Raw genomic sequence first — 144,179 nt, forward strand, 5'->3', positions numbered from 1 at the left:
ACAATGTATAGTTACAATAGGATGCAATGGGGAAACATAGGGATAGGGGCAACACAAACCATATACTCCAGAAGTGGAATGCGAACCACGAATGGACCCCAACCCTATGTGACCTTGTAGAGGGTCGCTGGGACTATTAGAAAATAGTGAGAGTTAGAAAAATAACCCTCCCCAAGACCCTGAAAAGTGAGTGCAAAGTGCACTAAAGTTCCCCTAAGGACAAAATAGTCGTGTTAGAGGGAGAATGCAAGGAAAACACAAATCAGCAATGCAACAACGATGGATTCCTGTCTGAAGGTACCTGTGGAACAAGGGGACCAAGTCCAAAAGTCACAAGCAGCTCGGAGATGGGCAGATGCCCAAGAAATGCCAGCGGTTGGTGCAAAGAAGCTCTTACTAGGCTGAAGAACTGTGAATACTGCAGGAACGACAAGGGCTAGAGACTTCCCCTTTGGAGGATGGATCCACCACGCCTTGGAGAGTCGTGCAGAAGTGTTTTCCCGCCGGATGGACGCCAACAAGCCTTGCTACACGCAAATCGTGCGTTTGGCGTTTTTGGACGCTGCTGGGGCCCAGGAGGGACCAGGAGGTCGCAAATTGGACCTGCAGAGAGAGGGGACGTCGAGCAAGACAAAGAGCCCTCACTAAAGCAGGTAGCACCCGGAGAAGTGCCAGAAACAGGCACTACGAGGATGCGTGAAACGGTGCTCGCCGAAGTTGCACAAAGGAGTCCCACGTCGCCGGAGACCAACTTAGAAAGTCGTGCAATGCAGGTTAGAGTGCCGTGGACCCAGGCTTGGCTGTGCACAGAGGATTTCCGCCGGAAGTGCACAGGGGCCGGAGAAGCTTGCAAAGTCGCGGTTCCCAACAATGCAGCCCAGCGAGGTGAGGCAAGGACTTACCTCCACCAAACTTGGGCTGAAGAGTCACTGGACTGTGGGGGTCACTTGGACGGTGTCGCTGGATTCGAGGGACCTCGCTCGTCGTGCTGAGAGGAGACCCAAGGGACCGGAGATGCAGCTTTTTGGTGCCTGCGGTTGCAGGGGGAAGATTCCGTCGACCCACGGGAGATTTCTTCGGAGCTTCTGGTGCAGAGAGGAGGCAGGCTACCCCCACAGCATGCACAAGCAGGAAAACAGTCGAGAAGGCGGCAGGATCAGCGTTACAGAGTTGCAGTAGTCGTCTTTGCTACTATGTTGCAGGTTTGCAGGCTTCCAGCGCGGTCAGCGGTCGATTCCTTATCAGAAGGTGAAGAGGGAGATGCAGAGGAACTCGGCTGAGCTCATGCATTCATTATCTAAAGTTTCCCCAGAGACAGAGACCCTAAATAGCCAGAAAAGAGGGTTTGGCTACCTAGGAGAGAGGAAAGGCTACTAACACCTGAAGGAGCCTATCAGCAGGAGTCTCTGACGTCACCTGGTGGCACTGGCCACTCAGAGCAGTCCAGTGTGCCAGCAGCACCTCTGTTTCCAAGATGGCAGAGGTCTGGAGCACACTGGAGGAGCTCTGGACACCTCCCAGGGGAGGTGCAGGTCAGGGGAGTGGTCACTCCCCTTTCCTTTGTCCAGTTTCGCGCCAGAGCAGGGGCTAAGGGGTCCCTGAACCGGTGTAGACTGGCTTATGCAGAATTGGGCACCTCTGTGCCCAACAAAGCATTTCCAGAGGCTGGGGGAGGCTACTCCTCCCCTGCCTTCACACCATTTTCCAAAGGGAGAGGGTGTCACACCCTCTCTCAGAGGAAGTTCTTTGTTCTGCCATCCTGGGCCAGGCCTGGCTGGACCCCAGGAGGGCAGATGCCTGTCTGAGGGGTTGGCAGCAGCAGCAGCTGCAGTGAAACCCCAGGAAGGGCAGTTTGGCAGTACCAGGGTCTGTGCTACAGACCACTGGGATCATGGAATTGTACCAACAATGCCAGGATGGCATAGAGGGGGCAATTCCATGATCATAGACATGTTACATGGCCATATTCGGAGTTACCATGGTGAAGCTACATATAGGTAGTGACCTATATGTAGTGCACGCGTGTAATGGTGTCCCCGCACTCACAAAGTTCAGGGAATTGGCTCTGAACAATGTGGGGGCACCTTGGCTAGTGCCAGGGTGCCCTCACACTAAGTAACTTTGCACCTAACCTTTACCAGGTAAAGGTTAGACATATAGGTGACTTATAAGTTACTTAAGTGCAGTGTAAAATGGCTGTGAAATAACGTGGACGTTATTTCACTCAGGCTGCAGTGGCAGGCCTGTGTAAGAATTGTCAGAGCTCCCTATGGGTGGCAAAAGAAATGCTGCAGCCCATAGGGATCTCCTGGAACCCCAATACCCTGGGTACCTCAGTACCATATACTAGGGAATTATAAGGGTGTTCCAGTAAGCCAATGTAAATTGGTAAAAAATGGTCACTAGCCTGTTAGTGACAATTTGAAAGTAATGAGAGAGCATAACCACTGAGGTTCTGGTTAGCAGAGCCTCAGTGAGACAGTTAGGCACCACACAGGGAACATATACATGCACACCTATGAGCACTGGGGCCCTGTGTGACAGGGTCCCAGTGACACATACATATAGGCCACAAACCTATGAGCACTGGGGTCCTGACTAGCAGGATCCCAGTGACACATAACAACCATACTGAAAACATGGTGTTTTCACTATGAGCACTGAGGCCTGGCTATCAGGATCCCAGTGAGACAGTGAAAACAGTGACAAACACCCTGACATACACTCACAAACAGGCCAAAAGTGGGGGTAACAAGGCTAGAAAGAGGCTACCTTCTCACAGGTAGGTAAGGCTTTTCCCCGAGTTTTCACTTCTGTTTTTACTGTTTAATAAATATGTAGGTAACCCTTTATAGTAAGTGTCACATGCTTGTAGATCAGGGCCTTGGCATGGGTCAACAGTATCTCTTTTGTATTACATTTTGTGTCCTATGCTGCAAACAAATCCAAACTGAGCTGTAACGTTGGCCGCTACCCAAAAGCTACTTAGCTAAGATTCGGCCATTGATTGCAACCACCAATCACAGTTACTATGGATCCCAAAGTGTTTTTTTTTCGTGATGTATGTTTTCATTGTCACATACTGTGCTTCCAGATTTAGTATTGGGGACACTGTGTTATGTCTGACTGCAGTCTCATGTCCAAGGAAACCCTTATAAGGTGAGTGGTAGTATGCTCTCTTGTAGCATAACTCACACATAGATCATTTGTTACACTGTTCAGCATGATTACTTATTTGTATGTAACTCATACACCTCCATTCATGCAGTTTGGTGTGTGTTAGCTTGTATTTGTGGGCAATGTTACATACGTTAGTTTTGCATTGAAGAAGCATTTTGAAGGCACTAATTTCTGGTTTTGACATCCCTTGAGGAAGCTTTAATCTGTCCAACACAGCATTATGGTGTACAGTTTCTCTTTTCCTCAGAAATTACCCTCAGGAAGGGCAGAGTATGGTAGAATCCAGGCCACTGTGCATAGTTATCAGGCCACATTATTTCAGGACAGTTGTATTGGCAATCTATGATAATTGACAGAAGGCAAAATTCACTGATCTACTGCACGGTTGATGTGTCACATTACAGAGACAAAGTGGTTGTGTAAGTGCTATTTATTAAAAAGTGCTGTAGTGCTATATGTACATTGTCCATGATTGTGAGTCCATTATAGTGACATCTTCCATTGTGATCCTACACAAGTGAAAAAAGACATGTCATTGGACATGCTGGGGTGAAGTGTCAGACAGTGCAGAGGGACAGGACTTGCCAATGAGTTAGTGAGAGACAATCACTGGGCAGGTTGACAAGATAAACAGTGGTTTGCAGAACAGTGCTTGAGTACAGTTGTTGCAAGACTGGCATGTTACAAAGCGCAGGACCTTGGTAATAGGTGGCCACGTAGCAGGGACTACTGCTTTGGGTACTTTTACGTGTGAAGGTGATCTGTTCCTGGTCTTCATCTTCTGATGTATGTGTTGCCTCCTCTGCCCTTGTTGGTGGTGGTTGTGAAGGGGCAACACACACCTCAGTGTGTGTAGACGTGGAGTCAGACATCCCGGTAGTTGCTACCTGTGGGGGTCTTAAGGGCAGTACTACTGAAAGGAGGATCTGCTGGTTCTTCAGAATAGCAGCCACATCACAATGGTAGGCAGCCAGGTCGGCCCTGAGGGGTTCAATGCTGCATTCGTGCACGCGTTGACAGGATTGCTGTTGTAGGTGTTGGGTCAACTGTATTACAGCTATGCTAATTTCCTTCAGCCTTTTTTCTACTTCCTGCAAGATAGTTGTTCGCCCTTGCATAGCTGCTGCCTGTTCTTCAGTTGACATCATGCACAAACGCACCCCCTCTAGGCTGGCTGCCATATTTTGCATCCTCACCCGCACCTCCTTGGCCAGCTCCCACTGTACTCCGACTACAGTTCTCTCAAAGCTGGTGCCAGTGTCGTCAGAGTCCTCACCAGTATTGGAGCTGGCAGGTCGTACAATTGGGGTGGTGGGTGGATCCTCTGCGATGGCTGCTGTATCTGTGCTCCTCCTTATTAATGAAGGTGGGGTCTGGAGGGTTCCAAGGACCTCTTGGAGGGTCTGGTGGCTGATGTTTGTCAGCACGTCATCCATGTCATCAGGGTAGTCCTGGACAGGCATATCCGCACGAGATACATCGTCCTCTGCAAAGAAATACGGTACAATTAGTGTGTCTGTGTTGTGGCATTTGTGATGTGACATGCTTGCCTTGTGACGATTTTCACATTGTGATCTTGTTTCCTGTTCATTGCTCCAGTCTTTCAGATGAGCATTCTCCCAGGCCTAAGCCCCACCTGCATGTCACATGTATTGTGGTCAGTTTGAGGACTTGTCAGCATCATCTCCTCTAGTTGTTGGTTCTGGCCAAATAGTAAATTGCCACCTTCGTGTACTAATCAACCCTCCCCCTACTTCCATTCTCAAGGTGAGGCCTTTCACTGGTTGTGGGTGCTCTGATGGCACTAGCAGCACACTTAACAATCTGGACCTGCCCCAGTCTCTGATCTTTCACATCCACTTATATGTAGTTGAAATGTAGCGTATACTATGTATAGCATTGTTATGGCACAATATGGATGTCAGCATTGGTAATGTGTACTGCTGATGTTGGGGAATGTGTGGTACATTGGATTGCCCTGAAGTCATAGCAGTGTCCTATTTCCTCCTCCGACTGTGCAGGTGTATTTCAGTGAGCAGTTACATGTGTCCTCCCCCTCAATGCTGTTGTCTGAGCAGTATGACATTTGGGATGTTGCCTTGTGACCCAGGCACAGGATGGACCCTGACAAATTCAGCATGGGTGTGACATTACTGCTATGTACCTCCTAATGTGGATGACATTAGCTGATGTTTGTGGCAACTATGGACATTCACATTTGACAGGACTGGAACTTTTGTCTTGATTTCAGGGGATTGTTAACGTTGTCATCCTAAACCCTCTAATTTGGGTGTGTATGATCCATGGGACGTTACTGCCATTGGCTACTTGACCAGCACACACAGCAGAGGTGGTAGTGGCAACTGTTGTCAATGTTACATTCCAGTTGTCGGCATGGCTAGAAGTTGTTAATTGGGTCCTAGTTAATGTAGGGAGTATAGTGGCTGACGTGTGACGGGATGTCAGTTTGACGTTGTGCCCTTCCCTCCTGGCGTGGCTTTACCTTTGCAACATCGTTGGCATGGCAGCATACCCCCATGGAAAGGTTGTTGGTGTTGTGTAGTGGTGTGCCCCAGGTTTCCTCTGAACAGGGCATGCCCCCCTGCTGTGCCCTTTTACCCATGCCTCTCCATGCATATGATGACTTACATTCATTGTGTAGTAGGTATTCCCCCCGCTGGCAGTTAACATTAGTGCATTTTAATTTCCCATGCAACTTACCCTGCATGTGCTTTGTCTCCTGGTAGTCTGCGATGTCCTGTCCTTGGATCCCTGTGACGATCTCCTCAGGGATGACGGCTGCGACCATCTCCTCCCTGTGGTCCAGGGCCTCCTGCTGTGCTGGACTCCCACCTCCAGTCTGCAGTGCTGCCTGTTCCTGGCCATCTTTTCCTTGGTCCTGCGCTTGCAGTCATGCCAGCGTTTCTTGCACTCGATGACTGTTCTGCGTACTTCTGCCACACTGTTAATCTTCTCTACAATTTGTTGCCATATTGCCTCTCTATAGGAGGCTGGCCTGGTTTGTAGTGAGTACCAAGGGGTACTTGCACTCTGCACCAGGTCCAGGTATCCCTTATTAGTGTAGAAGAGGTATCTAGCAGCTTAGGCAGATAGAAAAGGTAGCTTAGCAGAGCAGCTTAGGCTGAACTAGGAGACATGCAAAGCTCCCACTATACCACTGGTGTCATATGCACAATATCGTAAGAAAACACAATACACAGATATACTAAAAATAAAGGTACTTTATTTTTATGACAATATGCCAAAAGTATCTCAGTGAGTACCCTCAGTATGAGGATAGCAAATATACACAAGAAATATGTACAGAATACCAAAAATATGCCGTAATAGCAATAGAAAGCAATGCAAGCAATGTACAGTCACAATAGATTGCAATGAGAGCACATAGGTATAGGGGCAACACAAACCATATACTCCAAAAGTGGAATGCGAACCACGAATGGATCCCAAACCTATGTGAGCCTGTAGAGGGTCGCTGGGACTGTAAGAAAACAGTGAGGGTTAGAAAAATAGCCCACCCCAGACCCTGAAAAGTAGGTGTAAAGTGCACCTAAGTTCCCCAAAGAGCACAGAAGTCGTGATAGGGGAATTCTGCAAGGAAGACCAACACCAGCAATGCAACAACGATGGATTTCCAGACGAGAGTACCTGTGGAACAAGGGGACCAAGTTCAAGAGTCACACTCAAGTCGTGAGTGGGCAGATGCCCAGGAAATGCCAGCTGAGGGTGCAAAGAAGCTGCCACCGGATGGTAGAAGCTGTGGATTCTGCAAGAACGAAGAGGACTAGGAACTTCCCCTTTGGAGGATGGATGTCCCACGTTGTGAAAAAGCTTGCAGAGGTGTTTCCACGCAGAAAGACCGAAAACAAGCCTTGCTAGCTGCAAGGGTCGCGATTAGGGTTTTTGGTTGCTGCTGTGGCCCCGGAGGGACCAGGATGTCGCCAATTGCGTGAGGAGACAGAGGGGGCGCCCAGCAAGACAGGGAGCCCTCACAGGAGCAGGCAGCACCCGCAGAAGTGCCGGAACAGGCACTACAAAGAAGAGTGAACCGGAGCTCACCCGAAGTCACAAAAGAAGGTCCCACAACGCCAGAGGACAACTCAGGAGGTCGAGCACTTCAGGTTAGAGTGTCGGGGACGCAGGCTTGGCTGTGCACAAAGGAAATCCTGGAAGAGTGCACAGGAGCTGGAGCAGCTGCAAATCACGCGGTACCCAGCAATGCAGTCTAGCGTGGTGAGGCAAGGACTTACCTCCACCAAACTTGGACTGAAGAGTCACTGGACTGTGGGAGTCACTTGGACAGAGTTGCTGAGTTCCAGGGACCATGCTCGTCGGAGCTTCTAGTGCAGAGAGGAGGCAGACTACCCCAACAGCATGCACCACCAGGAAAGCAGTCAAGAAGGCGGCTGGATCAGCGTTACAAGGTTGCAGTAGTCGTCTTTGCTACTTTGTTGCGGTTTTGCAGGTGTCCAGAGCAGTCAGCGGTCGATTCCTTGGCAGAAGGTGAACAGAGAGATGCAGAGGAACTCTGATGAGCTCTTGCATTCGTTATCTAAAGAATTCCCCAAAGCAGAGACCCTAAATAGCCAGAAAAGGAGGTTTGGCTACTTAGGAAGGAGGATAGGCTAGCAACACAGGTAAGAGCCTATCAGAAGGAGTCTCTGACGTCACCTGCTGGCACTGGCCACTCAGAGCAGTCCAGTGTGCCAGCAGCACCTCTGTTTCCAAGGATGGCAGAGGTCTGGAGCACACTGGAGGAGCTCTGGGCACCTCCCAGGGGAGGTGCAGGTCAGGGGAGTGGTCACTCCCCTTTCCTTTGTCCAGTTTCATGCCAGAGCAGGGCTGCGGGATCCCTGAACCGGTGTAGACTGGCTTATGCAGAGATGGGCACCATCTGTGCCCATCAAAGCATTTCCAGAGGCTGGGGGAGGCTACTCCTCCCCAGCCCTGACACCTTTTTCCAAAGGGAGAGGGTGTAACACCCTCTCTCTGAGGAAGTCCTTTGTTCTGCCTTCCTGGGCCAAGCCTGGCTGGACCCCAGGAGGGCATAAACCTGTCTGAGGGGTTGGCAGCAGCAGCAGCTGCAGTGAAACCCCAGGAAAGGTAGTTTGGCAGTACCCGGGTCTGTGCTAGAGACTCGGAGGATCATGGAATTGTCTCCCCAATGCCAGAATGGCATTGGGGTGACAATTCCATGATCTTAGACATGTTACATGGCCATGTTCGGAGTTACCATTGTGCACGCATGTAATGGTGTCCCCGCACTCACAAAGTCCGGGGAATTTGCCCTGAACAATGTGGGGGCACCTTGGCTAGTGCCAGGGTGCCCACACACTAAGTAACTTAGCACCCAACCTTTATCAGGTAAAGGTTAGACATATAGGTGACTTATAAGTTACTTAAGTGCAGTGGTAAATGACTGTGAAATAACGTGGATGTTATTTCACTCAGGCTGCAGTGGCAGGCCTGTGTAAGAATTGTCAGAGCTCCCTATGGGTGGCAAAAGAAATGCTGCAGCCCATAGGGATCTCCTGGAACCCCAATACCCTGGGTACCTCAGTACCATATACTAGGGAATTATAAGGGTGTTCCAGTATGCCAATGTGAATTGGTGAAATTGGTTACTAGCCTGTTAGTGACAATTTGGAAAGTAAAGAGAGAGCATAACCACTGAGGTCTGGTTAGCAGAGCCTCAGTGAGACAGTTAGTCATCACACAGGGAACACATACAGGGCACACTTATGAGCACTGGGGCCCTGGCTGGCAGGGTCCCAGTGACACATACAACTAAAACAACATATATACAGTGAAATATGGGGGTAAAATGCCAGGCAAGATGGTACTTTCCTACACTTTCTCCTACTGATTGGCAACTTTGAGGAGATAAATAGTTGGTGCTGGTGTTCCGTCACCTCTTTAACCAGAATTAACTGCTCCTCTGCACTGAAGCGAGACTTTCTTTTCTTCTTCTCCCTGTCCTGGGTCTTGTGTGGGTCCTCCTGGCTGGTTCCTGGTCTGTTGTCATCTTCCTGGGGTCTGTACAGGCATCCGGGATCTATTTTGGCTCTCCTCTGCACAAATGGCTGTGTTTGCGGCGAGTTTTGACGCTATTGCGTGAAGAAACGCTGCATATCCGGTTTGCGGTGTCGTAAATCGGCTCACAGTCATTTCCGCCGCGTTAACGTCGTTTTCCTTTACGACTTGACGCTGTGGTGTGCATCAAAGAAAATTACTCACACCTGTGGTTTGCGCCGCTGTGCGTCAAAGTATAAATTTGACGCCTGCACGGCGCACAGAAATGGCGTTAACCGCCGGTAATATTTTTGACGCAAAACTGCGTTGACGCAGTTTTGCGTCAAAAAGTATAAATATGGGCCTGACTATTCTCCTGCACACCACACTCAGTCGAGAATTGATTATTTTTTTATCTCACACTCTTTAACCAAAATTTACACTCTGCAGACATAGGGTCTATTCTAATTTCTCATCATGCTCTGTTTCTGCTTATTTAGCTATCTTACCTAACACTGTTAAGCCTAATGATGCAGATTCAATCATGCACTACTTCTAGACACATCCTTCACTTCTGATTTTTCCTCTTTCTCTCATGAGTTCTTTAACCACACAGACATACTTGATTTTCATTCTATATGGGATACTTTCAAAGCATCAGCCCATGATTTTATTATCAGATTTGTCTTCAGAAAGAAAAAAATATTTCTTAGTAAACTAATTACATCTTTACAAATAGCAAACAATTGGAATAGTCATATTATACATCCAAATCAAAAGCTTGCTTACAAGAACTCATCAATGCTAAATTTCAGTTTAATGAATTTTCCACTGACATTAAATCTTCTTTTCTTTTCGCCGGGGGCGAAAATAAATCAGACAAGCTACCAACAAATTATCTTAAAATGAAACAAATAGGAAAACACTTGACTCTATCATGGATAACAACTTGAATTTATTGCATAAAGATGGCAAATTTGTACAATTTTATAAACAAATATATACTCCTGAGCACATGCCCAATGACTCTGACATTATTAACTATCTTTCAACGCTCAAATATCTTATGATAATCAACTAGATCTTCCAGCTCTGGAAAAGGATATTACTTTGTGAGAACTTTGGACTGCTTTATCTTATCTTAAATCTGACAAAGCTCCAGGTCCTGATGGTTTCACTGCTGAATTTCTCACACATTTCTCAAAATTGCTATTTAGGGTTATGGCTCTCCCATTCACTTAAAACATATATTTCATTAATCCAAGAGGATTGCAGATGTTGCTACCCATTGTTTTATATACTATTTCTACCATTCTTCTTTCTATTCCTCTAAATGTTTTTAAACAAATCAATTCCATACTCTCCTCTTTTCTGTGAAATGGGAAAAGGCCTTTAATATCGCTGTTAAAATTAAAACATTCCACATCAGAGGGCTGTGTTAATTTCCCTGACTTCCACAAATAGCACTCAGCCTTTATTTCAAAGTATTTCATTCACTGGATTTTAGAATCCTCTAAAAAATCTCCTCTCTGGGTAGAGTTGGGAAGATCTTTTTTCTATCCTTTCTCTTTTTGTGAATATTTTTCAGTCTCCAGAAAACCTCAAGATCTATCATCACCTATTTGTAAACATCTTTTCACAATATTAAAATCGTTGCTGTCTTTTGATTCTGTTGACACTAACTCTTTCCTTAACTCTACTGTTTGGCATAATACTTAATTATTAGAGAAATGTAAACCATTTTATTGGGAAGTCTGGAGAAAATCCAGTTTAATTTGGGTTAATCAACTTTTTATTAATGATTCTTTTCTGACATTCTCTCAGGCTCACTTCTGTTTTAATCTTCCATCTTCTTTTCTAACTAAATTTCAAGTATTTTAATCCATTATAACAGCTGCTCTTAATAATTTGTAATCTTGAATGTTACAACCTTCTACACCCACTTCTACTTTAAGAACCCTCCTACATACAAATTCGAAAGCTCCTGCTATTTATTATCTTTTACAACAATCTTCCATTAATAGAATTAAGACTGATATTGAACTGGCCCGGAAGAATGGTCTAGTAATAACTTGGCCTGTCCTCACTTGGATAGGAATTTGGCCTATATTATGAAAAATCTTTTGTGCCACTAATACCACCCAAACTTTGTTTTATATCTATAATACACTTCTCTTTTCTCCTGTTGCTCTTAATCACATATACCCAGATCTTCCTGAAAGTTGGCCATGTTATTCAGAACAGGTAGATATAGAGCAAATGCTCTTCACTTGTCCCCTAATACATCCTTCCTGGACGCAATTCTAGAATCAAATCAATTATTTTTTTAATACCTCAATACCCTTCTCCATTATTAACATTTTCTTAGGCAGTCTCTCTAATGATTGGAAAGATGTCTCAACAAACACAAAAATTATAGACTTACTTTTGGCAGTCGCATTCCAATAAATAACAAAGAAAAATAGAAAGACTTCTCACAGTTATTTCAAGCCTGTTGGTATGTGGTTTGTTACAATCACAGGCTTGGCACAGCTCACATGCACCCTATTTCACTTGTTATTAAGCATTCTATTATATGGTCTCCTATCACAAAATTTATAGAAGACTGTGGTAAACTCTCTTTTCAATATCACTACATCATAGATTAAGGCCTACATTAAGACATTGGTGGTATAAACTGCCTACCGCCACGGTGACGGGCGCCAAAAGACCGCCACCGCAGCTACCATCCGTTCGCCAGATTATGACCACAACCGGACTTCAGCCACAAGAAGGGGGGACATCCGTCCGTGGCCATACTGACAGATGGTGGTAGGGTGGCGCTGCTACCACCAGAACCACCACACCAGTAGACTGCCGCCAGCTGTATCATGATACATGATACGGGCTGACGGTGTTCTGCTTGCCGGCGCAGCTGGCGGTATCAGCGCCCTGTCCCGTTCCCTGATGGAAGACCACCCGGATGCAGGTAAGTTGGGCTTTCAACAAGGGAGATGGGTGTTGTGAGTGGGGTTGTGTGCATGAATGTGTGAGTGTGTGCGTGAATTCGTCTGTGTGTGTAGCGTTGTTTGCGTGGGTGTATGCATGTGCAAGAATGAGTGTAAGAATGAAAATTTGAATGCGTGTCTGCATGTCAGTGTGAATGTTTGTATGGATGTGTGTGAGCATGACCGGATGTATGCGTGTATGAATGTGTGTATGCCAGTGTGAGTGAGTGGGTGTATGCGTGGTGCGTGTCTGCGAGTGTGTGCGTCTATGGGAGGTGGGGGATCAGAACGGGGAGAGCGTGGATGAGGGGGTGGGGGTGACTGGGGAGTGTTTGGGGGTTGGGTGAGCCTTACCAGTGACAGGGAAGGAAATCCCTGTCACTGGTAGGGCCTACCGCCATGGTTTTCATGGCGATGCTAACGCCACAAAAACCATAGCGGTAGGCTGGCTGAAAATGCCACCGGAGGTACAATAGTGGCTTCCGGGCTGGAGGTTGTTATCGCTTGCCCCGCAGCTGCTACTGCCATGGTGGTAGGTATAGTAATGTCATAATATGGCGGTACGTACCACCAGCCTGTTGGCGGTACTACCACCACATTACCACCTACCGTAGGGGTCATAATGACCCCCAAGTTTCTAAACCTTGTTGATGTTCATTTTTCTAACATATCTGATGTATTTATATTCATGGTCTTACATTGATTATATTTTTTAATAATATGGACCTGATTACGTGTTCAGCAGATGGGCTGAACCTCTGACGGCAAGGCTGCCGCCTTACTGGCTACCTCCCCATCGCACCCATTACAACTTTCCAATTGGGCTGACAGGCAGAAACGAAGGTTTCCGCACATCAGCCCAGTGAGAAAGTAACAGCAGCATTGTCACTGGCTCGTAATTGAGCTGGGGGCAATGCTGCCGCGCCCACGGTGCACCAGCACTCTCCCAATGCTCACTATTTACACAGCAGACAGTGAATATTGCGAGAGTGTTGGGAAGGGGGACCCCTGCACTGCTCATGCCAAGTGCTTGGGCAGAGCAGGGGCCCCCCATGGCTCCCTGTACCTGCGCTCTGCCAGCCTTTTCATGGTGGTGAAGCTGCCATGAAAAGGCTGGCAAAAAACCAGGATGTAATCAGCAGGATATCGCCCTGGATAATTCCAACTTCCATCACAGTCAACCCCTCGGGATCAAAGATCCCGGCAGAGACAGCAGTAGGTTGACAGGGCTGCCCACCAATCTCATAATTTGGCGGTCGGACGGCCACAACCGCAGCGGTATTACAGCCACCATGAGTGTGGCGGTCCGAGGACGGCCACACTCATAATCAGACCTTGCTTATTTTCATAACTAAATTGCTAATTTCTCCTGTTTCTCCCCTTATCCCCTGCTTGTCTGTAACTCCTATGATAATTTCAATGCACTACCATGTTTGTATCGTGTTTAATTCTAATACATTTCTGTTGAGCTATAAAACATAAATTTAAGCATGTTCTCCTTGAGGTTTCCATTAGTAGTGTTATACTTCTAGATGAATAGTTTCAATATTTTTCAGGGCGCTCCTATGTAATTAATGAAGCAATAATGGCACTTATCATATGGAATATTAGTCTTTTAATGGGACAGTACTGGCATTTACCATGTGGAATACTAGTCTTTTCATTGGACTGTACTGGGGTTTCTAAGCAGGGGTGCTGCAGTATAGTATTATTCTCAATATAACTTGTAAATACTGCTTTTATCTGAAAATCAGGATGATGATTATAAAAATGATTTGTTAGAAAAGATTTTCAATTTCAATTCCTAAGTATTTCCCAATTAAAGCAATATTAATACAGCTCATCTATGTTTCAACGCTTTTACTAAATACAAAAATGGTAAAAGGGTAGATTTTTGCAGTTTTTTCTTTACATTGACGTTTTCAAATGAGAGACCTACCTTGTATCTTCTGTTTTGTCTCTTTCCATCTAGTCATTCCTGGCCATGTCACTTCATTCATGGGTCAGCAAATGGGTACACACTTTTTTGTGAATCTGTCGATCTGCACAACTCTGTTCACATTACTATTTTGGCTGCATTTTTCTGTGGCTCTCAGAAGTCACATCACATCTCAACTCTGCTTTCAGATATCTGAAATGTCCTGGCTACTCTTTTGTAGCTTGCCCATCCATGCACCTATAGTCTTACCTAATGGATGGAGAAGCAGAAAGACGACAGTGCTGTTACCTGTCGCTCATCTACACTTGGCTTCACAGTTTAGTAGGTGGTTGCCGCTTTTCATCTTCTTAATTTGCTGCACCTCTGTTCTACCATTTGGGTCTGATGACAAGAGTACTGTACTTTTAATTGGCACCACTACAGCAGACACAGAGACTGTGTGAAAAACATTGCTTTAATCAGACATGTCCACAGTGAGCAACACACCATGACAAACACCTAACAGCCTAATATCATCACCTTGACTAATGCACTAACATACTTAATGAGTGGAGTCTGTTCACAAGAAACAAGGGAATTCCTTTATGCCATAACAATCCATTAAATTCTATTCATATTGGCCCCGATCCTCTCAAACCCCTCAATTGCATTTATATCTCACCTTCTGCCATGCCTTATCTTTTTTTTAAAAAAATTCAGCGTTTTGGTAGACAAAATAGAATATGACACACATTTCAGCAGGATCATAAATATCGAAGGAGACAAGAAGACGAGAGGATTTATCCTACACCACCTCTCAAGTTTACACATATTAGGAGGACAGGAGAAGTCCAACAATGCACCTGTATATTCAGCTGACCCATCCCACCCACCCACTCATTAAAAAAAAGAATTCTGCAGTAGTCATTCACATTAATAAAAAACATTCCCTAAAAAAGTAGGGTTAAACCTCATGAAGCATTGGCCTGTGAGGCGGATAGGTCAGGGCGGGTCATTCTGTGAGCCTGAGGAGGAGAAGACCCATAAGTCAGAAGTTTCAGCATTTTGGACATGGTCAGATGTATTCCCCCTGTTCTGTTTTGTTGTTGAATGTGCGTTATGAAGGGACGCCATTTTGCCTTGAATTTAGCCACCCTGTCCCTTAGAATAGCTGTAAGCTGTTCCATTGCACATAGATTCCACAGCTTTCCCCACCTTAGGTTTAATGTGGGCAATTGAGGTTCTTTCCACATTTGCGCTATGAATAATCTTGCTGCTAATAGTAAATAGGAAAGGAATTGACCCGTAGAGTCAACAAGGGAAGAGTTTTTTTCTGCACCAGGGTCACCCAGGAGGATCAGCAATGAATCACAGGGCAGTGTGACGTTGGTAATGCAGCGTTTTGTGAGGAGGACCTTGTCCCACAATGCTTGCACTCTCTGGCGTGTACTCCTTGTATATAGAAATGTTCCCTGTTCCCAACAGGAGTCTGAACTCCCAAACATTTTATGTAGCTGTACTGTTGTCAAATACCAATGCATAAGGAGTTCATAGAAGCTTTCTTTATAGCAGAGGTTGATAGAAAACTTGGAAGACCTTTGCCAAATTGCTCCCCATGTGTCCTTGGTGGTGTCTAGCTCCAATTCCCTTTCCCACTGTTTTATGCATGTGTGTTTCCTTTGTTAGCGCATCAAACCTTAATAAGTAAACTTACAAGGGGACGCAAATAGGTCGATGAACCTTTTGACTCACATTTAATATGTTCCCACCATATCTGCAGTACATGTATCTCAATAATCAATAAATAATCAATAACAATAATAACCAATGATAATCAATAGCACTAGTAATCAATTGGAGTCAGAAATTGTCAAACACCATTACTTTTCAGTCATCTATAATCACACCTTTTATTAAAAGTTAGAATATTTATTTCCCTATAATAACAATGCTAATCTCATGAAGATAATCTCAAATCAAATAATGCACATACAGAAACACCACTGGCTGTCCAAAGCGGCGAAAGAAGCATAATCCAATCAAAGCTTGAACCACTATACATTCTAAAGTTATAGTGCTAATTAAGAACAAGAACAATTGCACAAACGATATTACATACATTTAGATTCAGCAAAGAAAAGACATTGACTAATACTCCATATAGCAGACATTCATTAGTGAGGATCCTTATCTAACACCAGATTAGCATCAGCATGTTGGGCTTCATGCAAAACATTTTAGTCAACACAACTTTAGAAAACATCTAACTATGGCTCTATCAAAATTGTGTGGTTGGTACATAGAAAGAAAAAGCAAATAGTCCTAAGAAACAGTCAAGCGCAAGAGGTGGAGAATGCCAACAGGTACTCACACATCAACAACAAGTATATCAGCTATAAGATCAGAAAGTAGTCATTTGAGTGAACAATATAGTAGTGGGTGCCAGGCTAGCCAAAAACACCTGCCACCACAGGTGTTGGAGGGCCACACACTGGAAGGAAGCTGACAAAGGGGGAAACATTGTTATCATGAACAGATCAGATTACATCAAGGAAATTGACCGGCAATTAAATGATGCTGCTGCATACTCTGCCCTGTCATTCAACCCATTGGCCAAAGCGAATGAACACATATTGCATACATTATCAATGTGGAAAGACAAGTGTCTCCTCACTGATCTGGAATTTAAATACATGTACAATCCTACCCCCACCTCCCCATGCATCTACATTTTACCCAAAATACACAAACCAGGTCCCTTTCCGCCAGTGAGACCCATTATTTCAGGAATTGGCTCACCGACAGAAAGAATTTCCGAATACATTGACCTTTTCTTACAACCCTTGGTCGGCAACCTTCCTTCCTTCATCAGAGACACGAAGGATTTGCTCAGCAGACTTAGCGACTTTGATTGGACAGTTGGACATATCCTAGCGACTTTAGACGTAACTTCACTTTACACTTACATACCAAGAAACAAGGGCCTTCTTGCTGTTCAGCACTTTTTAGATACACGTGAAGCATCATTCCTAGAACACTCCAACATGCTTCTAGATTTGATAGAACTGGTTTTGGATAATAGTTTTTTTGTCCATGAAGGCACATGGTTTAAACAGATCCAAGGTGTAGCAATGGGGACAAAATTTTCCCCCTCTTTTGCAAATTTGTATATGGGCTTCTTTAAATGGCTACATATATGGAGAGACTGTCCACCTGACTTGACTCAACACATACTGTACTGGGGCAAGTACATTGATGACGTCCTCCTTTTTTGGTCAGGGAGCTGTGATACATTTGACCTTTTTTTACAACATCTCAACACCAACTCCTATAACATCACCTTCACTGGGGAACTCAGCACGTCACATGTCAATTTTCTGGACCTGACACTTTACATCAAAGGCGACAAAATCTGCTCTAAACTATACAGAAAACCCACAGCGTGTAATGCCATCCTACATGCTAGTAGCTCACACCCGGCCTCTCAAATCAAGGCTATACCATATGGAGAGCTCACCAGGATCAGGAGAAACTGCAGTGAAGATTCAGTCTTTCATGATAAATCTAAAGTAATGAACACACGATTCTTACGGAGGGGCTACTCACCTGACACATTATCACGAGCCAACAATAGAATACACCATGTTAAAAGATCAGATCTGTTGGTTGCATCCACCAAAAAGAGTGACTTATCTAGACCTCCATCCTTCATTACTCCCTGCAATGCACTGAGTTCGAACATATATAAGATTCTTCATAAACATTGGCTATTCCTCTTAGCGGATGAATTTCTCAAAACGAGCCTCCCTCCCAAACCAAACATTACTTACAGCAGGGGACCTGACCTTCGAAATCACTTGTGTCACAGTTTTCTTCCACCTGAGCGAATAGAGACTTGGTTACCAACAGCTCCACAGGGATCCTACAAATGTGGACATTGTAATATGTGCTGCTTCATCAAAGATAAGCTTACCAAGTTTCAATACAACTCGCCAGTGACTTACAAGATTAATAAGTTCATCAACTGTAACACCAAATTTGTGGTTTACTGCATAGTCTGCACTTGTAGTCTCATCTACGTGGGTAGCACCATCCGACCACTTAAGGAGAGACTACAAGAACACATCAGGGCCATCCGCAATAATAATGTCAACTATCCCTTTGCGGTACACTACAATGCCAAGCATGGGCAGCAAGAGATTCTGGACATTAGTATACATGGTATTGATACAGTGAACTCACTACCCAGAGGGGGCAATAAAACGCTACGGCTTAGACAACTAGAAAGCAGTTGGATTATTAGACTTAGAGCTGTGGAGGAGGGCATTATTATCGACAAAGATCTATACACCTTTCTTTGACACCATGCTTAACACAATACTCACTACCATATACTATATACACCAGGGTATATGTTCATATGTGTTATTGGCCTGCAATTACTGTTTTAGTCCACTGCAAGAAAGTTATTTGACTTACAAGATGAGTTTGTTACCCTACTCATCTCTGCCTTGATCATGTTCCTTGCTTTACATGTGTATACAATTTGTTTGCAGTTATTTCCACTGCCATTGTTGCATTGTTTTTAAACATTTCTATTGTTGTATTGCTTACAGAATACATTTGATCCTTTGTACTCATTGGCACTACTTTCACATCTGACCTCTACACCTCTTTTGGTTTCGCATTTTCTGCTCATAGCATCAATCTACATGATGATTCACTCCGTCTTAAAATGGCCCCCACCTTGGGCCCTTTAGCTCCTCTCCGTCTACTTTCAGTCCTTTCTTTATTTTCACTTTGCTCTACCCAACCGGTCTCAGCCTTTATAAGTGCCAATATGCACGTTTTCATAACACACTGTTGATTCCCGATGCGACCGGCACGGGTAGTGTTTACCCGAACTCCGAGGTAAGACACTGCCAGCGTTGCTATTCTGCTTCACAACCTGCTCCCCCTTACAGTAACCAGCGCAGGTCACCATTTTTTATACTGGTTGCTTAATGCTACAGAACGGCGCGTTATATACGCCGCTGCTTCTTTGCTTCACTACCCGATCCCCCGTACGGGGTTCTGCCGTGGGTTTACCCGGGTAGAACCCTCGTTTTCTGCACAGACTCCATATTACATACCGGTTTCTTACTTTACAGAGCACCGCATTTTACATGCCGTCTTCCACCGCCCACGTTATTTATTTTCTTTACGTTCCGCTTCTTGGAAGGTTTTAAATTACAGAATCGATTTATACCAGCACTTTTACCTTTCCGGTCGCTACTTTTTATGTACAGCTCCTTTGAAGCAGGCTCCGGCTTATTTACACCACTTGCCGAGTTTTTGAGCTACAGTGATGTACTTTGCAATATCCAACAACCTTTACTTGTACCTCATATCTGGGCATTTACTTAACTCTCCCTGAATGCCCACTTTTAGGGGGACACCACTACTTTAGCTAATCGTTTATATGCTTGCGCATTACTTACTAGGCACTAATTGATGCCATTGCTCTTTATACCCTAGGCTTCTCAGGGCCAATATTTATCTCTCCAGCACCATTTGACTTCTCCTAAAAGATTTATGACCACCAGCAGTACGTTGTATGGTTCAACCATATCTTTATATATGTTCTACACTTCGAAGGTATTTTACCTTTATATTTTTTATGCACATTTCTTATGAACGCTTACCCACATTTTAAGCACTCCTTGTTGTTCACTATTGGAATTACTTTTTCTATAGTATAATGCACGTGCACTTTGTCCCACTTTTGAGTCACATCCATGATAATATTACCTCACATGTTTGCCTAGTTAGCCTACTCTAGGTTAACTTGGTCGTCCTCCTTTGTAAAACTTGATTTGACCAGTTGCTTATGAGACCCTCTTGGTACTCTTTTGTTCTTTCTTTCTTTCTTTACACCTACTTTAAGCACCCCCACGTATTATTCATGCTATGGAGCCAAACACTATTGCACATATTTTTTGGTTCCCTTTGGCCACCTCTTTCACAAAGGATTTAGATGTCTGATTACGCCTTGTACAATTCTACCTGATCGACCTGTATGTACTGTTCATCTATGTTTTCACAGCCTTGACAAAGTCTTGAAGACAAAACACGTGTTGGCTGTTTTTCTCTATGGACTTATTGTTACATGTGATCGGCTGTTTTGCTATATGGCCTTCTTGTTACATGTGATCTTCCTATTGTATCTCTGACCATCTATTACCATCTGGCTTTCTGGATACATGGACATTTTGTACAACGCAATCCTTGTGATTGGGATTTGAACTACCTACTTGCATCTACAATAAATTCCTATACATCATCTTCCCAGACCGGACATCTACTTAATTCCTGAACATTATCTGGATCTACAATACGGGTCTGCCCTGGCCATTCTTCTTTAGTCCTAAGAAACACATCAGTAATAATATACCTCTCCTCAAATGGATCGGAAAGCTAAGACAGTCTTTGTCATCAGGACATTAATTTTATCAGCAAAGCATCAGGATTCAGCATCAAAGTTCAGAAAACACAAAGCCTTCAAGCAATTTGAAAGAATAGAGGTAAACCCTCAAGAAGAATGGGGAGAATGACACATCTTTTTCTGGTGTAGTAAACATTAAATCTATACTTTCTACTAGTACTCGGTTCTAATGTTGCTGATTGGCTCCTCTTGTAATGTCCTTAACATCCGGCTCGTTAGGTGACAATATTGTTGCAGCTTGTACTACAGTCAGTGTCTCCATTGTTCTTCTCCTGAGAAAGTCAGTCTTACACACATTACATTCATATTGTTACATTTAGCAAGAGCAGCATCTTCTAGCAATCGGTTCTCATGAAAAAGACTTTTAGCTACAAGCACATTTGGTCAGCACAGTGGAAAACTAGAATTTAATTCTCTAAGCAAACATTTTATTAATTGGTTTAGAATCACAGCTTGACATAAGGCCATGCAACTAGGCCTAAACCGCCGCTAAGTTAAGGCCTACAATTAATAAAGCTAAATACATAATGTATAACCCTTAATATGATGTTCTACTATATTAATCAAACATAAGCTCCATATTTCATATCAATAAGCCATTAATAAGTATACTTCATGAACTTTGACGGCCACTCACATGGTCACAATTTCAAATGAATGCATTATTGTTCTCTGTATTAATACTTTTTCTACGCAAATTCATTACTCAGAATACATGAAAACTCATGAATATTTTTATTAAAGCCACCTGCTTTAGCAATCCCTCCTCTGATGACTAAATGTGTCATCACACTAAACTATCACCCACAAATGTTTGCATCAGCTAAAATTCTGTCATTTAAATCCCATCAATCTTTTGTTCCCTTTTTGAATTTTCCCTAAACAATTTTTCCCTTTTCTTTTCTTCCCTCCGTGATTATTCTTAGTCTTTTTCAATAGTATTCTTTTACACAATTTACATATTCCCTATAGTCCACCTAGGCAAACCACGATAATGAATATCCCCTGTATAATTTTCAATAAGATTATTTTCCCAATGTTGCTGAGCCAATTTCCCACTGAAGCAAAACCTTTACCAACTTTCTCCCAAATATCTTGTTCTTTCAATTCTTTCAAATCAGCACTTTTATTAGTCAGATTAGTAAGTAAGCTTCTAATCTCTTTTCTATTATTAGGAATGAACGAACAACAATGCCTAGTATTAAGCATCCTACAAACTCTGCCATCCTTCGCTAAAAGAATGTCTAATGCAAGGCGGTTCTGAAGAGTCATAGCTCTTTCAGCAGCTAATTCAGTATCCATCAGGAGTATGGCTCCTGATAAATTAGTCAGCATGTTATCCACAATAGTAGACAACTTTTGAATCTTTATCGAATTCAGAACAACTCCCACTGAAGGAATTATTGCTCCAAATTTATCTCCCACTGTACCAGAAGGAGACACTCTCCTCTGTCTCATATGATGTAATTCAGTCACTTTTGAAAACTTATTCAAGTCATCCATTTGAAAAATCTTTAGGAAAACTATTCCCAAATAACATGCCCCATACCATCCTTTTGGAAGATGAGAATAGGCATTAGGACCACAGATGTAATACATCCCAGAAATCGCTGGATCCTATCCATTCAACATAAATGTCCATTTAATCTGAAACAATAACACATGTCTACATTCACTTGTTCCCACAAATAAAGTGTCAGTGCGAGATTTAGGCCTATATATACAAAGTTTCCCCATGTGTTGCACGTCTAGAGCTAATTTCCCCTGTATTTTAGTTGTACTATAAGAATGATCATCCTTGTAAGTCCTCTTCTCTAAATGGTTTTCTACCTTCTCTTTCGATGCCTTTCTCCTGTGATCTGTGTGATGTAAGAAGCTCTACTCTGAAGGTGTAACCAAGCATGTTAGATTGTTCCTGTGAGCATAAGCTGTACCAAAGGTTAATGTAGGTTCAAAGAAACCTCTAACTAATATTATGTCATAATCCTTACCCACTCTACTCAAATACCTAATTATAGGGACAAATAAAAACCCAGCGTCATAGTTGGAGAAGAAATACTGGATGTACTCTTGATTATAGAATCTTGTTAGAAACAGACTACAACTTATCCCATATGTTAGTGGCAAACTATGATAGGTAACTCCTTCTTCGACTGATAAAGGAATCGGCGTACACACATAACAATTCCTCGCATCCATCGTCTCAACATATTCACTCAGCAAGCAATAGAAGAAATTAGAAGAAAGTCCTCCTTGTGCATTAGTACCCTCATGCAAATACTTCTCATCTAACCTAAACTCTCTTGAGAAAGGCTCTCTGTCACCCTCCTGGAGGTCTTCTCCTTTGTCTCTCACAGGAGTAACTGAACCACCCTCGACAGGCTCAGATCCGGTCTCAGTTCCCCTTTGTTCTTCTTCCGGCCCTGAGACTTGTTTTGCTGTTGTTGGTACTTTCAACAACTCAGCTTCCTCATCAGTCAGGCATATCACTTTCCTTGTGTGACTGGCATGGATCCAGTTTGGAACTCCAGCCTCACTTTACAGCTGTGGTAGTTGTCAGAGCTACCTGGAAAGGACCCTTCCAACGAGGCTCCAGTTTTCCTCACGTGTTTCCAGAACACAACCCAGTCACTGGCCCTCAGATTGTGCCCTGTATCATGGATTGGGCGACAAAAGCAAAAAGAACAAGTGATGGATGGAATGCTGAACAATGTCAAACATTCACCCCCAGTACAGAGATCTGGGCCTAAATCCATCATTTTTTTGCTGCCCATGCCATTCCAGTTTGGACCCAGCCATATGCAAATCAGTCTTGACCCTGTTCCCAAAGGGAACAGTCCAGCCCAAACTGCCAGGCCAGGTCTTCCCTGGACTGGAAACAAGCATCCTGGGACCAGTTTAGGGTTTCACCCCTCATCAGCCAGGCTAGCTTGAATCCAGTGGCATAGGAAGCAAGGGACCCACATCTGGGCATACCCTTCTCACTGAGGGCGACAAAAGCAAAAAGAACAAGTGATGGACGGAATGCTGAACAATGTCAAACATTCACCACCAGTACAGAGATCTGGGCCTAAATCCATAGTTTTTTTGCTGCCCATGCCATTCCAGTTTTGACCCAGCCATATGCAAATCAGTCTGGACCCTGTTCCGAAAAGGAACAGTCCAGCCCGAACTGCCAGGCCAGGTTTTCCCTGGACTGGAAACAAGCATCCTGGGACCGGTTTTGGGGTTTCACCCCTCATCAGCCAGGCTAGCTTGAACCCAGTGGCATGGGAAGCACGGGACCCACATCTGGGCATACCCTTCCCACTTAAGGCGACAAAAGCAAAAAGAACAAGTGATGGACGGAATGCTGAACGATGTCAAACATTCACCCCCAGTACAGAGATCTGGGGCTAAATCCATAGTTTTTTTGCTGCCCATGCCATTCCAGTTTGGACCCAGCCATATGCAAATCAGTCTTGACCCTATTCCCAAAGGGAACAGTCCAGCCCAAACTGCCAGGCCAGGTGATCCCTGGACTGGAAACAAGCATCCTGGGACCGGTTTCGGGGTTTCAACCCTCATTAGCCAGGCTAGCTTGAATCCAGTGGCATGGGAAGCACGTGACCCACGTCTGATGAAGGGTGATACCCTGAAACCGGTCCTAGGATGCTTGTTTCCCGTCCAGGGAGGACCTGACTTGGCAGTTCGGGCTGGACTGTTCCCATGAGGAACAGGGTCAAGGCTGATTTGCATATGGCTGGGTCCAACCTGGGGTGGCGTGGTGAGCAAAAAAACGATGGATTAAACCCAGATCTTTGTGACTGGGGGTGAATGTTTGATTTGCTCTGCATTCCGTTCATCATCTGTTCATTTGCATTTGTTGCCCCAAGTGGGAAGGGTATGCCCAGACGTGGGTCCCGTGCTCACTGCGCCACTGGAATCAAGCTAGCCAAGCTGATACCGGGTGATACCCTGAAATCGGTCCTAAGATGCTTGTTTCCAGTCCAGGAAGGACCTGGCTTGACAGTTCGGGCTGGACTGTTCCCATGAGGCACAGGGTCAAGACTGATTTGCATATGGCTGGGTCCAACCTGGGGTGGCGTGGTGAGCAAAAAAAATTATAGATTAAACCCAGATCTTTGTGACTGGGGGTGAATGTTTGATTTGCTCTGCATAACGTCCATCATCTGTTCTTTTTGAATTTGTTGCCCCAAATGGGAAGGGTATGTCCAGACGTGGGTCCCGTGCTCACTGCGCCACTGGATTCAAGCTAGCCTAGCTAATGAAGGGTGATACCCTGAAACCGGTCCTAGGATGCTTGTTTCCGGCCAGGGACGACCTGGCTTGGCAGTTCGGGCTGGACTATTCCCATGTGAAACAGGGTCAAGACTGATTTGCATATGGCTGGGTCCAACCTGGGGTGGCATGGTGAACAAAAAAACAATGGATTAAACCCAGATCTTTGTGACTGGGAGTGAATGTTTGATTTGCTCTGCATTCCGTCCATCATCTGTTCTTTTTGCATTTGTTGCCCCAAGTGGGAAGGGTATGCCCAGACGTGGGTCCCGTGCTCACTGCGCCACAGGATTCAAACTAGACTAGCTGATGAAGGGTGATACCCTGAAACCGGTCCTAGGATGCTTGTTTCCGGTCCAGGGAGGACCTGGCTTGGCAGTTGGGGCTGGACTGTTCCCATGAGGAACAGGGCCAAGCTGATTTGCATATGGCTGGGTCCAACCTAGGGTGGCGTGGTGAGCAAAGAAACAATGGATTAAACCCAGATCTTTGTGACTGGGGGTGAATTTTTTATTTGCTCTGCATTCCGTTCATCATCTGTTCTTTTTGCATTTGTTGCCCCAAGTGGGAAGTGTATGCCCAGACGTGGGTCCCGTGTTCACTGCGCCACTGGATTCAAGCTAGGGTGATACCCTGAAACCGGTCCTAGGATGCTTGTTTCCGGTCCAGGGAGGACCTGGCTTGGCAGTTCGGGCTGGACTGTGTCCATGAGGAACAGGGTCAAGACTGATTTGCATATGGCTGGGTCCAACCTGGGGTGGCGTGGTGAGCAAACAAACGATGAATTAAACACAGATCTTTGTGACTGGGGTTGAATGTTTGATTTGCTCTGCATTCCGTCCATCATCTGTTCTTTTTGCGATCATGGATTGGTGGCAGTGTGGTGTCTTCCACCTGCTGAGAGAAACAGTGAACCACATCAGCCAGACCTTTACAGTAGTCCAACACCATATCATCTGTGATGTTGACAAGTGCATTTGGAGGCACCACTGGCAACCTCATGGCTCAGCCCATAAGGATCTCATGCGGCGACAATCCTGTTTTTCTGTCGGGTGTGTTTCTATTTGTCATCTGAACTAAAAGCAGTGCCTTAGTCCATTTCAGATTCGTGAATGCACACTTCTCTGCAACACTAGACTTCAGGGTACCATTAATTTGTTCCACTTCTCCTGATGCTTCAGGGTGGTAACTACAATGCACCTTCTACTCCATGTTCAATGCTGCACACAGTAATTTAATTACTTTATTGTTGAAGTGACTTCCCCTATCTGATTCTAAAGAGATCGGAAACCCAAAAAGTGGTTTCAGTTCCCTAAGCATTAGTTTTGCTACTGGGAGGCTGTCATTTCTTCGTGTAGGGTAAGCTTCAATCCAGTGACTAAAAATGCACACAATCATTGGCACATATCTCAAACTTCCACACACAGGCATCTCAATAAAATTAATCTGCATTCTGCTGAATGGACCTCCTTCTCTTCCATTGTGACTCAAATTAACCACCGTCCCTTTCCCGGGTTCATTTGTTGGCAAATGACGCAACAATAGCAAACTGCTTCAACAACCTGTCTAAACCTTGTGTTGAACCAATTGTGCTTGAACAAACAAACCATGACATCCCTCCCAATATGTGCTTGACCATGATAATACCTAACCATTTGAGACAACAGACTATTAGGCAAAACTAATTGACCCTCTTCTGAAACTCACAAGTCATCTTGTCGCTGCACACATTTCATTTTCATTTTGCTCCATGAACGTTTCTCCTCCCTGTCAACATTATTCTGTGAGATTTTCAATTCCTCCAACGTGTCAATTACTTTCAATGCAAAACTTGAACACGTTTCATTTTCTTAAGGTAACAGTTCTGACTTATCTTTGAGCAATAGACAGTTCAATGCGCAAAACCTTTCGAGTTGATCTGCATATCCATTTCCCATTGACACAAAGTCCTGAGACTTCAGATGTACACTGCATTTCACCACAGCAATTTATTCAGGCATTTAAATAGCATGCAACAGCTCTCACCATTTCTTACTGGTAAACCAGAAGAGGTAATGAAACGTCTCTGTGACCATAACTGGCCAAAATCATGGATTAATTCAAATCCATACTGGCTATCCGTACAGATGGTAACCTTCAGCTGAGCAGAAACATGGCACGCTCTAGTAAGGGCTACCAGTTCCGCTACTTGGGCAGAATATACTCCTCTAAACCAAGAAGCTTCCAGGATACCAGTAATTGTGCGCACTGAATATCCTGCTTTCAGTGTCCCTGTATTGTCTCTTAGACAGGAACCATCATAAAAGATAATTTGGTAATTCTCTTCCAATCGAGTGTCTCTAATGTCAAGTCTTGGTTTTGCGCACAAGTCAGTTACTTCAAGACAATCATGGTCTACGTCTTCCAATTTTTCAATTGAAATATTTTCATTAGGAAGTAAGGTTGCCGGGTTCAGCACCGTACATCTTTTCAATGACACCTTTGGTGATCCTAGAATACTCGTTTCATATCTGGTCAATCTCGCACCCGTCAAATATTGGGTTTTCGTCTTTTGTAAGTAGGATCACAATAGAGTGAGGGACCATTATAGTCAAGGGATATCCCATTCCAATGCCCTCACACTGTGTAAGGCTTTGTCCAACCGATGAAACTGCACGCAAACAACCTGGTAAGGCTGCTGCAACTGGGTTCAAAGTAGCTGTATATGCTACTGGGCGGTTTACACCCCCATGGACATGGGTCAAGACATGCAAAGAACATGCATCACCCTCATGACAAAATAATGTGAAATGTTTCGTGTAGTCAGGCATACTTAAAAGCTGGAACATTGCACAGACTCTCTCTCGATTCAATGAATGTATTCATTCCTGCCTGGTCTAACGCTATGAGATTGGTGACTTCTTTATGAGTCAGCTTCTGCAATGGTTTCGAAATGACTGAAAAATTGGGAATCCATTGGGGGCAGTAGCCCACCATCCCTAGAAGCTTTATGGCATCTCTCTGTGTGGACGGAGTATTAATCTGCAATTTGGTTGTAACTCTTTCTCTGGATATCTTTCTTGATCCCTTCTCAATCTGGTGACCCAAGTATTTCACTTCTTTCTGACAGTATTGCAATTTAAGCGGGGACCCTTTATGACCATTCTTTCCTAAATGGTTCAGCAAAGCAGTAGTGTCATACTTGCACTCGTCCCTTGTTTTAGACGCAATCAGCAAGTTGTCAATGTACTGTACCGAGGTCGATTGGAAAGGTCATTCCAACGACTCCAAATTCTTTTTCAAGATCTGATTGAATATGGAAGGTGACTCTGAAAACCCTGGAGGAATTCAACACCAACAGTAAACTCGGTCCAAAAATTTGAAACAAAAGAGAAATTGGCTCCCCTCATGAAGCGGCACAGAAAAGAAGGCATGTGACAAATCAATGATAGTGAACCATTCAGCATCACATGGAAAATGAAACATTATCACAACTGGATTTGGCACCATGGAACAACATTTGACCACAATATCATTTACTTTTCTCAGATCCTGGACAATTAGAACTTTCCCAAAGAGCTTTTTCAAACCCATTATCGGTGAGTTACATGGGCTGCTTAATACTTCCTTCAAAACCCCTTGATTTACAAAGTCCGCAATTATGTGGGTGACCTTCATAAGGACATCCTGTGGCATGTGGTACTGAGGAATTTGAGGAAAAATAGCATTCAGCCTTTCAGTGACTTTAACTGGCTCAACTCCCTTTTGCAGACCTATCTCTTTTCCTGTCAGATCCCACACCTTCTCCTTAACCGTTCCCTGCAAGTCAGAATGAAGCTCCTTCACTATGAACAATGGAAAAAATTAAATCAGAGGGTATTCCTAATTTATTGTCTTGCATTCTGTCTCTGGGGCCTGGTCATCTTCATCATCGCTATTTGTCTGAATGTCAATTCCATCATTTGAACAAGTAATCAAGCATTTTGTTTTACACAGCAAGTCTCTTCCCAGTAGGGATACTGGATTTGAATCACAGACTATGACTTTGTGCAGTCCCTGAAAGTTGCCAATTTTGACCTGAACTGTCACTGTTGACTGTTGGTCAAATACTGATTCGCTACTCATACAATCTGAACTGTGTTACCTGAAAGGGGCAAATTTGGAACTTCAACTAATCTTACTGTAGAGCATGTACTCCTGTGTCAAACAAGAATGAAACTCTGAGACCCGTGAGTTTTCCCTTCACATAGGGACCTCTCTGATCTACTTATAAGGAGATTGCAAGCACACAGATGTGAACATTCGCTCACCCAATCATCGTTTATTCCATTCTCACTGTGTAACAGAATTGGTGTACTGTGTTACTGCTTTGGTTAAGCTTCTGACCTGTGACCTGTTGAGAAAGCATCATTTGATGCTGTTCCATTGGGCCTCTGATTCTTTCTCCACTGTTGAAGTCTTTCTTGCCTCCCTACTTTTGGATGGGCTTCTGTTAATCTTTCTAGTAGCTTTCTTTGCTTCCTTCTCATTGTCCTGCGTAATCGCTGGAAACAACTTAATTCTGTGCAGAGTCTCATTTTTCCAAATTCTCTGAACACTGTCCCATCTAGCCTCTGTTAATGTCTTTTCTGCCTTTCTCATTCTCCTCTCGAATTTCTGTTGTTGTTGCTGTCTGGCTACTAGCTCCCACATCGCTAATGCTTCAAATTGTGTTTGTCTCGGAAGGGGCTTCAATTCATGTAGCACCATCCTTAAATGCTCTACAACCCTCCAGTTGAAAGTTCCATTTGTAGGGAATGCTAAGTTCCCATCTTTCACTGTCACTTTGCACCATTGCTTTAGCCAAAGACATGGCGTGACACCCTTATCTTCCATTACAATGTAAGCTGGTGTACCTTCTGGAGGTGTAGACTCGCCAATACTTGTTGTAATGTACATATCTCCCCTTAAAGCACTCTTTGAAGCCTTTTGACCTTTTTGTTATTCAAATCAAATCAGGAAGTGGCTTTGAATCCCAGAATTCTCTTCCCCCACCTTCTCAACCAATTGTGCCTCACAGAAGGCTGCCAATCCATGTGCGACCCTTCTCACTAACCGACCTGTCCCAGCGTGGCTCTAATGACATCACACTCACACGTATTGCGGCTGACAAAGTCTTGTGGCTTTTCCTCCCAAACTCTGATTTACACAAAACTAATGCAAAAATTGTGAGAACTAACCCAAAATCTAAAACCAAATCTGCTGGTTTCCTACAGGAAAGGTAACACAGTCACTTCAGATACTCTACAGATTTTTCACTGACAGCTCTTCTTGCACTTACAGCTACTCCGTCTTTCTCAGTCTCCCAGATTCGCAAGCAAAATCCGACCGCAAATTTTATTCTCAACTCATCAATGGGTCTGTCCTGGTGCACATAGGACTCGCCAGAACTCAGCTGAAAAGTTAATTAACACACTTTGACTCACACTCTGACTTGTCGACAATGTCCGATTGCCCTATTTAACCAGACAAATTACAACATAAAGCCAAGTGTCTCATACACTTTTTAATATACTCCGGAGTCTTAGACCATGCAGGGTCCATACATCAACAACCACGTGGACCATTTTTTAGCACAAAGCACCACATACAGTTCTCTACTTTCATACTTCGGAGTACGCACACTCCTTCTACAACTTTATTGGAGCACGCAAACTCCCTAAACCCTCACAAACATCACAATTCACCTGTGATTTGCATAAGCCGTGCAAGTGCAAAACCTACTTCATTCACTCTATCACTAGAACACCGAAAACATTTTCTCTCCAATTTGTATCATTGAAAAAGAAACCTAAATCTCAGTAATAATGAACTCCCAAAAGACCAAATCATCAAGCCAATACCCTCTCCATTGATCTTTATGTCTTCCTGCTACCGTCTCTGTGAACACTTATGATAGTTTATTAAGGAGACAGACAATCAAGCTGTTACTATCTCTGTGAATCCGTAAAATCCAGAAAGGGCCAGACACTCTCTTACTCAATGCCCTAATGTAAGCAAGATGGGTTATCAATGAGGTTTGGATTCCTTTTGAAGATGACCTCAGTATATGAAAGGAAATCAAAATATAGGTAAGCCCATATAAAAGATGGTTAGATCATTTCTTGCTTTTCACAGTTCAAATCTGGAATAACACATCCAATCAGTTTGTTACATCCAGTGGAAGTTTATTTTGAATATAAGGAGAATAAGGATTCATGTGAGATACAAGAAAGGTGAACAAGCACTAAAGAAGGAGGAGCAAACGCAGACACATGTTTAGCCCCATAGTGGTAGTTGTACCTGGGGCTTTCCCAAGGCTTTCCAAATATTCTTAAGAACAGTTCATACTGTCTCATTGTCCTTGTTCAATCAGTTTATAAGTTTATCGGGCTCAAGGTGTCCGGGATAAATCCCACGGTACAGTGCCATATTTTCTTGGATTATGACACTGTAACACAGGAGCGTTTGCTACTTCTTGCAGCTTGTCCTCCAGTCAGTGTCTCCATTGTCCTTCTCCTGGGAAAGTCAGTCTTACACATATTACACTCATATTGTTACATTTAGCAAGCACATTTGGTCGGCAAAGTAGAAAACTACAATTTAATTCTCTAAGCAAACGTTTTATTAATTGGTTTAGAAATACAGCTCGACAGAAGGCCGAGCAACTAGGACCAGACCTCCACTAAGTTAAAGCCTACAATTAATAAAGCTAAATACATAATGAATTACACTTAATATGATGTACTACTACATTAATCAAACATAAGCTCCATATTTCATATTAATAAGCTATTAATAAGCATACTTCGTGAACATTGGCGGCCTCTCACGTGGACACAATTTCAAATGCATGCATTATTTTTCTCTATATTGTTACATTTTCTGTGCAAATTCATTACTCAGAATACATGAAAATTCATTAATATTTTTATTAAAACCATCTGCTTTAGCACCTTGATGGTATGAGGTTAAGACTGTAGTAGTATTGCCACAATATACCTTTGTGTCTAACATTCGAACATGATTCTGTGGGTGCTTCTGCTCATTCCAATGTCAGGCGTGCAGTGGGTCGTCCAGCCTAGTGTAAAGCTTGCCTTACCCATACCTAGGCCCTCATTACAACATTCGTGGTAAAAGGCGCTTACCGCCGTGCAGAAGACTGCCAAAACACCGCAGCGGCCGCTTAATTCCGCCACATCTATTATGACCCACATCTCGGAATCCGCCGAAATTCACACACCCACACAAGACCGCCACACCAAAGGTCAGTGATAAACTGGCGAAAACAAAACCTCCACCTTCACGCCAACAGAAACACGCCCATGCTATTACGACCCACAAATCCACGCGGCGGTCTTTCAACCGCGGTATTCCATTGGCGGTACACACTGCTGCGCTCAAAATACACAAACTTCTACAAAACACCACCACATTGGACAATTCCAAATACACACACCTAATACACATACACACACCACTCCCACACACCCAACACAATATAAAACACACACCCACATCACCCACAAACCCCTATGACCAAAAAATCAGAGACAAAGGCCAGATAGACAGAGAGCACAGCAACTGAGAACCCCACCACACAGAGGCACACAACACCATCATCCATACAACATCACACGCACAATACACCACACACCACTAGACATCAACACACACATCAACACTTACACCACCCCACACATCACCCACACCACCTCATGTCACGCCAAAGTCACCCCTGGTTTTCCGAGGAGGAGCTCAGGGTCATGGTGGAGGAAATCCTACGGGTAGAGCCACAGCTATTTGGCTCACAGGTGCAGCACACATCCATAGCCAGGAAGATGGAGCTATGGCAAAGAATCGTCGACAGGGTCAACGCTGTGGGACAGCATCCAAGAAATCGGGAGGACATCAGGAAGAGGTGGAACGACCTACGGGTGAAGGTGCGTTCTGTGGTATCCAGGCACAACATCGCAGTACAGCGGACTGGCGCCGGACCCCCACCTCCTCCCCCACAACTAACAACATGGGAGGAGCAAGTCTTGACCATCATGCATCCAGAGGGCCACGGAGGAGTCGGTGGAGGAATGGACACTGGTAAGTTAAATCTCAACTATTATATCCCCCACCCTACCTGCATGTCATCACACACCCCCACCCTCACCCCCTCCCCTATCACTCCAACTCCTCACTAATGTACTCATAACACAAACCACCCATCCCAACCCCAAGCCCCGTATGCAAAAACAAAGCATGGTCACCCCTCATCAAAGCATGCTCACTGCACATACCCATAACAACCCCCTAACCATCATCACACAAACCCACACACAGGAATGCTTGCACTGGGGCACACAAACACCCACCCATTGCACACCAGTACACACACACATGCAATAATCATGCACTTATATCCCTGCAGGACCACTACGGAACGTCACCACACCGGAGGGTCCAGACAACTCCACTCCACCCACAGAAGAGGCCCACAGTGACGACAGCAGCTCTGCCCTACTGGATCCTGATGACCAGCCCGGACCATCGTGGGCCTCGGGATAGTCGGTTCCCCTTGCACAGGCACAGCCCAACACTGACCTTCCACCCTCTGGTAACACCAGCACAGCACCCACCCAGCGGGCCCATACCTCCCTACCCAGGACACGTCAATCAGCGGTGTGTCCACCACAACAGGGAACCCAGGATAACCCACCACCCCAACAACAACAGGGACCTGGGGGCAGTAGTAGAGGGCGCACGGTCCAGGGGACGGAGGCACAGGAACACAGGGGAACTGGAAGGGCTGCTGTGCGACAGGGGGCGGACAGGCCAAGGGAACCCACTCTCCATGAGGCCCTCTCCTCCACCATGGGAGCATACACCACTCCCAGGAGACGATGGCCACGGTACTGGCCAAGTTTCAGGAGACCCAGCGTCTGCAGGACTAACTGTATTTGGGGTTCAGGGAGGAGCTCAGAACCATCAGCTCTGCCCTGGGCACCATCGTAGGGGTGCTGAATGACATACAAAAGACCATGAGGGACACTGTGGCACTCCAAGGGGCCCCTGACACTAGCATGGACGATGAACTGCCCACCACCTCCGCTGGCGCTAGTGGACAGGACGCCCCGCCACAGGACCACCACACCAGCACCCCACCCCCTGCATGCAGACAACCACCACGCAAGCGGGCCCTGAGATCCAGGAACAGGACAGAGCAAGATGGCAAGACCCCCGCCAGGAAATGAGACCACCCTGATTGTCCTCCCACTGTCTCACTTTGTTACCCTGTCCAGATTGGAACTGCCCCAGCTCCACTTCCTATGCCCATATTGGCAGTGCACCTGTGTGACTAATGGACTGGACTCTGCCATGGACATTCCTCCACCGTCCCCCAGCACCATATCACTACCCCCCTCCATTTTTGAGCACTGAAATAAACACCCTTGAACCACAAAACAATCTTGAGTCAGTCTGTGATTTGGTAAATATGTATAATCAATGGCAGTGTCAACATGCTTTCATATTTTATAGCCAACATACCTATGTCACACATCACAAGTCCTTGAAGGATGCAAGCAGATGACACACGTTGCTAACCACACCTGTGAAACCGTAATGGAAAGGTACAACTCAGTGACCAAATACTGTTATGAACTGACAGACAGGATAGAGGTAGAAGTGTGAAAGTGAATGTAATGGTAAAAAGAAAACTGTTCTCACCTGTGTGTCACTGGAAATATTGCCGTATGACTGATTCCCTGTTGTCTATGTCTTCTTCCTCAGCGTCCTCCTCATCACTGTCCACAGGCTCCACAGGCTCCACAGCTGCCACAACACCGCCATCTGGACTATCCTGCTGCAGAAAAGACACCTGGCGTCGCAAAGCCAAGTTGTGAAGCATTGAGCAGGCGATGATGATCTGGCACACCTTCCTTGGTGAGTAGAATAGGGAACCACCTGTCATATGGAGGCACCTGAACCTGGCCTTCAGGAGGCAGAAGGTGCGTTTGATCACCCTCCTAGTCCGCCCATGGGCCTTATTGTAGCGTTCCTCTGCCCTGGTCCTGGGATTCCTCACTGGGGTCAATAGCCAGGACAGGTTGGGGTAACCAGAGTCCCCCAATAGCCACACCCGGTGCCTCTGGAGTTGACCCATCATATAAGGGATGCTGCTATTGCGCAGGATGTAGGCGTCATGCACTGATCCAGGGAACATAGCATTTACCTGCGAGATGTACTGGTCTGCCAAACATACCATCTGTACATTCACGGAATGATAAATTTCCGGTTCCTGTACACCTGTTCCCTCCTGTGGGGGGGACCAGAGCTACATGGGTCCCATCAATAGCATCTATGATGTTTGGGGATATGTCCAAGGGCATAGAAGTCACCTTTCACTGTAGGCAAATCCTCCACCTAGGGGAAAACGATGTAGCTCCTTACGTGTTTCAGCAGGGCAGACAAAACTCTGGACAACATGTTGGAAAACATAGGCTGGGACATCCCTGATGCCATGGCCACTGTTGTCTGAAACGATCCACTTGCAAGGAAATGGAGCACTGACAGCACCTGCACTTGAGGGGGGATTCCTGTGGGATGGCAGATTGGTGACATCAGGTCTGGCTCCAACTGGGTACATAGTTCCTGGATAGTAGCATGGTCAAACCTGTAGGTGATGAGTAAATGTCGCTCCTCCATTGTCAACAGGTCCACCAGCGGTCGGTACACCGGAGGATTCCGCCATCTTCTCAAATGTCCAAGCTGACGGTGCCTAGGAAGGACAACAGCGACCACAGAGTCAACAAAATCCCAGGTATATACCCACAGATACACAGAACACGACACCAAAGACTGAAATCTTCCTGTATGTGTGTCGAGTGTAGGCCCAGATATGTGTGACGCAGTTGCAAATTAAGCCATATGGGCCCCTGAAATGGCGGATGCCTGACCTCTAAACTGGGACAGTGGGATTTGAGGTAACTGCTCTGGCGTTGTACACCGTCGCGGTAGGCGGTCGAAGACCGCGGCGCAATACTGCATTGGTTAACATTGGACCCTATGGGTCCCAGGAGCCAATGATGAAGTGCGCCGCGGACGTGACCGCCATTTTCTATCTGTTCAATCACTTGATACCTGATCTTCGACAGGATAGGACCTACACTGCAAGTGCTGCTGTGACCTCGGTCTGGAAGAGACAATGGCTGCTGCGTCTGGGGAAAGGGCCCCTGCCTTCACTGCTCAGGAGTTGGAGAAGCTCGTGGACGGGGTCCTCTCCCAGTACACGCTACCCTACGGTCCTCCAGACCAACAGGTAAGTACACAGGGAGCATGTTGTATGGGCTATGCCAGGGTGGAGAGGGCTGGTTGTAAGAGGGAAGGGGGCAGAGTGCAGTGAACATGAAGGACTGTGAATGCATGTGCCACATGGCAAGGGCAGGGATGGGGGCCACTCATTTCAATGGTGCTCTTGCTAATGACTTCTCTTCTTCCCCTGTGCATGTCATGTAGGTCAGCGCCCCAGAAGAAGGACATTTGGCGTGCCATCGCCAAGGACGTCCGGACCCTGGGGGTCCACCAGAGACGGGGCACCCACTGCCGGAAAAGATGGGAGGACATTCGCCGCTGGAGCAAGAAGATGGCGGAGGCTCAGCTGGGGATGGCCTCCAAACGTGGGAGGGGTGCCCATCGCCCCATGACCCCCCTGATGTTTCGGATCCTGGTGGTGGCCTACCCTGAGTTGGATGGGCACTTGAGGGAATCACAGCAGACACAAGGGGGTGAGTACACAATCATTCTGCGGACCTTGTGCGCAGATGAGGGGTCTAGGTGTGGGAGTAGGGCTGTGGGTTTCCCTAGGCTAGGACGACTTCCATAGGCTAGGCCCCTCCGTAATGCAGGCCATGTGGCACTCCACCCCACCGCAGTAGAGTGACAAGTACAAGTATACATGCCCCTGTGTCATCCATGTGTGCAGATGTCCACCATAGCGATGTAGGCCATATCCCAGGAATAGCATCTGTAGAGGCCAGGAGCACGGCGTAGTGCAGGGGGCTGCTGTGTCTGTATTGTCCGCCAATGGTAGCGGTATGCCATGCACTCAACCTGTCTTTCTTCTGTCGTCCCCCCCCCCCTTTTTGCGCTCTCCCTGTTCTTTTGTGCATCAGCATCATCAGGCGGAGGTACAGTGGCACCGGAGCACGAGGGAGCTGCATCCCACATGGCCACGGAGGGCCACACCACGGACTCAGAATGCACCAGTGGGACGGAGGGCGAGGGGAGCTTCACGTCGGACACCGGATCACCAACCAGCGACACCGACTCGTCCGCCGATGGGAGCTCCCTTGTGGTGGCGGCACCATCTGTGCCCCCCACTTCTACAGGTACAGCCGCCACCTCCCCTACCAGCACCGCCCTCCCAGCAGCCCCTCAGCCTTCGCCCCGTGCCCGCTCACCCAGGAGGGTGGGCATCACCTTCGCCCCCGGCACCTCAGCCCGTGCCCCAGTCACCCCTGCTGCCCTCAGTGAGGAGGCCATTGACCTACTCAGGTCACTCACTGTTGGGCAGTCTACCATTGTGAATGCCATCCAGGGTGTAGAAAGGTAGTTGCAACACGGTAATGCATTCCTGGAGGGCATTCATTCTGGTCAGGCTGCCCTTCATCGAACCCTGCAATCTTTGGCCTCAGCACTGATGGCAGCCATTGTCCCTGTGTCTAGCCTCCCCCTCCAACTTCCTCCACCCAGACCCAAGCCCCTGTACCCCAGCCTATCCCAAGCATACCAACAAACAAGCATGCACACACCTCAACACACAAAAGTAGCTCAGGCAAACATAGGCACCACACATCCCACAGGCACTCACACAAGCATCAGACACATACAGACACAGCAACATCCACTGCCTCCACTGTGTCCCCCTCCTCGTCGTCTCCCTCCTCCCTCCCAGTGTCGTCTACATTCTCACCAGCATGCACTACATCTACAGGCACTAGGACTCGCACCAGAACACCTAGCACCACACCCCGCTCACCTGCACTCACCACCCCCACTCCCATTTACACGTCCCCTGTGTCCTCTCCCAGTGTGTCTGTGACGCCCCCTCCCAAAGTACACAAACGCGGGCACCCACACACCCAACATCCATCCACCTCATGACAGCCTCCAGTACCTGCACCTGCACCCAAAACACCTAAAGTGACACTTCCTACAACCACCTCCTCTTCCTCCACTCCCAGACCCCCTCCAGCTACCCATCCCAGTGTTCGTCATAAACTCTCCCTCAGCAACGTTGACCTCTTTGCCCCCATCCCCACCCCTCCAATTCATAAGACCCGTAGTAGCACCTCAGCCAAAAATACTCCAGTACCAGTGGTGCATGTTCAAGGTGTGTGGAGTGCACCGGCCACCAGGGCAGGCAGTGTGACACGGAGCCAAAGCACTGCCAGTCCACCCCCTGTAAAGCATCTAAAGTTGGAAAGTGGCCGACGGGACAGGGTCAAGACTCCGGGCGGCAAAAGTGCTCACAAGGGTCCCAGGGGGATTGCAGAGTCAGCTGTGATTCCTCCAAAGGTGGTGAAGGGCCAGAGGAAGTCTGCACAGTCTGGTGAGAGCAGCACGGCGGAGAAGGTTGCCATCCTCCCCGGCGGCCGGGACTCCACCGCCAGCACCATCGTCACTGGTCAGGAGACCACCGCCAGAGTCATTGCCCAGGAGGGCACGAGTATCGTCACTGGTCAGGAGACCACCGCCAGAGTCATTGCCCAGGAGGGCACGAGTATCGTCACTGGTGAGGAGACCACCGCCGGAGTCAGTGCCCAGGAAGGCCCCGGCTGCCACAGCCCCGCTGGAAAATGAGGGACCATCATGCCACACACCAATGCACAGGTCAGAGACCGCCATGGCAAAGCACCGCTGAACAAGGGAATCACCACCATGGTGAGGACCGCTGAACAGGGCAGAGAACTGCTGAACAGAACAGAGACCGCCATGGCAAAGCACCGCTGAACAAGGGAATCACCGCCATGGTGAAGACCGCTGAACAGGGCACAGCACCACTGAACAGGGCAGAGAACCGCTGAACAGATCAGAGACCGCCATGGCAAAGCACCGCTGAAAAAGGGAATCACCTCCATGGTGAAGACCGCTGAACAGGGATCCAAGAAAGAAGTATGAGCTACAGCTAATATTCACAGTTGTTTACAATGTAAAACAACCAAAATATCAAAATAAATGAAATACAATAACCAATGTTTATTACATATGTATGTACAACAACAAAAACAACACAATAATCAAAAATGAATTAATATAAATATTTACATATTCAAGGGGAAAGACACACACACTTATATATAATAAATAGACAAAGACAAAATGTTATACAAGACAAGACACAAAAGATAATAAAACATAACATGGAAAAAGAACAAGAAATCCAACACTGTCCAAAATACAATAAAATACAAGTTAAATATATATAGTTTCTCTACGGCACTACTTTGAGGCCTTAACAGTATTCACAGTTTTAACATATACAGTAATAACTTAGAACCAGATCATGTCTCCACCTAATTTATACAGAAAAATTACTTGGACCCTGGAGCTCATATTCTATTCTAACAACTGTAGGAACTAAGCTGAACAGGGCACAGCACCGCTGAACAGGGCAGAGAACCGCTGAACAGATCAGAGACCGCTATGGCAAAGCACCGCTGAACATGGAAACACCGCCACATCAAGCATTGTTATCCCATGTATAGCTGGGACTGTGACGGTACAGGAACCGTCACGGGGAGCTAAATGCAGTGTGGGCACCATTCCCCCTCCAGAACCAGTGGAGACTGTTATCCACTTGAGAGACTGTGGCTTTGCACTCCCCAGGATATGGCAGTGGGCAACCGACCCACTGTAGAGACTTGAGAGACTGTGGCTTTGCACTCCCCAGGATGGTACAGTGGGCTAACCACCCACTGTAGAGACTTGAGAGACTGTGGCTTTGCACTCCCCAGGATGGTACAGTGGGCAAACCACCCACTGTAGAGACTTGAGAGTCTGTGGCTTTGCACTCCCCAGGAGTGTTCAGTGGGCAAACCACCCACTGTAGAGACTTGAGAGACTGGGGCTTTGCACTCCCCAGGATTGTTCAGTGGGCAACCCACCCACTGTAGAGACTTGAGAGACTGTGGCTTTGCACTCCCCAGGATACATCAATGGGCATGGAGCCCCGTTGTGGATCTGGCGTGGTGCTGTAATCCGGCTGAGGTGCCCCTCCCTTGCCTTCCCCCTGAGGTGCTTGTTGTATTTCTATCTGATGCCCCAGCAGTGTTCTCTCCGTTTGTGTACAGGTATCTATTGTGGGCCTCGCCCATGCATTTTTGGACCAGTGGTGCACGGACATTGATATGTGCATACCTGCACTGCTTCTCGTACTGTATATACTTTTGAATGTGTATATATATATATCTCTATATATTTGGTAACTGTATTTTGATACATTACAATTTTGATTTCCTTTGGTCTTTGCATTCTTCCGGGGGGGGGTTGTGGGTTGTTACTGTGATGTTTTGACATGCATAGCTGTGTGTGTTATAATGTGCGAGGGTGGGGGTGGGGGTGTTGCGTGTGTGTGTCCATGACTTTTGCTTTCCCCCTCCCCTATGTCGTAGGTGCAGTACTCACCGTTGTCTTCGCCGCCTCCGTTGCTGGTGTTCATAAATGAGCAGGAAGACAAGGGCAGGTAGGATTTGTAATTCCGGCTCCATGGTGTCCTCCTTTCTCATGGAGTGTGTTAAGGTGAGCGTTTTCCCATTGCAAAAGCTATTTCCGCTGTGTTTTTATCCACGGTGAATCCGCCCCGGAAAAGGTGGCGGATTGGCAGGTTGTGATACTGTGGGCGGTACATTGTCTCCCGCCTGTCTGTTGGCGGTGACCCCCGCGCTGCTTGTCTGTACCTCCGTGGCGGTCGGAGTGTTAAAGTGGCTGTCTATGTTGGCGGTTTCCGCCACGGTCATGATTCCCTTTTTTTGTCCACCGGCCTGGTTGCGGCATTACCGCAGCTTTAACACCGTCCGCCAGGGTTGTAATGACCCCCCTAATCTCTTACGGGTGGGTTAAATGCTCCCTGCCATACTGTGCTCTGCAGCAAATCTGTACCCACCATGCACATGCCAGCACAATGGCCCTCATTACAACCCTGGCGGTTGGTGATAAAGTGGCGGTAATACCGCCAACAGGCCTAGGTAACTACCGCCAAATTATGACCATGGCAGAAAGAGCTCAGACAGACAGACACTTTAACACACCAACCGCCAGGGCGGAATCAATAGGCATCACAGCGGTAACTGCCTACAGCCAGGCGGAAGCCAATGTTCCATCCACTGTTATAAGACACAGGAAACCGCCCCCTTTTCCGGGGCGGTACCAATGACATCAAAAGCCTGGCAGAAACAGATCTCAGAAGTCAAATGACTCATCTGTGGAGACTCAGGGAAGAACCACGATGCAATGGAGCCCAAGCTGCACATATTCCCAATGTTGATTTACGTCCAGCTCCACTACGAACACCAACAAAGGCGAACACAACCACGCTGAGTACAGCCAACTAGCACACAGGGGAGTGGGGAGGAAAAAGAGAGTGACACACACACAAACAACACGCAACACCCCCATCACCATACACACAAGCAGATGCAGTAACATAACACATTTACCCCGTACCCCTCAGGAATAATGCAAGGACAACTCCAATAGATAAAAGTGAGTGTAATAAGATAAAACAGTAACAATAAGTGCATCCAAATCAGAAAGTATCTACATATTTACAAATGAAGCGACGCTGCCCAGTCCTCAATGTTCATTGGCCACAGGGCCCCATTTCAGAGTCCAAGGCCCCACTTCACTCCTGCAACAACATGGAGAGAACACTGCAGGGGTATCAGGTCGAAAATAGGCAAGCACCTCAGGGGGATGGGGAATGGGGGGGGCACCTCAGCCGGCAGATGGTACAATGCACTGGTCCTGGAGGGGCCAACATGCCCTGTGCTTTGTCCTGGGGAGGGCAAGGCTGCAGTCTCTCAAGTGGATGGCTTCTCCACTGGTTCTGGGGTTGGCAACATGCCCTGTGCTTTGTCCTGGGGAGTGCAAGACCACAGTCTCTCAAGTGGATGGCTTCTCCACTGGTTCTGGAGGGGACATCGTGCCCAGTGAGCTTCATCCTGGGGAGGATGGGGTGAGTGGATGGCATCTTCACTGGTTCTGGAGGGGGCATCGTGCCCAGTGAGCTTCATCCTGGGGAGGATGGGATGAGTGAATGGCATCTCCACTGGTTTTGGAAGGGGCATCATGCCCTGTGATGCAGATCTTGGGGAGTGCAAGGTCACAGTCTCTCAGTTGGGTGTCATACCCATAGGATTTGCAAGGGGGAAGCCGCACATCAGCCCATGGAGGCAGGTTTAGAGAATGTCCACCAGCAGTGATGGCTGTTCAGTGGTGGCAGTGGTGCTGTGGCTGCTGGTAGTGGTGGGGGAAGGCTCCAGCCCATCCCCTGCAGCCTCGGACGGCTGCCCACTGGTGCTGCTGCTGGTGATAAGTGTGGGGGGAGGCTCCAGCCCATCCCCTATAGCCTCGTACGGCTGCCAACTGGTGCTGCTGGATCTAGTTGTAGGGGGAGGCTCCAGTCCATCCTCTGCAGCCTCGGATAGCTGCCCACTGGTGCTGCTGCAACTGGTGGTGGTGGTGGCGGTGCTGCTGGCGGAGCTGGTGGTGGTGGTGGGTGGAGGCTTCAACCCATCTCCTGCAACCTCAGATGGCTGCACCACCATGGTTGGTGGTGTGGGCTCCGACAGAGTCCCAGCACCAGGCCCCTTGTCCTTATTGCCTGCAGCTGGGTATGGCTCCCTGCTATTTTTGGCAGCAGCTGGGGGTGGCTCCTTGTCCTTCCTTCCTGCAGCTGAGAGTGGCTCCTTACCCTTCCTTCCTGCAGCTGGAGCTGGCTCCTTGCCCTTCCTTCCTGCAGCTGGGAGTGGCTCCTTGACCTTCCTTCCTGCAGCCGGTGCTGGCTCCTTGTCCTTCCTTCCTTCAGCTGGGGCTGGGCCCTTCCTTGAAGCACTTGGGGCAGGCACCCTTTTCGTATGGCTGGCTGGTGGCCGGGATCCTTTCCCACCTGGAGTTGCCAGGGACACTACTGTGCCTGTGGACTGGGTGGCTGAGGTGCTTGCCTGGGTTTTGACCACCCTGGCCTGACGTGAAGGACGGGGGGAGGAGGGGTGGAGAAGAGGTCAATGGTGTAGAGGAAAAGCATCTTAGGGACATTGGGGTGGGAAGAGGGAGAAGGTCTGGGAGTGGATGAAAAGGGAATGGTTGTAGGAGGTTTCAGTCTGCTGTATTTGGGTGCAGGTGCATGGGCTGGATGCTGTTGTGAGGTGGATGGCTGTTGGGTGTCAGAGTGCTTGCGTTTGTGTACTTTGGGGAAGGGGTCACAGACACAGTGGGAGAGGACACAGGGGACGTGTGCATGGGTGTGGTGGTGGTGACTGCGGGTGAGGTGTGTGTTCTGATAGGTGTGCTGGTGATGGTGGTAGCAGATGAGGCTGTAGTGCATGCAGGTGTGAGTGGAGACGCAACTGGGAGAGAGGTGGAGGAGGAGGAGGAGGGGGCCACAGTGGAGGCGGTGGATGTTGGTATGTTTGCATCTGGATGGTGTTTGTGTGAGTGCCTGTGGGATGAAGTGTGTTGCCTGTGTGTGTCATGTCCATTCTTGTGTGTTGTCCTGCGTGCATGCTCATCTGCCTGTGTGCTTGTGATAGGTTGGGGTTGAGGGGAATGGGACTAGGAAGTGGAAGTTGGAGGGAGGAGGGGGGAAACAGGGACAATGGCTGCCATCAGAGAGGAGGCCAGAGCCTGGATTGATCTCTGTTGGGCCGCCAAGCCAGTGTGAAGGCCCTCCACGAATGCATTGGACTGTTGCATTTGGGATGCCAGCCCCTGGATGGCATTCACAATGATTGACTACCCAACAGAGATGGATCTCAGGAGGTCAATGGGCTCCTCACTCAGGGCAGCAGGGCTAACTGAGGCAGGGCCTGAGTTGCCTGGGGCAAAGGAGATGCCCACCCTCCTGGGTGAGCGGGCACAGGCAACTAGTTGAGGGGCTGCTGGGAGGGCGGTGCTGGTACGGGGGTGTAACTGTAGCAGGGGTGGGCACAGAGGTGTCCGCCACCACCAGGGAGCTTCTATTGGAGGAGGTATCCGTGTCCGAACTGTCCCTTCCAGTCTCTGCCGTGGTGCTCCCCTCGCCCTCCGTCCCACTGGTGCCCTCAGCGTCGGTGGACTCTGCCTCCTCTGTCCTGTGGGATGCAGCTCCCTCCATCACAGGTGCCTCTGCTCCTCCGCCAGATGATGCTAATGCACATAAAGACAGGATGACAAAACAAAAAAGGGGGAGAGAGACAAAGGATACACTTGGTCAGTGGCGGCACCAACACCACCGTTGGCGTACACAACACACTCACACACAGGGAACAGTCCTACGCACTAGGCTATGCACTACCAGTTACAATGCTAGTACCAGGCCATGGATAGGGACAGATACCACCAACTGCACAGCAACTGGGACTCACACAGCCCTGCGCAGTTGTGGATGCCTACTAGCTAGGTTGGAGGAATTTCACATCGGAACCCTGCCCAACAAGGGACCTACTCTGCAATGTCGGGCCTGGCCTAGGGGCACCCACAGGCCCACATCCCCCACCCGGATACCACCCCACCAGGTGTAAGTAGTAATGAAGGGCACTATACTCACCCCCTTGTTGCTGCTGTGATGCCTCCAAGCGCCCATCCAGCTCCGGATAGGCCACCGCCAGTATGTGGGCCATCAGGGGGGGTCAGGGTTCAACGTGCACCCCTTCCACATTGGGAGGCCATCCCCAGCTAGGCCTCAGCCGTCTTCCGTGCCCAGTGTCTCAGGTCCTCCTACCGTTTGGGACAGTGGGTGCTCCGCCTGCCGTAGACCCCCAGGGACCGCACATCCTTGGCGATGGCACGCCATATTTCCTTCTTTTGGTGGGCGCTGACCTGCAGAGGAAATAGACACAGGGAAAGGTATTAGTCAGACTGCCCTGCCTGTTACACTCATGGCCCACAATGCCCCTTACCATCCCCATTAGCACAGACATGCCCCAGCATACATGCTGCACGATGCCCAGGGCCAATCCACCAACCCCCCTACACTAGGCCTTCACACACACCACTCCATACATTCATGCCCCATGCATCGTACTCACAGTGTACTCACCTGTGGGTCTTGAGGCCCATACAGAAGTCAGTACTGGGGTAGGACCCCATCCTCCAGTCTCTCCGACTCCACTGCAGTGAAGGCAGGGGCTGTTTCCCCAGTCACACGAGCCATGGTAGGTCCCAGACACAGCATATGCAGTGTAGGTCCTCTCCTGTTGAAGGTCAAGTAGCAAGTGAGTGAACAGAACCAAAATGGTGGTGACGCTCGTGGCAGTGCATACCGTCACCGCCGGCGTACATCACCATTGGCCACTGTACACCATAGGGCCCAATGATAAACAATAAGGAGTTGCACAGCAGTTACTGACCGCCTCCCGCAACAGAGCCCAACATCAATTCCACCTGTCCCTCCATACAGGACAGGCAAACGCGATTCCAGGGGTGGGGCAGGACATGGATCCTAACTGTGTCACAGTTCACAATTTCCCAATCTGGACATATGCCACCAAAATATTGTAACAATCACAATATTCATTGTACTGTGGTGGTTACAATGTACAGATAATGAACAGCTGCTCAGTCTTTTGCCCCATAGATTGCAACCGCTGTGGATTAATAGGAGATGGAGACATCCCCCGTGTGCAGACCTCTTGTGGACTTGGCAAGAATGGAGGACAGGCACATTATCTTCACCTACAGACTTGACAGGGCCTCAATCACAAAACTGTATGCCCAATTGGAGCCTGACTTGATATCTGCTGTCTGTCACCCCACTGGGATATCCCCTTGTGTGCAAGTGCTATCTGTGCTCCGTTTTTTGGCAACAGGTTCTTTCCAAGTGATAGTGGGCTTGGCAGCAGGAATGTCACCGCCAATGTTCTCAATAGTGCTGACCAGAGTTTTGTCTGCCCTGATTAAACACGTGTGCAGCCACATCGTTTTCATCCAGGTTGAAGATTTGGCCACAGTGAAGGCTGATTTCTATGCAATGGGACATATCCCCAACATCACTGGTGCGATTTATGGGACACATATTGCATTTGCCCGCCCCCCCCGGCAAAATGAACAGGTCTTCAGAAATTGAAAAAGTTATCACTCGATGAATGTGCAGATGGTGTGTTTGGCAGACCAGTACATCATCCATGTCAATGCTAAGTATCTAGGCTTGGTGCATGATGCTGTTATCCTGAGGCCTAGCAGCATCTCAGATGTGATGGCCCAAATCCAGAGGCACAGGGTGTGGCTAATAGGTGAGCCCTGGTTCACACCCAGTGGATGTTGGTTTATGGGTATGTTGTGCGACATAAGGGTTAGTGTTTGGCTAACACTTGTCCCTCAATATTTGCAGGTGACTCAGGTTACCCCAACCTATCATGGCTACTGACCCCTGTGAGGAATCCCAGGACAGGGGTTGAGGAACGTTACAATGAGGCACATGGGAGAACAAGAAGGATTATTGAATGTACCTTCGGCCTCCTGAAAGCGAGGTTTCAGTGCCTCCTTTAACAGGTGGATCCCTGTGCTTCACACCCAGGAAGGTCTGCCAGATAATCGTGGCATGCTACATGTTGCACAACCTTGCCTTGAGACACCATGTGCCTTTTCTGCAGGAGGAGGAGGTTGGAGATGGCTGTGTGGCAGAAGTGGACGCTGTGGACAGTGAAGATGAGGAGGCAGAGGATGAGGATGAGGACAACAGAAGTGCAGTAATTTGTCATTACTTCCAATTACACACAGGTAAGACAGTGATATTTCACATTTCATTGACAGTTTGATGTGTGACATTGTCACTGACTGGCTGTGAATTCCTAATTCTATGGTCACTCACTGTACTCATTGGCATCCCTTTTATGCAGATGTTGGTGCCCCACTATTGCTCCTGGTGTGTTCACTGCAGCCAACTACAGGTCTTTCCTATGTTAACGTTACTGTACAGTTGAATTGCAATGTTTAAAGCTTGTTAAACGAAAACACACTTAACTCATTTGACATAACCCATACTTGCATTTTTTCAAAGTGTGTTGATTGTAGTGCTCTGACGAAAAGGGGGAAGTGCTATGGGCTGGGGTGATTATGGAGGAAAGTCCAGGTTAGAGTCCAGTCTTTTTGTAGCACAGGTGCATTGTCCAGGGGGGCATAGGAAGGGGAGCAATGGCAGTTCAAGGTGGACAGGGTGAACGAGTGGGACACAAGGGCTACAACGAGGAGAGTCTTATTTCCTGGCGGGGGTCTTGGCAATAGTCTGTGGCTTCTGCCTGGATCATAGGTAATGTGTGCAGGGTGGTTCTCCTTCCGCAGGGGGAGGGGTGCTGGTGGCCTGTTGGTCCTGTGGCGGGGCCTCCTGTCCACTAGCAGCAGCGGAGGTGGAGGCCTGTTCAGTAGTCTGGCTAGCGTCAGGGGTCCCCTGGTGTGCCACTGCCTCCCTCATACTGTTGGCCATGTCTGCCAACACCCCTGCAATGGAGACAAGGGTGGTGTTAATGAACTTAAAGTCCTCCCTGATCCACATGAACTGTCCCTCCTGCAGCCTCCTGTTCTCCTGCATCTTGTCCAGGATCTGGCCCAGCGTATCCTGGGAATGTTGGTATGCTCCCAGGATCTCGGTGAGTGCCTCCTAGAGAGTCGGTTCCCTGGTCCTGTCCACCCCCTGGCGCACATCAGTCCTCTCAGCTTCCCTGTTGTCCTGTGCCTCTGTCCTCTGAAACGTGTGCCCACTGCCACTGACCCCAGGTCCATGATTGTACTGGATTTGTGGGGTGCCCTGGGGTCCCTGTAGTGGTGGACACACTGCTGATTGACGTGTCCCGGGCAGAGGTATGGGCCTGCTGGGTGGGTGCTGTGGTGGTGTTTCCTGAGAGGGGAGGCTCTGTGGTGGTGGTGTGAGACTGTGCCTGGGTAACCGACTGTCCGGAGGTCCCTGATGGGCGAGGTTGGTCATCCATATCCAGGCGACAAGAGCAGCTGTCATCACTGTGGGCCTGTTCTGTGAGGGGACTGTATGTTGCTGGCACCTCTTCTCCAGTGACATACACTGGGATACCTCTGGTGGTGTAAATTCAGTGTTATTGTTTCTGTGTGTGACATATTGTGCATGGGTGGGTTGCCCTCTATGGTTGTTATTGCCCTGGCAGCTTTGCCTTGTGTGAGTTGTTATTTGGTGGGCTAGCTGATTGTCTCTAGTGAGCATGATGTAGTGATAGGTGTCCATGCAGGGCTGTGAGGGGTCTCCATGCATTGGTATGGCATGCAGGGCTTGGCATTGGGATGAGTGGGTTATGATGGTGGGGTGTGCGGGAAGTGGTGGAGTGATGGAAGTGAGGGTAAGGGTGGGGGTATGTGATGGCATGCAGGTAGGAGGGGTGATAGCATTATGGAGTTGACTTACAGTCCAGTCCTCCTGCTACTCCTGCCAGGCACTCAGGATCCATGATTGCCAAGACTTGCTCCTCCCATGTTGTTAGTTGTGAGGGAGAAGGTGGGGGTCCACCGCCAGTCCTCTGTTCTGCAAGCTGGTTTCTTGCTGCAATGGATCGCACCTTCCCCCGTAGGTCGTTCCACCTCTTCCTGATGTCATCCCTTGTTCTGGGGTGCTGTCCCACTGCGTTGACCCTGTCCACAATGCTCCGCCATAACTCCATCTTCCTAGCAATGAATATCTGCTGCTCTTGTGCTCCAAATAGGTGTGGCTCTACCCGTATGATTTCCTCAACCATGACACTTAGCTTCTCCTCAGAGAATCTGGGGTGTTGTTGTGGTGCCATAGGGGTAGTGTGAGTGGTGTGGTTGAGGGTGTGTAGGGTGATGTGTTGGGGTGTGTGATGTAAGGTGCATGGGTGGTGTATAGATGATGGTGTTTTGTGGCTCTGATTTTGTGAGTGGTCTTGCTGCCTCTCTCTGTTGCCAATGGTTTGTAGTCGTAAAGGGTTGTGAGTAATGTGTGTGTGTGTTTTATAGGTGTGTGGGTGTGGTGTGTGTATGGGTGTCAGGTGTATGTAGTTTGTGTTGTCCAATGTGGTGCTGTTTTGTTTGAGTGTGTGTATTTTGTGCACGGCGATGTGTACCACCAATGGTTTACTGCCATTGAATGTCCGCCATGGTGATTCGTGGGTCATAATGTTGTGGGCATTGTTCTGTTGGCGTAACAGTGTGGGTTTTGATACTGCCAGTTTATCACTAACCTTCGGGCTGGCGGATTTGTGTGTGTGGCTGTATAGTGACGGATTGTTGTGTGTGTGTCATAATATGGTTAGCGGATGTCTGCCACAGTGGCGGTATGTTGGCAGCAGTCAGCATGGCGGTAAGTGGGATTTACCGCCAATGTCATAATGAGGGCCAATGTCTCTTAATCGCCTGTAGGTCTTTCCTCATTTCCTTGAGGAGGATCATCTTCCTTATGTGGGCTAAATCATTCTCCACAAATGTGTTATCAAACCATGTGTGCACTCCTTGCCCCTCTGCTTTTTTGTAACTTTGCCGAATGTGAGTAATATTGCCCTAACTCATTCCCCATTATTCCCTACCAATCTACAATGGTTATCTCAATATCACACCCTGTCTGTTTCCTAAACAATTGTGGTTTCAGGTTGTTTCACAGCCCACTCTACAAAAGAATCTCAACATACCCAGACCCACCTCGATACCCTCTATGGACCAGGCATGTGACCTGCATGAACAAAAGGAAAGAAAGAGGATTAAAGGGAGTACATAAAGAGTAACATTAGCCTCTGTCGCCTGAGTGTAAATATCACACCCACATGTCCCTGTTCTTAATAACTATCCTGGTTCCTTCTGTCTCTGCCCCAAGATTAAAGGAATGTGTCCCGACTCGCATCAAGGTCACACATGCTACACCAAGGATAACTCATAAGCATGTGGAATCCAGTTGATGGTGTACAAGTAGCGATTCAACATATTCAATATTCAACACATGCAATCTACTAATTGGAAATACAAAGCCATACCTATTGGTTTTGTCAATCTTTTATTAACCACACACCATTGCAATGCCAAAGTTGTTGAGGTTTTAGTGACTGAGCACAGCACAGCTCTTCACACCCCACGCCCCCACACACATCCATCCCCCTAATAGGCTGACCTTTAAGTTTCATTTAGTTGTCTCGTTTTTCTCTTTCGTGGAATATATTGAATATACCAGTGGGATAAGTGCTCGACTAACATTAACAAAACCTCCACTTAATACAGTATCCCATTTGGTAAATGTCATACAACAGTGCAGCATAACAATTCAGACGTAGTAATAATGGTTTGCAGCACTTTCAGAGCTCTTTCTGACTGTCAATCAGAGACACCACTGAGACAAGAACAAATTAAGCGAGTATGTTTTCCTCTTCTCTTTTTGCAGTCACTGTAGATTTTCCATGCTGATCGGTTGCCAGGTTAACAAAGACTGCCACAGCTGCAGTCCTTCTCTGCAAAACTCCCACAATGGGCACCGCTGTCAGTGACTGACAGCTCTGAGAGCCGATACCAAAGCTAGACAGGGGTAAGGAAATTGATTCATTAATTTAAGCAACTGTTCCTGAAGGCCGACGTCACAAGGCTTTTCTGTGAGTAGTTTTGTCCTACTACTAAAATACTTGTGTCTCACTCCCGAATTTCCTGGAGTAAGAAACTCTCATGCAAAGAAGTTTTACTGAAGTGGCCTATGAGGGAGGAGATTTTTTGTCCAAATCATCTGGGCCTTGAGCAAGGTGGGATGCCCCAAAGAGGAATAGGTTGAAAACAGATGGTGTGTACCAATATGGCGCATCATGGACAAGGATGTCAGTTGACCACAGTGATATATGGATTTTCTGCCAGTGTTTTTAGCCGGTGGTCATATATAAATAAGGGACAGGACCGTTTTAAGAACTAGTGGCGTGTTTTTACTCAAGTTGTATATGCAAATTCCTAAACTCATCTCATTGATCGCGGATGGAACAAGTATTCAGTGTATGACGAAAGACTGTCTAGTTGTGACTAGATAGTGAAAGCTCTGTGTATTTTAAAAATGTGTAAACGTATATTAACGTCTGTAGTTTCCACGAAAGCCAAATATATATATATATATATATATATATATATACATATATATATATATATATATACTAGTACTTGGTCTGCATGTTTCAAGTTCAACCCTTGTGGATTGGGTACAAGGTTCTTCCTCAGGTTTGGGGACCCAGTAGGGGCTGTAGTTTGCCCCGAGGCCGTGTTTACACCCTGCAGGACAACGTACTGTGACTTGCAGTCTCAACTTTACCATTTTAAGTGTAGGCCTAAATGTCCTAGCATGCTTAGGGTTGTTGTATGAAACATAAGACCATCTGAAAGTCACCCTTCTGATGGGGCCAGTTGACAGCCATGTATGTGACTGACTCTTTCCTAGCCTAACTCACCTTACCCACCTTTGAGATGCACTGGACTCCCCAGCATTTGCTTGTCTTATTCAAACCCTACAGTGTGGTGATCTGATATAGGGCTATCACGTGAATCTATGTCACATTTCCCGCCACGATGGTAGAGTTGTGCTTGCGCAGCTATCTAGGTGAATATCCCCGAAGTGTTCAGTTAATGGTTTCGTCTATGACTTAATCATGCTGTATATAAAAGGCTCTGTCGCAGCATGTGCAGGGCACTAAGTGGAGGAACACCAAACTAACACCAGGTCTCTCTGTTTTCCATTATGTGCTGCGACCCAAGCCAATAGCCTGGAAGAAGCAATCATCTTCCTTTAACAATCTAATTCATTTTGGGAGTTGTCGTTTCATTTGCTTCAATTGAACCACTATATTGAAGTTCTAGCACGATTATTAAATGGAACGGATTGCACAGGATGAAATACGTTATACCATTAACTAGCCGTCATTTAACTGTTTCCTGTCACAGCTTGTTAAATTAATCCAGGGGCGTAGCTTCAGTGGTGATGTGTGGGGTGGTACACTCCCAATAAATGAATTTTCTCATAAATATTTGGGTACAGATGCTGTCAGTCGGGTATGGGGAAATGGCTACCGGATTTCAACAGGAATCTTTATTTTCATTCAGACAAAAACCCACCCAAACTCTCTCCCTCTCAGTTTTTAAAGTCGTCAAAAATATTGGTAATTTTACAAAACATTGTGTTTTCCCTTTCTTAATACCCCAGCCAATCGCCATTCCTCTCTCCACTGCCGCTAGGACTCGCCCATGCACCCTGCTTTTCGTATAAAATATTATTACATTATAAGCATGTCTGATTCTGCGAAAATCTGAAGCTCAACGGCCCCCCTCCCCCGCCCCCCATGTTACTGACCACGCTACGCTCCCGATTTAACCATGTCCCATATGTACTGGAAATTATCATTCTGTTTAGCGTTTGCACGTTCCGTTCAGACTACTCTTTGTCAAAGGAAACGCCGTCCCGGATCGCACCACTTCATGCCTTCAGTGTCTTGCTTCAGTTAAACTGAAAGGGCCTCAGTTTAAGGTACACTTTTCTTTGCACAATGATGCTGAACAAACGTGATAGACACGAGCTGGTGTGCTAAACATGGAGATGTATGGTAATCATAGTTCATTGTGATCATGTACCACAGTAGTCTGTGTGAAACCGGCAAGTGATGTGGCCCAGGGAAGCTGCCTCAGCCTTTTATCATTCTGAGGTTGACTGAAATAAGTGAAAGTGAGATGCATATTTGCAACACATAGGACCTCATTACGAGTTTGGCAGACAGGGAGACCTGTCCGACGAACTTCCAGTGTGGAGGTTGTTGCCATGCTGGCTACGTCCCTGTCGGGCCCACTACAACTTTCCCACTGGGCTGACGGGTCAGCCCAGCGGGAAAGTGGCAGCAGCATTGTTGCCAGCTCATAATCAAGCCGGAGGCAATGCTCCCGCCTCAGGGGGCACCAGCACCCTCACAGTGCTCACTGTCTGCACAGCAGACAGTGAGCATTGCGAGGGTGCTGGACAGGGAGCCCTCTGCACTGCCCATGCACCCCCCTGTGGCCCCCTGTATCTGTTCTCCACCAGCCTTTTCATGACACTGATACCACCATGAAACGGCTGGCGGAGAACCCGATCGTAATCAGTAGGGCAGCACTGCATGTTGTGCCACTCTAGCTGATTCCAACCTCTGCCACCATCAGTTCGTTGGGATCACCCATCCCGGTGGTGACGGCAGTACCCTGGCGGTCTGAGCATTAGGATCGTAATGTGGCGGTCAGACCACCACAGCTGGGGCAGTTCTGACCATCACCGTGAGGCTGGCGGTCTCAGGACCGGCAGCCTTGTAATCAGGCCCATAGTGTTCACAGCTAGGCATTCTGGATGGCTTCATGTTACCGGAGATTACTTGGCCCAGTTCTTTGTTTTTCTTTAAGAAACGCAGCTGTCAGGAGGAACCATATCAAACATATGACCTTCAGAATGCTTAGTATTCAGTGTCAGACCTGGACAGAAAATAAGCCCAGGCACCAAAATATAAGTGGCTCACATTAGTGAATTAGATATCTGAAAAAGTTGCCCATGTTTGCAAATTGAGGCTTTTGAACTTGTAAAGACACACAGTGTAATTTCCTCTTGCTGCAGGCAATGTTTGTTTTAGTATTGGGACAACCAAGAGTAAAAGCTGGCCCTGCAGGCCATAAAACAGGAACACAAACAGCCAAAAAATGCTCCACAAAGTGACCTGTCAGACCAGCCCATCAGACACTGCCTGATTGCCCTATAGGGCAATCTAAACTGGTCAGTGTCAGCACAATGCATGGTGCGAAATGTAGACCGTAGTGCACAGTAGCCAAAATTAAACTGTTAGTCCCAGCATTCTTACTGATACAGACTGACAAAACCAGATGGGCTGAATGTTATTCTCATTTCATGGTGCTGTTTACAGCTAAATGCACAGAAGAGTAATCTGGCATTTAAATGTAGTTAGTAGAAAGTTTCAGAGCCAGTGCCAGTGTTAGTGCTGCAACATTTATTTATAGATGTGAAAGCAAAACTGCCTTCTTTTTTTATTGAGGACTCAGATAACATGGCCAATATTGCTGGATGGCAGCAGATGCTGGATCTGTCATGTTTCTCTCTGTTGGCAAGACTTTTTATTTTTAAAACTTTGAAATAGGTCCTTCTTTATGGTGGGGCCTACTTAATTTTGTTGACCTAGGCCTGCAAAAACAACCGACCTATCAGGCTCCAATACGGCATTAGGTTGCCCAGTGAAAATCAAGAAACGAACATGATGACTTTCTTCAACACTTCCTCCTCACCAATCTTGCCCCATGACATGCAGTGATCTGTTAGCTCTATTTACAACTCTTTGAAGGTACACAACTGTGAATAATTTTGCAACTTTTTCCATGTTAAGAAAAGCTTGGTTCTTGGGCCAGTTCCTCTGCCCCTTCTTACCTTTATCCTACCCTCTTCACTGCCTTCTGCCTTACATCTTCATAATTTTAACTCTAACTACTACAGGACTACTGGTTATTTTTTCTCCAATCCTTAGTAGCACTGATGTCTTTGTGCAGTGTCTTGTCTAGTCTGAGTGGACCTGGCTCAAACAGAAGCAGCTCCATGTCTATATTAGGTCCTATACACCCATTATTACAGTGTTTGCCTATTACCCTATCACTTCAGGCTGAACTTAGTACACCCACCACTGCAATGCCTATAGTATTTCCTGGGTCATATCTCCAGTGCATCTGGGTGGTTTCGCTAGATTGACTACTGTATGTGACTGAGTAGTTCATGTGTACAGTTTCTACCTATTCTCTCTGAACCCTACAGTCCAGATACTGTGGTATTTCTCTGGTATTCCTCAGATTCAGTTGCTTGCTTCTTATAGTTCTGATGGCGATACTACCATTTGTGAAATGTATTTGTAGTCTGTCCTAATCACTCTAGGGTTGGCCCCCTACACCACATACTATCATATCTATGGTATTTCCATTGTTCTATTTCCACCACTTCCAGGTTGGGCCTAGTGTTTTCTCTTCTGTGTTGGCAGTGGTACTTTTTGTTTCCACCTTCACCTATCCTGGGTGGCCCTCATACCCTTACTACAGTTGGTGGCCATAGAAATCTTTGGGCTCTGTCTCCACCACTTGCCGCACTTACTTGTAGAGGAGTGATTTCCTGAACCTTACTTACCATTGTAGACTCATAACGTACCATAGTTTTCCCTTCATTTAGTTACTCAGGCCCTGAACTGGGTAAACATAAGATGGAAATTATGTGATTAGACTCTACACTTTTATTCTCACTTTGAAATCTCACAACAGATTGAGAAAAAAAAGATCTAAACTCATCACTTACAGTTTGCATGAAGCTCCTTGATGCAAGTAAATAGATCACTGTCCCAGAATATTGGAACGTGTGAACTGGAAGTAACAGAATTAGCTCAGTGTCAAAAGCTATATCCCACTTACCTATCTACATAAAATACAAATCTATGATCTGCATCTAACACAATGTTCTTTGTAGCAGGCACATTAATCCCCTATGCCACTTTATGCACCAACACGTAATTGGACAAAGAACACGGTACTCTCTCAAAATATCATTAAGCACCAGAGTTATCGTACCACTATTACTGTATATCTCCTCAAACTTGCTATGCACACAAAGGTCCCTGTAGCAGGTGTCTTAACCATGTAAGATATTTTAAAATACAGCCTCTTTGGGACCAATTAACTAAGCTAGAACAGATTTGATGTCACATCCGTCTTTGTTGTCAATTTCTTTGCAACAGATTTCTTCAAAAATAAATGTATACATTGACTGTCTGACTCTTCGTGTCAGGCTCCACTGCATAAGACTCCACCATCTTTCCTAGGGCACATCTTAATGCTCAATTTATGGATTCCCACAGTAAAGTTTTACAGTTGTCACACTGAAGTGAAAAAACAAGTTTGTCAAATCCCGATGGCCACAGTAATCATTCTGGTATTGCATTTATTTAAAAAAAAAAAAATCCACTGGTTGAATAACAAAATAGTGACCACCAAAAATTCTAGATTCACAAATATATCGAGGTCAAAAAAATCAACTTCACATATATATAAAGTAAAGCATAGATATAAAGTAAAGTACCAAAATACCAACTACAAAAGTATCTTGGACAAACATATTCACATTATGTTTTGTATATACATAAATATTTGTAAATGTAATTAACATCATTATAACTTTAAAAAGACACGTATTTTACTGAAAAGCGTTCCATTTTAAAAGGCATAAAACATTAAAAACGTGTAATCCTTATTGAAATGACTTAAAAAAACTATTTATGCAGTAGTATGTAACTTTTAAATAACTTTAACAAATCATATAAAAATTACAATATTCAATTGTAAATTCATATAAATCTATCACATTAATATAAATAATTCTTAAATAATGAATGTAATATTACTTATTGAAAATAAGTATCAAATTACAAAATAAACATATATTTGAAAAAAATATACACATGTCTACACTGTAACCATTAAATAAGTATTTAAAAAATATACCACTGAAACTAATCCTTACCGAATACTAAAACATTATAAAAAAAATTAAAAACAGACACAATTAATAAAATACACTCACTACATTTCCATAAAAAATACAAAATTAAATCAAAATTAATAGCTAAAGTCAATCAAAAACATTTAAAACATTTAAAAAAATCAAATGTAACTCTGTGTCTATAATCCTACAAACATTATGTAAAATACAGTCAGTGCAAGGGTGGGATCAGATTTTCTAGGCTAAGGGACTGACTATAACTTCGGAAGTCTTGGGACTGTCGTTCCATGTTTGGTGATCCGACCGCCTACTCCTCGGCGGTCTAACCACCCGATTATGATCTGTGCAGTCGGAACACCACAAGACTGCTGCCACCCCTGACATTTAAGCTTCTGTGGCAATGGCAGTGGGACACCAGCAGTCAATGGTGGCGGTGCCGGCATTTGCACCACCGTATATATTGTGACATGCCTTTCTGCTAACCTTTTCATGGCAGGGACAGCGTCATGGAAGGTTAGCAGAAAGGCAGGTAAAGGGTCTGAAATTTTACTGACATATTTTTACATTTATTTAAATATTAATTAAAACATAATTATTTAATGACCATTTTAAAAATGAGCCAAGGTAATCTAGTTATTAGGTTATCTAAGTTTATAAATATTTTGTTTAAAAACTACCCACCTAATAAACCTCACAACCCATATATAAAATGTGATAAATTATATCTAAATATTTTTCATATATAAACATACAAATGTTACAAATTAAAATACCATGTAAATCAATTAACATTAACTAAAATATATTAGAAACAACACTACTCATCAAATGCCCCAATAAATCCAAAAAACCCAAATTAAAATATAATACACTTTTTAAAAATGTTTTAAACAATTAAGCAAATAATTACCACCTACAGTGTAAAATATGATTAATATATTAGTCATCTAACATTAAAAAAATAACACTACCCATCCAATGTCTCAATAGAACCAACACCAATAAATTTGTTCTAACAAATAAAAGTTATCAAGGTACACTAATATGCACATTAAAAAAAAACAACATCACCCACCCAATCCCACAATACACTCAACAACCCAAAACATATGTCGCAATATTATGTAACATAAAAATATAAAATATCAAAACAACATAATAAAAACCAATATTAAAGCAAACAATATTTTAAAATCCAACATTATAGCCAAGGAATAGTATACTTACCTTCAATATTTTGGTCCACTATATTGTTGTATCCTCAAGATTTTGACCACAATACTATGGTTAGATGATATTTTGGATTCAATATTTTAGTGTAAAACCATTTACCCATCATATTCTCCCAAAATCCCTTTTAAACTAAATTTCCCTGAATGCATAGGCAAAATCAAGGTTACCCCAACGTAGATAAAGAATTTGCAGGAAACCAGATGTCTACTCCTCCAGAAATACAAAAATAACTATGGGGCATATTTACAAGAAAGTGGATAGAAGCAGGTTTGGAAATTTGGAGAAAGCTGGTTTGGAATTTTGGGGCGAACACTTAAGGGAAGGAGTGTTACTCCCCTGGGAAGAATTATGGGATGAAACTGTGGTTGCTTTGACCAAGTTTAAATACATCCAACTGGAAGGTCAGGCACAGACTATTCAACTGAGTTGGTGGGGGGAAAATCCCTTAGCAGAAAATCTACTCAGCAGCTCCCCTAGTAGTAAAAAGTTGTCAGCTTGGTACTGGGAGATTCTGGAGTTAATCGATGGTGAATTCAAACTACCCGAGCATCTGTGAGAAGGCACTATGACACAGGAACAGATACAAATGGGATGGCAAGAATCAATGAAAATCTGTTTTGACGTCAGAAAACCTGCTGCTCTGAGGAACAAAACATTTGTAATCAATACATAGAGCCAATATTACCCAGACAAAGCTTACCAAAATAAAGAAAGGGTGAAGTGGTGAATTGTGCTAAATGCGGGGCCCCAAATACTACTGACATTCACATGTTTATGGAGTGTCTGGCAATCAACTCTTTTTGGGTTGAAGAGGTGGGAACACTGTCGGAGGTGTTGGGGAGGGAGATTTCGGTGAGTCTCCCCTTTATCAGGAAGCCACAAGATCTGAAGGGTTGGACTAAAGAGAAGAGGAACCTACTGTTTTAATCTATTCTTTTGGCAAGAAGGGAGATTTGCTTGAGATGGGTTGCAATGTCCCCTCCCATATACAGGAGTTGGTTTGATGCCCTTCTGTACATGGCAAAATTAGATATAAAGGTGTGTGGCCCTGAGCAGAGATTGAAAAAGAAGAAATTATAGGCTCCCTATTTGGAGTGGGGGGGACTTTAATGACCTCACCCTCCCCCCTTTCCCTAAAAAGTAACGTAACGATATAAAGACCTTGGTGAGCCTGTAAGGGAAGGCAAAGGTTAGGGATAAAATCTAATGATTAAAATACCCATCTTTCTCCATCCGTGCCAGCCACAAGGGGTTCTCCCAGAAAGGCTGAGTGGGTGAGAATGGTCTCCTCGGGCTTGCTTTCCGCTTCCATACCTTTTGGAAAGTGAGAAGGTTGCGGTGTAGAGGTGCGATAGAAGCTCTGAGGTGTATGAGGACTATATAAAAAAAGAAGAAAGTGGCATATCGGTCCTGATGCGCCACTTTTCTTGCGTCACCCCTGCCCCACCTAACAACACTATTGTTGCACCGTATTTACAATACAATGCACCATGGCGGCCGTTAAGACAATAGCCTCAAAACCTTTTACGATATTGTGCATCTAAAATGTTGACGCTAGTGCAGGAAAGCACAGGGAGACCCATTGATTAAAATGGGTGTGTCATTTTAATGTCTGCTCTGAGGGTGGGCTAAAAATGAAGGAATAAATGGCGCAGTGAAATGTTGTAGATTTCACTATGCCATTTTTTTCGGTTATCCTTGCATTGGATTGCCTCCTTGAATATTTTATGCATGAAGCAGACCTAATGTAGTGCAAGGGTTTACAAAGTGTCATAATGTAAGCATTGTGCCACTTTGTAAATACAGCGTGGGAGAAAGACCTTGTTATCGATGCCTTAGCATCAAAATAAATTACGCTAAGGCGGCACCAGATAGCGTTAGGGGCTTGTGAATATGCCCCTCCATGTCTTCTACTCCATTAACAAATGAATATGCTATGTTTTTATATTTATGTGCTTTCACAACTTTAAAACTGTAATCGTATTCAAATAACCACCCCACTCCTAGAAAATTGAGCAAACATTCACATTTTCAGTTTCTTAAGGACAAACAACAAATTCTGTTGAAATTTCTATGTTGAGTTTGCAAGAAATGTTTGGTCCGTGCACTTTTTACAATCAATAACCAAAAGTGAATCTTCTTTACCTAAGCATCAGCAAGAAAATTTTGGAGGTTGATCTCATTTGTTGGGTTGGAACATTGCAAGTGAACCTGATTTTTAAATGGAGAGGCACATTATCACAAGTAACAAACAAATTAGTTTTGTGGAGTAGAAGTGATCAGTTTTGATTTCGATAAAAGCATTCATGGTTAGTCCCTCTTGGAGGCTTCGTATAGCTATTCAAGGTCTGTAAATCCAATTCACGCCTTCAAGAAAGTTCAAAGGATGAGTGTTGCCAATACAATTCTGAAACCTTATCTCTAATCCTATAATAGTGACTGATGGGCAGGAAAAATTAATTGACTCTGAGTTATGAGACCGAGGATCTCCATGGTTCAGAACAAAAGTGATGTGCTGCAAACATGCACGTGCACACACACCCACACCCACACACACACAAACACACACACATTCACTATAGTTAAGCTCACATTTAAATGTACAAAACCATTGAATTTCACCTGGTATGGTTAGAGTTATTATTATTATTATTTATTTATCAGTATGTTTGGTTTGTTAAAACCATTGCACAGATGGAAGGAAAAAAAATAGAAGCCTTGTGTCACAGAGAGAAAAACTGTCAGTAGATTTTTGCACGTGACTGGGGGAATGTGGTGGTGCCCCTTCGTTGTTGAACTGATATATGTGATGAGCCCACCACTCAAGTGCCCAAAATGAGCCCTCCTTGTTGCCGGGACCCGATAGCTCATAAATCCTGAGATTGTAGGTGGGGATTCTTTTCATGTCTCTTGCAACATTATTATCGAGAATGACGTTACGTAGTTAAGTAGGCACTTGTCCTCCAATTTGTCCAGCAGCCGATTAATGTTCCAGGAGGATATTGCAAAATTAGATTTGTCCTCTTGGTTGCTGGTATGTGGCCTGTCCCACCATGATTGCCCTCGTCCTATGCTCAGGGTGCTTGATAGAGAAGGGTGAAGCTCTAGAGCAGGTTGGGGGTGCTGTGCTAAGCCAGACTCCCCGAGGGGAGAATATCCTACCATGAGAGTTCCTTGAACTCCTTAAGTCTTATTGAAGGCACTGGGTGATGGTTGAGACCCTCTGCAACCCTGACGGTTTAATAGAAGATGTGGATAAGCGGGGTGTGCTGGGGGGGTTACATGTATCCCCCAGCTCCTGAGAGTTGCACCTACTCCAAGCACTTGCTCTGCTACCTCTGCTGAGGTCCAGGTTATTTTGGTTACTTCATTCGTCTGGGGTGCCAGGGTGGGATAAATTCCACTGAGACCATATCCGCAGAGGTAAGATTTGCAGTCTCTGGAAGCTGTCCTAGCGGTCCAGCAGGTCAAATGTGCATCTCGAATTGTATTTTAGGTGCAACAAAGTTGCTGTAGAGCTTGGGCCACAGCTGCGCAGGATTTGCGGGTGGCTTGTAGGGGCTGCTTGAGGCAGAGGCATTGTTCGGCTGGTCCTGTTTTGAGGTCCGGTAGCCTAGAAAATTATTGGCACTGTTGGTATGAGGTTCCTCTCTTGCGCCCTCGTCCTGATCCTTTATTGTCTTACTAAGTTCTGGGAGAGTTGGACCAGGTGAGATCTTTTGTCAAAGTTTGCTGCAACAGTGAGGGGCGTGTTTGATGAAGCACATTTGTCAGTTCACAGAGATGCAATCTGGGAAATGCCTCCTTTGGCAGTGTTGTTACTACTAAATTCTCCGACAGAAGCTCCTCCTCGAAACTGGTTTAGTAAGGAGGCAGAACTAGGGTGAGTCGCCAGTTTGGGAGGGCTAGATTTCCCACCCTTACTTTCTGATGGGGATGTATGTTCTTGGGTCTGGAGCCCCAGAGGAGAGCAGGTCGACCCCCTCCCTGGTTGCTGAAGAAGGAAGTAATCGTCTTCTTCTCGAGTGCTCTTAGCCTGAGCTTCCTCCCTTTCCTTTGGCATTTCTTCCGGGGCAGAGATTGCTAATTATTTTTGGGTGGGCTGCCAATTGTGGTAGAAGGAGGAGGGGCCCCAGGGCTGGGAGAAGGCCCTGAATTCTGGCTCCCAAGGAGGCAGCTCAGCGAGTCCAAGTTTTGCAAGAAAGTTTCAGACCGCCGTACTGCTTGGTTGTTCACTGGCATTCAATGTCCATGCGCGGATTCCTGTGCATAGGGCTTGGAAGGTTCCAAAGCGTATCCTGCAGACGTGTTGTTAGAGGCTGCAGGGGGTTGTTGCTCATGGGGTTGGAGGCAAGTCTGAGAATAGCCGCCTCATTTTGGGCCAGAGCTCTTTTTAAGTCCTCAAAGACGCTGCTTAATGTTCCTGGTAAGGCTCCTAGTTTATCCAAGATTGAAGAACATGTACAAGGACAGGCAGGTAGCCCGGAATCTGCAGAGCTCTGGGCTCTATCTATCAAATTGTTGAGATCTGCCATTTTTGAATCAATTCCTGAAGTAAAAATTACTAATGTATTTAGCAGTTTGATTTGAGTGTCTATTTTAATGGACTGGAGGTTTAGGGCCTCGGCGGTGATCTGGACGGTGATATGTATGATGTTCAAGACTGATGGTATGTCTCGAGCCATGACAATTTCAAAAGGCATATCGGTGCCAATTGGAGTTTTGTGTTGGGGCAGGACCCTGTGGGTGAGCCGGGGATGGAATAGGATTGGCTCTGCCCCAAGGTGCCGTCTCCATCTCCATCTCCACATATTGCCACCCATTCCAGAGAGGTAAGGTCAGAGTTATTTCAAGTAACTATAACTTGTGCCCTAAGGTAACTATAACTTGCACACTGCCATGTACAGTTTTGTCAAAAATGTTACTGCAAATGCTACATTGATATTATCAATGAAGTTATCAAAGATGTCATGAGTGATGTAATTTGTGGGGTAATTAGCAGTGTCTGGTCAGGGTGTGAGCTATAGTTACCTTAGGGCATCAGTTATATATACTTGAGATAACTCTAACTCTAACAGGTGAATTTCTATGGTTTTGTGCATTTAAAATGTGGGCTTAAGTATAACTTCCCTGTATCCTTTGCTTTTTAGGTGAATTTCTATGTTTTTTTAACTGTATTTCCTAACTATAACTTCCTTGTGACCTTTGTTTTTTCAGTGAATTTCTATATTTCTTTTAACGTAAATTAATTTTAATCATTACACATTAATTCAACCACAGCCATGCGTGGCTTTTGCCCATGCACGGTGGGGATTGGCCGCAGGGCCTGGCCTGTGGCCCTGCTGCCAACCCCTATAACCACCCAACCCCATGCCATGCACAGCCTTCGGCAAGGCCTGGCCTGGGTTTGGGTGGTTATAAAGGGGTTGGCTGCAACCCAAAACTTTTGCTGGGAAAAGAATTCAATGTTCCATCACAAGGAATGTTTAACATTTAGAGCACTTGTAAATAAATAGACATACCACCATGACGTAAGAGGATTCGAACTTTCAACCTACTGAGTGTCAGTCCAAGAGCTTTATCAGCCACAATTGCTGTAACATTTGAAACAAACACTTGCTTGTGTGACACGTTGATGTCATTGTTTATAGAGACCATTGAAATACCAATCACTCTCACTCTCTCCTCCATCCCATGGAAGAGTGAGAGAGAGAGCAAGAGAGAGACTGAGAGTGAAAGAGACATTTAGAGGAAGAGTTTTGCTGAAAGAAATTGAGGGAGAGAGCGAAAGAGAATTTTCTAGACTATGATGAATGATGTACTTTGAATGAGATATTTTAGGACAAAATGAAAATAGAAATGTATTTGTCAATTAAAAAGAGTGAGTTTACCTTTCAGTAGGTATCTTACACATTTGAAGATGAAAAGAGATTCAAGCAGGAAAGTGACCACATAGTTTACTAGAACCCTCAACCTACAGTGTGAGTGTCTAAGACCTTAACGACTAAATCACAGATTTGTTCTGATTATAGAGTGTCCAGACAATACTATGACATTAAACACAAAGATTTTGCTGGGAAATAGACTTCAATGTTTCATCACAAGGAATTTTTACCATTCAGAACACTAGTAAATGAACAGACACACTGTTATGAGGTACCAAGATTTGAACCTTCAACCTACTGCGTGACAGTCCAAGAACCTTACAAGTAGGCCAGAGGTGAGCCTATTCTACTGTGCGTTAAAACTGACTATAACATCCATACTAAACATTTTGCTTGTGTGCGGCTTTGAAGTTCTTCTAGTGAGAGACCATTGCTATTGTTATTGCAACGGTCTCTCCATAGAATGACTTCAAAACAGCACACAAGCAAGATGTTTGCTGCCAGGAGAGGGACGCAGGGGAGCCTGTTGGCCCACGTGGTCCCTGCCAGCTTTCGTCTCCTGCGGGAGGCGGCACTGCTCCTGCAGGCAGGCAGCTGCTTTAAATAGCAGCTCCCTGCTTGCAGGAGGAATGTTTTCATCTCCTCACCTGCATATTTGCATGTAGTGAAAGAGATATAAACTCCCTTTGACAGTTCACGCTTGCTGAAAGCAGACTAATGTTTGCTTTTGATTGGCAGGAGCAGTCAGCTCGTGCCAAGCAACAGCAAACAGCTACCTCCTGAGGGTAGCATGGCCCCTCTTCATTGTTTGAATTTAGCCCTGGTGAGGGAGTGGTTCCTGGGGCTGGAGGTCTGAAACAGACTCCCTACATTAAGGTATTGGAGCCCCTCGGAGGTGGTAGTCTCCAGGGCTGCAGGGGAAGGGTGCCCTGGACCCCTGTATTCATTTAAGTATACATTTAAGTATATTTACCCCGGGAAGGTGACAGTACCTAGGGCTATGGGGGTCGCGTGGGCCCCCTTGCATTCTTTTAAGTACATGTGCCCCAGGAGGTGGCGGTCCCCGGGGCTGAGGAACTGGGACTGCATAGACATCACACATTAACTTCATTAGAAGGTAGCAGCGTGTGGGGCTTTGGAGGCCACTTGGGGCCCCTGCATTCATACAAATACATTTTCTCTGGAGAGGTAGTGGTCTCCAGGGTAGTGGGGGGCCATGTGGGCCCCCCCACATTCATTTTATTTGCTTTGCCCCGGGTAGGTGGCTGACCCCCAGGGCTGCTGGAGTGGTGCACAAGCCCTCTCCCACATTCATTTAGGTACATTTGTCCCAGGAAGTTGGTGGACTTTGGGGCTGCAGGGGCTGTGTGGGTCCCCAGCATTCATGGAATTAGATTTGCCCCCCGGGCGGTGGGGGTCCCAGGGCTGTGGGGGGTCAGACAGGCCCCACTGCATTCTTCTAACAACATTTGCCCCAGGGAGTTGGCAGGTCCCAGGGCTGCATCAGGGGCACTCGGGAATGAGGTGGTCCACAGGGCACAGATTGGCCAGGGAGATGTCAGCTCCTGGGGCTTTCATAAGCCCTAGGAGGGTGGCCCCTGCACTCCCCTCCTAAAGTTTGGCAATGCCCCCGGGACTCTCCCACCGTGGGCAAAATAAGAACCAAGCATGGGGGACCACGCTTGTGTTATTTTTTAATTAAGAGCAAAATTCACCTATCCGCAGCAATTTTTGTTTTAAGGCTTGGGAGGGGAGGTGGTCCCTGTGTGTCACCTGCACCAAGGCTAAAGAATCAAGGGTATCCCATCCCTGGTACCTTTTCCTTTTAAGACCCGGCTGAAGCCAAGTCTCAAAATGGTTGCCAATACTTTCCGGTTGAAGTGGGAGCCAATCAGATCTCTGAATGAGATCGGGAGTATTTGCAAAGTCTCCGCGCCTCCAGATATACAGATTTGGTTTTCTTTTAATATTTCAAAAACTACTAAATGGATTTACACCAAATAACAAAAGCACTCTTTCTGGACCAAGGGCTACCTTTCTGCCAAATTTGGTATAATTTCATCCAGCAGTTTGGGCTGTAGACATGTCTAAAATCCTAAAATTCCTATGGAAATCAAAATGGGAAATGCACTTTCTTTTACCCCTGTCCCTTTTACAAGGCTCTCCCTTGGGGATCCTACCCAAAACTTCCCATGCACAATGAGATTCTCAGGCACACTTTTTGGGGAAAGTTTTGTGGAGATTCATAAAACAGTGCTAAAGATATAGGAGGTCATGTAACTCTTTTTCAATGGAAACTAGGTCCTAACTATAACTACCTACTGGTGACGGCAAGTACGTTTTATATATGTTAGAAATGGGGTCTTTGGTTGGCAGTCAGGTTGCCCCCTGTCCAAGTAAGGATCCTCACTCCAGTCAGGGTAAAGGAGAATCACCCTTAGCTAATCCCCGCTCACCCCCCTGGTAGCTTGCCACAAGCAGGCAGGCTTAACTTCAGAGTCTAGGTGTGAAGTATTTGTACCAACACACACACAGTAACTCAGTGAAAAAACTACAAAATGACACAACACAGGTTTAGAAAAATAGGTAATATTTATGAAACAAAACAAGACCTAAACAACAAAAATCCAACATACACAAGTCAAGTTATGAATTTTTAAAGAATAAGAGTCTTGGGGCCAGATGTAGGTAGACAGCAAATTGCGACTTGCAATTTGCGAGTCAGAGCGACTCGCAAATTGCAACTCGCAATGTTGCTATGCAGAAAGGTGTCTCAGACACCTTCTGCGACTCGCTATGGTGTCGCAAAGACCCACCTCATTAATATTAATGAGGTGGGTCGCAGTTTGCGACCCCATAGCGAGTCTGGGACTCACGGGGATGGTAGCCTGCTGGAGACAGCAGACCACCATGTCCGTGACTGCTTTTAAATAAAGCAGTTTTTTTTTTCTATCTGCAGCCCGTTTTCCTTAAAGTAAAACAAGCTGCAAATAGAAAAAAATACCGAAACCTTTTGTTTCGGTTTTCTTCAGAGTAGGCAGTGGTCCATAGGACCACTGCCTGCTCTGAAAAATATTTTTGTTTGCATTCACAAAGGGGAAGGGGTCCCATGGGGACCCCTTCCCATTTGCGAATGAGTTACCATCCACTTCAAGTGGATGGTAACTGCGAGTTGATTTGCGACCGCTTTCGCAAATCAACTTACATCGGGGTGCGAGTCGCAAATAGGAAGGGAACATCCCTTTCTATTTGCGAGTCGGAAACGCATTTTGCGAGTCGGTTCCGACTCGCAAAATGTGTTTCTGCATCGCTTGCGGGCATTAGCGCCTCGCAAACGGCGTTTTTCGCCGGTTGCGAGGCGCTAATGCCTTGCTACATCTGGCCCTTATATCCATAGAAAACCGTGATAACACTGTTAGCGTGAAAAAGTACCTGGGTTATGTCAAAATAACAAAACACGGGCGAGCGTGCCTCGGAAAAGGCCAGCGATGCATTGATTTCTCAATCGCACGAGAGACTGTGCATCGTTCCTCCTCCGGTCAGGTTGGTGTGCGTCATTTTTCCACTCTGCAAGACAGCGTTGCATCGATCCGGACACGCAACTTGGGTCCGGGCAGGCTTTGCATTGTTTTTCCACGCCCAGCGATGTTGGGTTGAGAATCCGGTCACACAGTATCACAAAACTGCGCTGCGTGGGGGGTTGTGACGTTACCAGCCTCTGTTAGCGGGTGTTGCATGTTGTTTCTCCAGCCGCGTGCATCGATCTTCCAGCCGCAATGCAGGTTGAACCTTGATTTCAGCCACAAAGCCGGCAGCGCATCCTTTCTCAGCCACGACTTTGTCTGGCAGCTTCACCTTTCAAGGGCCCAGGAACTGGATAGGGCACCACTTGGCAGGGCAGGAATCTTAGCAGAGAGTCCATGTGCTGGCAGGGGAAACCTTTGATGGCCCTGAGACTTCAACAACAGAAGGCAAGCTCAGGTCAAGCCCTAGGAGATTTCTTCACAAGTAGGAATGCATAACAAAGTCCAGTCTTTGTCCCCTTTCACAGCCAGAAGCAGCAACTGCAGGATAGCTCCACAAAGCACAGTCACAGGCAGGGCAGCACATCTCCTCAGCTCTTCAGCTCTTCTCATTGGCAGAGGTCCTCTTGATTCCAGAAGTGATCTAATTTCCTGGGGTTTGGGTGCTCTTCTTATGCCCATTTTGGCATTTGAAATAGGCCTACTTCAAAGGAAAGTCGCTCTTGTTTGTGAGATACTGCCTTGCCCAGGCCAGGCCCCAGACACACACCAGGGGGTTGGAGACTGCATTGTGTGAGTGCAGGCACAACCCTTTCAGGTGTAAGTAACCACTCCTCTCCTCCCTCCTAGCAGAGATGGCTCATCAGGATATGCAGGCTACACCCCAGCTCCCTTTGTGTCACTATCTAGAGGGAGGTGCAAACAGCCCAATTGTCAAACTAACCCCGACAGGAAATCCACAAGAGTCACAGAATGGTTTAAGCAAGAAAATTCCTACTTTCTAAAAGTGACATTTTCAAACACACAATCTCAAAACCAACTTTATTAAAAGATGTGTTTTTAAATTGTTAGCTCAGAGACCCCAAACTCCAAATGTCTATCTGCTCCCAAAAGGAATCTACACTTTAATCATATTTAACTGCAGCCCGCATTTTAACCTATGAGAGAGATAGGTCTTGCAACAGTGTAAAACTAATTTGGCAGTATTTCACTGTCAGGACATATAAAACACATTAGTATATGTCCTACCTTAAACATACAGTGCACTCTGCCCATGGGGCTACCTAGGGCCTATCTTAGGGGTGTCTTACATGTAAGAAAAGGGAAGGTTTAGGCCTGGCAAGTGGGTACACTTGCCAAGTCCAATTGGCAGTTTAAAACTGCACACACAGACACTGCAGTGGCAGGTCTGAGCCATGTTTACAGGGCTACTTGTGTGGGTGGCACAACCAGTGCTGCAGGCCCACTAGTAGCATTTGTTTTACAGGCCCGGGGCACCTCTAGTGCACTTTACTAGGGACTTATTAGTAGATCAAATATGCCAATCATGGATAAACCAATCAACAATACAATTTACATGGAGAGCATATGCACTTTAGCACTGATTAGCAGTGGTAAAGTGCCCAGAGTCTTAAAGGCAACAACAACAGGTCAGATAAAAATAGGAGGCAGGAGGCAAAAAGATTGGAGGTGACCCTGAAAAGGAAAAAAGTCCAATAATCTATATATATTTATATTTAAAAAAATGCAAGAGTTCTTCTAATTCATTAATTCCCCAGTTTAATCAGCTTGCCAAAGAAGAACAGGCAATGAAAAAAAAAACTAAAAACCAAGGAAATCAATAACAGGTTTGAATTAACATCACTTGGTAAATATTTGGAGGTTAGCAGAGCACCAACAGGCCTTCGAATTTTCCTAATGCCAAGTCATTGGGATGCATGCCCAGAGATGTTACTGAAATGGAGTGACAACAACAGGGCATACTCAAGATGTAAAATGGAAGTTATCATAAAGTATGACGAAATGGCACATGAAAGTCAGGAAAAGGAAAACAAAGATCTACTAAAGGAGATACAAAGGCCCATATTTATACTTTTTGACGCTAAACTGCGCTAACGCAGTTTAGCGTCAAAAAATTTAACGCCGTCTAACGCCATTCTGAAGCGCCATGCGGGTGCCGTATTTATGGAATGGCGTTAGCCGGCGCTAGCAGACCGGCGCTGCCTGGTGTGCGTGGAAAAAAACCACGTAGACCAGGCAGCGCCGGCGTAGGGGGAAAATGGCGTTAGGGCGTCTTAAAATGGGGCAAGTCAGGTTGAGGCAAAAAATCGCCTCAACCCGATTTGCGCTATTTTTTTCGACGCCCAGACGCCATTTAAATGACTCCTGTCTTAGTAAAGACAGGAGTCATGCCCCCTTGCCCAATGGCCATGCCCAGGGGACTTGTGTCCCCTGGGCATGGTCATTGGGCATAGTGGCATGTAGGGGGGCACAAATAAGGCCCCCCTATGCCACCCAAAAAAATTAAAAAAAATAAAAAATTATACTTACCTGAACTTACCTGAATGTCCCTGGGGTGGGTCCCTCCATCCTTGGGGGTCCTCCTGGGGTGGGCAAGGGTGGCAGGGGGGGTCCCTGGGGGCAGAGGAGGGCACCTGTGGGCTAATTTTGAGCCCACAGGCCCCTTAACGCCTACCCTGACCCAGGCGTTAAAAAGTGGCGCAAATGCAGGGTTTTTTGACCCGACCACTCCCGGGCGTGATTTTTGCCCGGGAGTATAAATACGACGCATTTGCGTCGCCGTCATTTTTTTTGACGGGAACGCCTTCCTTGCATCTCATTAACGCAAGGAAGGCGTTCACGCAAAAAAATGACGCTATTTGCCCATACTTTGGCGCTAGACGCATCTAACGCCAAAGTATAAATATGGCGTTAGTTTTGCGCCGAATTTGCGTCGAAAAAAACGACGCAAATTCGGCGCAAACGAAGTTTAAATACGGGCCAAAATATGGAGAACTAAGTGGAAATCAATCAATATTTAGACAAAATGGAGGAACGCCTTAAAAAATATTAGGAAGATGTAAAAGAGAGAAAACAAAGTTTATTCATGACAAAAATGATTGTGACACTGGTCAGATCTATACGTTTGCAAGGTGATTTGAAGCACTGTGCAAAAGAGAAACATTGGGTGAACTAAGCGGAACTAGTGAATAGGATCCAGGGATGAAGGTCTGTCCATAATGAGAGGTCCGAGATTGACTTTTTTACACTGAGGTCCTGATTTAAGAAACATGGCACTGCACCCAGTTCAGCGCCACTTTTCTTGCACCCGTTAGCGCCCCCTAACTCCACCATGTGTGTGCAGTATCTAAGATACAGCGCACCATGGCTGTAGTTAGGGAACTAGCATCTAACTTTTGGACGCTAGCTCGGAGCTTTGCAGGATTAGTGTAAAAAATGCTGACTCTAATCATGCAAAACCCATTGAGGCCCATTAAAAACAATGGCATTCTTTCTTTTAATGGCTGCTCTGAGCAGGTGTTAAAAGTGCCGAAATAAATGACGCAAAGAAATCTTTTAGATTTCTTTGCGCCATTTTTCCAGTCCCTCTAATGGGAGAACGTCCCCTTTGTAGACATAATTCCTGTTGCAGGCATAATGTAGCACAAAGAGTTACAAAGTGGCACTTTGTTAATTTGGCACATCGATTTTGGCCTCGTTTGGCCACATTGGCGTAAACAAATTGAAGCTAATGTGGCGCAAGGAGGCACTAGAGCCTCTTAAAGCCCCTAAATGCATTTACTGTCCCTAGGCCAAAAGCCACACAGGGGATCACGGTCACACAATGGTCACAAAATAGGAGAAAAACAAGAAGATGCAAAAAGTGCAAATACAAACCGAGGAACCACAATTTACCTTTTGCCTAAAGTACATAAAATGCGAGAGAAACCGCTCTTTGAGAGCAGTTAGAGATGTGGAGTTTGGGATCTCTGAACTCACAATTTAAAAATGCATCTTTTGGTAAAGTTGTTTTTTAAATTGCCAGTTTTAAAATGACACTTTTAGAAAGTGGGCATTTTCTTGCTTAAACCATTCTGTGACTCTGCCTGCTTGTGTATTCCCTGTCTGAATCAGACTGACAGTTGAGCTGTTTTTGAATCTCCACTAGACAGTGACACAAAAAGAGCTGGGGTGTAGCCTGCATAGCCTGATGGGCCATCTGGGCAAGAATGGAGGGATGAGCTGACACTTTATCTGAATGGGCTGTGCCTGCCCTCATACAATGCAGTCTCCAACCCCCTGGTGTGAGTCTGGAACCAGGCCTGGGCAAGGCAGAATCTTGTGAACAACAGAGACTTTCCTTTGAAGTTTGCCAACATCAAAGGCAGAAAGGAGTATAAGTGGTGGACCCAAACCCCCAGATTTTTTGATTATTTCTGGACTCAATAGGAACCTCTGCCTAGGAGAAGAGCTGAAGAGCTGGAGGAGGAGTACTGCCCCTTTGCCTGTGACTGTGCTTTGCTGGGTTTGCCTGCAGTTGCTGCTTCTGTCTGAAAGAGGACAAAGACTGGACTTTGTGGTATATTCCTGCTTGTGAAGTGTCTCCAAGCAGTTGGACTGAGCTTACCTCATGTTTTGAAGTCTCAGGGCCATCAAAGACTTCCTCTACCAACATCTCGATTCTCTGCTGAGACTCCTACTGTGCCAAGTGGTGCCCACTCCAGTCCCTGGGCCCTTGAAAGGTGAAGATGATGGAACCAAGGTGGAAATCCAGACACAGGAGGTGTGCGGGGAAATATTTGGCACACCACATGCAACTGGGCTTTTAAAATGAGGCACCACCTGCATCATGACTGAGAAATTGTCACACCACCTGCTTTGCAGCTGGGGAATCAATGCATCACCTGCATCTTAGCTGGAGAAATGACGCAACACCCGCTTGCGGCTTCTGAAATCAATGCAACCCCCATGTAGTGCGGTTCCTCATCACTGTGTGGCCAGATTTTGCATACAACATTGCTGGGCATCAAAATCGATGTGAAACTGCCGAGACCTGAGGTGCCCACACAGAAATCGATGCATCGCTCTCTTGCGGGAGAGAAAAATGCAGCCACAAAAAGCAGGTGAATCTGTAGATGAGTTTGTGTTCAGATTAAGAGAACTATGAATTAAATGTCATTTTGGTGGAATAACTGATAAATTGCTACATGAACAACTGAAAGTACAGTGTAATAGCAAAAAAAAACCTTGGGCGGTTATGGGCAGTGAAATATCGAACACTAAAAGACGCTATCAAAATAGCTAAGGTTGTGGAGCAATCAGAATTCAGCGTGTAGGAAATGGAGTAGTGGGAGAGCCGAACTAGTGATGCTACATTTGTGAAGAAGAATAAAGCAAAAAATGTCTTAGCAGCTAAAAGTTAGAATTCTCTGAACAAGACAGGAAATATTCCCAAATCCAATAGCAGAACCTGTTTCAGATGCGGAAGTAGTTTTCACAATGTAGACTTTAAAGGATGTCTTGTGATAGGAAAAGATTGCAGAAAGTGTGGTCGTAAGGGCCACTTTGCAAGAATGTGGAAAGGATATCCCAAACCAAAAGTGTCAATAGTACAAGAGGAGGGTGGAGGCAGCATTAGTGAGTTGTATGAGAAAGAAGATAAAATTCTATGTGTTGATGATTTATTTACGAACATATGGAGACTGGTAAGATCAAAAGCAGACTTTGGAGTTAAAAAGAAAATTGTCCAACTTATGGTTGACTCAGATTTATTATATATGATTATACCTAGAAGCATGTTTATGCGTGAGTGGCCAAATTAATGTTTGTTACCATAGGACATAAATTCTTGAGGGTACCAGAGTGAAAAGATTGACATAGTGGGTTACATAGTGACAACAATTGTGGTCCAGGACAGATCTGTGGAATGCAAAGTGTATGTGGCAGAATCAGTACCTCTGATTTTAGGATGGCAGCACCAATATGATCTCCACATTATTATTAACCTGAGAGCCTCCAACCAGGTTACGGATGTAGAAAATATTGCGATCGAGATCATTAAAGGTGTAAAGTTGGTATTTTCTGAAGGGTTGGGTAAATTAAAAGGCTATATTTATAAGATTGTATTGACAAAAGATGTGGTGCCTGTAAAACATATACTAAGGAGAGTACCGGTGGTGGTAAGAGAGGAGGTCATAAAAACTATTAAGGACATGGTGGATAAAGTCATTATTGAACCAGTCAAGAGCTCTGAATGGGTCCCATCTGTCGTAATTACAATGAAAGCAGATGGCAGTTTGAGGGTCTGTGCTGACCTGCGCAGCATCAATTGAAATATTGCAACTGAAAATTTGCCAGACGTCTTCAAATGGCTAGATAAAGTCATTTTCTTTCAGGACGATATTTTGGCATTTGGTGAGTCCATAGAAAGTCACACTATCACACTTAAGCAGGTATTGGGCAGACTATGGTTGCAGGCTTAGCACTCAAAAGACAGAATAATAAGTTCCTAGTTGATGAAATTGAGTAGCTTGGATACACACTCTCAAAAGATGGTGTGAAACCAAAAAAAAGATTTATTGAGGGCCATTAAAAATTCCACAGTTCCAGTTAATAAAAATCAACTGAGGTATTTTATGGGCCTCCTAGAATATTATTCCAAAATAATACAGAATTCTGAAGGCAAAACACAGTATTTAAGAAAATTGTTAGGGAAAATTTGTAATTTTTTGTGGAAAAGAAACAGCCGACTACCTTTGAAGTTATGAAGGAGGAGATGTTCAAAGCTAATGTATTGGCTCCTTTTAACACCAGTTATAAAACCATTGTCACAGTGGATGCAATTGTGGTGGGAGTTAGGGCAGTATTGACCCTAACCCATGCATGAGGAGAAATAATAGCATTTGCGTCATGGTTTCTAACTCTAAATGAAAGCAACTACTCAATCATTGAGGGAGGCCTTTGCTGCAGCTTGGGGGTATGAGTACTTCCACACATACCTTTGGGGCATACCAATAACACTGCACACACACCATAAACCATTGGTCAAAGTTCTTTTGACAGGTGGGGTGAATAAAAGTTCTGCAAGGTTGACAAGGTTGGCATCTGGGCTTCAGTGTTAAATGTATATAGTGGAACATATTCAAGGATGGCGCAACATTCAAGCAGATTGTCACTCCTACCTGCAGAGTGGCAAAGGGTGGATAAAGAAAATGTGGAGGGATGGGAAAAAGAGACTGCAGTGGTGAGTATCGAGGATGTAGATGAATATGTTCAAGATCCATTATCAAGATAAGAGTGGCAACAAGGGATGTTGAGGATAGCACACTGACAGAAGTGGTATCATTGGCTAAGAACGGAAGCAAGAGAGAACGTTCTGTGAGTGTACAAGCACACCCGTATTTAAAGGTGTTGGATGAGATGTCAGTGGTGGGGAGAGATCAATGAGAGGTGACAAATTCATACCCTTGTTAATTTATGTCTAAAACTGTTTAAGCTAACACACTAAGGACATTTAGGACAAACTTTAACAAAGAGAAGATTGCATGGATTTTGGTGGCTGGGAACAGTTGGGGGATGTTGAGGTATGGGTGGAACATTGCAAAGAGTGTAAAGACAGTGCAAAAAGATTGAAAGTGGGCAATAAGGTGTGAGGAGGAGTGATTGAAGATTTGAGTGGAGAGCTAAAGGTTGTCTTGGTCATGATGTATGTTCTCTCCAAATGGTCGGTGGTAAACATATTTAGGGAAATCAATATCGGAACAACCGTTAAAACCATCAAAGACATTTTCAGGGAGGAAGAGTACCCTAATCAGATTTAACTGACAACAAGACACAATTAGTGTCTGAGGAAATGAAAAAGTACTTGGAAAGGAGTGGCATCAAACATTCTCGCCCTAGCCTATACAACCAACAGGCAAATGGAATTGTTGAGACGGCTAACTGCATGGTGAAAGGCGCTAGTCAGATGGCGGTGACAAACAGAAGTGATATTAGTTCAACTCTTATGGATTTGGTATGGGCTTACCGTACTACCAAGAATGGTGTAACTGCTAAAGTTCTCTTCGAGCTAATGAGGGGAAGGAAACCAGGTACTAAGATTAATCCAGCGTGGATGAAGTATGTGTTGGATACAGGGATGGAAGTTGATAAAGGGACTGAAGACCAAAGGGCTACTAGGGAGGATGGAGTGAAAAATGCTCTGAACATTCAGTTGGGAGAATATGTAAAGGTGAGGTCAGGCAGAAGTTCAGGTGACTGGAAGAAATTTTGAGGGCCCTTCAAAGTTAAGGAGGTGCATCTTTTTTTGTAGTATTGTAAAATGGAGAATTGTGGAATTGAAGGAAGGTGGCACGTTATGGTGTTACAGGTTCTGTGAACATGAAAGAGGCAGATGAGTGTGACAGTTTCATGTTAATAGAGGATGAAGCACTCTTGCATACAAATGTCAGACAATAACTTGTAGATGTATGTGGGTGAGAGTATATAAGAGTAGGAGTTCAAGTGGAGCAAACTGAGATGGTATCCAAAAGGGTCTCACAGGAACCTAGGAGAGCACAGAGAATCCACAAGGCCCCAGACTATTTGAGAAATTTTGATAGATAACTTTTCAGGTCTGGGTTCAAAGGGTGTTGTTGGATGTTAATTTTGTATCATTGGATTCTTATACATATTTGTTTCTTATCATTCATTTTGTGTTTTTTTTGGTAAGAGGGGAGATGTGTTATATCCCAAGATGGAGTAGCTTCCAGTCAGGAATGTTACATATGTCACTAGAAGATTCTTAATGTTGGTTTCTCGCAGGAATTCCACACATAGGCCCTCATTATGACATTGGTGGTAAATCCCACTTACCGCCACGCAGACGGCTGCCAACATATCGCTGCTGCAGTGGATATCCGTTCACCATATTATGATACACAAACACCAATCTGTCAATATTCAGCCACATACACAAATCCTCCAGCCCAAAGATCAGTGATAAACTGGCAGTATCAAAACACACACCGTTACACCAACAGAACAATGACCATAACATTATGACCCACAAATCACCATGGCGGACATTCAACGACGGTAAACCATTGGCGGTACAAACAGCCACGCTCAGAATGGACACCCACATATCACCCACCCACCCACAAAAAAACAACACATTGGACAATTCAAACAACACACACCTGACACCCATACACACACCACACCCACACACCCACACCACTATAAAACACACACACACACATTACCCAGAACCCTTTACAAACAACAATTACTGGCAGGAGATTGATACCAGGACCACTGACACAACTAGAGCCACACACTATTCACACCTATACACCACTCACATACTCCACATCAAACACCCCAACCCATTACCTAACATACCCTCACCAACACACATCACACAACAACCATGGCACCACAAAAACACCCCTTTCACAGAGGAGAAGCTAAGGGTCATGGTGGAGGAAATCGTCAGGGTAGAGCCACAGCTGTTTGGAGCACAGGTGCAGCAGATATCAATAGCCAGGAAGATGGAGCTATGGCGGAGAATCGTGGACAGGGTCAATGCCGTGGGACAGCACCCAAAATCAAGGGACTTCATCAGGAAGAGGTGGAACGACCTAAGTGGGAAGGTACGTTCCATAGCAGCAAGACACCAGCTCGCTACCCAGAGGACTGGCGGTGGACCCTCACCTCTTCCCCTACAGCTCACAGCATGGGAGGAACAAGTCTTGGCAATACTGCATCCAGAGGGCATGGCCTTTTTGGGTCTGGGTTCAAAGGGTGTTGTTGTTGGATGTTAATTTTGTATCATTGGATTCTTATACATATTTGTTTCTTATCATTCATTTTGTATTTTTTTTGGTAAGAGGGGAGATGTGTTATAGCCCGAGATGGGGTAGCTTCCAGTCAGGAATGTTACATATGTCAGTAGAAGATTGTTAATGTTGGTTTCTCGCAGGAATTCCACACATAGGCCCTCATTATGACATTGGTGGTAAATCCCACTTACCGCCACGCCGACGGCTGCCAACTTACCGCTGCTGCAGTGGATATCTGTTCACCATATTATGACACACAAACACCAATCTGTCAGTATTCAGCCACATACACAAATCCTCCAGCCCAAAGATCAGTGATAAACTAGCAGTATCAAAACACACACCGTTACACCAACAGAGCACTGCCCATCACATTATGACCCACAAATCACCATGGCGGACATTCAACGATGGTAAACCATTGGCGGTACAAACAGCCACTCTCAGAATGGACACCCACATATTACCCACCCACCCACAAAACAGCAACACATTGTACAATTCAAACACCACACACCTGACACCCATACACACACCACACCCACACCACTATAAAACACACACACACATTACCCAGAACCCTTTACAAACAACAATTACTGGCAGGAGATTGACACCAGGACCACTGACACAACTAGAGCCACACACTATTCACACCTATACACCACTCACATACTCCACATCAAACACCCCAACCCATTGCCTAACATACCCTCACCAACACATATCACACAACAACCATGGCACCACAAAAACACCCCTTTCACAGAGGAGGAGCTAAGGGTCATGGTGGAGGAAATCGTCAGGGTAGAGCCACAGCTGTTTGGAGCACAGGTGCAGCAGATATCAATAGCCAGGAAGATGGAGCTATGGCGGAGAATCGTGGACAGGGTCAATGCCCTGGGACAGCACCCAAAAACAAGGGACTTCATCAGGAAGAGGTGGAACGACCTAAGTGGGAAGGTACGTTCCGCAGCAGCAAGACACCAGCTCGCTACTCAGAGGACTGGCGGTGGACCCTCACCTCTTCCCCTACAGCTCACAGCATGGGAGGAACAAGTCTTGGCAATACTGCATCCAGAGGGACTGGCCTTTTCGGGTCTGGGTTCAAAGGGTGTTGTTGTTGGATGTTAATTTTGGATCATTGGATTCTTATACATATTTGTTTCTTTTCATTCATTTTGTATTTTTTTGGGTAAGATGGGGAGATGTGTTATAGCCCGAGATGGAGTAGCTTCCAGTCAGGAATGTTACATATGTCACTAGAAGATTGTTAATGTTGGTTTCTCGCAGGAATTCCACACATATGCCCTCATTATGACATTGGTGGTAAATCCCACTTACCGCCACGCGGACGGCTGCCAACTTACCGCTTCTGCAGCGGATATCCGTTCACCATATTATGACACACACACACCAATCTGTCAGTATTCAGCCACATACACAAATCCTCCAGCCCAAAGAACAGTGATAAACTGGCAGTATCAAAACACACACTGATACACCAACAGAACAATGCCCATCACATTATGACCCACAAATCACCATGGCGGACATTCAACGACAGTAAACCATTGGCGGTACAAACAGCCACTCTCAGAATGGACACCCACATATCACCCACCCACCCACCCACAAAACAGCAACACATTGGACAATTCAAACCCCACACACCTGACACCCATACACACACCACACCCACACACCCACACCACTATAAAACACACACACACATTACCCAGAACCCTTTACAAACAACAATTACTGGCAGGAGATTGACACCAGGACCACTGACACAACTAGAGCCACACACTATTCACACCTATACACCACTCACATACTCCACATAAAACACGCCAATCCATTACCTAACATACCCTCACCAACACACATCACACAACAACCATGGCACCACAAAAACACCCCTTTCACAGAGGAGGAGCTAAGGGTCATGGTGGAGGAAATCGTCAGGGTAGAGCCACAACTGTTTGGAGCACAGGTGCAGCAGATATCAATAGCCAGGAAGATGGAGCTATGGCGGAGAATTGTGGACAGGGTCAATGCCGTGGGACAGTACCCAAAAACAAGGGACTTCATCAGGAAGAGGTGGAACGACCTAAGTGGGAAGGTACGTTCCACAGCAGCAAGACACCAGCTCGCTACCCAGAGGACTGGTGGTGGACCCTCACCTCTTCCCCTACAGCTCACAGCATGGGAGGAACAAGTCTTGGCAATACTGCATCCAGAGGGCCTGGCCTTTTCGGGTCTGGGTTCAAAGGGTGTTGATGTTGGATGTTAATTTTGTATCTTTGGATTCTTATACATATTTGTTTCTTATCATTCATTTTGTATTTTTTTTTGTAAGAGGGGAGATGTGTTATAGCCCGAGAAGGAGTCGCTTCCAGTCAGGAATGTTACATATGTCACTAGAAGATTGTTAATGTTGGTTTCTTGCAGGAATTCCACACATGGGCCCTCATTATGACATTGGTGGTAAATCCCACTTACCGCCACGCCGACGGCTGCCAACTTACCGCTGCTGCAGCGGATATCCGTTCACCATATTATGACACACACACACCAATCTGTCAGTATTCAGCCACATACACAAATCCTCCAGCCCAAAGAACAGTGATAAACTGGCAGTATCAAAACACACACCGTTACACCAACAGAACAATGCCCATCACATTATGACCCACAAATCACCATGGCGGACATTCAACGACGGTAAACCATTGGCGGTATAAACAGCCACTCTGAGAATGGACACCCACATATCACCCACCCACCCACAAAACAGCAACACATTGGACAATTCAAACAACACACACCTGACACCCATACACGCACCACACCCACACACCCACACCACTATAAAACACACACACACATTACCCAGAACCCTTTACAAACAACAATTACTGGCAGGAGATTGACACCAGGGCCACTGACACAACTAGAGCCACACACTATTCACACCTATACACCACTCACGTACTCCACATCAAACACCCCAACCCATTACCTAACATACCCTCACCAACACACAGCACACAACAGCCATGGCACCACAAAAACACCCCTTTCACAGAGGAGGAGCTAAGGGTCATGGTGGAGGAAATCGTCAGGGTAGAGCCACAGCTGTTTGGAGCACAGGTGCAGCAGATATCAATAGCCAGGAAGATGGAGCTATGGCGGAGAATCGTGGACAGGGTCAATGCCCTGGGACAGCACCCACAAACAAGGGACTTCATCAGGAAGAGGTGGAACGACCTAAGTGGGAAGGTACGTTCCACAGCAGCAAGACACCAGCTCGCTACTCAGAGGACTGGCGGTGGACCCTCACCTCTTCCCCTACAACTCACAGCATGGGAGGAACAAGTCTTGGCAATACTGCATCCAGAAGGCCTGGCCAGAGTCGGAGGAGGACTGGACTCTGGTAAGTCAACTCTCTACTATTATCACCCCCTACCTGCGTGCCATCACTCACCCTCACCCTTACCCTCACTCCTATCACTTCACCACCTCCCACATACCCCACCATCACAACCCACTCATACCAAAACCAAGCCCTGCATGCAACACCAATGCATGAACACACCTCACAGACCTGCATGGACACCCATCACAAAAGCATGCATATTAGAGAGAATCACCTAGCCCACAAAATCACTACTCACACCAGGCAAAGCTACCCGGGCAATAACAACCATTAAGGGCAACACACCCATGCACCAGATGACACACACAGAAACAATAACACTGCATTTACATCCCCACAGGTCCCCCACACACCGTCACTGGAGTGGAGGTGCAAGCAACTTCCAGTCCACCCCCAGAAGAGGCCCACAGTGATGACAGCAGCTCTGGACACCTGCATCTGGATGACCAACCTGGCCCATCAGAGATCTCCGGACAGTCGGTAACCTAGGTGCAGTCCCATACTACCATACAGCCTCCCCCTCAGGAAACACCAGCACAGTACCCACCCAGTGGTCCCATACCTCTGTACCCAGGACACGTCAATCAGCAGTGTGTCCGCCACTATAGGGACCTCAGGCCACCCCACAAACAGAGGAAGATCAGGGACCTGGGGTCAGTGGCAGTGGGCACACGGTTCAGGGGACAGAGGCACAGGACAACAGGGAAGCTGGGAGGACTGCTGTGCGACAGGAGGAGGAGAGGCCCAGGGAACCAACTCTCAAGGAGGCACTCACCAACATCCTGGGAGCATACAAACCATTCCCAGGAGACGATGGCCCAGATACTGGACAAGTTGCAGGAGGCCCAGCGGCTGCAGGAGGGACAGTACTTGGGGATCAGATCAGGGAAGCCTTGAAGGACATCAACACCAACCTGGTCTCAATTGGAGGGGTGCTGGCAGACATGGCCAACACCATGAGAAAGGCAGTGGCACACCACCGGGCCCCTGACACTAGTCAAACCGATGAACCGCCTTCCACCTCCGCTGCCGCTAGTAGACAGGAGGCCCGCCACAGGAACAACAGGCCACCAGCACCCCACCCCCTGCAGAAGGAGAACCATCCCACAAACGGTCCCTGTGATCCAGGCAGAAGCCAGAGAACATTGCCAAGACCCCCACAAGGAAATAAGACTCTCCTGAATGTCACCCTTGTGTCCCACTCTGTCACCCTGTCCACCTTGAACTGTCATTGCTCCCCTTCCTATGCCCCCTTGGAAAATGCACCTGTGATACAAATAGACTGGACTCTATCATGGACATTCCTCCATCATCACCCCAGCCCATTGCACCCCCCCATCTAATCAATAGCACTTAAATAAACACCATTTGTATAAATACAAGTATGGAGTCTGTCAAATCATTTAACCATGTAATCATTTAACAAGCTTTAAACACTGCAATATAACTGTACAGTAATGTATACATAGGAATGACCTGTAGTTGGCAGCGGTCAACACACCAGGAGCGATAGTGGTGCACAAATATCTGAAAATAAAGATGCCAAAGGGTACAGTAAGTGGCCATAGCGTGGGGAAATCAGCCTGGCAGTGACAATGTCAAATTTAAAACTGTCAATGTAAAGTGTAATTACAGTGTGTTACCTGTGTGTCATTGGAAGTACTGTTGTATGATTGCACTTATGTTGTCCTCATCCTCTGCATCCTCATCTTCACTATCCACAGGATACACTGCTGCCACACATCCATCTCCAGCCTAATCCTCCTGCAGAAAATGTACCTGGTGAAGTAAGGCAAGGTTGTGCAACATCCAGCATGCCACGATGATCTGGAACACCTTCTCCGGTGAGTAGTACAGAGATCCACTTATTACATGGAGGCAACAAAACCTGGCCATTAGGAGGCCGAACGTCCTTTCTATTATTCTTATTGTTTGCCCATGTGCCTCACATGTAACATTCCTCTGCCCTTGTCCTATGATTCCTCACAGGGGTCAGAAGCCATGAGAGGTTGGGGTAACCAGAGTACCTGCAAATATCGAGGGACAACTGTTAGACACACACTAACCCTTAGGGCCCACACCTTACCCATACACCAACAGCCCCTGGGTGGGAACCAGGGCTCACCTGTTAGCCACACCTGGTGCCTCTGGAGTTGAGCCATCACATATGGGATGCTGCTATTCCTCTGGATAAAGGTATCATGCACAGACCCAGGATACTTTGCATTGACGAGATGTACTGGTCCATTCATGGAGTGAAAGCTCTTTCGATTTCTGAACACCTGTTCATTTCTCCGGTGGGGGGGGGAACAAATACAATATGTGTACCATCAATAACTCCAATTATGTTGGGGAAATGTCCCATTGCATAGAAATCAGCTTTCACTGTGGCCAAATCCTCAACCTGGGGGAAAACGATGAAGCTATGCATGTGTTTAATCAGGTCAGACAATACTATGGTCAACACTATTGAGAACATTGACTGAGCCATTCCTGCTGCCAAACCCACTGTCATGTGGAAGGAGCCACTTGCCAGGAAACAGAGCACAGATAGGACTTGCACAAGAGGGGGGATCCCGGTGGGCTGACGGATAGCAGATATCAGGTCAGGTTCCAATTGGGCACACTGCTCTGTGATTATGGCCATGTCCAGTCTATAGGTGAGGATAATGTGCATATCCTCCATTGTTGCCAAGTCCACCAGGGGCCTGTACACGGGGGATGTCTCCATCTCCTATTCATCCGCAGCGGTTGCAATCTAGGGGGCAAACAGTGAGTAGCTGGTCAGTATTCCATATTTACAAACACTACACTGCATTGCATGTTGTGACTGTAACACAATATTTTCGGGTAGGCCCAAATGGTGCTTATGTGTATTGTGACGGAGTTAGGTGCGATGCCCTCCCACCCCCAAAATGGCGTCTGCCTGTCCTGTATGGAGGGACAGGTGGAAATGAGGTAATTCCGCTGACGTTGTGCCGTTGCGGGAGGCGGTCGAAAACCGCTGTGCAAATCCTCATTGGATCCCATTGGGCCCTATGGGTTACAGTGGCCAATGGTGATGTATGCCGGCGGTGATGGTTTGCACCGCCGTGGACGTGACCACCATTTTCAATCTGTTCACCCACTTGCTACCTGACCTTCAACAGGAGAGGACCTACACTGCAAGTGCTGCTGTGACCTGTGACTGAAACGGACCATGGCTCGTGTCACTGGGGAAAGGGCCTCTGCCTTCACCACTGTGGAGCTGGAGAGACTGGTGGCTGTGGTCCTACACCAGTACCGAATGCTGTATGGGCCTCCAGACCAACAGGTGAGTAACCTGTTAACACGATGAATGGGGCATGAATGCATGGAGTGCTGTGTATGAGGGCTTCGTGTGGGGGGGTTGGGGAAAGGGCCCTGGGCAGCGTGCTGCATATATTGTGCGCAATGTCTGTGCATAAGGGGATGCGAGGGCTATGGAGGGCCATGAGTGTAACAGGATGGATGGTCTGACTTATATCTTTTCCTATGTGTATTTCTCGGCAGGCCACCACCCATGAAAAAAAAGGGTATATGGTGAACCATCGCCAAGGACGTGCGGACCCTGGGTGTCTATGGCAGACGGAGCACCCACTGCCACAAACGGTGGGAGGACCTGAGACGATGGACACGGAAGACAGCGGAGGCCCAGCTGGGGATGGCCTCCCAATGAGGAAGGGGTGCCCGTCGAACCCTGACCCCCCTGATGGCCCACATACTGGTGGTGGCCTATCCAGAGCCAGAGGGGCGCTTGGGGGCATCACAGCAGCCACAAGGGGGTGAGTACAGTGCCTCAATATACTACTTGCACCTGGTGGGGTGCCATCCTCGTGGGGGATGTGGGCCTGTGCATGCCCCTAGGCCAGGCCGGCCAGTGCAGGGTAGGGCCCATGTTGGGCAGGGTCTGATGTCAACCTCCTCCAAACAAGCTAGTAGGCCTCCACTACTGGACAGGGGTATGTTTGTCTCAGGTATGCTGCAATCGGCGTTAGGTATCCCTGTCCATTGGATGGTGAATAGGGTTGTGACTGGTAGTACGTTGCCTAGTGTGTAGTGCTGTTCCCTGTGTGTGAGTGAGTTGTGTACGCCAAAGGTGGTGTTGTTGCCGCCATTGACCAAGGGTATCCTTTGTTTCGTCCCCCCCTTTTTTGTTTTATCACCCTGTCCTTATGTGCATTAGCATCATCTGGCAGAGGAGCAGAGGCACTGGCGACCGGGGGAGCTGCATCCCACAGGGCCCAGGAGGACAAATTCACCAACGGTGAGGGCACCAGTGGGACAGAGGAGAACACCACGGCAGAGACTGGAGGGGACAGTTCTGACAGTGATACCTCCTCCGATGGAAGCTCTCTGGTGGTGGCGGACACCTTTGTGCCTGCCCCAACTACAGGTACAGCCGCCACCCCCCATACCAGCACCACCGTCCCAGCAGCCCCTCAGCGTGTTTCCCGTGCCCGCTCACCCAGAAGGGTGGGCATCACCTTCACCCCAGGCACCTAAGGCCCTGCCCCAGTTAGCCCTGCTGCCCTGAGTGAGGAGGCTATTGACCTCCTGCGAGCCATCTCCGTTTGGCAGTCAACCATTGTGAATACCATCCAGGGCTGGCAGCCCATTTGCAACAAAAAATACATTCCTGGAGGGCATTCACTCTGGCATGGAGGCCCAACAGAGATCAATCCAGGCTCTGGCCTCTTCTCTGATGGAAGCCATTGTCCCTGTTTCTAGCCTCCTCCTTCCAACCTCCTCTGCTCAATCCCATTCCCCTCAACCCCAACCTATACCAAGCACACAGGCAGACCAGCATGCACCCAGTACAACACACAGGAGTGGTTCAGGCAAACACAAGCACCACACATCATCCCACAGGCACTCACACAAACATAATCCAGATGCAGACATACCAACATCCACTGTGTCCCCCTCCTCCTCATCATCCACCTCCCTCCCAGTAACGTCTACACTAACACCTGCATGCACTACATCCTCATCCACTAACACCGTCACGCCGATCACTACACGCTCCTCACTGGCAGTCACCACCCCCATTTCCATGCACACATCTCCTGTGTCCTCTCCCACTGTGTCTGTGCCCCCACCGCCCAAGGTACCCAAACGTAAGCATTCAGACACCCAACAGCCATCCACCTCACAACAGCATCCAGCCCCTGCACAGCAGACAGACACCTCCTACAACCACTTCCTCTTCCTTCACTCCCAAACCTTCACCCTCTTCCTGCCTCAATGTCCCTAAGAAGCTTTTCCTCTCCACCATTGACCTCTTCCCTATCCCTCCTCCCCTTCATCCTTCACGTCAGGCCAGGGTGAAGAAAACCCAGGCATGCACCTCAGCCACCCAGTCTAGGGGCACAGTAGTGTCTACAGCTACTGCAGGTGGGAGGGGATCCAAGACACCAGGCAGCAACACTGACAGGGTGCCTGCCCCAGGTGCGTCAAGGAAGGGCAAGGAGGGACCACCAGCTGCGGCTAGGAAGGGCAAGGGGCCTGCACCAGCAGGCAGGATGACAGGAGGCCTGGTGCTGGGACTCATTCGTAGCACCCAATACCAACCATGGTGGTTCAGATGTCCGAGGCTGCAGGGGATGGGCTGGAACCTCACCCTACCATTGCCAGCACAGCCACCAGCACCGCTGGCAGCGGCCCCAGTGGGTAGCAGTCCGAGGCTGCAGGGGATGGGCTCGAGCCTCCCCACACCACTGCTAGCACCCCCACAAGCACCACCGCCAGCAGCAGCAGCCCCAGTGGGTAGCCGTCCGAGGCTGCAGGGGATGGCCTGGAGCCTCCCCCCACCATTGACAGCACTGCCACCAGCACCACCACCAGCACTGCCACCAGCACCACTGTCAGCAGCAGCATCCCCAGTGGGCAGCCATCTGAGGTTGCAGGGGATGGGCTGGAGCCTACCCCCACCACTGCCAGCCCTGACACCAGCCCCGCCACTGCCACCACTGAGCAGCCGTCACCGCCGGCGGACAGTGTGTAGTCCTGCCTCAGTGGGCTGTTGTGTGTCGTGGCCCCTGCAAATCCAGTGGGTCTGACACCCAGGTGAGAGACTGTGACCTTGCACTCCCCAAGATCTGCATCACAGGGCACAATGTTCCCTCCAGAATCAGTGGGAGAAGCCATCCACTCACCGCATCCTTCCCATGATGAAGCACACAGAGCACAATGCCCCCTCCAGAACCAGTGTAAGTAGCCATCCACTAGAAAGACTGTGGCCTTGCACTCCCCAGGACAAAGCAGTGGGCAAACCACCCATTTGAGAGACTGTGGACTTGCACTCCCCAGGACCAAGCAGTGGGCAAACCACCCACTTGAGAGATTATGGCTTTGCACTCCCCAGGACCAAGCAGTGGGCAAACCACCCACTTGAGAGACTGTGGCCTTGCACTGTCCAGGACATCGCACAGGGCATGTAGCCACCTCCAGGACCAATAGTGTTGTACCATCTTCCAGCTGAGGTTCCCCCCATTCCCCGTTCTCATGAGGTGCCTGTGTATTTTTGACCTGATGACCCTGCAGTGTTCTCTCCCTGCTGTTTCAGGAGTGAGGTAGGGCCTTGGCCTATGTGTTGTGGCCCTGTGGCCCACGGACATTAAGGACTGGGCAGTGTCCCTCCATTTGTAAATATGTATATACGTTTGTAATTTAATGCACCTATTCATGTTCTTTAATCGAATTACACTCACTTTCTTCCAATCATTTTGTCCTTGCATTATTCCTAAGGGGTACAGAGTGGATATGTAATGTTACTGCATCTGGTTGTGTGTATGGTGTTGGGGGTGGGGGTGTTGCGTGTGTGTTTCACTCTCTTTTCCTCCCCCCTCCCTTGGGTGCTAGGCAGCAGTACTCACCCTGGTTGTCTTCACTGCTGTTGGTGTGCGTAATGCAGGAAAATGAAGATGAGCATGGGAAATATGTGCAACTCCAGCTCCATGGTGTTGTGGTTGTTCCCTGTGTCTCCAGAGGTGGGTGCTTTGACTTCTGTGTTTTGTTTCCGCCATGCTTTTGATGTCGTTGGTACCGTCCCAGAGAAGCTGGCAGATAGGCTGGTCATAATGCAGTGGGCAGTACATTGTCTTCCGCCTGGCTTTTGGCGGTTACCGCTGTGGTGCTTGTTGCTACCACTGTGGCGGTCGGTGTGTTAAAGCGGCTGTCTGTCTGAGCGGTTTTTGCTGTGGTCATAATTCCATTTTTGTTACCCCCGCCTGTTGGTGGTAATACCGCTGCTTTATCATCGACTGCCAGGGTTGTAATGAGGGCTTTGGAGAGATCATACTACAATAATGAAGATTTGAAAAAAGAATAGGAGAGTTTCCAAATCTGACATATAAAAGGGTGCCCTCACTGTCCACTATTTTGACAAACAGCCACTTCTTCCAACAATGAGATGAGGGAATAGGGAGAACCTGGCTAGAATCAGACAGAAGCAATGGTTTTTGGAAATGCATAAAGCGCAAACCTTGCAAGCATGATGTCTCATTAAAAGAATATGTGATTTACAACAAAACATACAAAATCAGATAAAGTACATCTGTGATTTATGTGTTCAAGTGCCCATGTTAAAAATGGTATATTGGGAGCACAACATGTCCATTACAGAAACATATTCTGGAGCACCTAAGGCCAATCAAGAACAATTATATGAACTACCCCATTCAAGACATTACAAAACAATACATGATGGTGATGAAACATTGTTAAAATACTAGAGGATAAATATACAGGAGAAGCTGATATAGGGTGGAGACAGGATCTGTCTATTACGCCAAATGGACTCCAAATACCTCATCAAATATAGAACCAAATCCTGTAAGGCCTTAATCAAAATGAGGAACTTTTTATAGGCTTGTGAATCATGCATTGGGAGGTAATTCTTAACAGTTTTTGAGAACTCTGTTTCAATATTTAATATATATGTACAGTTGAGAAGGTGAGGGGAAAAAACAAGAGGCAAAATATGATATAAAAGAGTTGTGAGAGGTTCTTATTAGTTATTGATAATTTTTTGATAACTTCAATGATTGTAATTTTTATTTCACTTCATAATCCTATTAGTTAAAGGAACATATAACAGACTTGAATTTGCAATGTGCCCACTAGAGGGCTGGAACCTTTGGTACAGTAGACCAAGACATGGGGCCTACACATATTAAAAATGATCATGCATGATGGTAAAAAATATGCCCACTGGAGGGCTTCAAAATTCAATTTCTAATTAATGGACTAGGTGCAACATATTGAAAAGGAAGATGTATCATTATGTGAGATGGTATGTGTAATGGTGAAGAAACAAGTGTCAATTGGCATCATTAAATGGACATTATTGTGAAGGTCACTATGTAACTATAAGAACTACCATCACCATAATGCATTGCATATAAAGAGAAACTGAAGGAGGACACTACATAAGAGAAGGTAAAATGGAAGCATTTGCTTTTGATAAAGACATTGTGGGTCATTACGAGTTTGGCAGGACCTCCATGTTGGCGGTCGCACCCCCAACCGCTGCTTGGAGAACACTGCCATATTATGACCATGGCGGCATTCCCAAGAGAATACAGCCAAAGCACCATCGGCACTGCCAATGCGGTCTAGCTGCCACAGATGACTGCAGACACCTGCAGTCTGACAGAGACCATGTTTACACTCGCAGATTACGAGGTTGCACACCACTAAGGATTCAGCCATGGTCGCACCAGCCCCGAAACCCTGGCGGAAACTAACTTTATAAAAGGAGACACTCACCTTCAGGAAGCCATACTAATCCAGAGCCGTCATGGTACCAGAACTATACGTCTTCCCGCTGCTTGCCCAGGACACCGGAATCAATGCAGAAGATTACTACAGCAACCGTAAGTACACACACTTACCTGTCATTGTTGTAAATTGTGTAAGTTTGTACGCACATACCACATACCAATCGGGAACGGGTGGCGAGGGTGGCATACAGACGTAACCTGACACTGACATACACACTCACAGACAGCCACATACACACACAGACATTCACAGTACACATACTATGGTTATCACATACACACATCTCAAAAACACATAGCTACTGCCAGAAACACTGCACCGACACAGTAACACACAACAACAGCACAAAATGACTCTACTACACCACAACCACAGCACCAGCAATGCATTGGCAAGCACTCACAATAGAAAGTACCCATTGACAAATCACACATACAACACAATGTACCACCAACAGGGAACAAACACACACTATCACACAACCGTACAACGCAGCATTCGACATGCCCAGCAAACACACATCACAATGTATCTGTCATACCATTCACCAAACACGCACATGCACACAGTCAAAGCACACAAAGCCACTCAATACTGCAACAAACACATGTCATCACAAACACCACTCAATACCATGACAACAACATGTCCCCAACATACACATGGCCATCACTCAACACACACCCATCACTGGGGGACAAATGCACTGCACACAACCTCCCATGTTGCGGACCCCCAGGGTCTGCACTTGCTTGGTGATGGCACTCCAAATTCCCTTCTGATGGGTGTTGACCTGCATGAATGACACAGACACAAAGAAAAAGTAATGTCCATATGCACCATACCAATAGTAGTAGAAAGTACACATCAGTGACAGCAAGTAGGCAAACATTCCCATCCTCTTAACTCACATTCATTGACAAATTATCATCTGCATGCATCAACTCCCTCACTACTTTACATTTCAGAAACACCATCATTCACCACACCTACCACACAATGGTATTACATTGGACTTACCTACTCCTCTGGTTCACCATATAGCTGTTTATACAGGGGTAGGACCTCCACTACAAGATTTTCCAGCTCCTCAGGGGTGAAGGCTGGGGCCCTATCTCCTGCAGGACATGGCATGATAGTTGCCAGAGGCAGTACACAGCAGCTCAGCTAGTGGAGGTCTTGCTGGAAGCTGTGTCAAGAATCAAGTGAGCAATACTGCAGAGGATGGAGATCACATCCGCCATGTACATGACTGTCACTGCTGGTGGACATTGCCATTGGCCCAAGTCCGGCCAAAGGATGCAATGTCTTCCATTGGCAATCTCCACCGCGGTTGTGACCGCCTACCGCCATGCCGACTTTCGCCGGCGGACTTAGGTCACTTCCATGTGTCTAGTACAGTATGTCAGGGGATTGCCATTTTAAGCACATTACACGTGTAGAAGAGTTTTATCATCTGCGTCATTAACTATACCCCATATCATGCAGCACAACTGTAAGTACTGCCTTCATGTGTAGTTGTCAATTTGTGCATCAGTGCTGTTAATGCTGTGTCACTGGAGGACATGTGGTGATAGCAATGTAATCAATCAATCAATCAGGGGATTTGTATAGCACGGCTAATCACCTGTGAGGGTCTCAAGGCACTGAGGGAAGGAAGGGTGGGGAAGGATCAGTCAAAGAGCCAGGTTTTGAGGTCCTTCCTGAACTGAGACAAGGTAGGGGATTGCCTAAGGTGGATGGGGAGGGTGTTCCAGGTCTTGGTGGTCGTGTGGGAGAAGGATCTTCCTCTGGCTGTGGTTTTCCAGACGCGGGGGACATTGGCGAAGGCCTGGTGGGCGGGGCGGAGTTGTCTGGTGGGAGTGTAGAAGGTGAGTCTGTGATTGAGGTAGGCTGGTCTGGCATCGTGTAGGGCCTTGTAGGTGTGGGTCAGGAGCTTAAAGGTGATTCTCTTGTCGATTGGCAACCAGTGTAGGTCCTACCCAGATGTTCCCATGTGCTTTGAAAATGTTGATAAGGTGCAACAATATGTGTAAGACATGTCAAATTGGTTGGACTTACAACCATGTACAATAACAGATGAATCTGTATGTGTAGTTCAATAGTTAATTGGGTGAATGTGCACCAAGGAAAGTGTTATCAGGTTCATAACTATGTGCTATACTGTAGATATCTGAGTTTGTAACCGAGCTCAACAGCAGATTTGTGTGAGTTGTGTATCTGACTTTACAAGATGTCTGCATGTCACGTACTATTTTGAATTTTTTTCACATAGTTTTCATGCTATGAGGAGGGGACGACAACCACCAGTGTACAGTCCACTAGTGAACCTGCACACCATGGAGGATCAACATTGTATACAGACATTTCGGCTGAATCGTCATACTATTATGGATGTTTGTGATCAATTGGGGCCAGATCTTATGTCTGCCGTTTTCAATTCCTACAGCATACCTCCCATCATTCAAATCTTGTCAGTGCTACACTTCCTGGCTATTGGGTCCCTACAAACTGCAGGAATGTCATAGCCCATGTTCAGTCTGGTTTTGAGGGATGTTCTGTGTGCATTGTTGAAACACATGGACAGCTACATCAGGTTTCCCCAACGTGCAGATCTGGCCTATGTGAAGGCAGAGTTTTATGCTATAGGACACATTCCACATGTGGGTGGAGCCATAGATGGCACCCATGTGGCCTTGGTTTCCCCAGTGCCACTGAACAGGTATATAGGAACAGGAAAAACTACCACTCCATAAATGTCCAGATGATGTATCTGGCAGACCAGCACATTCACAAGCCAGTGCCAAGTATCCAGGATCAGTCCATGATTCCTTCTTCATGCGGAACAGCAATGTCCCACTGCTGATGACACAACTCCACACAGAGACGGCCTGGCTGGTTGGTAAGTTATAAATGAAATGTGTGTTTGCAATGTGTGTCTACTGCCATGTCTGATGTCTCAAATATATGTGTGTGTTATTCTACCAATCTGTTTACAGGTGACTCTGGCTATCCAAATTGTCCTTGGTTGTTGACACCAGTGAGGTACCCAACCACGCCAGGAGAAGTCCGCTACATTGAGGCCCATGGGAGGATGAGGCATGTCATTGAGTGGACGTTGGGCTCCTGAAGGCAAGATTTAGGTGCTTGGACAGATCAGGAGGAGCCCTCCTCTCCTCACCCAACAAGGTATGTCAAATAATAGTTGCCTGCTGTGTGTTCCACAATCTTGCCCTGAGATGACACATACCATTTACACCAGATGAGGGGGCGCCAGCAGAACCTGTGGGTGGAAATGCAGATTTGCCAAGAGATGAAGAGCCAGAGGAAGATGAGGCAGGAGACTCTAGGGCAGATCTCAACAATCAGTACTTCAACTGACTAAAAGGTATGTGAAGTAGACCTAATTTTGTGGTTCAAATTTTCAACCTGAAGTAAATGTCATGTCATGTGTGGGGTTGTAGATAGCTCCAAAGCCTATGAGTGAGTTGTGCATGCAAACTGTAAATTGTATTCTGTACAGAACACAGTGGTCTACAGCCTCATGTATTGATGTAGCAGATGCAAAGTTACACTTCTGGACATGACTTCTCTGATTTGAGGAGTTTATTCTGCTATGTCCCATCCTTCTTTTCTAACAAACAGGTGGCACCACAGCAGCCCTGGGGACCACCACGTCCCTGATGCTATTTTACATTGGAGGGGAGCAACGCAGCCCACTGTGTAGAACCAATCATGGCCCTGGAAACCACCACCCACCACGGCCAGCTCATGCTATGTCCTGGGGTGCCCACCCCCATGTCTCAGCTATTTGCTCTGACTTGGTGGGAGCTTTGACAGCTCCCACCATGTCACAGCAAACACTTCACTTTTTGCAAGTGAGAGCTGTTTCTCGCTTGCAGAAAATGAAGTTTTCATCTGTTTTTCTGCACACAAATATGCGTGCAAGGAAACAGGTTAAAACATTGCACCTGCAAGTAGTGAGCTGCTATTTAAAGCAGCTCACTGCTTGTGGGTGCAATGCCAGCTCCCGCAGGAAGTGAGGAGCTGGATAAGACTGCAGAGGCCTTTAGTCTTCCCCTGTGGTCCTGTCCCTCTCTCGCTCTTCCATCCCATAAAGGGATGGAAAAGTTGGCGATATTTTTATTGTAATGGTCTCTCCATACAATGATGTTGAATAGTCAGACTAGCAAGATGTTTGGTAAGAATGTTATAGTTATGTTTGGAGGCAGAGCATAGCAAAGTCACTTCTGGCCTAATGGTCAGTTCACTGAAGGTTCAAATTCTAGCTACGCTAGGCAGTGTGTCTGTGTAGTTTCTAGTGTTTTCACTGTTAAACATTCCTAGTGATGGAACATTGAAGTGTTTTTCCCCTCAAAATTTGTGGGTTGAATGTTATAGCTAAGTCTGAACACTGCACAGTCAGGACTCACCTTTGGCCTAGTGATTAAGGTCTCAAACATTCACATTAAAGGTTAAGGGTTCTAGTCTAAGGGAGTCTGTGATCATTTCCTGTTTAATTTCTTTTCAACTATAAGTATTTAAGTTACATACTGAAAGGTGATCTCACTATTTTTAATTGGCAAAAACCATTTTTCCTTGTCCCGAAATATCTAATTCTAAATATATCATTAATCAAAGCCTAAATTGCTCTCACTCTCAGTCTCTCAATTTCTTTCTCTCTCTCTCTCTCAGGGTTGGGTAATTAGGGGTGTTGGCCACAGGGACAGGCCCCAGGCCAGGCCCTGCAGTGCACCCAACTACCTATGGCTGAATGCCAGGCGTGATGCAAGATTGGGGGTTATATGGGGTTGACCACAGGGCCTGGCCACAGGCAAGGCCCTGTGGCCAACCGCCACCGCGCATGGCCAAAAGCTGTGTGTGGCGGTCAGGGATTACCGTATATTAATGAAAATGGCTTTGTGTTACAAAACAAAGAAATTGAAAAAAAAAACAAAGGTTACAGGGATATCATAGTTAGGAATTCAAATTTTAAAAAACATAGAAATTCTCTTAAAAAATCATAGGTTACAGGGATGTTACAGTTAGGAAATAGAATTTAAAAAATATAGAACTTTGTTTAAAAAACCAAAGGTTACAGGGATGTTATGGTTAAGTTCTGAATTTAGTCATACAAAAACTTAGAAATTCACCAGTTATACTTATAGGTATTTCAAGTAACTATATCTTGTGCCCTAACTCGCACTCTCGCCATGCACTGCTAATTACCCCAGTTATTACAGCACTCATGACATCTTTTATACCATCATTGATAATAGCACTGTAACATTTGTTGTAAAATTATTCATTAAAAAACTGTATGGTTCGGGCGCGACTGTAATGTCCCTGGAACCTTTTGTTTTTCCAGTGAACAAAAAAAAAATATATATATATATGTATTATTTATTTTAAATATGTTTTTATTTTTCATTGACCACATAGCATAGATGATTAGTAGACAAAAGTTATGTAGTTCAACCCCATTTTCCATGGGTCCACAACAGTAACCATTAACAACCCAGAACCCTTCCACCCCAACCACAGACAATAGCCCATACAAATTCACAGATGAAAAAGAATACCAAACGATAAGCAGTGACTACATCAGATAAAAACACAGGTATTGACAACCAGTCCCGGCCCAGCACTATGGCCCCCGTCATACAGTAACTGTAGAGAATAATATTCTATCCATCTGCCCTGTACCTTACAAAATTGTTGGGGACAACCTCTGCTGACATAGGTGGCTTTTTCAGCATCCATGTGCAAGTCTGTAACTCTTTTCCATTCTTGGAGTACAGGTCTCCTCCCTGGCCCCAGTAGTAAGCCACGTGTCTCTTAGTCACTACCCTGAGATTGCAAAACAGAAGGTGGGCCCAGGGTAGATGAATATTATTAGGGATCCCTAGGAAGAGGAACTTAGGGTCCAGTGCAATTTGTATTGCGAACATGTCACTAAGCTCCCTAGGGATTTCCCTCCAGTAAACCTGCATTTGGGGCAGGCTCCCTGATCACTTGGAAGAAAAAGCCCTCATTATCTGTAGATCTCATACAGTGTGGGCTTTGTGCCCTCCCCATATTATGGAGGTGGTGCCTGTCGTAGTACACTTGGTGCAAGATTTTAAACTGGACTAGACACAGTCACTTTTTATAACTGACTTTGTAGCGTGCATAAGGGCCACCTCTCAATCAGTGTCTTTCGTGTCCCCCACATCTTCCACTCATAAGACCATGTAGGGTGTCAGGCATATTGTTAGTAAGAATCTTATATGTGCACACAATCACATCCCTCCACAGTTCCTCCATCAATAACCTCTCCTCCAATAGGACAAAGGGGGATAGTATGAGTTTGGCAGACAGAAAAGGCTGTCCTCCAAACTCCTGCGGTCAGGTTACTGCCAGTGCTTTTCTGTTGAGCCGCCTGTGGACGGGAGACTGCCTGTTTTGAGATGGAAGTATTGAAGAAAATGGGGTGCAAGCTCCCCCATTCCCTTCTTTTCTCTTCAGTCTCTGACATGGACCCCTTGGTCCAGGGTCCCCCTTCACATCCGCAAATTGACCCCGAATAAAATGACCGCATTATCGAGTTATTCCACGTAAGTACTTTTTGCAATTTTCTGCCAGTGACTGGACTGGACACATATGGTCTCAACTCCTGCAGTAGAAAAGTACTTCAACAACGTATTTTTTCATATGTGTCATGCATATGTGTACATTTTAGACATATTTAGTCAAAGTACACACCTGCATCGGTACATATGAAAAATATTCCTTGTATTGCTGACTGCGTCCTATGCCGGTCCCCCGCCACCAGACACACTGCCACTGGGCCAACAGTGACATCATAATACGGCAGGTGGAAGGCCACCAGCTCAGTGGTCTAGTTGTAACCGCTGCAGCAACGTTACGGTGGTGAGACCACCAAAATCATAATTAAGCCCGTAGTCTGTTTATAAAAATGGTGTTTGTGAAATATGTAATATTTTTATTTAATTTGTTTTCCTAGAAGTAGTCTTTTAAAAAATGTACCTATGTAAGTACATTTGTTTGGTGTTCCCTTTTACGTGTTTGGGAAATAAATGTATTTCCATTTATTTTAATTTAAGTTTATTATGTATTTTCTATTTTTTGATAGTATGCAATATGTATTTTTTATTTCTAATATGATTTTTTATTTTTATTTTAGGTATTTACACATTCTGTACAAAATTAATATGAAGTGGAATTGTATTTGTAGTGCCTACAAAAGTCCTACATTTTCTGAACTGTTGGTTACACTGCAGTGTGAATAGTAAATGTAACCCTTCCGGAGTCCAACACTTTCTCCACTGTTGTGTGGATTGGAGTGAGAATAGTAACTCTAACCCCCCTCAGGTCTAACACTTCCTTGCGCATTGGAGTGCGAATAGTAAACATAACCCCTCTGGAGTCCACACTTTCCCCACTGTTTGATAGACTTGAATGGAAGTAGTAAATCTAACTCATTCAGATTCCAACACTTTCCTTACTGTTGCTAACACTGGAGTGGAAATAATCTAAACCCTCCAGGGTTCAAACATTCAATAGTGTGGAAAATGGAGTGGGAAAATGGCTATTTAATACTGCATGTTTATTTTTTTAATTATTTCAGTTTTTAGGGTTTAAAATACTACCATAACATTTCCTTTAAACATAGTTTTTATATTTATTATATTAGTTTAGTTACATGTTATGTTTAGTTATATATGTTTTATAATGGTTTTTGCTGTTAATATTATTTTGGGATTTTTTTTAATGGAAATATGATGATCAAATTTTTTCATATTTCTCTATATATATATGTGTGTCTTTATATATTTATATGAGTTACAGTTGTAGGTTTAGTTTTAATATAATTTTATTTAAAATGTTAAATAAATCTTTTCTATGCGTTAATATCTAAAATACTGATAGATTTTCTTGGTTGTATACATTTTTTTTTTTTTTTATTTAAACTTACTTTCACTATTTTAATTTGAACGTCCTTGAAATATTATTCTTTTTTTCCATAGGCAAAGTGTTTTTTGTTCTGCCAATAACTTTGGTGCAGTTTGATGAATCTTCACAAAATACTCTAATCTTATACATTGGTCAGTTCAGCGGCTGTCTGGAAAATTTCAGGGTGATCCGTCAAGCGGGGGAGAGAAAAAGGGGGGTTCCCAAACCCTTTTTTCCCGTTCTACATCAGTGGTATTTATAAATTTTTTTAACATGACTACAGCCCGAACCACTGAACAGAATTACACCAAATTTTGCAGAATGCTAGCTCTTGGTGTAGAAAGCACTGTCGTGTGAATGTATGTAAATCAGAAGTTTTTGAGATATTAGAGTTTAAAAACTCTAGATATATAGGGACGCAGATCCTCTGTGGATCCGGACCCGCCAATTTGGGTCCAGATCTGCAGATCTGTGTCCAGATTTGCGTATCCGGAGGAAAAGCAAGGCCCTGATTGGCTGGCAGCAACCTGACAGAAAAGTTGCAGCTGCCATTTTGTTTGTCACATCGGCTTGAGGGTGAGAAAACAAGAGTGAAAAACACATAGGGGTCAGGATACAGGTATCCTGACCCCATCCCTTAAGGACCCCTTTGGGCAAAAAATTGTTTTTTTCATCCGATCTGTGGATCCATGGATCCACATGTGGATCCACAGATCTATTGGTGGATCTGGAGATCCAGAAAAAAACAGAGGAAAACCCACCCATGGTATCCAACCTCATATTGCGCATGGGTGCATGCAGGAGGGTTGGCTGCCAGCCCTGGCCATAGACCAGTCTCGATGGCCAACCACTGCCATGCATGGCCGAAGGCTGTTCCTGGCGCTGGTTATTTTTATGTCTGTGTGCGCTAAAAATAACATACAAATTAACTGAAAAAAACAAAGGCTACAGGGATGTTATATTGAGGTTCTGAAATTCCTCACACAAAACCATTAAAATTCAGCAGCTATAGTTATGGTTAACTCAAGTAACTATAACATGAGCTTTAAGGTAACCATAACTTGGACCCGCGCCATGCACAGCTAATTACTCCACATATTACATCATTGATGACACCTTCTATGCATCATTGATATTATTACAGTACATTTGCAATAAAATTATTCATGAGAAAACTGTTCATGGCCGGGGGGCGAGTTATAGTTACCTTAGGGCGCGATTCATAGTTACTTGAATTACCCATAACTATAACTGCTGAATTTCTATGGTTTTGTGCGATGAAATTCAGAAGCTAACTAAAATGTCCCTGTAACCTTTGTTTTTCCAGTGAATATATGTCAAATGGTGCCAAAGTTATTAGCAAAACATAAAACACTGTGTCTATGGAAAAAGTAAGTTGGTTCTAACTATACCTACCTATTGACTATTGCCAGTAGGTTTTATTATATATATATATATATATATATATATATATATATATATATATATATATATATATATATATATACACGGACATACATACATATATATATATATATATATATATATATATATATATATACACACACACACACACACACACATATATATATCTATATATATAAATATCTATATATATATATATATATATATAGATATATATATATATATATCACTTACATTTTCAGTCCCCGGTGCGGTCATGAGTTATAGTTAACCATAGGGCACGAAAATGAGAGCCTGACTATAACGTCCCTGTAACCTTTGTTTTCTTAATTGTATTTCTATGTTTTTTAAATTCTATTTCCTAACTACTATATCTCTGTAACCTTTGGATATTTCAGTGAATTTGAATGCTTTTTTTTAATGTAAAGTAATTTTAATTACTTAACGTTAATCCAGCCACCGCAGCACATGGCCGTCATATGTAGCCAACCCCCTATAACCACCTACGCTGCACCAAGCATGGACTTAGGCCAACCCCCTTTAATCACCCAACCCCATGCATGTGTCTGTGAGTGGGTGCATGAGTATCTGAGTGGCTCTGTGAGTGTTTGCGTGAGTAAGTCTGTGAGTGGGTGCATGAGTGTCTGAGTGGGTCTGTGAGTGGGTCTGTGAGTGTCTGAGTGGGTTTGTCAGTGGTTGCATGTATGTCTGAGTGAGTCTGTGAGTGGGTGCATGAGTGTCTGAGTGGGTATGTGAGTGGGTGCATGAGTGTCTGAGTGGGTCAGTGAGTGGGTGCATGAGTGCCTGAGTTGGTCTTTGAGCGGGTGCATGGGTGCTTGAGGGAGTCTGTGACTGGGTGCATGAGTGTGACAGTGGGACTGTGAGTGGGTGCATGACTGCTTTAGTGGTTCTGTGAGTGGGTGCATGAGTGCCTGAGTGGTTCTGTGAGTGGGTGCATGAGTGCCTGAGTGGGTCTGTCAGTGGGTGCATAAGTGTCTGAGTGAGTATGATTCTCCTTTTTTTGTTTGTTTCTTGCTATATTCACAAATTTGTTGCAACATTACATGAGGGCCACGCTGGGCATCGTGATGTATTTTGTGAATATCGCACATGGGGCAGAAAAACCTCTTCTTCAACATTTTATGCCCATACTATGTCCAAGAAACATCCCCTATATCCACTCATTGGGTCAGGGTACATCCAACCTGACCCTCATACCAGTTTTCTCATTTGTGTTTCTGCCCTGGGAACTGTGCCTGTAATCTAAAATGGCAACTGCAACTTTCTGCTCAGGTTGTGGCCAGCCAAATCACGGCACTTCTGCTTGCACGCGCATTAGCGATTCATCACAGAATGATTGCAAATTCTTTGTGTCCCTAGATATGCAAATTTGGATTTCCTTTAATTTCTCTGAAACTACTGAACGGATTTAAACCAAATAACAAAAAGTGTGACCTTCAGACCAAAAGCTACCTTTCTGACAAATTTGGTGTCATGACATCCGGCAGTTCGGGCTGTAGTCATGTTCAAAATCCCAATGGTAATAAAAATGAGAAACACTTTTTGGATCCGCCCCCCCCCCCCTTTTTCTCAACTCTCCTTGGCGGATCACCTCGAAAATTTCCATGAACAACAAGACCCTTGGGCACACTTTTTTTGGAAAATTAAAAAAAGATTCATCAAACTGCGCAAAAGATATAGGTGGTCATTACAACCCTGGTGGACAGTGTTAAAGCGGCGGTAAGACCGCCAACAGGCCGGCGGTAAAAAATTTTTAATCACGACCGTGGCGGAAATTGCCAACAAAGACAGCCACTTTAAGACTCCGACCGCCACGGCGGTACAGACAAACAGCTTGGCGGTCACCGCCAACAGACAGGCGGAAGACAAAGTACCGCCCACAGTATCACAACCTACCAATTCGCCACCTTTTCCGGGGCGGATTCACCACGGATAAAAACACAGCAGAAACAGGACTTCGAAGGGAAAGCGCTCACCTCTACACACCCCACGAGGAATCCGGACGCCATGGAACCAGAGCTGCACATCCTGCCAGCCCTCATCTTCTTGCTCCTCTGCCAGGAGCACGAACTCCGGCGGCGAAGACCACAGTGAGTACTGCACCTATGATACAGTGGAGGGGGGAGGGAAAAAACGGGGACACACACATGCAACACCCCCACCCCCAACCCCACCTTCACCCACTACAACACACACACCAATACATATTTCTACATTATAGTTACACCCCCAAAACCCCCCGGAAGAATGCAAAGACAAAAGGAAATGAGTGTAACCATTGTAATATATCAAAATCAAGTACGCAAAAATATATATATACACCATAAACAAAATATACACCAAGCTTAGTAGTCTAGGTAGTGCTCCAATGAAGCCCGTGGAACACTGGGCACACACGGTATGGGCGAGGCCCACACAAGATCCCCGACCATTACAGAGAGAACACTGCAGGGGCATCAGAGAGCAAGAAAACAGGCACCTCAGGGGGAGGGAAAGGGGGGGCACCTCAGCCGATTGAGTGCACAACGCCAAATCCACAAGAGGGCCACATGCCCACTGTTCAATCCTGGGGAGTGCAAAGCCACAGTCTCTCAAGTCTCTACAGTGGGTGGGTTGCCCACTGTTCCATCCTGGGGAGTGCAAAGCCACAGTCTCTCAAGTGGATGTATCTCTCCACTGGTTCTGGTGGGGGCATGGTGCCCAGAGTGCTTCACCCTGCTAAGGACAGAGGTAGTGGATGCCTTTCTCCACTGGTTCTGGAGGGGGCATGATGCCCAGAGTGCTTCATCCTGCTAAGGACAGAGTTAGAGGATGCCTTTCTCCACTGGTTCGTTCTGGAGGGGGCATGGTGCCCAGTGTGCTTCACCCTGCTAAGGACAGAGGTAGTGGCTGTATCTCTCCTCTGGTTCTAGAGGGGGCATGGTGGCCAGAGTGCTTCATCCTGCTAAGGACAGAGGTAGTAGATGCCTTTCTCCACTGGTTCTGGAGGGGGCATGGTGCCCAGAGTGCTTCATCCTGCTAAGGCCAGAGGTAGTGGATGCCTTTCTCCACTGGTTCTGCAGGGGGCATGGTGCCCAGAGTGCTTCATCCTGCTCGTGACGGACTCAGTAGCGTCAGTGCCCTTGGCACTCATGGGCCAGCGGTGCTTGGAGCGGCGGTGCCCTGTTCAGCGGTGCTTGGAGCGGCGGTGCCCTGTTCAGCGGTGCTTGTAGCGGCGGTGCCCTGTTCAGCGGTGCTTGAGGTGGCGGGCTCCTTTGCAGTGACTCAGCTGCTGGCGGTCCTCTCTGTCTCAGCGGGGCTTGTGCTGGTGGTCCTCTCTGTCCCAGCGGGGCTTGTGCTGGAGGTCCTCCCTTTCCCAGCGGGGCTTGTGCTGGCTGTCCTCTCTGTCCCAGCGGGGCTTGTGCTGGCGGTCCTCTCTGTCCCAGGGGGGATGATGGCTGTGGCCTCCTGGGCAGCGGGGATGATGGCGGTGGCCACCTGGGCAGCGGGGATGATGGCGGTGGCCTCCTGGCCAGCGGGGATGATGGTGGTCTCCTCCGCCGTGCTGCCCTTCCCAGACTTTCCTGGTTTCTTGTGGCCCTTCCCTACCTTGGAAGGTGTCACAGCTGACTCCACACTCCCACCGGGACCCCTGGGAGCGGCTTTGGTGGCTGGAGTCTTCCCCCTCTCCCGCCGGGCACTGGCCAACTTTTGATGCTTGACAGGTGGGGGACGGTCCGTGCTGTGGCTCCGTGCCACACTGGCTGCCCTGGTGGCCGGTGCACTCCAGATTCCGGTGACTACAGGCACCACTGGTCCCGGAGATGTTGTGGCTGAGGTGCTAGTTCGGGACCTAGGAGACGGACGGGGTGGGGGAGGTGTGGGAAAGAGGTCAAGTTTGGACAGGAAAAGTTTTTGGGAGACACTGGGACGGGTAGCTGGAGGGTGTGTGGGAGTGGAGGAAGAGGTTGTAGTTGTAGGAGGTGTTCGTTTGCTGACTTTGGGTGAAGGTGCATGGGCTGGAGGCTGTCGTGAGGTGGATGGCTGTTGGGTGGGTGTGTGGCTACGTTTGTGTACCTTGGGAGGTGGGCTCACAGACACACTGGGAGAGGACACAGGAGATGTGTGAATGGTAGTGTGGGTGGTGATTGCACGTGAGCGGGGTGTGGTGGTGGGTGTGCTGGTGATGGCAGTAGTGGCTGTAGATATAGTGCATGCAGGTGTGAGTGGAAACGAGACTGGGAGGGAGAAGGGAGACGAGGAGGAGGGGGACACAGTGGAGGCAGTGGATGTTGGTGTGTCTGCATGTGTGTGATGCTTGCGTGAGTGCCTGTGGGATGTGTGGTGCTTATGTTTGCCAGAGCTTCCCTTGTGTGTTGACGTGTGTGCATGCTGGTCTGAAGGTGTGCTTGGGATAAGCTGAGTTAGAGGGGATTGGGTCTGGGTGGAGGAAGTTGGAGGGGGAAGGCTAGAGACAGGGACAATGGCTGCCATCAGTGTTGAGGCCAGAGTCTGAAAAGCTGGCTGACGGGCCGCCTGACCAGAATGAATGCCCTCCAGGAATGCATTTGTTTGTTGCAACTGCCTTTCTACACCCTGGATGGCATTCAAAATGGTAGACTGCCCAACAGTGAGGGACCTGAGGAGGTCAATGGCCTCCTCACTGAGGGCAGCAGGGGTGACTGGGGCAGGGCCTGAGGTGCCTGGGGCGAAGGTGATGCCCACCCTCCCGGGTGAGCAGGCACGGGGCAAAGGCTGAGGGGCTGCTGGGAGGGCGGTGCTGGTAGGGGGGGTGGCGGCTGTACCTGTAGATGGGGGGCACAGATGTTGCTGCCACCACAAGGGAGCTCCCATCAGAGGACGAATCCGTGTCTCTGGTGTCAGCTCCTGTCCCCGCCGTGGAGCTCCCCTCGCCCTCCGTCCCACTGGTGAAGTCTGAGTCCGTAGTATGGCCCTCCATGGCCATGTGGGATGCAGCCCCTTCGTGCTCCGGTGCCACTGCTCCTCCGCCTGATGATGCTAATGCACACAAGAACAGGGAGACCACAAAAAGGGGGGGGGACGACAGAAGAAAGACATGTTGAGTGCATGCATTACCGCTACCGTTGGCGGACACAACAGACACAGAAGCCCCCTGCACTACGCCACGCTCTTGGGCTCCACTGTTCAATCCCTGGGAAATGGCCTACTAGGCTATGCACGACATCTGCACACATGGATGACACAGGGGCATGACTAGGTGTACTTGGCACTCTACAGAGGTGGGGTGGGGTGCCACATGGCCTGCCTTACGGAGGTACCTTGCCTACTAAACTCGCCCTGGCCTAGGGAAACCCACAGCCCACCTCCCCTACCCAGACCCCTCCAATGTGTGCAAAATCAGCAGGATGAGAGTGTACTCACCCCCTTGTGGCTGCTTGATGCCCTCAAGCGCCCATCCAACTCCGGGTACGCCACCACCAGGATCCTGAACATCAGGGGGGTCATGGTGCGACAGGCACCCCTCCCATGTTGGGAGGCCATCCCCAGCTGAGCCTCCGCCGTCTTCTTGCTCCAGCGGCGAATGTCCTCCTATCTTTTCCGGCAGCGGGTGCTCCGACTGTGGTAGACCCCCAGGGTCCGGACGTCCTTGGCGATGACACGCCATATATGTTTTTTCTGGTGGGCGCTGACCTACATGAATTGTACAGGGGGAAGAGAAACTTATTACCAACTGCACCGTCACAGTCATTGGCCCCCATCCCTACCCTTGCCATGTGGCACATGCACTCACCGTTGTTTCATGCACGCCTCAATCTCCCCCCCCTTCTTACATCCACCCCACTCCACACAGGCATAGCCCATACAGCACGCTCCCAGTGTACTTACCTGTTTGTCTGGAGGACCGTAGAGTAGCGTGTACTGGGGGAGGACCCCGTCAACGAGTTTCTCCAACTCCTCCGATGTGAAGACAGGGGCCCTTTCCCCAGACACTCTAGCCATTGTCTCTTCCAGACCGAGGTCACAGCAGCACTTGCAGTGTAGGTCCTCTCCTGTCGAAGATCAGGTATCGAGTGATTGAAGTGATAGAAAATGGCGGTCACGTCCACGGCGGTGCGTACCGTCACTGCCGGCGTACATCGTCATTGACTCCTGGGGCCCATAGGGTCCAATGTTAACCAATGCAGCATTGCGCCGCGGTCTTCAACCGCCTACCGCAACGGTGTACAACACCAGCGCAGTTACCTCACATCCCATTGTCCTACTTTAGAGGTCAGGCAGCCACAATTTCAGGGGCCCACATGGCTTCATTTTTAACTGTGTCACACATACCTAGGCCTAGATTCAACACACATACAGCCCACTTTTTCGATTATGATTCGTGTTCTGTGTAAGCTGTGGGTACGTACCTCTGAGTTGGTTGACTCTGTGCTCGCTGTTGTCCTTCATAGGCACCGTCCGCTGGGACATGTGAGGAGATGGCGGCATCCTCCGGTGTACCGACCGCTGGTGGACCTGTCGACAATGGAAGAAAGACATGTGATCATCACATACAGGCTTGACCGTGCCACAAATCCAGGAACTGTGTACCCAGCTGGAGCCAGACCTGATGTCAGTTATCTGCCATCCCACAGGAATCCCCCCTCAAGTGCAGGTGCTGTGGGTACTCCATTTCCTTGCAAGTGGGTCATTTCAAACAATTGTGGCCAATGCATCAGGGATGTCCCAGCCTATGTTTTCCAACGTGTTCTCCAGAGTGTTGTCTGCCCTGCTGAAACACATGCGGAGCTACATCGTTTTCCCTCAGGTTGAGGATTTGCCTACAGTGAAAGGTGATTTCTATGCCCTGGGACATATACCCAACATCATAGGTGCCATTGATGGGACCCATGTGGCTTTGGTCCCCCCCCCCCACAGGAGTGAACAGTTGTACAGAAACCGGAAGAGTTATCATTCGATGAATGTACAGATGGCATGTTTGGCAGACCAGTACATCTCCCATGTTAATGCCAAGTTCCCTGGCTCAGTGCATGACGCTTACATCCTGCGGAATAGCAGCATCCCTTATGTGATGAGTCAACTCCAGAGGCACGGTGTGTGGCTATTAGGTGAGCACCTGGAAGCAAGACAGTGGGAATGGTTTTCTGGGTCTGGGGTTATCCCTACAGGTTAGTGTGTGTCTAACAGTTGTCGCTCGCCATTTGCAGGTGACTCTGGTTACCCCAACCTGTCATGGCTACTGACCCCAGTGAGGAATCCCAGGACAAGGGCAGAGGAACGCTACAATGAGGCCCATGGGTGAACACGGCGAATAATCGAGCAGACTCGCCGGCATCCTGAAGGCCAGGTTCAGGTGCCTCCATATGACAGGTGGATCCCTATTCTACTCACCAAAGAAGGTCGCCAGAGCATCGTGGCCTGCTGTGTGCTTCACAACTTAGCCTTGCGACGACAGGTGCCTTTTCTGCCGGAGGATGGTCCAGATGGCGGTGTTGTTGCAGTCGTGGAGCCTGTGGACAGTGAAGACGAGGAAGCAGAAGAAGAAGACATGGACAACAGGGACTCAGTGATCCTACATTATTTCCAGTGAGACACAGGTAAGGATACAAAACCTGCCTACTACATGTACTTTAACACTACTACCTCTCTACTGTCTGTCGTTTTCACCCAGTGTATGGTCACTGAGTTGTCACTTTCCCTTACAATTTCACAGATGTGGGTTCCAATGTGTGACATCTGCTTTGATTCCTCATGGACTAGAGCTGTTTGACATAGGTATGTTGCCATTACAATTGAAAGAGCTTTTTGCCACAGTACTTGATAATACACTATGCCGGAATCACAGACTGACTCCAGATTGTTTTGTGCTTCAAGGGTGTTTATTTTAGTGCTCAATATTGGAGGGGGTTGCAAAATGGTGAGGGGTGATGGTGGAGGAATGTCCATGGCAGAGTCCAGTCTATTAGTCTCACAGGTGCATTGCCCAAATGGGCATAGGAAGTGGAGCTGGGGCAGTTTAAGGATGGACAGGGTGACAAAGTGGGACAGAAGTATGACATTCAGGGTGGTCTCATTTCTTGGCGGGGGTCTTGGCATTGTTCTCTGTCTTTGTCCTGGATCTCAGGGACCGTTTGCGGGGTGGTTCTCCCTCTGCAGGGGGTGGGGTGCTGGTGTGGTGGTCCTGTGGCGGTGCCTCCTATCCACTAGCGCTGGTGGAGGTGGTGGGCAGTTCATCGTCCAGTCTAGTGTCAGGGGCCCCTTGTTGTGCCACAGTGTCCCTCCTGGTGTTGAGTACTTCCTTCAGCACCCCTACAATGGTGCCCAGGGTGGAATTGATGGCTCTGAGTTCCTCCCTGAAGCCCAAATACTGTTCCTCCTGCAGGCGCTGGGTCTCCTGAAACTTGGCCAGTGCCGTTGCCATCGTCTCCTGGGAGTGGTGGTAGGCTCCCATGATGTTGGAGAGGGCCTTGTGGAGAGTGGGTTCCCTTGGCCTGTCCTCCCCCTTTCGCACAGCAGCCCTCCCAGTTCCCCTGTGTTGCTGGGCCTCCGTCCCCTGGACCTTGTGCCCACTGCCCCCAGGTCCCTGTTGTTGTTGGGGTGGCGGATTAGCCTGGGTTCCCTGTAATGGTGGACACACTGCTGATTGACATATCCTGGGGACAGAGGTATGGGCCAGCTGGGTGGGTGCTGTGCTGGTGTTTCCAGAGGGGGGTAGCTCTGTAATGGCCTGTGACTGTGTGATGGGAACTGACTGTCCAGAGGTCCCCGATGGGCCGGGCTGGTCATCTAGATCCAGTTGGACAGAGCCTCTTCTGTTGGTGGTGTGGACATGTCTGGACCCTCTTGTCCGGTGACGTTGGGCTCGGGTCCCGCAGGGGTATAAAAGGATGTTTATTACATCTGTGTGTGCCATGGTGTGCAATGGGTGGGTGACCGTGTACCCCAGTGCTTGCATTCCTGTGTGGGACTTTGTGTGATGATGGTTTAGGGGGTGTATGGGTTTGTGCAGTGGGCATGCTTTGGTGATGGGTGTCCTTGCTTTGGTGTTGCATGCAGGGCTTGTTGTTGGGATGTGTGGTTGGTGATGTTAGGACATTTGTAAGGAGTAGGAGTGATGGGGGTGAGGGTGGGGGTGAGGGTATGTGATAGCATGCAGGTAGGGTGGGAGATGTAATAGTTAAGATTTGACTTACCAGAGTCCATTCCTCCTGCTACTCCTGCGAGGCCCTCAGGATGCAGAATCGCCAAGCCCTGCTCCTCCTATGTTGTGAGTTGTGGGGGAGGAGGTGGGGGTCCGCCACCAGTCCGCTGAACTGCAAGGTGGTGTCTTGAGACCACGGAATGCACCTTCCCCAGTAGGTCGTTCCAGCTCTTCCTGATGTCATCCCGATTTCTTGGGTGCTGTCCCACTGCGTTGACCCTGTCCACTATTCTTCGCCATAGCTCCATCTTCCTTGCAATGGAGGTGTGCTGCACCTGTGATCCGAATAGCTGTGGCTCTACCTGGACGATTTCCTCCACCATGACCCTGAGCTCATCCTTCGAGAACCTGGGGGGGTCTTTGCCGTGCCATGGGGTGGTGTGGGTGATGTGTGGGGTGTTGTGTGTGGTGATAAGTGTGCTGATATGTAGTGGGGTGTTGTGTGAGGTGCGTGGAAGTTATGTGGGTGATGGTGTTGTGTGCCTGTGGATGCTAGTATTGTTGATGGTGGTGTCTCTCTCTCTGCTTCTTTCTCAATTGTGGTCGTAGGGGTTTGTGGGTAATGTGGGTGTGTGTTTTATATTGTATTGGGTGTGTGGGTGTGGTGTGTGTATGTGTATCAGGTGTGTGTATTTTGAATTGTCCAATGTGGTAGTGTTTTGTAAATGTGTGTGTATTTTGAGCACGGCGGTGTGTACCGCCAATGGAATACCGCGGTTGAAAGACCGCCGCGTGGATTCGTGTGTCGTGATAGTGTGGGCGTATTTCTGTTGGCGTGACGGTGTAGGTTTTCGCCAGTTTATCACTGACCTTTGGTGTGGCGGACTTGTGTGTGTGTCTGAATATTGGCGGATTCCGTGCTGTGGGTCATAATGGCAGTGGAGGATTTCCGCGGGCGCGGCGGTGTGTTGGCGGTCTTCTGCACGGTGGTAAGCGGCTTTTGCCGCCAATGTTGTAATGACCCCCATAGTCAAGTCAAAAAACGATTTTACTATGGAAACTAGGTCCTAACTATGACTACATATATATGTATACACACATCCACACACTTGGGCTGATAGTCAATTGGTTTAGTTTATTTCACTTTATTTAATTTTGTTTTGTAAATTGTTCTATTTTAGTAAGGTTTAATTTGAATAAATTTGAGACATTGCAAAGGCACGTGTTATAGTTACCTTAGGGCGTGAATTACAGTTACTTAAAATAATTTTTATGGTTTTGTATGAGTAAATTCAGAACCTAAGTATAACGTCCCTGTAACCTTTATTTTTTCAGTGAATTTCAATGTTTTTGTTAACATAAAGCAATTTAAATTGCTATAAGTCATTCCAACCCCCGCTGTGCATGGCCTTTGGCCGTGCGCAGCAGTGATTGTTTGCAAGGCCTGGCCTGCAGCAAGTAACCCAACGCCATGCATGTAATTTGGCTATAATTAAACCTATAATATGCACCTATAACACACGTATATCACACCCCTGGGGTCAGGTTACCTTCACCCTGATCCCTTATCCCACTTTTAATTTGGATTTTCACCCCCGGGGACCGTGTCCTGTGGAATAAAATGGCCGCTGCAACTTTGTAGTCAGGCTGCAGTCAGACAATTGCAACGCTTCTTTGCGCATGTGAATTAGTGAAAAATGCATTAATTTTGTTAATTTTTCACAAAATATGCATGACCAGAGATATACAAATTGATTTTCCCTTTAATATTTCAAAAACTACTGAACAGATTCACACCAAAATCGTGATCTACGTACCAACAGCTAGCTTTCTGCCAAATCTGGTGTAATTTCATCCAGAGGTTTGTCCTGGAGTCGTGTCTAAAAACTCCTATGGGAATTGCAACCTTTTTCAGCCCCTTTTTCTCTGCCCCCACTTTACAGATCACCACAAAACTCTGCATGAGCAACGAGAATCACAGTGACACTTGTTTTTGGAAAAGTCCGTTAAGATTCGTCAAACAGTGACAAAGATATAGGGAAGTCAAAAAATGCTTTTCCTATGGAATCATAGCCCTAACTATAACTAGTTAGTGGCGACCACCACTAGGTAATTACCTACTGGTTTTATATATAGATAGATAGATAGATAGATAGATAGATAGATAGATTGATAGATAGATAGATAGATAGATAGATAGATAGATCGTATTATGTTGAACTAAAATAATATTTAAAAAACAGTACTGTAAAATTTAAATAGATTAAAAATCTATATTATTACCTTGTTTTGATGATATTCCCTGCAATGGCATTTTTTTAAACAATATTTTTGTCGTTCCTATGATGATTATAGGAAGATGATACTAATGCTAACGATAATGTTTGAAACAATATTTTTAACTCGATTTGTTGGCATTAAACATGCACTGGCAACCACTAGTCTATTTCCTCTAAATTACACAGAAGTAAATTTATGACAAAATGCGTGATAAGCCAAAAGTTCGCATCCCCCAAGAAAGAACAAGAAACCATAAGTCTTGATCTGCTAGATTGCGTCCTAAACCACACATCTTCTCTTCCCAGAATGCAGAGGAACTCAAATTGCAACGCTAGTCCTCCCATATTAAATAGATAACAATGTCTTCATGTCCCGGAATGCATTAGAGACCACAACTCTACGCCTCCTAGAATGCAGGGAACCACATGTCTAGGCCTCAAAGAATGTATAGTAAAGAGCAAGTCTCCACCCATCAGAAGGCTTATAAAACTATAGGTCTACACCTCGCAGAATGCATTGTAAGTGCCAAGTCTACATCGTCGAGAAATAATTGGCATCAATATTACAAGGATATATAGGAATCCAAAAATCTACACTAACAAGAAAACATATTAAACATGAAGTCTAACATCTCAACATGCTTTTGAAATCAGCAGTCTGTCTATCTCAGAACACACAGAAGCCAACAAGCCTACACTTTCTATATTTTGGAAGCTATGAAACCATAGCACGACAAGCACTCACTCAATGTTCTGCTTCAGGACTGCAAGCCACGGTATGGTGTCCAGGGAATGTAGTTTAACATAAATTGGCAATCTCTTCCAATTTTGAAAAGCATCAACGAGCTGGCTCTTCCAATCATTCTAGAACACAAGCTGCAGGTTATCATGTTTACATTTTGATACATAAGATTGTGCAGCTCTGTATGCTCCCGCGCTCTGTGCAAAATGTCATGCTTACACCCTGCATGTCGGACGCTGCACCAGGTTCGAAGCATGTCTTCAAACGTCATGCAACTCAACCAACATCTTGCACACTATTTTCTATATCTAACATTATTCCAGCCCCACAATTCAGGAAAGTCTCCCAGGATCCAATGAAAATATTACCGCATTATGGCCTCATCAGAATTAGGAAGTTCCATACCATTGCTACGTTAGAATACAATACATATAATAGAGTATAATGGATTTGAGCTTCCCCGGTTTTGTAAAATGATTTGCAGAGTTTTTACCAGCTAATATCAGATTACAAATAGGTAGACGTTTACATATGGTTGTTTAAGGGTTTGTAAAATGAACTGGGGTAGTGAGTAAACTATAGTGTGAAAGCTGTACTTTCATGGTCTTCAATCCAGAAAAGACCTTTGCGTGCAAGTCAATACAAACACAAACTTGCAGTACCTCAGGTCAGGGAGAAAAAAGGCAGAATTTTCTGAATTAGGCATAGCTGCAGAAACCATGCAAAACACGACTTTTGAATTTGGACTCAAAGTTTAGTTCTTTTTCCGATAGGAATTCCAGGATCTTGGCAAAGTGGGTAAGTTGCCCAATATTTCCGGCCAGTATTGTAAACAATCTAGTTGTGGTTCATTTCAGTTGATCCAACTGAGCTACCACACTTGAAAAGAATGATTTGTAACATAAATTGCCCATGACTGGACCATTATGACATTTTCTCACCGTATTCAAACTGCACTTCGATGGCTCTAATGCATTATTCCATCTTGTATATTTGAGCAAATAATACCCATTATTGGCCAAAAGAAATTCACGTGTCTCACAAGGGAATACCGAAAGCTTGTTGTATTATCTCCCAAAGTTCCCCAAATTTCAGATTTTAAAATGATGAGGGTAAGAAGATGCAGAAGACATTTGGGGCCAGATGTAGGAAAGGATTTGCAACTCGCAAACGGCAAAAACTGCTGTTTGCGAGTTGCAAATCGCATTTTCCTATGCAGAAATGCATTCTGCGAGTCGGACCGACTCGCAAAATGCATTTCAGAATCGCAAATAGGAAGGGGTGTTCCCTTCCTATTTGCGATTCCTAGTGGTATGCAATACCATTTGCGACCGCATATGCGGTCGCAAATGGTGTTGCAGTTACCATCCACTTCAAGTGGATGGTAACCCACTCGCAAATTGGAAGGGGTCCCCATGGGACCCCTTCCACTTTGTGACTGGACCCAAAAACATTTTTTCAGGGCAGGGAGTGGTGCAAGGGACCACTCCCTGCCCTGAAAAAATACCGAAACTAAAGGTTTCGTTTTTTTTTTAAAGTGCAGCTCGTTTTCCTTTAAGGAAAACGGGCTACACTTAAAAAAAAAAACTGCTTTATTTAAAGCAGTCACGAACACGGAGGTCTGCTGACTACAGCAGGCCTCCATGTTTGCGAGTGCCCATAGTCGGTATGGGGCCGCAATTTGCGACCCACCTCATGAATATTCATGAGGTGGGTCATTGCGACCCCATAGCGACTCGCAGACGGTGTCTGAGACACCGTTCTGCATAACATTTTGCGAGTTGCAAATAGCGATTCGCTATGACTCGCTATTTACAACTCGCAAAATGTTTCTTTGCTACATCTGGCCCTTAGAATCTATGGCTTCAGATGTAGAGAGCAGAGAACACTTCAATTTCATTGTATCCAGAATTATTTCTTTACAGTCTGGTACTTGTGGTCAAATATTTTCAGTTGGATAAAAATAAATATTGGAAGCAGATTGCAAATAAAAAAAACCTGGTCAGACTGAGCTACTAATGTAAAGACCTAGGAAACTAGAGAACTCTAATAAGAGAGTGGAAGGTGACCCAGTGAACCCTGTCTATGACTATTTTAGCTACTTAAATGTTGTACTGCTATAACTTAACAAACACAATTTCCATTTCACTGCAACAGATTTAAGAATTGCTTCACCAAACATTTCCTGCATTATGCTCATTGGAAAGTTAAATACTCCACAGCTTCACAACCATCGTTGCCTCAATTTTCAAATGATTAGTAAAGTGCAGCCAGACCCCGAGGAGGATCCTGATGTTACATACAAATTGCTGAGCAGAAAGTACCACGTATTGTGAAGATAGAGAAAAAGAGAATTATAAGTGATTTCCTGAAAAGGACGACGTTCCCACAATTTGGGCTAAAAATAAGGTAAGGCAGGGCCAACACAGAGAGAAGGTTGGCAGAAGTGGAGTGAGACTGTGTCACAACCTTTAGCTGTGCAAATGCAGGGTCATTGTGTTACAATATGTGCAGCACATTCACAGTTATAATTTGAGTAAAAGGGAGCTGGTGAGACCTAGTTGGATGGTGAGAGATGTGATCACATTGGAATAGACTGATAATGAAGCGTGCACACCAGAGGCAGTTCCTTCACATTGGCAAAGGAGTGTGTGTGTCCCCCTCCCCGGGCTAAGGGCCTGCAGCTGAAAAATTAAATGATAGTTTACCAGTGTGTGAAGGGAGGGGCAGGGCTCGGCTGTGGGAGGGGGAAGGAGGAGTGGAGTGCACTAAGTGTACATGTCTGTTTGGCCGACCTTCTTCGGCTGGCCAAACAGACATGCACAGTTAGGTTTCTCCACCCTGGCTGTGTTAGACGGCCAGGTTGGAGAAACTGCACAAACTCCCATGCAGTGTTTGAGCAGCACAACAACCCACTCAGACCAATCCTTGCACTGCTCTCATGCTAAGTATATCATGACAGCAGCACCAGGATTGCATGGCGAGCCTGTGCTGGTGTCCCAGGGAGTGCTGGGACACTAACACCATCTGGAAGGAAGAAGAGGAGCGAGGCGGCCGGTGGCGGACAGGTATGTTTTTTAAAATTGTTTTTTAATTGTTTGTTTTCCCTTTTTCATGCCAGTGAGTCCCCCTTAAGATTTGTGTTGGCTGCCACTGGTGCAGACATGCTTTGGACAAATTGTAATTTGGCCAAGGTATATTTAAGGAGACTGATATCCAAGCACAGAACTATTAGCAAGTCGCAATCTTCGGAAAGAAAATCTTGACTGAGGACCCCAACTGGGGGACAACAGACCTCAGAAACACACCCACCACTTCCACCCATGCCAGAAATCTAGGTATCATCTTGAATGACAAACTTGACCTGATAGCCCAAGTAAACACAGTAACCTCCTCAAACTTCCGCACCCTGAGGATGCTATGAAAGATCTTCAAGTGGCTACCGGAAAACAAGAGGAAAGCAGTCATGCTAGCCCTGATCACCAGCAGACTTGATTAGGGCAATACACTTTATGCAGGAATCACCAAGAAGTTCCTGAACGTGCTCCAAACCATCCAAAATGCGACAGCAAGACTCATCCTCAACCGCCCTGATTGCACCCACATCACCTCACACCTCAGGAAACTTCACTGGCTCTCACAATAAACAAACTTGCCCAATTTAAAACTCTTCACACACATATACAAAGCACTTCAGACCACTGACATTGCCTACTTCAACAGCCATGCTCACTCTATCCTCCCCCCGCCACCAACATCACCTAAGCTCAGCCAAGCTCTCACTAGCACATATACCTTGCTTTCACAAAACAAAAGTGAGTGGTCGCGCCTTCCTATACTTCACACATCACATCAGAACTTCGCCAATACTTCTCGGGTTTTAGCAAAAACTGAAACCTTTGCTTTTCTAATAACTCTATTAAGGAGACAGAATCCTACAGACCTGCAAGGCACCTGGATACCATCTCAGGTTATTAGCTCGCTTTACAAGTACTCCTACATTACATAACAACAAACACAAGGTGTTGTAAAAAATTAAACTCAAGTAGTGGACCGAAGATAAGATCAGTGTGTGTTACTGTTAGCCTCTGTTATGTTGGCTTGCTGCTCGATTCATTCTTTTCATGACAACTTTGTCACCTAATCTCTCTCTCTAGTACATTCTCCTTGACCGGATGTGGCGCACTTGTATATATGAGTCATATCTTTGCAATTGTGTGCTAAATGACAGCAGCCTCATACGTTTGGGTTGACGTATGAGTTGACTTGTTCAAGAATATACTAAGCTGTTTCTTAGTCTCTGCAAATGAACAGCTCACACTGCGGCCACCTCTGACGTATCCACTCTTAATGTGTTGGAAATTCAATTATCTCTGCGGCCTGGCTGTGCATGAAGCCGCCCGGGTGAGCTCATTCGGAACACTGCACCATTTATTAAATTCTGGCGTCACAGCTCATTTGCTAAGAAAAGTCTGGTCCCATTAACATAAACGCATCGTGCTGTGCGAGGCCGGCTGTCTTAGCACAGACCCAGGCGGTAAACGAAAAGATGGCGGAATGAATGATATTAAAATATTGATATAAATAGCTGTTAAAAGGACTTCAAAATACTTCAGGTCAGAGGGCGTTCTTGCACCAATAGTGCCACCTTCATTGCTAGTGAATAAAATGAGACTGAAGTCGCTTTGCACAGGTCAGGCCCTGGCTGACTACATCAAGGTAGCGACTTCCTTCTGAACGCACATCTCTGCATTTCTCATGAATCAGCCACACTTAACTGCAAGTTGTCTGTTAGGGAAGTGTGGGAGTCTTGATGTATGGCAGTAGGGGGTGAGAGGTAGATAAAAGGCCAAGGTAGGGGGCTAATACAGTGCTAAAAAGAACAACTGCAACACATCAGTAATTAAACACACTTTCAACCTGATCACTGGAGACAAGGTAGGGGACTTTACTGTTTGAAGGATCTTTATATAGGTAGTTGTTTTCGCCCATCTAAAGGTTCCCACCCAGGGACAGGGCCCAGGTCGTCCATGCCAAAAGCTGGGTCCACTTCTGGTGACCAGTCAGTACCCAGTTTAGAGACATAGGCTTGGGTACTGAGTTTGGCGTCATACATGCCAACATTTTTCAATTTGCATTCCAGTCAAAATATGGCTTTTGGTCACAAATAGTAAGTATCAAAAACACTAGATTAACTATAACTTGCCACTCCACCATGCACTGTGTTCTCACAAATGATGTGATATGCGATGTCACAAGTGTTGTAAATTCTATAATTTTAGTGATATTATATGAAAGAGTATACTGAGTGCATGGAGGAGGCATGATTTATGTGTAATGTAATGTTGCTACTTCCTTCACTACAGTGTGTATGGATGTGTGTGACTTGTAATAATTTAAAGGTGGATTTGGTGCAGCGCAGCAAGTCACCTTGCTGCGCTGCCCTGCCCTGCTTCAAAGGGGAAGTGCAGGAACACTGTATTTATGGAATACGGCACATTCCTGTCCTCTCCCCCTAGAGCCAATGCAGGTACCCTTGCACCATAGTGCAAGGGTACCTGCATTGCGTGCAGGATTGTTTTTGTACACGAAGGGGCACCTTCCTGAACAAAAACAATCCTGGGAGGCTTTTCGTCTTTCTAAGTATGCAGCAGAAAGCCTCTGGGCCTTGTACACCTGGGGATGTGTCAAAATCCATGGGTATTGTGAGGAAACACCCTTTCCAAAGCCCATGGAATGCATCATTGATGCAGAGTAAGGCAATGCAGCAATTTGCCATGTCTTGTCTTACTCCATATCTATGAATCTATTCCAAGCCATGCAAAGTGGCTTTGCGTGGCCTCATAGATAAAAAAAAGGAAAAGTAACACAACTGCAGCACAAGGGGCTCATAAATATGGCCCAAAAGATATAAGTAAACAATTAGAATGTCTAATTTTTGTGTGGTTTGAATTTGGTTTGTATATAATGAAAACATAAAATTATAGTAATTAAAGGTGATGAGTAAACTATTTCTTTGAGGTATAACTATAATGTTAGAATTTCTAATGTTTGTGTTGTTTCATTTTGGTTTGTATAGAAAGAATAAATGCGGTTTTCCTAACTATTACTATGGATTTACCTTTATTTTATGCATTAAATACATGCATGCATGCACACACACACACACACACACACAGCCCCCCTTGTTGTGGATCTGATTTTGTTTTATTGGGAATCAGGAGATAGCTTAGCCTTCTGGCTTGCATGCCTGTGCCCCCATCACCTAGTGACTTTTAACCTACTTAGCCTGCTCTGTCTTAGGACATTTATTTAATTATTTCTTCCAAGATGGCTGCTGTGTTCATAGTTAGGAAGATGTTTTCATTTTACGTTGTCAGTGCCACTCTGTACAGGTGTCACTATCAGAATCAAAGATAAGTGATATATGTAGGTATTAACACCATGTACTTTCCCACTTTCGTGTGACAGTAACATAATGTATCTTTTCAGTTTTTTTTTTATGTAATTGCCGCCCCAAGCTTGTCAACTTATCTATTGTTTGGTAACATACCTGCATCAGGGGTTCTACCAGATCTTTATAAATACATCTCACACAGACAAGGTTATCAAAGGGATTCCTACCAAATGCCATCAACGCTATCTATGCTACACGTTGCCTTGATGCAGACCCAGCCTTCGTGTCCCCATGAAGTCTGATCTAGAGACCTCATTTCAAGGTAACAAGGGTTGGGGGCTGTTCTCATGGAATTGGTACTGGCAGATTAGGTTTACCACACCTAGCTCTCTTTAGTTTAGGGATTAGGTTGATCATGCTAGGGTATTAGGGCATGTTATTGCAAGATGGTGGGGTCTTTATATTCACGACTCTCGTTTTTACAATTCTGTTTCTTGCATCGTTCATTATCCCAATCATTGCATCTGATGCAGTTTACAGCAGATTGATGTCTTATTGATAAAACCTATTGAAAACGTTACTGCATCTCCTTCATTGCCTATGTGTGTCCGAAACTTGTTGCTCATGTGAAAAAAGGGTAATCTCTGTTTAACCACGACTCCCCTGAGATGTCGCACTCTTGAGTCCATGGGTAAAGGCTGCCACAAATCACCTTTAAGTGTTTGGGTTTCTGATGAGGTACTGCTTGGGAGCCGGTGGGGTTGGGCTGACAGTTGTGACTTGTTGTAGGATTGGCCTAGTCACCTACAAACAAAAGTGCTGTCATCCCTTAACCAGCAGTCTTGCTTAGAGCAAGAGTCCGACTACTACACCCTCCCCCACCGCAAGTGTGGTGTTTCATTTACTCGAAGACTGGGCTGAAGTGCATTTGAGCCTGTTATGACACTTTTAGGATTGTAGTAACTTTAGAAGTGTAGTTTGTGAATAGCAATGTTCTTTCCCTTTTGTAGGGGTGTGTATGTTTGCTTGTATTAGCATGTCTCTCACAAAACCTCTCTCTAAATTTCCCTAAAGCCCACACACCTAGTCACAGGTATACTCCATTTTCCTATCACTACCCCTGTCCTTCTCTCATTTGCTACTAAATAGTAATCTTATATGTTCTGAGATCTTCAAAGAAAATATAGGGGAACAAGAGGTGAAGCTTTTCATAATTAAGATTGTGGATTGCTATTTCTAGTAAGCAAGTAGAACTACTGTGGTTCTACATTACTTACACGAAAATACAGTTTTTAAATTGATCCCTATGTTTATAAATGTCCACTGGTCACCACAGAGTGTAAAATTGAGTTACTCACTCTACAGCAGGGATGTTCACACAATTTATGCTATCATCTGAGAGTGAGACAGAAGTATTTACAAAAGCTTCCAAAACGCTCAGGTCTTTTAAAGAGGGTTTTCAGTCAGTTCTTCATGCACTTCTTTCTTAAAAAATTTTCCTGACATGAAACTTGCTTTCTACACTCAGCAAATTATAAATTGGTCTGTCTGATTTTGCCTGAGGTGCAGGGCTTTACTGACATGCCTATATGTATGGCCTATTCATTTATTTCCCTTGGGCAGTAACCTACAACCGGGGACCCACGAAGTTTCAGCTATATAGGGGCATATTTATACTCTGTTTGCACCGAATTAGGGTCTTTTTTTTTAACTCTAATTCGGTGCAAAACTAACTCCATATTTATACTTTGGTGCTAAACCCGTCTAGCGCCAAATTTATGGAGTTAAAGTCATTTTTTGGAAGTGGAGACCTACCTTGCCTTAATGAGATGCAAGGTAGGCGTTCCTGTGCAAACAATGACTCTATGGCCTTAACGCCATATTTAGGGGCATATTTATACTCTGGGGCATATTTATACTCTATTTGCACCGAATTAGCATCATTTTTTTAATCTAATTTGGTGCAAAACTAACTCTATATTTATACTTTGGTGCTAGACCTCTCTAGCACCAAGGCCCTGAATTATACTTTTTTTGCACCGCATTAACGTCATTTTTTAATGCAAAAATGGCGCAGACTTACAAAATATTGGCCCTTATTTATACTTTTTGGTACAAAACTGCACTAACTCAGTTTTGCACCAAAAAGTTTAGCATCGGCTTGCACCATTTCTGTGCACCAGCCGGGCACCATATTTATGGAATGGTGCAAGCCGGTGCAAAGGGAAGGCTAGAGTTAAAAAAAATGACTTTAGTCGGGTGGGGCTGGCAGTATAGAAGAAGGGGGTTTAGCACCAAAAAATGACTTTAGGCAGGTTAGAGTAAAAAAAAATGACTCTAACCAGATTAGCGTCATTTTATGGTGCTAAACCTACCATGCCAAATGACTCCTGCCTTAGAAAAGGCAGGAGTCATGCCCACCACCCCAATGGCCAGCATAGAGGACAAGGGTCCCCTGGGCATGGCCATTGCACCCTGTGTCAAGTATGGGGGCCCATTTCAGGGCCCACTATGGCACTTTCAAAAATAAAATGCAATCTTACCTGTATTTACCTGGGATGGGGTCCCCCATCCTCCGCAGTCCCTCTGGTGTGGGTGGGGGTGCCCCTGGGGCCTGTGGAGGGCACCTGTGGGCTTATTCCATGGTGTTCCACCATGGAAATAGGCCCACCGTTCCCCTAAAGGCTGCACTGACCAAGGGTTTAAAAAATGGGGCAAACCAAGCTTTGCACCATTTTTTGACCCCCTCCTCCCTCCCTTGCACCATTTTTGCAAGGGAGTATAAATATGGCGTTAAGGCCATAGAGTAATTTTTTGCATGGGAACGCCTACCTTGCACCTCATTAAGGCAAGGTAGGGTTCTACTTCAAAAAATGACTTTAACTCCATAAATTTTGCGCTAGACGAGTCTAGCACCAAAGTATTAATATGGAGTTAGTTTTGCACCGAATTAAAGTAACAAAAAATTAGGCTAATTCAGTGCAAACAGGATATAAATATGCCCCTTAGGGTCACAAAATGACGCTAATCTGGTTAGTCATTTATTTTGACTCTAACCTGCTTACCGTCATTTTGTTTTACGCTAGCCTACCCTTTGCACCGGCTTGCACCATTCCATAAATATGGTGCCCAGCTGGTGCTAAAAAATGGTGTAAGCAGGTGCAAAACTTTTTGGTGCAAAACTGCGTTAGTGCAGTTTTGCACCAAAAAGTATAAATAATGCCCATAGTGTGTTAAAATTTCATTTGCCGCAAAATGTCAGTCTACCCTTTCCGTGAGAACAATGGGTGTACTTTTACCCACTTCTGAGTTAACCGTTACTGCTCAACAGTTTAACTTTTGGGGAAAAACACTCTTTGAGTGTTTGATTGAAAGGGGGAATCAAATGCTGCAACGCATGGGTATGAACATTCTGGTAATTTAAAAGAATAATTTTGAAATCCTCTGCCCACTGAAGAAGAATAGTACTGCAAAAAACAAAGGGGGTTATTCCAACTTTGGAGGAAGTGGTAATCCGTCCCAAAAGTGACGGTAAAGTGACGGATATACCACCAGCCGTATTACGAGTCCATTATATCCTATGGAACTCGTAATACGGCTGGTGGTAAATCCGTCACATTTGGGACGGATTACCACCTCCTCCAAAGTTGGAATAACCCCCAAAGTGACTTAAATTATGCCCACCTCTAGCCTGATAAGCAGGTTCACTTATAACATCTTTTGTATATTACACATTAGAACAAATGAGAATATAAGTGGCAACAATATCAAATATGAAACACCCTTGAGCACCAATTTTCTCTAAGCCTTCTGCCAAGTCCAGCTGTCCTGGGGTCCTAGGTTCTCCTTCCTCATCAAAAGAGAAATTATTACCCATGGTAGCATTGAATTCTCCAGCCAACAACATTTTAGCTGCTTTGCACGATGGACAGGGGCTGCAATCTGATGTCTAACTCTGAAACAAGATAGCAGACCAACGTTAGAAGAAGGAAATGAACCTAAATGATCATAATGGAAATTAATTAAAATAGTCTTAAAGCCTTGTCTAAAAATCAGTTCAAGAGCTTGTATTTTGGTGAATTAATTTTCTCATCTGCTGAATTAAATTTACTGCTGGCAACATTAACAAGCTACCCTTGGCCCGCACAGAGGTAGATAAAATAACATGACTATAACAGGATTGAATAAACTAACAGAAGAGTATTGCTTAGGTCTTCTGCAGTAAAACAATATTATAATGTGTTATAAACTTTCTCCATCACTTATTTTTTTTGCATAGACCAGCTACATTCTAGGAAATCACACTACTTTGTCAGATGATTTTATTTCTGTCACCATAAGTAGGTATATCAGTTACTAAGGGAACTGACGCAGAATCCTCAAGCGATTCATCTAATAATACATTAATAGCTCCTTGTAGGCACTGTGCTATAGTGCTAGCATTGATCTACTATTTTTATGGTGGTTTTTATCATAGGACAGAGTAGTAAACGATCTGAACGTCCGTCCTTGTCAGCGGGTGCAGACAGACAAGCAATCTTATTTGTTCTCATGATGGATAGAAACGTTTCAGCTGGTTGTTATCCATTGTGCATTTTGTAGACACTTCACTAAGGGGCAAACTTTGACACACTCTAGACACTGGTGTTTGCTCCGTGGTGATTGCTGTTTTTTTATGGGGGTCACTTCATTCAATTTCTGTCCTATGCACCCAGTCAACTGACAATTCACCCCAAATGCATCTCTATTTAATTAGTTGCAGTTGGCGAAATGTCGGTTGGCAAAATAAATGTGCCACAAAATCCACATACACGAGGGGCACAGTGTTGTGAGGCTGTGGGCTATAGTTAGAAAAAGGCCTGGAAAAAAAAATAACTGGATTTGTAGAAAACTCCAAGGGAAAACTTGGTTGGTCTTTGAGCAAACATATGAAGTACAATTAACATAAGCAAACACATTTTTAACAAGCAACTGGTATTAAAGTTGTTAATAACTCTATATTGTTCTCACAAGAATACCAGAACGCCCCACCTCAACATATCCAATAATCTTATTGTTGTATCCATAAACTGTGTTTTGCACAATGAATCATTTTGTGTTTTTAGGGCTGTAAAATCTTCATGATGATGGACCCTGCAAGTTGAATGGACCCTCCAAGTTGGCACATTAAATCAGGACCAAGATGCTGCAGACATTTCTTGCACCCGTGCAAACAATGCTACTCTCATGGGGGTTTTGAGAAGAGTGAACTTATGAGTGTCTATGATTGTGAAGTCATCAGCCATGTTTACATGCAGGGCCAGTATGAGTTAGCTAAGTTTATCTAGTAGCTACATTTCACATTCCACCAGTCAGCAAACAAGCAGTAGTAAATTATATGAAAATTTAGGTGGGGGGGACATTCAGAATTGAGGGTCGGAGCAACATGGCGTCAGCGTCGGCGTCGGCGTAACTGCGATTTCGCAGTCCCGCCCACCAGGAGAGCTGAGTGCACAGCGGCCGCGGCGGCCGCGGCGGCCACGGCGGAGCGGCTGAAAAAAGCGTCTGAATTCGGTTTTCCCCCCGCTGCGATGAGGAAATGAGGAGCCTTTTCTACCGGGCTCTTTTTGCTGTGGGAAGAGGCGCGGACATAGCGGCGCTCGGGTAAGGACGCCGAGCGCCGCGTAAAATACAGAGATAGACTTCAGGAGAAAGCGCGCTCGACCCCTCAGACTGTACAGGGTTGGGGGTCCTCCTGGAGACCCGAAGCAGCAAGGAGCAAGCTTTAGGACCAACTCTGCTCACACCCAGAGGAGAAGAGGGTGTGAGCAGCGCTGAAAGTTTGGAACTTACCAGGAGGAAGCAGGCAGGAGGAGAGCCCGTTGTACCCCACCTTTGCAAGTAACTAGGCTGTTTTTTTTTCTCTCTTTAAAAAAAAAAAAAAAAGGGAAAATAGGGGGAGAAGAATTTTCGCTAAAAACGTGGTGAACTTTAAAAATTTGATACAGTCTCTACTACCTAACGTTATTTTGATATCCCCCCTTCTTTTCGCCCTGCAAACAAGAAAAAAGAAAAGGGAAGGGGGATAATCCAGGAGAAGGAAAAAAAAAAAAAGAAGCAAACAGAGGGGGAGAGGTATAAAAGGAGAACTAAAGATTTGGGGGCTCTAATGGTGTTGTTAGGCTCGCAAGTCAATCCAGGTCTACATTTATATGCCCCCTTATGGCCCTGGAAGAACTGGACAAAACAAACAATTGTGGATGCATTATCAGTGTCGGCTGGGATAATAGGACTATTCAGGCGGTTGTCACATGTACTGAAAACTAAGATGGCTCCCAAACCCATTCGGAATCCTGGAGACAAGACTGAAGGAGTAAAAGTGATGTGTGTTGGTAGAGGTAAAGGAGAGCTATCGGGAGCAAACAAACTCCCGACGGCAACTGTAGTTAAACCAGATGTGGAAAACATGTTGAGTTTGGGGAGAGGCTCTAAGACAAGTGATAGCATTACCACTCCCCCGCTTGAAACTAAGGTGAAAGGCAAAAGTCAATCTACTATTACAACTTATCTTGCATGTGGGGCGCAGGATACTCGGTCTACACATATAACCCCCCCCTCTGAAAATAACATGTTAGGGAAAGAACCTCTTCTGAGCACCAGCAGCATGAAGGGGTGCACTTTAAACAACGACCCCCTTGTGAGCCTTAGACAAGGCATTGAGAGTGTTTCAGAGTTGGAAGACAATCATAGGGAGACAAGAGAGAAGGAGCTCGGCCCTCCTACTGAGAACAAGCAGTTTCAAGTACAACAATTTGACCAGTTTGAGCGATCGGAGCATCAGGATGGGGAAGGAGGTGTATGTATATCAAGACTTGCAACAGAAGGAGAGAATCCACACAAGATTTCAGCAAGCACTAAAAAGTGGGGCAAAATAACAGGAAAAGATCCCCAATCTGTGGAGTGGGGCAAGGACAATAGTGATAAATTCTATTCTCTGACAGAAGAGTCCAATCTCAGCAGTGGCGATCACAGCCTTGGTGGGTCTGATGATAGTGAAACATCGGAGGCTGAAAATAAATCATCAAGCAATGAACCTACAGTGCAACAGTTGCGCCGACATCGCAAATCTGTTAAAGCACGACCTTGTTCTCAGGGGTCTCCAGAAAACCCGACATCCACGGGTAGCAGGACTTTAAAATGGGATTATTCCGGTATTGGATTAGCGGATTCTTCGTCTATAATTAACCAGGACTCAGCTAATGGCAATAAGGAAACAGATACAGGTCCCCCCACTTATAATTCGTCTGCAATGGGTGCTGAGGCAGGGATGCTGCAGTCAATTTATAGTTCGATTAAAGAGTTGCAAACAGAGACTAGGATTGAAAGTGGACGTGCGAGGATTGCTACAAAGAGATTACAGGGAACAGTTCGCAAGGTTGCAAAATCATGCACAGAAATCAAGACTAAGCTGTCCTCAATGGAAGAAAGGATAGTGGCAGTTGAGGAGGATATTGTTAATCTTAAAGAACAGAACACTATGAGAGACGAACAACTGACGGATGTAATGTGGAAATTGGAAGATTTTGAGAATAGACAAAGAAGGAATAATCTTCGATTTCTGGGTATACCGGAAGGGCAAGAAGGAAGCAATATACGGATGTATATGGTCAACCTCTTGCGTGGTGCCTTCCCAGAATTGGGGAATTGGAACTGGGAGAATGAATTGCAGCGTGTTCACAGGTTTGCGTTAAGCCGGCGGGAGGGGGGCCAACGGGCAGACTCTAAATATCCTAGAGCTATTCTAGTTTATTTTGGAAATTACCTATTGCGACAGGAGATATTGGATAAAGCCCTTCCTAATACCCCTCGCACCGTGGATGGGGTTACCTTTTTCACTCGCCCTGATTTCTGTCATGCCACTGTCGAGCGGAGATGGCAGCTCCGACAGCTTATTAAACCAGTTTTAGATAAAGGTGGGGAGGCGTATCTGCTGGCCCCTGCTAGCCTTAAAATAATAATGAATGTGAAAACAAAAGTATTCACTTCGGAAATTAAAGCAAAAGAATACGTGATGGGGGTCGAGTAGCTAAGGTGGAGTTACTTGGAAGGCAAAGGTGCTCGGGTAACTGGTGGGTGGGTCCGCACGTACACGACGCCAATACTCAGGCCATGGGTGGTCTGATTGCTCTACAGGATGGGGGGGCCAGTCTCGGGGAGGAAGGAAGCATGGGAGGGGGATGGAAGAGACTGGTCTGGGGAGGGGAAGGGAAGGGGGAGGGGGAGAGAATGGGGGGTGGGGAATGGGGGAGGAAATGGGGAGGAGGAGAAGGAGGAGAGGAAAGGGAGGGAAGGGAGAGAAAACGAGGGAGTAAAATGGAAAGGAATGGAACAAGGAATGGAACAAGGGAAGCAACAGAAACGGGGGGGGAAGAAATAGGAGAACAAAGGGAGAGGAAAACTCAAGAGAAAGTGCAGTTAGATACAAAGATTTGGGGGAGCAGAGAGAGAAAAGAAATGAAACGAAAAATAGCAAATGGCTAGACTCCGAATCGCTTCAATTAATATATGTGGATTAAATGACCCTCGTAAAAGAAGGAGAGTGGCTGAGGAATTAAAAACTTTTAAGGAAGACATTCATTGCTTACAGGAGACACATGTGGAATATAAAAATCCCGGAATTCTTGGTTTACTCGGTATGAAAGTAATCGTTCGATCAGAACAAGAGGCTAGAACTAAAGGGGTGGCGATATTAGATCGGACTAATAAATTAAACTTTACTAGGCAGAAGGCGGACAGGGGAGGGAGATGGGTAATTGTAGAATGCAGCTATGGGCATAGTAGCTTTACGCTATGCTCCTTATATGGGGTAGTTACGGACTATCCAATAGTTTTAGATACCCTTGCTATAGAATTAACAGGATGGGCCCCCCCTTATATTCTATGTGGTGATTTCAATTTTAATGGTTCTTGGGAGGGATTACAGGATGTCTTAGCGCCTACAACCAAGAAGTACCAGGGGCGTAAACCTCGGGTGTATAATGCAATGGTCGCCATTCAGAAAGAATTAGGATTAGTGGATGCTTGGGTGAGACTATGCAAGCCAGACCCTGGATATACCTATTATTCGGCCCCTCATGCGAAATTAGCATGACTTGATTATTTTTTGATTTCTCCTGTATTATTGAATCAGGGTAGGATGGAGTCATACCCACGGGTTATATCAGATCATAACCCCTTAGTATTAGATTTGGAATTGGATGGTTAGAATCAAAGGCTAGGAGATGGACATTTGAAAGAGGGCTTCTTAAGGACCCGGAGTATTGTGAGTATATGAGCAAGTGGATAGCCGAATTCTTGGGGTTCAACCAAGGGTCAGCTCCAGGAGAGATAGTTTGGGATACTTTAAAAGCAGGAATACGAGGTGAAACATTGAGTTTCAGCATTAAAAAGCAGAAAAATACCCAAAGTAGAATAAAAGATTTCCAAACGAAGCTAAGGGTGCTAGAAAGACAGCTGGCTATTGCAATAGAAACTGGGGTTGATATAAAGAGGGCCCAGGAGGAAGTCGTTATAGCTAAAGCAGCAATTAATCACTCAAAGAATAGCGGAGAAAATATTTAGCACAACGTTCACAAGGGTATGAGTATGGAGAAAAATCTGGGCGTTTATTAGCAATACGGGCAAGTCAGAAAATAGCATTTGGGATTATTAGAGAGATTAAAGACTGGCAAGGACAGACGGTTTCAGAAGTGGATGGAATTAGGAAGGTCTTTCATAGATACTATACGGAATTATATGATGACACATCTATACTGTATATCCCGAGGAAGAAATGTTGGAATTCTTAAGCCCCATTAAAGTTGATAAGCTACCGGAGAGTGATATTCTATACTTGGGAGAACAGATAGATATCTCGAAAATTGATAAGGCATTGAGTGATCTTGCCATTGGACAAGCCACAGGCCCTGACTCAATTCCCTTAGAGTTTTATAAAACTTTTAAAGCTGTATTGCTCCCGGTAATGATAGAGCTATTTATTCAGGTACAGAATGGAGGGGCAACCCCTCCATCGTGGGATATGGCCAATATAGTAATGTTTTTGAAGAAAGGGAAACCCCCATTAAACCCGCCATCATACCGGCCGATTACGCTAATCAACAGCGATGCTAAAATATATTCAAAGATACTAGCCGCTCGATTATCCCTGGTGATTAGGAAGCTAGTTTCTCCTAGACAGCACGTGTTTGTGCCGGGAAGGGATACTACTGATCATATTCGAAGAGTTCTTGCACTCTTTGATGCTACGGAAGTTGCTGAGGAGCCTATGGCAGTCGCATTATTAGATGCAGAAAAGGCATTTGACCGGGTGAACCGAAATTACCTGTGGTATGTAATGGAGCACTATGGGTTAGGGAAGAAATTTATTGCAGCAGTAAGGGCCCTATATAGACTACCGGCAGTGAAAATACAACTAATGGGGGGACAATCTGAGAGTGTTCAGGTTAAGAGAGGCACTAGACAGGGATGCCCATGTTCTCCGCTCTTGTTTGCTGTATATATAGATCCTTTGCTTAGACAGTTGGAAGAAAATAACAAGATTCCACTGATTCACAGGCAGGGATGGGACACAAAAGTTTTAGCATAAGCAGATGATATAGCTATATTAACTCCCACCCCTGACCCGGCATTGAGAGAGGTTGAAGAGGTATCAATGAAATTTGGAAGATTTTCTGGATATCTCCTAAACAGAGCTAAAACGCAGCTATTGACTAATGAATATACAAGCACTCAGGATACACAAAGGGTGGATCATGCAGTATATTTGGGTATAAATATTACACCAAAAGTAGGAGAAATTGTTAATTTAAATCTGGATCCCATACTTGCGAAAGCTAGACAAGATATGTGCAGATGGAATAATCTATATTTGACTATTATGGGGAGGTGTAATATGGTAAAAATGATCTTCCTCCCTAAGTTGCTGTATCTGTTTCGTGCTGTACCGCTGAGCTTCACTAATCCTAGATTCAAGGAGATAGATAGAGTGGTTATGAGATTCATCTGGGCATATGGCAAGTGTAGAAGAGCAAGCAAATTCATGTCTCTCCCTTGAGAAAGGGGGGGCTGGTCTTTACCAAATATAAGACTATACCAAATGGCAGCAGCTTTTCAGTACATGCGCCCTTTATGTGGTTCTAAGAAAGAAGGGACTTTTGAAGAGGATTGTCCTAATATATATGAGCTGCAGATAGGAGCAGTAGCCAATGGGTGCTGGGTAACATTTCATGAGCCCGGGTACTATAAGAAAACTCGATATAAGGTATTGGAGGCGGCCTATAAGTGCTGGCGGTCATGGTATAAAAAGAAAGGATTTGGCAGATATAATTGTTATACCATGATTGAGAAGAATCCATCACTCCCCGAAATATTTAAGGATAGATGTATGTCAAGCTGGGCCTCTTTAGGCATGGTGAGGTTAGGGAACTTTTTTGAAAACTTTGGGGTCAAGGCATTTGGTGATTTACAGGAGTGTCATGGTTCAGAGCGAAGGGACTTTTTTAAATACTTTCAGATATGAGATTTTCTTGTAAGGAAAACAGGGGGTGTGCAGGGATTTAGAAGTGATCAACTGCTGGATGATATCCTGGCTAACCCTAATATATCAATTAGGTCAATTTACCCATTACTATTGGCAGAACAGCCTGATGACCTAGAGAAGAATAAGGAAAGGTGGAGCAAGAAGCTAGAAGATGGGAGTAATAACTTTTTAAGGTCACTAGAATTGGGACACACTATCCTACTCTCTTCTTCCCTCCAAGCGCAACATTATAAGACCATGTTTGACCTGTATCATACCCCAGCTCATCTCGTCAAATGGGGCAGCCTTTCGGGAACAAGCTGCCCAAGATGTGCGATGTATGGAATAGATATTGTACACATGATGGCTACATGTGGGGAATTAAAGGTTCTGAGGGAGGTTATCCAAGCTGTCTTGAAAGAAGTTTTGGGATATGATCTAGTTCTTACCCCCGAGATCATGGTTCTAGGGGTCACTGGAGAAATGGGCGGCCCACATAGAGCATTTATTTTTGTGTCCATGGCAGTATATCGATTGTGTATATCATCCGCGTGGCTGAATGCACGACTCCTGTCCTGGCAGCAAGTGTTGGCTAGATTGCTGTCTGTATATTATTTGGAGATAGCATTGTACGAACGTAAGGGGAAACATGCTAGGAGGAAAGGGAAGGCAATATGGGGGTCATTCCAGGATTGGATTTTGGCTCATAATGATTAATGTTCAAATTAAAATCAGTACGCCACTATTTATGTAATGGACACCTTTCTCCCAAATGTTTATCCCTTGTTGGTTGGAATTTGTTTTTTTATATTTGTTGTATGATTCCTTTCCAAGATAAAAAAAAAAAAAAAAAAAAATTTAGATGGAGTGGTGTACCAAGGAAAGGATTGAAATATTTGTGTGTAGCAGCCTCTGGAATCGAAAACGGCTTGCACATTGCTTTAGGACCAGTGGTAGCTGTTATAGAAATGGTACACCCTGTGACAGGCTGAAGTGCCATATGGTTAAAAGCAATAGTGCTTTAGAGACGACAGATGAGGGCAATGGCATAGGATTCCCCTGTTTCAGCAGTGACTGGTGTGTGTAGCTGGTGATGCATCTCAACATCTGCCACAAGTACAATGATTTAGTGACATGTAAGGTAAGTGTGCCCACTGTAAACACACCACCCCGGAAAGATCCTGTGAAATGCATGTGCAGAGCGGCCAATAGTGTGACATGTAACGGATGGCATGGAAGTGGCCTTCAGGTAGAGTGAGCCCCTGCACCCAGTAGATATCAATGTCAAGGATCAGATCCGGAGAGAAGCTGTACTTGTCCAATACTGTTTCCCAGGACACACTAAAGATGTTGAATCTGTGCTTGAAGATATCCTCTCTGCTCCACAAATACTTGTTTCACAAAATGAGGGGCAAGGCATCAAAGACATTTTCCAAGTATGTAAAGATTGTTTTGAATATGGTTTATTTTCTTATCTATAGGTGGAGATTTATGCCTGGATATAAGTTAGTAAAATTTGTGAGCATGTAATGTAGTACTAATTTATGTACTCAAAAGGCTTTAGTGAATATGCCCCAATATAATTAAGGGTTAACATTGCTCTAAAGTTGAAACAACTGTAGCTCCAGTGTTAGAAATGGGGTCTCTAGTTGGCAGTGGTTTTCACCCTGTCCAAGTAGGGGCCCCCACTGTAGTCAGGGCAAGGGAGTCACACAGCTATAATAACCCCTCTTTACCCCCTTGGTATCTTGGCACAAGCAGTCCAGCCTATCTCAGAGGCAATGTGTAAAGTATTTGTACTCACACAATATTTGTACACACACACGCACACACAGTAGCACAGTGAAAACACTACAGAAGACTCCACACCAGTTTAGAAAAATAGACAATATTTATTTGAGTAAAACAAGACCAAACCAACATAAATCCAACATACTCCAGTTGAGATATCACTTTAAAAAGTTTAATCATGTTTAGTCCATAGAAATCAATGGGTGCTGTTTCTTGGGCAAAGTACTATAGATGTGTCAACAATCAAAGACAAGAACAGATGCAGGGGGGATGAGGTACCAGAAAAGCAAGTGATGTGTTGGTTCCTTACTGCCAGGGGAGGTGATACATCACTTTCCAGACACACAGCCTCGGTTCCTTTCTGTGGCGCGATGTCTATCAAGAAAGTGGCACCCAGAGACGATATGTCAGAAATCCAGATGCACTGTGTTGGTCTACAGTAGTGAAGCAGGTGCTGCGTTAATTCTGCGGTGGCGATGCAAGTGCTGGGTTGTTTCTGCAGCGGTTGTGCAGGTACTGCGTTGCATCTGTACAGCAATGCAATAATTCCCAGTGGCGAAGCAGGTGCTGAGTCAGATCCTTCCAGCAATCACCGTTTTACAGTGCCACTGGGTGTCGGTGGTGGATTTTCTCCTGAAGATCACCAGAACTCACTTCCAAGGGCCACGGGACTGGATTTGGCACCACTTGGAAAATCAGGACTCTCAGACAGAGAGCCAAGGTGCTGGCTGGGGAAGTCTGTGACTACCCTGAGACTCCTGAACAGGGGACAAGCTCAACTCAAACCCTTAGAGAACCTCATCAGCAGGATGTAGAAAGCAAAGTACAGTACTTTCACTCTGAGACCAGAAGCAGCAGGCCAACACAACAAAGCAACAATCAGAGTGACAGTCCCTCATACTGCATCCAGCTCTTCTTCCTGGCAGAATGTCCTCTGACCAGAGGTGTTTCCACTTTGTGTCCAGTACTTATACCCATTTCTGTATTTGAAGTAGGCAAACGTCAGAGAGAAGTCTTTGTAGTGCACAAGACACTGCCTATCCCTGTCCTGGCCCCAGATCCACTCCAGGGGATTGGATACTGCTTTGTGTATGAGGAGGAGCAACCCAATTGAGGTGTAGGTGTCAGATTCTCCCACCACCCTAGCTCAGGAAGATTCATCAGCCTGATGAGGGGCCATCAGGATAGGTAGGGCACACCTTAGCTCCCTTTGTGTGACTGTCTAGAGTGAATGTACAAATAGCCCAACTGTCATAAGGACAAAGACATTTATTCAGAAGACAGACAGAGGCACGTAATGATTAAGCAAGAAAATTTTCACTTTCTTAAGTTGGCATTTTCAAACTTACAATTCAAAATGAACTTCACCAAAAGATGTATTTTTAAATTGTGAGTTTAGAGACCCCAAACTCCAGGCCTGTATATGCTCCCAATGGGAAATTACACTTAAAAGATATTTCAAGGCAATCTCTATGTTATCCTACTGGAGAGATAGTTCTTGCAATAGTGAACAATGAAATAAGTAGTATTTCACTATCAGAACATGCAAACACACCAGTATTTCTCTTAGCTATTAAATACACTGCATCCCGCTCATGGGGCTGCCTTGGACCTACTTTAGGGTAGACGTACAAGTTTTAAAAGGGAAGGTTTGGGCCTAGCTAAGTGGGCACACTTGCCAGATTGACATGGCAGTTCAAAGCTGCACACACAGGCACTGCAATACCAGGCCCGAGATGTGTTTGCAGGGCTATTCATATGGGTGGCACAATCAGTGCTGCAGGCTCACTACTAGCATTTGTTTTTCAGGCCCTGGGCACACTTGGTGCACTGTACTAGGGACTTACTAGTACAACAAATATGCCAATCATGGATAAAACAGTCACCACTACAATTTACCACTTCAACACTGGTCAGCAGTGGCAGAGTGCCCAGAGTCCTAAAACCAACTAACAACACAGGATTAAAAGCAAGAAGTCAGAAGCTAAAAAAACAGGGAAAACCACACCAAGAGCTGCCATGTGTAACATCCACCATCAATAGTGCAAATGACTGTATTCCTATTCCAAAGGGGAAGGCATCCACCAAAGGTAACACCTACAGGCATTAAAAAACTCCCTCCTCATGGTAAGTCATAATTTATTTCTAACTCCATCACTATAGCTGAAAACTATTCTGGTCAACTGATCTCTGAAAAATAATGTCTTGCAGCCTTATAGCGTCACAAAGAGAGTGACACTGAAAATTTCTGTAATGATCTGGTATATTCTAAAATTCTAAAGATCTATCACACCATCAAAAAGTCCCAATCATCATAGATATGTCTGCCCACTAATGGCTCACCCATAACTTTAGAGCATAGTTGGCAATGCTTTAATGTCACTTTCCCTTAGGACCTTAGGAGGCAATACACATGATGTCCAAAGTCTGGGTCCAATTTTTCGGCTGTCGGCTCTGGCTGTTATGCCATACATTACGGAGCTGTTCAGCTCTTCCTTGACTACTGGTTCAGTTCCAGCACTTCGAAAGATGAAAATGATGATTGTTTTTTTTTTTTAACTGAATTGCTGGACAGCTCAGTATTTGATAACTACTACCCCATCACCCATTTTCTGTTCTTAAGTAAAGCACTCCACTAATTTTGTTGAACTTGGTTTTCCTGGGTTTAGGACACTGTGCATTTTACACCTGCTAACTAGTGGCAAGGTGCCTGGGCTCTCTTCCACAAACATGGTAAGATTGGCATACACAACTGTCACATTTAATTTGCTCACAAGTCCCTTATATATGCTACTACATGTACCCAGGGCAGTGCTTAATTTGTAAACAAATAAGTGCCAAGGACGTTGACAGGATGCCACTGCTGCTTGAACCTCATATTGTCACTGTCAGTGTTGCTATGGCTGCACCTACATAACTCCAAACCATCACACTGCTACAAGTGCGACAATTCATGTTGTGTGATGCCTCCAATGCTATAAAAATGGCTTGGGTGTCATGTATTAGTTGTATATTGAATTAGTAAACAACTGTTCTGCTCATCATTAAATTACAAAAAAACAGCCCCACCTTGTGACAGCTGTCATGTGCCAGTATTGGTAATTAAGTGCAGCTGCGGAGCATCAGAAACCTCTGGCTCAAAGTAAGCTCTGACCCAGGGCCTGTAAATTAAATGCAACAAGTGGGCTGCAGCACTCATTGTGCCTCAAAGTACCCCTGCAAAACTTGTGTAAGGCCTGCCACTGTCGCCTGGAGGGCAGTTTTAAACTGTCATTTGAATGAGACAAAAGAAACATTTTTCAAGCCCTAAAACTTCGTTTTTGATACTTATAAATCACCCCTAAGTCAGGACCTTAGAGCTGATAGTGCAGGGTACAAAGCAATGAAAAAGTTGAATATGTATATTTAAGCTTTACATGTACTGACAGTGAAGAACCCTAAAAGTCATTTTTCTCTGTAGCAGACCATATCTCCCATAGACTACCAATGGGTTGCCATTTTTCATTTAATAAGGGACAACTTCAGGTTGGGAAAAGATGGGGAGATATTTCTTTCACTCATTAGAGTTATAATTTAAAATCCTCCCTAATGGTAAAGTCGAAATTTAAACTCCTATTCAGAAAATGCAAATGTTGTATTTTTCTGCTTTACCCAATTATGCCTTTTTTGCACTGCCAAGGGTCACATGACTGTGAATGGCTGTCCTGTGGTATGTTGTGTATTCCTTCCAGACACGCGGACAAAGGGAGCCTGGCTATACAGGGAGTGGATCTTACTGGCAGGATGGCTGGAGATGAGTTGCACCCTGCCCTGATTACACTTCTAAAGACCCCTCTTATAGGACACACAAAGATACTTGACAGCAGGACTTCTCATGCCTTTGTCCCCCTAGATAGTTTAGAGCCAAACTCAGGGGAAGATGGATAACGGGACAGAACTTGTGTGGGAGCAGGCTGGGTATTGACCCCACACAAAGGGCCAGATTTAGATCTTGGCAGTAACGGTCCCGGAGTCGATTTTTCAACATAAAACCCAACCACATACTAGGTGATCCCCCTGCCCAATTGATGTTGGTGGGACCATAGTTGATAAAACACTCGTGTCCCGCTGACTCCGCCAGAAATTCCCAACAGTGTTGATGGCACCATAGGAGAAAGCATCTAATGGCGGGACTCCAGCCATTCTTCCTGCCATGGAGATTTGGATGTACCTTCCTGCCAAGCAAACAGTGCCCTGAATACCTCCACACTTGAGTTGGCAGATCGGAAAATAAATGAGGCAAAACCTACCTTTTTCCCATTTACACTTCCGTTTTCGAGTGGACATGACTGGACACAACCTGCCATCCCTGCTGCCAGTGGACCATGAATGATATATGACCCCACCATCACTGTACTTGCAGGTAAACATTACATGTGACTTTTCAACATTGTGTTAGCACATGTCATCATCTCGGAACCAGTGCAGTCATATACATGTCACAGTATTATTACTTTTTTGACAACTCGTGACATGTATATGACTGCAAAACACCATTGGTGACACACCTGCATTACAAAAATCTGCTGCATTACACAAATATTATTTTGGTGTAAGTATTCATTAACACATAAATGCTTGCACCAAAATACACTGAACATCACAATTGTACAATGTGTCTATGTGTGCTCTTCGCAGTGGGACCTGTAAGTGTAATGTGGTGCTTTCGGTTGTGAAAGCAAGTCAGTACATGTATATCACTGTGTTGTGTTGCTGTGTGCAGCAATCAGGTGAGTGTTGTGACTTTGTTGTTATCATTCTTGTGATATGTGTAGTTGAGCTTTTGTGGGAGTGAGTGTAGTTGAGTGTGTAATTGTGTTGGTTGTCAGTGTTGTGCGGTATGTGGGTGTGATGTCAATAGTGTGTGTATGTTGTATTATGGATCTATCGCAATGTGTGTTTTTGACATGTACATGTAGTGTTGTTGTGGAATGGCTAGGGATAATAGTTTGTATGTACTGTATTGTGCAGGTGGAAACATATAGCTATGGTACAGTGTGTGTGTGTGTGTGTGTGTATCTTCCCTCTATTCCATAGCCACTGCCATTGTAAGATGTACATTGGGTCCCACAATAGGCTCCCTCTGTCAGCAATCCACCACAGTACACCACCAGCAGAGCTGTGACATCATAATATGGTTATCGGGAACCAACCCACCAGCCTGACGACTAGAAAGAGCACCCCATCATGGCGGTCAGTGGCTCAGCTGTAATACATCTAAATATGGCTGTCAAAACACTGTCGACTTGATGGAGTACTCAGGTCCACTGCCATGGCGGATCAGTGGTATTATCAGGCCCAAAAGCTAGAACCAAGTATGAGAACGGTGCTCTCAGAAACCCTCATCAGTATGCTCTGCACCTGTGAATGATTCAGAAGAAGGACTGCCCTACTGCATAAAGAAGGAAGATTGGACCTATTTGCCATGAACCCTGGATCCCCAGAAGTGACTCCAAGGTACAGTTGGCTGACCTGTTTGAGCTACAGAAATAACAAAAAGCTTTCAGAGGACTCCCCGCAACTGCTCAGCTGACTCGCACCACGTGGACCTTGCTCAGCCTGCTGTTGACCTCTGCTGGAGTGAGTCCTGATCCCCAACACATGCCTACCAGATCCTGGACCTGTGGTTGGCATCAGAGTATATTCTTCCTGTCTCAAAACTGAACTGCAGGTAAAATTCAAAAACTTTTAGCTCCTCTCAATCGTGAGCAGACTCTTCACATCAAGAATCAACTCTCCAGGATGGCCACCGAATCAAAGCATCAGCCACAACCTGCTCTTTGTGTCAACTATGACAATCCATTTAAACAACAACAGCTCTATCTCCCACCAGAGTAAAGCTACAGTGGTGACCTGCTCCTTGTGCCAACAATGACCCTCTCACACACCCCTCCCCTCAAATGCAAAGCTCCAGCTGAGGTAGCTGGCATGGAGTTGGACTTTGAGAAGGTGATTTCTTCACCCAGGTGAACCTGGGCCCTGCATCCGACTCACACTCTATCGCAGTCGGCCTCTACTCATGACTTTAACCCAACCCAGTGTGATAAGATAATCAAAGTGGCGCTTTGTGCTATTTAGGCTGCATTTTCACCAAAAACGTTAAAAGTTCGTAAGTCTCATGTTTGTTATTTTAGCGTCATTTTATTTATGAAATGTTACTGTATTTTTCTAGATTGGTTTGGAAATGCTCTTATGTTGTGTTTTTGTTTTATTACTGTTTGGGTGCTGCATCAAAACTTTACACATTGCCTTGAAATTTATCCTGACTGCTTTTGCGCCAGGCTACCAGAGGGTTAAGCACAGGCTTGTTTAGGGACTTTTGTGGTTCACTCTGACAAGGATTGTTCCAGTTTGTGTCGGACATGGTCTGCCAGATTGGGCTGCACTGTTCCCACTGAAGCAGGGTTATGACTTGATTGGCACATTGCTTGGGTCAAAATGAGGTGGCACAGTGCGCAAAATAATGATGGATTGGGATGCAGCATGAGTAATTACCAGTGGCTGAGATGAATTCAAGCATTCCATTCATTGTTTTTTTAATACTTCATAAACTAGACTAGGAAAAAAAATGTATTATGATTATGGAATTTGTGTCATTTTTTGGTTGGCTGATTTGTGCAGAAAAGACTTGGTGCAAGGCATTTTTTGCTGAAACACGTCTCGAGGCAATATCTTAATGGATTATGTTTTCATGGAGTAAGTCCTTATTTGAGAATGGCTGAAATATACTGACAAACTATGCACCGATTCCATAATTTCACATTACTTAATAATTTTCTCAAAATTTCAACAAAAAATAAGTGATTTTGCACAGCTTTATTGCAGATCACAAGTAGTAAATACTAATATGTTTGCATTTGTCGGTTTTATTTTATGCCCCATCCCAACTTTGACACAGTGTATAATATTGGTCTGATTTCTCGAGTCTCCTTGAGCCCGTTTCTTCGTCGGTAAATGCTTTGTATTAAAAAATGTATAAAATAAACACGTTGAGCCACAATAGAAATACCCTAGTCAGGTGATAATCTAGCTACAAATTACATGATTGTTCAACAGGACATATAGTGAATTGTTCAAATAATCAGACATTCGTCCCTTAAACTGTCTCCAACAAATCGCATTGAATATTGGAGAATTCCTGTGAGATATTGGAAGAATGTTTTTAATTTTATAGTGCACTCTTTTTATTTTCTCGAAACCAACAGCATATTAAAGGTTTTCAGAACGCTAATATATCAAATACAATTCCCGTGAGTCCTTGCATAACCACTTGGCTTTTTGTGATATCAACCAGCGTCCAATTTCGGGATCTTCCTCTGTTTTTTTAGTACGCTGAACTTGAACTACAACACCTCTGGAAGATCTCTTCATCTGATCCAATGTCCGCCGCAGCTGCCCAATGACTAGCCACAGGTAGACCAAGTATTCGCACTAGACAAAACAAATGTACTTAACCAGTAAATCAGGAGCAAAGTAAATTGAGTCCTGTAGTTGAGAGATTATTCTGTTTTTCAAAGTCTTAAAATAACGTCTTTCCCCGAAACGCTAAGGAAAAATCTCCGCACGGACTTCAATAAGGTGCAGGATCAAACCATAATGCCCTTGATGACAAATGTTATTGCTGAGGAAGTATTGCTTTGTGCTTCATTGAATTATTTGAAAGTGAGCGTTGCTGCGCTGAGTTTTCAGTCACAACTGATCTACCTGCCTTTCCTCCAGCGATCCACCAGTTTCATCTTATGAGTTATTTAAATGCAGAAGTAGGTCGATTTAAATCCCTTTGGTGAAAGACAGAGGAATGTAGATGGTGCAGGATGACATTGAGACAACAGATGCTTCTAACTATCAAGCATTTGCACAGCAAATAAGTCTGGAGTTGGCTTTCAATCTTTTTGGTTTGTCAATGCTCGTTTTAATTTCTAATGGTTTTTACAAAATGTTATTGTTTTGGGAAGCTGCTGGGCTGCGAATGATTTTAATATTTCTTTTCCCTTTTCGTGAGGGAGGTTTCCTCCACTATTGAATTGTTAACAACTGCTTCCTTAGATCCGGCCACGGTTGAGCCTGTTTCTTGTATGCTGAGACATGATCTATCCTCTGTGTTGCTCTGAATCCTTTTCTGTCCAGAAGAATGGTTTTCCGTGAAGTTTTTGAGGGCCTTCTCACTGTTGCTGCTGGAGTGATTTTGAATTCTGGGGGTTTGAATTTTTACCTCTTTCAAGATGTCATTTAAGATTTCCAAGGTTCTTTGTGAGCTGTTGCCTATTGTGGGCGCACTGACATGTCACCTGCTGGGTGTATGAGTGGGTTTGAGCCCTCTTAATCAGATCATTCAATGCTTGAAGCTTTTTATCGATGCTCACGATGTGGACTGCCAAAATATTAAGTAAGTCTACCTGAGTGTCTTGTTTATCTGCTTGAAATGGGATAGCTGCAGACATCGCATCCTTTGCAGATAACAAAGCCTTACATGAGTCTCCAGATGTTGATAGATCTTCATTTGGTTTAGCCCCCATGATGTGGTCCAATGGGGCATCAATTTCCTCTTGTTGCTCCATTGCCATGTCTGCTGTAGTTGTATGAGTATCAGATATCATTGAAGGTATTATTTTGCGAAGTGAATTAGCTTTCCTTGGTGAACTTGTGCTACAGATAAAGCGTGATTTTGCTTTATTATTTGCAGTCTGTTTGCCTGGTGGTATGTCTGAACAGGTTTCTGAGAGATCTACTAGTGGATGTTCTTCCATTGTGATAGGAACAATATCGCTCTCTTGTTGCGGAGGCTGGAAACTGTCAAACTTCAGGAAAATGACCCAGAAAGTGCAAGCACCAAACATTATACGATCAGGCCAAACCAGTCTGCGGGTAATAATAAACAGATCTCAGATCAAGTTCACTCTCCATGGTCAGACAACTGCACAAACAGTGTGGTACAAACAAGAATTCCAGGACATTAGACATTGAATGATAAGGTGGTTATAGAAGACAATAAACTACTTTTAATCCCCTGTTATAACTCAAAGGGGGCATTTGACATCCTAAATAGAGGCACTTTATTGAAGTTAATAAAAGCGATTGAGCAACTGTCTCATATCTCAACAACAGAATTGATGACTGTGGAGTTTACTCCACATCCAAACAATAAAGACAAAGAGGCCACGCTGACATCCTGGGCCACGTCTGCCATAATTGACCAAATTCTAGCATATCAAGACACATTTAGCGCATGGGGCATCACTCTGGAAAAATCAGAACCACTTCGATACCCCAACCATCTGATCCCTGAACAAAAGAAGGGCAGTTCGATTTTAAAAGGGGCAGTGGGGGTATAAACTTCCCCACGCAGACGAGAACATCTAACAATAGTAAAGCACCAAAGCATGCTTCATCATGGTATGTTCCAATAAGCTGTCATTGGCACACCCCCAACAGTCAAACAGGCAGGAAGGCAACATTTAAACGCCAACAATCGCAATCGATCCTGATAAAAATCCAGAAAACATCCACATATGCTCTTGGAATGCTCACGGGCTGAAAAACCTGGTTACTGATGAGGTGGCTCTGTGTTTCTTACAGCAGATTGAAATCATTATGTTTCAGGAAACATGGTGTATGGAGCAGATACAAATCTCTGGATATACTGGGATGGACGTCTCTGCAAAACAACCTCAAAGACGCGGAGACCCTAAGGGTGGCCTCATAACATCCTGCTCTACGAAAATCAACTGGGCGATCAAACAGATTGACCAGGGAATTGATTGTCTGCTTCCAAAAAAGCTGGAAAATCGGGTTTCATCAGGCAACAACAGAACTTTACTACTGATCTATGTATATATTCACCCATAGAAAACTCCAAACAGTGAAAATATGGAAACACTGATCAGTATTTTAAAAATGCTGCAGAAGCAACATAAGGATGCCATCCTCATTGTGTCCGGCAATGTTAACCATGACTTGAAATAAGGCAACACAAAACCCTTCAAAGGAACACATCTGAATATAAGGCTTAAAATTCTAGGTTTGCGCTGCTTGATGCCTCTCCCTGAGGGTGCTTCATCCTCACAAGTAACTTTCTCAAGTGGTGCCAAAAAACAATATTGATTTTATATTAATAAACAAAACCGCACTGCCATTGATCTTAGCATATAGGATCCAACAACGCACAAAGAGCAATCACTTCTCACAACTCATTAAAATCCAGAACGAATGGAATCGGCTGCTCTCCATTAATACCATGATTTCTGCCCCTGTGATTTATGATATAAAAAGATTGAAATGGAAGGGGCCGGGCCTAAAGAAACTGATGGAAGAAGTATATCGCTGTGCAGGCACAATTGAAGAGCTCAAAGAAACACTAGGAACACTGGAAAAAGAAGAATACCCTCGAGGAGAACGAGTGACGGCTTGGAAGCACCTGTGCGATTCCTTTATGAACAAATTTACCAAAAAAAGAAATCTCCTAATCTCGGTAATAGAGGAAAATAACAAAGTTAAGAGTGGCAGGGCGGATATGCCATGGTATAATAAAATATTGCGTAATCAGAAAAATCAAGTCTCTAGAGAAACAAAAAAAGTCCTAAAGGACATACACCAGGGAAGGAAATCTGATAATACAAGGGTTTCTGAATTAAGAGACAAATATAAGAAAAATTGCTGGGCGGCAAAACAGAAACATCACCAGGATTTGTGGACTAAGCTTCTTAAGTCCAACAAACAGAAAAACAACAAAAAGTTCTGGGAATTGATAAACGGGTTAAATCAGGGAAAACATGACAAATGAATGCAGGTATGACGCAGCCACATGGGAAGCAAATGTAGTAAGAATGTATTCACTCCCAGAGCACCACGTGAAGGAGGAAGCCACACAGGTAGGAAATGATTAAAGTAAGACAAACCTCAGCTTCAGAGTGAAAATGGAAACTGATTCATCTCTATCTGACAATGAACAAAAACACGCTTTAATGAACATATATATTGAAAAACTGACAAGCCTTATTAACCCCTTTGCTGCCAGGCCTTTTCCCCTCCGGTGCCGTGCCTTTTTTTGGCTATCTGGGGCAGTTTGCACTTAGGCCCTCATAACATTTTCTCCACATAAGCTACCCAGGCCAAATTTGCATCCTTTGTTTACATCCTATGTATTCTAGAGGTACCCAGACTTTGTGGGTTCCCCTGAAGAAGACCAAGAAACTAGCCAAATACAGCAAAACATTTTTTTTTTTTAAATGGGAAAAAAGGGCTGCAGAGGAAGGCTTTTGTTTTTTTCCCTGAAAATGACACCAACAAAGGGTTTGGGGTGCTAAAATCACCATCTTCCCAGCTTTCAGGAACAGGCAGACTTGAATCACAAAACCCAATTTTTCAACACAATTTTGGCATTTTACTGGGACATACCCCATTTTTACTATTTTTTGTGCTTTCAGCCTCCTTCCAGTTAGTGAAAGAAATGGGTGTGAAACCAATGCTGGATCCCAGAAACCTAAACATTTCTGAAAAGTAGACAACATTCTGAATTTAGCAAGGGGTCATTTGTGTAGATCCTACAAGGGTATCCTACAGAAAATTACAGCTGAAATAAAAAAAAATTGAAATAGAGGTAAATAAACAGCAATTTTTCTCTACGTTCTGCTCTGTAACTTTTTCCTTCAATGTCAGATTTTCAAAAGCAATATACCGTTACGTCTGCTGGACTCTTCCGGTTGCGGGGATATATAGGGCTTGTAGGTTCATCAAGAACTCTAGGTACTCAGAGCCAATAAAGGAGTTGCACCTTTGCTACGGGTTTTCATTGTAAACCGGCACACAGCAATTAATTTGGTGAAATATAAAAAGTGAGAAATAGGTATCAAGAAAACCTTTGTATTTCCAAAATGGGCACAAGACAAGGTGTTGAGGAGCAGTGGTTATTTGCACATCTCTGAATTCCGGGGTGCCCATACTAGCATGTGAATTACAGGGCATTTCTCAAATAGAGGTCTTTTTTACACACTGTCTTACATTTGGAAGGAAAAAATGTAGAGAAAGAGAAGGGGCAGTAACACTTGTTTTGCTATTCTGTGTTCCCCCAAGTCTCCCGATAAAAATGGTTCCTCACTTACGTGGGTAGGCCTAATGCTCGCGACATTAAATGCAACATGGACACATCACATTTTTACACTGAAATCTGATGTGTTTCTTACAAAGTGCCTAGCTGTAGATTTTGGCCTCTAGCTCAGCCGGCACCTAGAGAAAACTACCAAACCTGTGCATTTTTTAAAACTAGGCACCCTGAATGAATTCAACATGTTACCCAGAATCCTTTGCAAATCTCAAAATTTTGCCAAAAAAACACTTTTTCCTCACATTTCGGTAACAGAAAGTTCAGGAATCTGAGAGGAGCCCCAATTTCCTTCCACCCATCATTCCCACAAGTCTCCCGATAAAAATGGTACCTCACTTGTGTGGGTAGGCCTAGCGTCCATGAAAAGAAATGCCCCAAAACACATCACATTTTCTCAAATAAATCAGAGCTGTTTTTTACAAAGTGCCTAGCTGTGGATTTTGGCCTCTAGCTCAGCCAGCACCTGCGGAAACCTACAAAACCTGTGCATTTTTTAAAACTAGACACCTAGGGGAATCCAAGATGGGCTGACTTGTGGGGCTCTCCCCAGGTTCTGTTACCCAGAATCCTTTCCAAACATCAAAATTTGGCCACAAAAGCACGTTTTCCTCACATTTCGTTGACAGAAAGTTCTGGAATCTGAGAGGAGCCACAAAATTCCTTCCACTGAGCATTCCCCCAAGTCTCCCGATAAAAATGGTACCTCACTTGTGTAGGTGGGCCAAGTGCTAGTGACAGGGAAGAGCCAAAAACATGTCGCAATTGAGGGGGAACCAAATCGGGTCCAAAAGGGCAGTTAGAAAAAAAAACATTTTTAGGCTGACAAGTGCAGGAGAATTTTTATCAGTATAGATGAGACAATGCTGGATGGTAGGAATTTTGTGGATTTCTGCAGATTCCGGAAGGTTCCATCACAAAAATGTGGGAAAAATGTGTGATTTCCAGCAAAGTTGGAGGTTTGCAGGGCATTGTGGGTAAGAAAATGGTGCAGGGTGCCTGTGAAGAACACCACCCTGGAATCACCCAGATGTTTAGTTTTCAGATGTGTCTAAGTCTTGTGGATTTTTCTACATGGCAGAGTCCCAAAGTCCATAAAGTGCAACCCTCACCATTCCAAGCGGGACGATTTTGAGAGTTAGCCAAGCTCTCATGGCCCAAATGTAAAACGAAAACCCCAAATAATCAAATGTCTTCTTGCTTGACGTGGGATAAGATGTTTTAGTGTGCAGGGGAGAGCTGAAAGACTGTTACCCCCTTCAGTTGGGGTGGCGGCATAACCAGGCCCATACTGGTTGGTAGCCACCACCCCACTATTTTTTTTTTTGTAATTCCCTGGCATCTATTAGACTTTCTGCCCCCCAGGCTGTGGATCGGGGGAGTAATTGTCCCATCTACCCACTGGTGGGCAGAACAACATTGTCCCCATTTATTTGAGGTGGGGATAAGGCCA

This window comes from Pleurodeles waltl, chromosome 7, assembly GCF_031143425.1.
Source record: "Pleurodeles waltl isolate 20211129_DDA chromosome 7, aPleWal1.hap1.20221129, whole genome shotgun sequence".
Taxonomy (NCBI): Eukaryota; Metazoa; Chordata; class Amphibia; order Caudata; family Salamandridae; genus Pleurodeles; species Pleurodeles waltl.